The sequence below is a fragment of the Dromiciops gliroides genome, chromosome 1, assembly GCF_019393635.1.
Source record: "Dromiciops gliroides isolate mDroGli1 chromosome 1, mDroGli1.pri, whole genome shotgun sequence".
In the NCBI taxonomy this organism is placed as follows: domain Eukaryota; kingdom Metazoa; phylum Chordata; class Mammalia; order Microbiotheria; family Microbiotheriidae; genus Dromiciops; species Dromiciops gliroides.
The window spans coordinates 75,840,346-75,983,526 of record NC_057861.1 but is presented as its reverse complement, the minus strand read 5'-3'; the positions used below and the strand labels follow the sequence as shown (position 1 = coordinate 75,983,526).

Below are 143,181 nucleotides of genomic sequence, written 5' to 3'. Positions count from 1 at the left end.
TGGGCAGGGCTGGGCTAGCCAAGTTTATGGGCCCCTGTACAGGGTTTAGTCCTGGGCTATAGGGCTTCCTGATCTGCGTCAGCTCCTTGGGGATTGCAGCTCCTTCTAGGGACCCATTTGTTATGGGGACCTTGTCTTCAGCCCCAGGGCTACTGCCTTTTGCTACTTTCTAGCCTTTCCCTGATCATTAAGACTCATCCTGAAGCCTCTGAGTTTATTTGGTTCCTCTGATTTAGAGACTGACCATGCATGAAAATCACACCTGATCCCTAATGACCTTTCCTCTCCCTCTACTATCACCATAGTGGTATGCTCAAGGCTCACCTCTGCACCTTCCAGACAACAAGTGTGCATTTTGGGCTTTTTTTTTTTTTGAGGCAATCAGGGTCAAGTGACTTACTCAAGGTCGTACAGTTTTTATCTGAAGTCAGATTTAAACTCAGATCCTCCTGACTCCAGGGCCCATTCTCTATTCACCACACTATCTAGCTTCACCAAGAATACATTCTTTTTGGGGGGGGGCAATGAAGTTTAATGACTTGCCTAGAGTTACACAGCTAGTAAGTGTCAAGTGTCTGAGGCCACATTTGAACTCAGGTCCTCCTGAATCCAGGGCCACTGCTCTATCCACTGTGCCACCTAGCTGCCCCTGGAATGTATTAATTCTTAAGGAAAGAGGAAAACAAATTCAGAAATAATAGAGCAGGGCAGGATAAAGACCAGCAAATAAAATAAAACTACCCCATATATCCGAAAAGCATCTATCAGTCTTGTTTCTCAGGACTAGCTTGACCCTCGTTTGACTGTAAGTTCAGTATGCATCGACAGTATGGATGGGCAACCCAAAAGGTGAATATGACTTGAGGCTGAGTTCATGAAAGTATTGTGTCCAAAGCAAAGAAGAAGAGAGTCCATTGCCTTCTCTCTTGGTTATATCACATCTAAATTACTGTGTTCAGTTCTGGGGACTACACTGTAGAGAAGATATCCCAGCATGTAGTTCCCTCATAGCCTCAGAAAAGAATAATTGAAACTACTCCAGAATGCTCATGCCCTTCCTATACCTCTTTCCCCCTACCCCCTCCCACCAAATGCATGTTCTGGAGACAGCTCCTTGGTCCATTCCATGATCCCAGATTCATGCTCAGTTAATTAGAAATCCTCCTGATGGTTTTGGTCATGTTGTCCACACTCTGTTTAATTCATAGGATCAAGATTAAGGGCAGGAAGAGAGCTTTTAGAGATCTGACTCTCTTATCGTACAAATGAGGAAACAGTCACAGAGAGGTTTATTAACTTGCTGGAAATCACACATCAAGTAAGGTCAGTGGCAGGATTAGAACTCAGGTCTTCCTGACTTCAAGTCCTGCACTGTGTTCACTACAGCTGGCTGCCTTTGCTATCTAATTCCCCCTCATCTTAACTAAGGGGAAACATAGTCAAAGCATTGGATATAAAGAATGTTCCCATCCCCTCCAAAATCAGAAGCATCTAAGACAAGCCCTTCCTTCTAAACACCCAGTCCCAGGTCATTTGTTTCCCCTCCCCTCTTCCTCTCCCCAACATACCCTGTATCCTTAGCAGCATCATGGCCTTGACAACAGCTGCCATCTTTACCTGTGGTTGGCCCTTCAAGATGGTCACTTCAAATAGCAGGACTAGGACTCCTGGCTCATCCTTCAGACCACCCACTCAATTTCTCCTTGCTGTCTCAGGGATACCTCTAGTTTTTAGGTCATTGGCAGGGCAGAGATGACCAATAGGCTATGAACCCAATAAATAACAGATTTTTTTTCCTGGACCAGGTTGCTGGATCCACCCACTTCTGCACTTCTACTTTGATGACTCAGTTGGCCACAGAGGAATGTTTTTTTCCTAGTACATGATCATTACAGACTTACATTCTCAAAATAGATTAACCAGAACTGTAACTAGGAATTTTTTATGCCTGCAGCAAGGAGCATAAACCACGCCTGGGGCAAGCATCTTGAAGGTGGACCTCAGCTTGGGAGAGCAGCTCACACATAGTTTCACAGAACTGGAACTGGAACTTACACAGAGGCCATGTAGTCCAAATCCTCCTCATTTTTACGGATTGGGAAACTGAGGCCAGAGAAATTAAGTGGCCACATAGGTAGTAAATGACAGAGCCAAGTCTTAAACCTACCTCCTCTAGCTCTAAACCAAAAACCCACCCACTGTACCACACTGCCCTGTGGAGCAAGACAGCTCTGGGCTGCGCCTGGGGAGGCTGCATCAAAGGGATTGGGAGGCTGGTGAGAGCAGAGGCAGTAAGGATTACTCACCCTTTCCTGCCATCTGGCAGCTTCTCATTTTAACCACTTATTCCATCTAATGAGTTGCTAAACCTTGTTGTTTCTCCGCTGCCAGAGAGTTGCAAGTACTGTCAGCATCCTTTAAGTTCAGTGCCTTCTAAATTCAGCCAAGCCCCCATTGCTCCACCCTAGTTACGACTCTGAGCTTAACCATATCTTAAAAGGGATCTTCCCACTGTCAAGAAAAGCCCCAGATGGGGACTGACTCCTTCTGAATTTTTCACATCTCTGTCGGCTTCTTCCTCCGCCCCCCCTCCCCAGTTGTATAACCTTCCCTCTCTGAGCCTCAGTGTCTCCATCTGTAAGACGAGGGTTTTGGCTGGTTGATGTCTCAGATGCCTCCTGCTCTAAATGCTACAATCCTCTTTCCTGGGATGTGAATCACGACCACTTGTCACACCTATGTTCTAGTTAGAATTGTCGAATCTGAGAAATGCAATGGATATGAGGAGTCACCTCAACAGCGTCCCACAGGGATCCAGCCTGTGCTGGAAGAACTCTGGGGATGGGAAGTTTCCTTCCTCCCGAGGAGGCCCACCTGACTTTGGGATTGTTAGGAACTTGTCCCTTTATTGGAGCTCAAATCTTCCTCTATTGCTCCTTGTTCTGCCCTCTGGAGCCAAGTGGAACAGGACTAGATCCTCGACCCTGTGACAGCATTTCACATACTTAAAGAGTGTTAAGGGCTAAAATTCTAGCTAGTCTGTCTAAAATATCCAATGAGTGGTCGCCAATAAATTATAAGCTTTAGCAAGAGTTAGACTTTTAAGCATTTATTAAGGAGAATAAGAATTTGGTAAAGAGAGAGAAAGGCCTAGATTCCTATCTATTAAAGGGAGAGCACATTTCTAGCTCCCTTCTCCACCAGAGTCCAAAGGAAAGAGCGCGAGACTGAGCACCAGTCTCTTCCTTCCTCCTCCCACTAGCCCGCGTCACTTCCTGACGCCAAAGAAAAGACTCCTGGTCTTACCCTCAAAGACCTTCGCTTCATGGGTGGAACTCTTCTACAGTAAGCCTCCAGCAGGTGGCGTCATTCCAATCGTCACAAGAGAGATATCCTCCATGTCACTCAAACCAAGTATTCTCCAGAAAGTGTGTTCTATGGTGGGGAAGAAGTGTGGTTCAATGAAAAAAGTGTTAGATTTGGACCCAGACTTAGGGTTTTAATTTAATGACCTCCAAGGTTCTCTCCAGCTCTAAATCTATGATCCTGTGACCTGAGTTCAAATCCTGTCTCTGCTACTTACTATTTGTATGACCCAAATGACACCCTCTCTGCATCTCAGTTTCCTCAACAATAATTTGAGGCAATAGGACCAAATGAGCTCAGAGGTCAATTCCATCTGTAAACCTCTGAGGCTGTGATCCAAGTGGAATATCCCCAGGCTATTATACCTCATTGGCCTACTTTCCAGTCCCCTCTCCATCTTGACCATCTTCCTTTATTTTCTCCCTGGCTTGTCAATGTCCCTTCCAAAATGTGGTACCCAGAACCAAACACAGATCACTTCAGTAGCTATGCTTCTATTAATGTAGCCTGACATCCTATTCACTTTGGGGATTGCCTCGTCATATACTCTTGGCTCATATCAAACTTATACTAATAGCCTCACCCTGTACTTATGTTATTGATTTTTTAAAACTCAAGTGTAGAGCTTTATGTTTATCCTTACTAGATTTCGTCATGGGCCATATTTCAAACAGCCCATCATTCTAGCCTGTTGAGCTCTTTTTAATTATAATTCCATAGTCAAAACTATTATATCCCTCCCAGCTACAAAACATCCATCCATCCATCTCTGCTTTCATTCAAATCACTGATTAAAGTGTTGGTTAAGACCAAGAATGAATTCCTGGGATTCCATTAGGTACTTCCCTCTGACCTGATTGCAATTCATCATTAATCACTGCTCTCTGGGTACAGCCATTCAATTAGTACCAAATCCATCTCATTCTTACATCCAACCCACATCTTTCCCAAAAGGTAGATATGAAATTGATGACATTCCTCTTGCACTTCTGCAAAACTTCCAACAATTTGCGATTTTTATAAACTTCTTCAGGGGCAAAGACCCTATCTTATCTAAACTTTGAATCTCTCCATGTGCCTAACATAATGCTTTGTATGTAGAAAGTATTTAATAAAGGTTTGTTGATTTTATTAATGGGAGCACTTCTTCCTCCAATGGAGATCAACACCTCTCTTCACCTTAATATTTGGCTTCTTATAGAATGTAAGTCCCTTGAGGGCAGAAACTATTCTGTATCTTCTCTTTGTATCCCCACCATCCTAATATAGTGCCTTGTACAACACAAGTGCTTAATAAATGCTTGTTGGATTGGATTTGTTTCATGAGTTACTATGACTGAAGCCTTCATTGCTTGATGACAGACCTCTTGATGATGAATGAGTCTCTCCAAATTTTTCTAGGCTGGTTCTTGAATGAGAGTCCAGAGCCTTGGCTATACTTGAAGCCTTTCCAGCTTAGCAAATCCTGTCAGATCTTGTGTTCTGGATACCTTAGAGCCACTTCCACACTCTGATTAGGCATCAGAATAGGACGAATGTTTTGATCTTGTGAAAAAAAAAACAAAACAGAAATGAGGCTGGTCTTGATGAACCCATGCTGGCTCTTAGTAATCACCATTTGCCAATTTAAGTGCTGGCTATCTCGATTCCAGTAGTAATTTTGCATTTATAATGTAAATATATATATATATAACACATATGTGTGTACATATATATATATATATATATAAACATTTGATCCTCATAACAACACTGAGAGATATAGGAATTATAATATTATAATCTCCTTTTTACAGAGGAGGATACTGACACTCACAGAGAGGCGAGGTGACCGGCTGAGAGGTCCACCGCTATAACATCCTGTGTCCTCTAACATCCCTTTCAGAATATATGCAACCATTTTATTAGTAATCAAAGCTAAGTTTGCCAACTTGTTCAAAGAACCTATCTTCTTCCCCCTTTTGAAAACGGACACATTTGCTCCCTCCAGTCCTATAGTATGTCTCCCATTCTCAAGGGATTTTTGGAATATAGTTTGGATGACTTGAACTCATTGAGGGCAGTTAGGCGTTTTCAGAAAGTCAGTCAATAAGCATATATTAAGTGCCTACCATGTGTCAGGTGTTGATCTAAGTGCTGGAGATATAAAGAAATAAGACTAAGAAGATAATTCCTGTCCTCAGGGAGCTCACAGTTTAATGGGAGGAAGCAACAACCCAACAGATGCATATAAACAAACTGTATACAGGTCACATAGAAAGTAATTAATAGAAAGAAGGCATTAGGGGGCAGCTAGGTGGCACAGTGGATAAAGCATCAGCCCTGAATTCAGGAGGACCTGAGTTCAAAGCTGACTTCAGACATTTGATACTTACTAGCTGTGTGACCTTGGGCAAGTCATGTAATCCTCATTGCCCTAAAGAAAGGAAGGAAGGAAGGAAGGAAGGAAGGAAGGAAGGAAGGAAGAAAGGAAGGAAGGAAGGAAGGAAGGAAGGAAGAAGGCATTAGAATTAAAAGGTGTTGGGAAAGGCTTCCTGGAGAAAGTGGGATTTTAGTTGGGATTTAAAAGAAGCCAGGGAAGCCAGGAGGCAGACATGAGGAAGGAGAGTATTCCGGACATGGGAGATAGCCAGAGAAAATGCCATGAGCTGAGAGATGGGAGCGTCTTATTTGTGGAACAGCCACGAGGCCAGGCTGGTGTTATTGGGTTGAAGTGAATGTGCCTGGGAGTGAGGCATAAGGAAACCAGAAAGGTAGGAGGGGGCTGGGTTATTAAGGGCTCTGAATGCCAAATGGAGTGATTTTTTAAGTAAGGGGGTGACACAATTGGACCATTTCTTATCATCTCACTTAGCTTGGCCTCCCCCTCCCTGTTAATTATTTTTGTCCCGTATTTGCTAGTTCAAAGACTGTTCTCTTTGGGAAGGTGGAGTGGGGGTGGGGGGTGGTCAGGAGAGGGAGGGTGCAAAGAATAAGAAGAGTTTGAACTATCCTGTCTGTTCGTCATTTGTTATCTTTATCCTCTCCACTTCTGGAAGAGCCTGTCCCTTCTATAATCTTCCAACTGCCTCCCACATAGCTTGCTTTTTTTTTTTCTTGCAGGGCAATGAGGGTTAAGTGACTTGCCCAGGGTCACACAGCTAGTTAAGTGTCAAGTGTCTGAGGCTGGATTTGAACTCAGGTCCTCCTGAATCCAAGGCCAGTGCTTTATCCACTGTGCCACCTAGCTGCCCCCACATAGCTTTTTAAAAAAAATCTTTTGGAATTTTTCACATTGATTGGCAGTCTCCGCCTGTTCTAACTTTGAACACTCCTGATACTACTGTTACAGGACCCCATTCCACTCTGGTACTTAGTGACCTGCCCTGGCTTCCATCTTCTGTACTCGACTTATCCAAAATCCAAGCTGGTCAGTGAGTTCCTGGTACATCCATATCCATCTCTAAGCAGTTCCCTTCTTTTTTTCCCCTCAATGGAATCAGTTGTACTTGTGCCTTCAGAATTTCATTCTTGAAAACTTTCCGTTTCTCTTAGGCCCTTTTCCCTTTTAGAATTTTAGTCATGGGATTTCTTCTAACCCTTCTTTGAGCCAGCATGGGAAATTCCACCCCAGAGACTCCTTTTTTAAGTTATGGGGAATTCCCCTCTCCCTCTGCTTCTTTTTGCCCATTACCCTCCAGGAGAATGATTTTCCAGAGAATAATCATTATGTGTTTACAATAGAGAAATATTTCCCACATACAGTAACAAAGGAACACACTCCCCCTTCTGAGGGGAAAAGAAAGAGATGCCTCCTTATACGGTCAGTCTTTTAATTCTCATCACCTGAGGGATGCCTTCCAAGGCTGCATTTTCCTTTTTGGCTAGAGTAATCCATGAATCCTCAGGGGGCATGTTCTTAGATCTGCTCCTTGAGCCTATTCCTTCCTTCTCATCATCTGCTTCTCTCTGTCCTGGGGCCTTTGGAGGGGAGTTAGGAGGGCTGATAGGAAGATGATGCCAAGGCTCAAAGTTGGAAAGGAACTCAGACACCACAAGGCCAGAACTCTGCCTGAAATAATCCCCTGATGAGCAGTCAGATATATTGTACTATAATCATGGTCTGCATGAAGGCCTCAGATCAAGAGGAAACCCACCTTAACTGTCTCCTAAGACCGTCTACTAAAGTGTGCCTGAGCTGTGGTTGGCATCCTTAGAGAAGGGCATCCCTCAGTGACATCACAAACCTTGAAGTAAGATACTCCCTAATTAGCTTGGTTACCTGCCTCTTCCTCTTTTGTGTAGGTGTAGTCCAACAACAATAATAATCTTTTTTGGGGGGAGGGGGGGTCCAGACCTATAATTTCATCCATTTGTGGAAAGTCCTTCCACAGATGATCACAGCCCACGTTGAAAATGCTCTTGAAGGTTTGCAGCAGCTTTACAAAACAAGATCCCATTTGGTTATCATAACAATCCCATGTTCTCATCATCCGCATTTTGCAGATGCGATATTTATGTTTTGGCTTAGTTTGTACTGCCTCATTTAAACATGAAAGAAAGCATCAGGGAAAAGAATGATGATGATGATGGTTGCTAGCGTTTATAGAGCACTTTAAGGTTTACAAAGGGCTTTGCAAATCAGTATTATCCTCAACACAACCCTGAGGAAGGTGGGTGCTTTTATCATTTTCATTTTACAGATAAAGAAATCCAGGCAGGAAGAAGTTAAGTGACTTGCCCAGGGTCACAGAGCTACTAAGTGTCTGAGGTTAGATTTGAGCTCAAGTCTTTTTGACTCCAGGCCCCCTGGGCTCTATCCACTGAACCACCTAACTAGCCTCCTTAAAGGGCTGTATATGCATGCATACAGAGCATCTGCATCATTTTTATTGATTACCACCCTCATCACCATCGTCTGCTGTGGCCACCAGGTGGCTCTCAAAGCCTGAGCTTTGATAATCCCTTCCTTTAATGGTTCTGAGTCCCTTTTCATTTTCACTTTCTTGGTCCCAAAGCAGCATTTACCTCTCCTCTGCAGAAACTGCTCCTTCTTGAGTTCACTGTCTAGAAGTGGATTTAGAAAGTGTTAAAAAAAAATTGCCACAATCATCGTGGTGCTGTCTTCATTTCTTGGAGTTGTCTACTCTCAGTCTCTTTCTCTTGTGCCCAGTGGAGCGAGACACACAAGGTAGGGACCCCTGCAGTTTTTTGTTTTTGTTTTTGTTTTGTTTTTTGTGGGGCAGTGAGGGTTAAGTGATTTGCTCAGGGTCACACAGGTAGCAAGTGTCTGAGACTGGATTTGAACTCAGGTCCTCCTGAATCCAGGGCCAGTGCTTTATCCACTGCACCACCTCACTGCCCCCTGCAGTTTTAATATATGTGAGATTTAAGCAAAATGTGCAGACTCTTCACCTTCCATCAAGCTAGGCTTCTCTCTCTCTTCCTGAATTCTTTGTTTATGGGGGTAGGGGGGTGGTGAGGGATGAGAGACGTCTCCATGCATTCCCACAGCTCTTAGGGAACGGGGCAGGGTGCAGGGTGATACAAAGATCTCTCCTGGAATCTGCCAGTGACAAAGTGACAAAAATCTCACCAACTTGCCCAGTCCAGCTGCTAAGCAGGATTCCTGGCATCAGATACTGGCCTTCCACAGGTACTAGGAGTACTGTGGCATCTTCTCCCCTGTGTGGCTGAGCTCAGCCCCACCCAGCCACACCACTCTTTATTCCTGCTACACCTGGGCACTCTTGACCCTGTCCCTAAAATTCCAAAAAGGTCTTAAGTTATGACTATATACACTTTTTTTTATCATGTTGCTTGTCTCAGAGTGGGGGAAGTGAACAAAAATTTATAAAGTTCCTACCAACTTGATTAAACACTTTACAAATATCTCATTTATAACTCATAACCCTGTGAGGTAGGTCCCTGTGAGGTAGAAACTATTATTATTATTATTATTTACAATTGAGGCAAAACTGAGGCAGACAGAAGTTAAGTGACTTGTCCAAAGAAACAGAGCTAGTATCTGTGGTCAAATTTGAACTCAGGTCTTCCTGACTCTGTTGGGTCATATGTATAGTAAGTGTCAGAAAGACTTGGGCCCAAAGGCCAGCCCTCTACTCAGTGTTCCATTCTCTTAATCATAATAACCAATATCTATCTAGGACTCTAAGGCTTGCAAAGGGTTTGGCATGCATGATCTCATTTGACCCTCCCAACAACTCTCTGCAACCATTATTATCCCCATTTTGCAGATGAGGAAATGGAACCTCAGAGGGATTGTATGAGTTGCCCATAGTCACACAGATAGTAAGTGCTGGAGGCAGAATTCAAACCCAGGTTTCAGGAGTTAGTCACACACATGTCTAGCCAGTGCCCGGAAGCTTCTGATTTCTACAAACCCCTACTAGGAAGAATAAAAAAATAAAGAAACCGTTTCCCTGCAGAAAAGACAGCTTGCGGGGGCAGCTGGGTGGTGCAGTGGATAGAGCACCAGCCCTGGAGTCAGGAGGACCTGAGTTCAAATCCAGCCTCGGATACTTGACACTTACTAGCTGTGTGACCCCCAATTGCCTCACCCCTCCCCGCCCCCCAAAAAGAAAAGGCAGCTGGGATCACGTGAGCCTTTAGGACTGCCCACAGCTACCTGTGCTGGCCTTTCCTGTTCATACAAAGGTACAGTGGTTTAGCCAGAGTGACTATCCACCCATCTTCCTTCTCATCTCTCTCCAGGAAAAAAAAAATGGCTAGGAAGGAGACCCACCTATCAGAGGTATGTTTTTCTAAGAGTATCAGCCCCATCCCTCGTCTTTCCTCAAGTCAGAGGGACAATTTTACCATGCTATAGTTTCCCAGCTTTGGGTTTCAACAAAAATAATGTTTGCAGCTGCATCTGTTTGAGCCTCGGACCACAGGCTCTCTCCGCTTTCTGTAGCTGTGATGTTTCTGCCAAAGAGAGGTCAGTTCTCACCTGGGGTAGGGCCGCCTGGGGCTCTGTAATTCTATCTGGTTCAATCCTGTTGCATTCAATAAATATCTCTCAAGCCCCTACTATTTGCTGGGCTCTGTGCCTGGGGAGAGAAAATACAGAAATGGAAAGAAAAGAAAACCACATTCTTTGTTCTCAAGGACCTTCTGATGATTTAGTGGGATGGTGAGATAAGCTCCTAGGGCAAGTCAAACAGAGGGATGAGAGAGACTGGAAGATCACTTTCAGCTATTGGAATCAGGAGATGATTCTATGGAGGAAAGGCTGTGTCTGGAAGCAAGAAAAGCAAGGAGGATAGTAGGAGGGGGGTCCTCTTGAGCAGTGTGATTGAATGGGAAGAACGATACCAGCTCTGCATTAAGAGGACCCAGGAACATCTCACCTCTGCCACTTGCTACCTCTGGATCCTGGGCAGGTCTCCTTAACTTAATCGGGCCTCAGTCTCCTCACCTGTAAAATGGGAGAATTGGACCAAGAGGCATTGGGGTCCATTCTGTATCTAGATCTGTGATCCTGGGCAATGTATAAGCTAGTCTATACAAATGCATGTACGTGGATGATGGAGAGTCCCATTCAGGAAATGATTACTTTCGTCTGACTGAAAGGTAAAATATATGAAAGGGAGTGGCGATAAATAGGTCTGGAAAGGTAGATTAGAAGTAGACTATGGAGGTTCTTGTGTGTCAGACATAAGTAATTTCTATTTTATCCCATAAGGCAAAGGGGAGCCACTGAAGGTGTTTGAGCAGGTGAGTGATTTGACTAGACATGCATTAAGAAAATAATGGTGTGAAGGATGGATTGGAGGGGGAAAGACAGTGAGAGTGATAATAATGGTGGTAGTATAAGTAGGGAGGAGGGTAAAAAAGGGAAAGATAGGGGAAAATATGTGGAGGTAGAATCCATATCACTCAACAACTAATTATATGTAGGAGGTGAGAGAAAGGGAAGAGTGGAAGATGATTTTTGATGCCCCATTTTCCTTCCCCTTTCCCTTTTCCATTTTGTGTTAGGGCTCATCTTTTTCCCTGCTCATGGTAAGGTTTTTCATAGTTGTAGCACCTGAGCATGGCTCCAACTTTTATCTCTGGCCCTCTAGAATATCTGCACCAGGTTCAAGATACTCTGGGTCTGAACCTACTCACAACCACAGCTCATGAGCCACCATCAGCCTGAAGACTTGGACTTAGTTTAGAGCAAAGGCATTCATTGAAATAGCATGATGAGAGCACCAGCCCTGGAGTCAGGAGTACCTGAGTTCAAATCCGGCCTCAGACACTTAACACTTACTGGCTGTGTGACCCTGGGCAAGTCACTTAACCCCAATTGCCTCACCAAAAAAAAAAAAAAAGAAAAGAAAAGAAATAGCATGATGAGGAAAGTAGTATTGAAACATTTCTCACAAAATTTGTAGCAATAGAACATTTCCCATTTCCCACCAATCCATACACCTGCAATGCTAAGATGGAACATACTTTGGAAATATACATGGAGGAGACCTATCTGGCCAGGATGCATGTGCAGAGGGGAATGCAAATAAGCATGCATCTCACCTGGGCCAGGGCCACATTGCTCACTCCTACAATGCATCAGGGCTGCCAATATCTTCTGGTGATATCATCCCTCTACTACTGCTGGGCCTGCTCCCTGTTGGTCTCCTGTGCCTGTCAAGCTGGGCAGGTCTGCTCCACCGGTCTGTCTCATGGGTACTTCCAGATAATGGTCTTGTGGTCACTGCTGGACATGTGGTTCTTAATCTTCTTTCTCCTCCCAGCTTCTGGCTTCAGCTGGAGGGAGTGTTCAATTGAGGTGTTTATGGTATTGCCTCTTCTCTACCTTTTTGGGGGGCTTAGAGCACAGGGGCTTAAACTTCATTCTCTTAGGGAAGCAGACCCTTTATCAGACTAGGGAAAACCCCCAGCTTCTTTCTCCCTTCCCGTCACCCCCATAAGGAAAGTATGTCTGCTCCCAGAGCCTGGCCTGGGCTCAGCTTTTTCCCTACAGAAGGAGAATTTTCACTTTCCAGAGCCAAGCTCTTTGAAAGAACAAAATAGCCAACTAGCTCAACAGTATTCCAGGCATTAAGTGTACTTTTGAATCTTCTCCCTTATGATCAGCAGGGCAGGTTCTCTGTCCCAAGGCTGCATCTGTCACAGGTTATAAAGTCCTTATGACTCTCACTTAATATCTGATTGCCAAACTTCATTCCTTCAGAATCATTTCAGTGGCTACCCTTTCAACAAATCATCAGGGCTCTCTGTGTCTGAGCTTCCAAGTTTTCCCAATTGCAGGATCTTTTGGGGGTCTTCCCCCAAATAAAAAAGGAGGGGAAAGATAAAGAACAATGCTTCTCTCCTTGGCAGCGGGTAGGGTCATTGAGGCACTACTTTTTGCCTCAATCTTTTGTTCCAGATTCCTACCTTTATTATGTATAGATATATACCTAATATATACATGTTATATATAGGTAGCCAGCAGAATCTCTTAATAGTTATCTGCTCAGCAGTCTCTCCTCACCCCTCCCCTCAGTGAAGAATTTGCAGTCCCTGCAAATTATACAGGGTACTCAAAAGATGCCTCTGAACATATACTGTGCCAACAGAAATCAGTATAACACACAGTTAACATGGTTAATTAATGGTAACATGGTAATTAACGGTAATAATCTGTGCATATGCAGGTGTTAAATATGGCATTCCAATCAGAATTGCATATTACTACCCACAATTGTTGCAATAAGCAGAATATAGCATAATACACATAATCCCATATATGACAACAGAGTATACATGACACCCAGAAGATAAATCTCATTAAATACATGACACATAGCTGAATTACATATAGTAGCCATATATAGATCACACGCAAAAATACAGCCCGTGTACATAAATCAGAAGTACATGCATAACAACATACTAGCAAACACAGCAGTAGCACAGACATATTGATGAAACTTAATGCCACAACAGTAGCACACAGTGTAGCAAAACATATGTCATATTCAACGCAAAACATATGTTGTCGTTACATAGAAAGCACATTACATATACTATATCAATGGATTTTGCCTCGTTTTGGAAGTAACCACTTCTCTCATTTGTCCTGAAGCTTGGTAACTGGTTGAATAGTCCTGGCACTTCAACAATGACCCCTTGAGCTTGCAGGTAGCCTAGACTGACTATCTTCTAACCCCTACAATCTGTGGATGGACCAGGATTGCCACCAAAGTATGCCCTCTGTTCTCTAGGGGCCTCCGTACTTGGCATATTAGGTGAAAGGGGCTGCCTCTGGCTCCAGCCTCTCTGATGGAACAGAGATTCTCTTGGGATTGAGCTAGATGGTGTGATGCATTATCCTTGTAAGGTTCCAATGGCCATCTGGAGCTATTTTGTAGACTGCCGGATTGCTCAATCTTTTCATATTCTTGTCATAAAATGGTTTTCTATCCATCCATTGTCTTATGGGCCCCCTGCACACTGAGATGGATAAAAGCTAACATTTATAGAGCACTTACTATGGGCCAGGAGCTGTGCTAAGCACTTTACAATTATTATCTCATTTGATCCTCACAAAAACCCTGGGAGGTAGGTACTATTAGTATCCCCACTTTACAGCAGAGGAAACTGAGGCTTTGGCAACTGGGTGGAGGGTGGAATGGAGTGGGCAAAGATGGGAGGCAGGGAGATGTATTCCGAAGCCATTGCAATTGACTAGGTGCGAGATGATGGGGGTCTCCATGATGAGGGTTGTGGCAGCTTCAGAAGAGAGAAGGGGGCTTTGCTAAAGATGTTACAAAGAGGTGGTGCAGTAGATAGAGCACTGGCCCTGGAGTCAGGAAGACTTGAGTTCAAACCTAGCCTTGGAACTAGCTGTGTGACCCTGGGCAAGTCACTTAACTCTGCCTCACAAAAAGCAAAACAACCAAAAAAAGATGTTACAAAGGTAATTCAATCCACCCCAAACTGAATTCATTATACCTCCCCTCAAATCTTCCCTCTTCCTCTTCAGAACTTCCTTATTATTGTTTGTTTCTTTTGCTTTTTTGATAATAAACATTTTTATTAAAATTTTTGAGTTCCCTCTTCTCCTCCTTCCCCTCGTCCCCAGGCAGTTAGCCATCAGATATAGCTTATACATGTGCAGTTATGTAAAACATTGCCATATCAGTCCTTTTGTATAAGAAAACTCAAATAAAAGGAAAAAATGAAAGAAATAAAGTGAAAAAGAGCATGCTTCAGTCTGTGTTCAATCAATATCAGTTCTTTCTTTGGAGGTGGATAGTATGCTTCATCATTAGTCCTTTAGGATCATCTTGGATCATTGTATTGCTGAGAATGGCTAAGTCATTCACAGTTCTTCATCAAACAATATTGCTGTCACTATGCACAGTGTTCTCCTGGTTCTGCTCACTTCAGCATACATCGGTTTATGTAAGTCTTTATAGGCCTTTCTGAAATCGTCCTGCTTGTCATTTCTTAGAGCACAATAATATTCCATCACAATCATATACCACAGCTCGTTTAACCATTCTCCGATTGATGGGCATTCCTTTGATTTCCCATTAATAGCCACCATTAAAAGAGCTGCTATAACTATTTTTGTACAAATAGGTCTTTTTCTCTTTTGGACGATGTCTTTGGGATATAAACCTAGCAGTGGTATTGCTGGATCAAAAGGTATGCACAGTTCGGTAGCCCTTTGGTCACAGTTCCAAATTGCTCTCCAGAATGGTTGGATCAGTTCACCCTTATTACTATTGAGGGAACCAACAGTTTCCCAGTCACCCTGACTTGCAACTTAAATGTTATCCTCTACTCCTCACTCTCTCTTTCACCAATCTATTGCCAAATCCTGTTGATTCTACCTTCGTAACATCTCTCACACATGCCACAACCCCCTTACCTCTGATGTTGCCACAGCCCAATTCAGTCCCTCATCATCTCTTTTTTTAAAAAATTAAAAAAAAATTTTTTTTGCAGGGCAATGAAAGTTAAGTGACTTGCCCAGGGTCACACAGCTAGTAAGTGTTAAGTGGCTGAGCCCAGATTTGAACTCAGGTCCTCCTGAATCCAGGACCGGTGCTTTATCCACTGCGCCACCTAGCTGCCCCCGTCCCCCATCATCTCTTGCCTTGATTAGTGCAATAACCTTTTAGTTGGTCTCTCCCCACTCCAGTCCATCTTCCTCAGCTGTCAAGGTGATCTTCCTAAAGCACAGGTCTGCCCGTGTTATCCCCCTATTCAATAAACTCCCGTGACTCCCTGGTCATCTCCAGCATCAAATATAAAATCTTCTATTTGGTGTTCAAAGCTCTTCGTAACCTCCCCTCCTGCCAGTCTTCTTGCACTTTTCCCCTCCTCCTCCCTCATACTCTGCAGTCCAGTGACGCTGGCCTCATCACTGTCCTTTACACAAAGTGCTCCATCTCCAGGCTCTGGGCATTTTCACTGCATGTCCCTCATTCCTGGAATTTTCTCCTTCCTTATCTCCATTGCTGGCTTCTCTGGCTTCCTTCAAGTCCCAGCTAAAATCTCACTTTCTCAGCTCTCCCCTCATGCTTATGCCTTCCCTCTTGTGTATCTCTTATTCATCCTGCATCTGTACTTTTTGTTTGTGCATAGCTGTTTCTGTGTTGTCTCCCCATTATAATATGAACCTCTTGAGAAAAGGGGCTGGGGTTTGGGAATGTTTTTATTTTTGGCTTTTTGTGTGTGTGTGTCCTCAGCACTTAGCACAGTGCCTGATGCATAGTAGGTGTTTAATAAATACATATTGACTGAATAACAATGATAGTAAGTGTTATTAATACCTTTTTTTTACATCTCAGTTATTTCTGGAAATACCCCCCCAGTTTATTTGGATACCCCCCCCACAAGAGAAACAATTAAGCAAAGCACTCAGTATAATGTATAATAATGTTCTTCTCTGGAAATCTTCCACCCCAACTCCTGTGTGTTCATTCTTGCAGGTGCATCCTTTATGTGCCCTAGAAATATCTTCTCTGCACTTTTACTCAGGCCTTATGGGTCCTGGCATAGTACATGGATGAAGGTGTGGTTCTAAACATCTCTATTCCTGCCAAGGCCAACACCTCCTTAAGTGGATTGGTTAGAGTAGATTTTGGGCAAGGAAATCATGTGGTCATAGATAGAAAAAAACACTTCTCCCTTAACACTTTATCAACTGTAGAGACTTTCTGGCTCCTGATTGGCTAATCTTGTGCATGGGCTAGAGATAGGACCTGTGATTTCATTGATATGGAGAACTCCAAGAGCAGGAAACTCCATTTACCAGCGCAGGTCAGTACTTTCTTTGCAACTTATAACTCTGCAACTTAAAATAATAGAGAACTTCCTAGAGCAATGAGAAATTTAGTGATTTGCTCAAGGTCCCCATAGCAAACGTGTGTCAGAAGCAGGACTTGAACTTGGGTCGGCTTGGTTGTGAGACCAGTTCACTATTACACCATCCTATCTAGTTCTAGGCATCTCACCTACTACACTATCTCATTCTATGCATCTTATCTACTAGACCACACTAGCTAGTTCTAGGCATTCTCATTTACTACATCACACTTCTAGTTCTATTACACTGTACTATCCAGTTCTTTCCCTCTTTTAATTATTTCCTATTTATCCTGTATATAGCTTGCTTGGTATATATTTATTTCTATGCTGTCTCCCCCAATAGATTGTAAGCTCCTTGAGGGCAGGGATTGTTTTTTGCCTCTTTTTGTATTCCCAGTGCTTAGCACAGTGTCTGGCACATAGTAGGTGTTTAATAAGTGTTAATTGATTAATTGACTCCTGAATTAATTGATTGTTAATTGATTAATTGTCCTGAAGAAAGACTTGAGCAAAGTCTCACAGGCACCACCAGCATCAAGTTACTGAAAGAGACCAAGACTGGTAGCTCTGGGCTACCCTCTAGTGTCTTATGCAGAGAATGCACCCCAGGAGTGCCAGGATATGGTGTAGTAGTACATGGCTTGAGGAGACAATGTTTGGAACAGATACAATGGGGAATGTGATAGGGAGTCAATGAAACAGGAGTTAAAGATGGCCATGCAGGGGCAAAGGCCCAGTTTAAATTAGATAAAAGCTATTCGTGCAAATCTGTCCTGCAGAGTAGTGTTACTTCCTCCAGTGGCATTCACTGCTAGTGCTCAGTGAAAGAGACAGGTGGGACCTCAGACACTTGACACTTACTAGCTGTGTGACCCTGGGCAAGTCACTTAACCCTCACTGCCTCGAAAAAAAAGGAAAAAAAGAAAGAGACAGGTAGGTCTATAGGAAGGAGTCCATAAGAGAGAAAGATGCCCATGGACTGAAGAGGTCAGGCACAGCCTCTTCGAGAAGGTATGAAAGCTTGATCTGAGCCTTGAGGGGTGGGGAGGATTTTCACAGAAGAGGACCGAGAAGCCAGTGTTCAGGAAGGGAGGCCTCTGAGAAGAAAGGCCTGGAGGTGAGACTGTCCAAAGTGAATTAAAGAGGCAATGAACAGACCTATCAGGCTGAATATAGAATATTGACTAGCTCCTGATATTAAGTGGGCACAGCCTCATAGACAGGAATATTAGAGAGAAGAATGAATAGGCAGGTTGGCACCAGATCACAGTGGGTTTTGAATGCCAGGATCAGTAATCTGAATGTTATCTTCTTTGTAATGAGGAGCTATTAAATGTGTGTGTGTGTGTGTGTGTGTATTTTACCAGGGAATAAGCAATATGAAGAGTGCTGTATTTTAGGATGCATGGTTTATTGTCTGCTTACAAGATGAATTAGAGGGAGGATTGTAATGAGGGCCACCAGTTAGGATAGATGATAAGGATTTAGATGGTACCATGGAAAGGGCACTGACTCTGCCATGAGAAGATCTGGGTTCAAAACTCACCTCTGATATTGATTACACACACAACCTTGGTCATCACTAAACACCAATTATTAAGTGTAAGGCATTGTACTAGGAACTAGGGATGCAAAGACAAAAATGAAACAAATGACTAACTGTTCTAGACTGTGGCATCTTTGTCTGTGTTTTTCTTCCTTTCTAAGATTACCCTCCTTCTACTCTGTATCTGGCATGTACAGATTTATTTAAATCATGTCTTCCCGACTAGAGAATAAGTTACTTGAGGGCAGGCATTCTTTTTGCTCTTCTTTGTATCTCTGGTGTTCAGCACAGGGCCTGGTACATAGTAGGCACTTAATAAATGCTTCTTTTTTTGTGAAGCAATTGGGGTTAAGTGACTTGCCCAGGGTCACACAGCTAGTAAGTGTCTGGTGGGCAGCTAGGTGGTGCAGTAGATAAAGCACTGGCCTTGAATTCAGGAGGACCTGAGTTCAAATCCAGCCTCAGACACTTGACACTTAACTAGCTGTGTGACCTTGGGCAAGTCACTTAACCCTCATTGCCCTGCAAAAAAAAAAATTACTGTTCTTAAGTGTTAAGTGTCTGAGGCCAGATTTGAACTCAGGTCCTCCTGACTCCAGGACCGGTGCTCTATCCAGTGCACCACCTAGCTGCCCCTTAATAAATGCTTCTTGATGGATTCATCCATATGCGACAAAAGGACAGGACTCAGTGGCCTCTGTCCCTTCTAATTCTAGGTCTAAGATGCCATGATGCTGTCCCTTAGGAATCTGGGCAATGGCATCTGAAATGGCAGGAAGAGAATAGATGTCAGAGATATCAGGGGAGGAATTTACAGGACTTGGCATGTAGGAGGTGAAGGAGAAGGAAGAGCTAAAGATAATTCTGAGATTTCAAGTCTGGTTGGGGGGGGATCATGGCAATGACATTAGCAGAGAAAGGGAAGTCAAGAGGAAATATTGATCTGAGTGGGGGTTGCTGGTAATGAATTTATTTTGAGACATGATGAGCCTTGAGGTGCTAGTGAGACCCCAAATGGAAGAGTCGAACAGGTACTGTAAGGCCTAGAACCCAGAGAAGATCCTGGGGCTGGGCTTAGCACCATCACTCTCTCTTGTCGTGCTTCCTCCCCAACACAGAAGAAGAGGGATCCTTTACTCCTGGCCCGTTCCCATCCAAGGCAGCTAAGATGGAGCCATGGAGAGAGTGCTGGGCCCAGAATCAGGAAACCCTGAATTCAGGTCCAGCCTCAGACATTTTCAAATTGTGTGACCCTGCCTGCTTCAGTATTCTCATCTATAAAATGGTGCTATATAAATGCTAGCTATGATTATTTGTTATGCTTGTGTTCTTGGTCCCATGACCTCTTGTTTCTCCAGAACTTTGCTCTACTAGCCAAACTCTATGTCTTACGTATCTTCAATTTTTCTCTTTATTGGCTCCTTTCCATCTGCCCACTAACATGCTCAGGTCTCCTCAATCAAAAAATCTCCCCTGTGCCCTTTGGGTTTGTCTCTTCTCCCCATCATGGCAAAACTCCAAACTATACCTGACACCTCCAACTTCCTCATTACTCACTCTTTCTTCCACCCCCCCCCTTTTTTTTTTGGTGAGGCATTTGGGGTTAAGTGACTTGCTCAGGGTCACACAGCTAGTAAGTGTCAAGTATCTGAGTCTGGATTTGAACTCAGGTCCTCCTGACTCCAGGGCTGGTGCTCTATCCACTGAGCCACCTAGCTGCCCCTCTTTCACCCCTTTTAATCTGGCTTTAATCCCCAGCACTCTGATGAAACTGCTTTCTCCATGGTCACCGATTCCTTCTTTCATTGCCAAATACAATAGATTTTTAACCAATCCTTATCTTTAACCCATCTTCAGCGTTGACATAGTGGGCCCTCTTTCTAGATACCCTCTTTCCTGTTGGCTCCTGAGAGCCATGCTCTGGGTTTTCTTCCTGTCTCCTTCCTTCCTTGGTTCTTCATCCTCTTCCTGGCCCCTTAAACATTGGCCCAGAAGTACTAAGTGTTTTTGTCTTGGGCCCTCTTTTCCACTTTCAATGTTCAATCCCTTGGAAATTTCATTGGCTCCAAAGACTTTCACTGTCAGCTCTAGATAGATGACTCTTCAATCTGTTTCTAGCCCTTACCTCTCTTCTAACCTCCAGACTTGTATCTCCCCCTGGATGTTCTATCAGTCTTCTAAGGATCTAGTTCTAAGCCTTATAAGTGGCTGAACTTGCAGCTTCTCCTTTACCTTTAGCCCAATGTTTATGTTTTCCTTGGTCACTCAAACTCAACCCAGAGCATGAACCTGGGGAAGACACTAAGCTGACCTACAAGGTTCCTGAATCTTCCTGGATCCTTGAACCCAGACATCTGTTGTACCCAATCCCTGATGACTTTTCTCCTTCTGCTGCCCCTATAATGACTGGACACCCAAGTCTGGCATCCAGCCCATCTTCCCTTCTCTCCTCATCTCTAACACTCTAGACCAGTAGTGTCAAACTCAAAAATAGAAACAGGGGTCACTAAACCATATGTAAGGATACCTGCGGGGCACATATTATCTTAGAAAGCCAGTCATGTTTATGCATTTCTTTTTAATTAATTAATTAATTTTGTTAAATATTTCCCAATTTCATTTTAATCTGGTTCAGGCAATACTCAGGAGTGTTGTGGGTCCAGTGCAGACTGATACCTTTGCTTTAGACCATAAACTTTCAGCATTTATGACCAAAGAGACAGACAGGGGTCTTATCAGGCTCCCTCTGGGCACAATTTCTACAAGGGAATAGGCAAATTCCATAATAATGCACCAGGGGAAGTTATGTGACACACAGATAAAAAAGAAAACTCTCTAGTCCCAGACTAAATGACCCTTAAACTTACTTAAGAGAGATATCCAGGCCTAGGGAAAGGGGACTAATGGGACTTCCCGCCTCCAATTCCTGGATCTAATCCAGACTCCATACTACTACTAAGGTAATCCTTCCTCTTGTACAAATATTGTCATATCACTTCCTTTACTCAAACCCTTCAATGACCCTAGTGAGGGTCATTCCAACTTTTCTTGGCATTCAAGGCTCTCCACAAGCTAACACTACCCATCTTTTCCAACCTTATCTCATACTACTGTTTTCTGGCCTCTGTCTCCTTGCCTGTTGCTTCTTTCTGGGTGTAGACTTCCCTCTTTCTACTTCACACATTGGATCCCTACTCATCCATTAAGATCTAACTTGACAATCACCTCCTCCAGGAAGCCTTCCAGGACTTTCCCTTTTTCTCTTCACGTACTTTGCACCTCCTTGGTACCTTCACATTGCTTTATATTAGTCATCAGTCGACAAGCATTTATTAAGAGCTTACTGTGTGCCAGACCCTGTGTTAATCACTGAATCATCTTTGTGTGTGTCACATCCCCCTAATAGAAGAGGAACTTTATGAGTGCAGGAACTGGTTCTTAATTCCATATGGTCCTCATCACTTAACAGGGCCCTCTCCTTTATAAGTGTTTGACAAAGGTTTGTTGATTGAACGGCAGCCATCCCCCTAGTGGAGCCTATGAGTAGCCTTACTCACCAAGGGGGATGGAGAGAGAGAGAAGAGGATCAAGGACAAATTGGTGGTAAGGGGTCAGAAGGAGGCTAGTGAAGAAAACAGGAGTGTTTAGAGAGGTGGGAGGAGAGTCAAGTGTGCTCAGGGAGAGCTGGAATGGGAGAAGGAGGTTATCCAGAAGGGCTCCTCATGAGGGACCACTGCTACTGAGAAGTCAGGGAGGGCTCTATGTGATGATGGAGACTTGGGGCCCCTGACTGACCTCTTCTCATAGTCTTGCTTCTTTGTCAGATGTCTGCTCCTGGGGAGGCCCAGAGCTCTGGATCCAGCTCCCCACTGCCTTCGGCAGACAGGTAATGCCACTGTGTCCATGCTGGAGGAGGGCTGTGGATGCTGTCCACACATAATGGTCTCACTCTCTTGGCCCCTCTGTTCTGGCCCGCTCAGGTCCTGGACTCAAAGCGAGTGGCAGGCCTGGTACCTAGACGTGAGAGCCCAGGTCTTGTCACTGCGCTGTGGGCTGGAAGCACTGGAACGGCAGCTACCCCAGCCTCTGGTGAGTCTTTGGAGGACCCCCCTCCATGAGCCCTTGAAGGCCCCACCCCCAACCAGCTCCCTAGAGCCCTGGCCTCTAAGGTCTCTTCCTGTCCCCTGATGAGCCCCTGTTTTCCCACCGCCAGCCCAGACTGTCCCCTGGTGAGCTTCTTCAGCTCCTCCTCCCCAACCTCCACCTTGTTGCTTCTCCTTCTCCTATTGCTGGCCTATTTCCTTTCCTATCTATGACTAGGGTCTCCCCATGCCATTTCAGCCTGCCCAGCTTGGCCCTTTGGGGTCCAATCATAGAAGAGTAAAGCATTCCCTGGGTGGTTTATTCAGGAAGCTGCTGTGCTTGCCCATCCTATGCCTCCCCCTTCCCTCTCCTTCCTGGCGACTCCCCCTCCCCCACATCCCCCAACTGGCTGGCATCCCCCTCCCCTCCCTTCTTTGCCCTGTCGGCCTGCGAGGCTGAGGCCCCTTGGCGGGTTTCCCAGGAAACGGGCTGGCTGGCGGGGGAGTTGGGAAAGAGTTAAGGGGCAGGCCTGTTGTGTGCTGTGTGCTGGGCTGGGGGTGGGGGGGGTCAGGGTTGGGGAAGGGGTCAGGGGAGGAGGGGATGGGAGGGGCGGGGCTCCATCTGGCGGGCTGCACCTTAGGAAACACTGAGCCAAGACAGCCGGACAGACAGACTGAGCGTGGACTGAAAGGCTGGTGGGAGACCATAGGGCTGTGGGCTAGTGGGGCTCGGGAGTTGAAGGGGGAAGCCAGACAAGGCTGAGCAAGGAGTAGCAAGACCCCATTTGGCAGCCAGGCAAGCCTGAGCAAGGGTGGCTACACTGGCCCAGGAGGAGTGGGGCCCCAGGTTCCAAGCTCTGGCTTCCCCCAGCCTAGCCCTGGGCCTTTTGGCCTCGCCCTACCACCCGGTGGCCCCATCAGGAGGGTCTGGAAAGAGCCAACCCTCCTCCATGTACCCATCTCCTAACGGTCAGTCAGCCTGCTTGCCCACGTGGCCACCTGTCAGCTCTACTGAGCGGGAGGTAGAGAAAAGGGACTGGGCTCTGGGTCTTGAGTGTTCTTGGAGTGACAGAGACCACTGCCCTGTCCTGAGACGCCTCCTTTTTGAAGTCCTCTGGTAGGTCCTCTGGTCCTCTGGGGCCTCCTTGCCTGGGAGCTGGGGGAAGGGGTGTCAGTGCCGAAAAGCTGGGGTGGCTGGGGATGGGATGGGGTGGAAGAGAAGCCTGAGGGACGGAGCTCCAGGGGAAAGGGAGCCTATGCAGGGCCTAGAAGAAGGGGCCCACTGGGGAATGGGGAGCTGAGAGGGCTATGGAAGAAGGGAGAGGGCTGGAGAGAGAGCATGAATCAGGGGCGACCTGCCCCACTGTTTCCTCTGCAGGTGCCCCATTGCCCCTCTGGGCCTCCTCCAGCAGGCCACAGGAGCCTAGAAGTGCTCTTACTGCCTCAGGGTGGGACGAGGGGAGAGAAACTGCTTGTCAGGGTCATGCCCTATCAGGGTGCATTAGGTGCAGGCAGGAATTGTGGGGGGTGTGCTTCAAACACAGCGTGTTTCCAATGTCTACACTTAGGGTGCTCCTGGGTGTCTGACCTGTTCTTGTTCCACCACCTAGGTAAAGAGATGGGTGGGAGAGGCCCACGGTGTGCTGGGGTCCTCCCCCAGCAACTCTCAGCTCATGGTTTAGCATTCACCTTGCTGTTGTGCCCTAGGCTGGATCCTACACCCCACTTAAGACTGCCATGGGTAACCCAGCATCCAGACCCAGCTGCCTGGGGGAGAAGGGTCACCACTCCGAAGAGTTTCTGAAGGGCCAAGGGGGCAGTACTGGGCCAGAGCCAGAGCCAGGGCCTGGGGCTGGCCTCTGTCACCCCCCAGGCCCCCCACCGCCTGCCACCCCCCTCTCGCCAGGGAGCCCATGGGCCTGGAGGGCCCATAGCACTCGGGAAGTGACAGAAGTGACTGAGGTCACGGAAACAGTGGTGACAGAAATCGTGGAGGTAACACGGTACCCGGGGGGCAGGCAGCCCACAGTCACCCGAACTGTAACCATGATGAGTGAGAGTGCTGGACCACTTGCCCCGGTGAGTGCTGGTCCCAGAGAATTGGGGGTGGGGGTGGGGGTATGAGCAGGGAGGGTGTTATTATCATGTAGGACACTGGGGGCTTAGGCAGCTGTTCCCGCCCCTTCCTCTAGGCACCCCAGTGGGCAGCCCTCCCTCCTACTGAACCCCCCGAGCCCCCTGCTGCTCTCCAGAACTGGCTGGATGACATGGAGGAACTGCAGGCAGGACAGGGGCCCCCAGCAGCTGAGGTTAAGGTAGCCAATGCCCAGCTGCAGGAGCAAAAGGTAGGAAGCCAAGGGGGCAAGGGGCAGGGGACAGGGGAGGGGAGGACATGGTGCTTAAGAGGAGGGTGGGTGGGAGAGGGGAGGAGGCTAAGCTAAAGTAGCCTCTTGCCTTTGTGGGCTCTGAGCCTGACAATTTGCATGTTCTGGGACCAGGGATCACTGACGGTAATTATAACTGCTCCCCTCTTTAAGTAAACATGGCCCCATTTACCCATCGGACCCCCCCTGGAATGGTGGTAGGGACACATGCTTTTTTACTGTAATTACTGTAATTCATTCATTTGTTCAACACATGTGCTGGAAAGGGGGTGAGCATGGGAGAGAGAAACAAAGATGAATGAGATAAGACATGTCCCTGCACTTGAGAGGGGATGAGGGTCTGGATAGAGTTGAGACTGTTGGGACATGAGAGAAGGAGGTGGGGGGTGGGGTGGAGAATGGATAACCTGAAGATCTGATGACCAGTTAACAGAGAGAGAAGTCAGGACAAAGAGCAGGTTGTTGTAGTTTTAGGGGGAGAGCTGAAGGGAACTCTAGAGACCACTAAGTCCAAGCCTTTCATTTTACAAATGAAGAAACTGAGCCCCAGAGAAAGGAAGAGGTTTGTCCAAGGTCACACAGCAATTATGATTTCTGTCTGGGACTAGATAAATAATTATATACAAAATTGGAGCCATGATCCTGTGTCTGGCATTGGGTTCCTACGCTTGCACTTATTGAGCTAATATCTTACTGGGGATGGCCAAGGGATGGTGGAAGTGGCCTAGGCCACCATCTTCAAGGTCTGAGGGAAGGAGACCCTCAACAGATATTCCCCCCCCCCCATACACACAACTTCTCTCTGCCCCTTCTTGTGATTAGGAGAATCTTCTCTGGTTGCCTCAAGGCTAAGCAGCAGACAGAGACATGGTAGAGTCAAAAGAATTTAAGTCTGTAGTCAAACCCCATAAGGGAAACAGAGATAAGACAAACATAGCCAAAATCACGGTGTTCAGAGGTTCAGCCCAAGGTCAGTGAAGTTTGCAGTGACATTTAAAAAAAAATTTATTTTTGGTGGCAGTGACATTTTTTTTTTTAGTGAGGCAGTTGGGGTTAAGTGACTTGCCCAGGGTCACACAGCTAGTAAGTGTTAAGTGTCTGAGGCCAGATTTGAACTCAGGTACTCCTGACTCCAGGGCCAGTGCTCTATCCACTGCACCACCTAACTGCCCCAGCAGTGACATTTTTAACACCTGGTTCCTGGGCTGCCCCTTTCCCTTCCTGCCATTCCATGTCCCACCCCCACCCCCAGCCTGAAAGATCAGCAGCTCCCCTACTCTTGACCACCCCTCTCCTTTTGGCAACATAAGTGGTGGTTCAGTTTTGACCTTCCTCCTTTCCCTGCCTCGTATAGCAAGCTGCTCTCCCACCTGTCTGGGTCAGGCGACAAGAGCATGCTCCTGAAATCCAGCACCATGGACAAAGTCCCAGAAATCCACACTGAGTGTGAAGACAGCCAGGAGGTAGAGAGATGCCTAGCAGGCAGTTGAAAAATGTGGGTCTGGAGACTGGAGAGGGACATAAGAGCTTCTAAAATCTCAGAATTAGAATGGATCTCCGAGGTCAACTAGTCCAATCTTAAGCCAAATCATGAAAGCAGTCTAGCCTCTATCCTGAAGCCTAGTGGAGAGAATGCTAGACTTGCAGTCAGGAAGACAGACTTGAGTTTGAATCCTGCCTCTGATTCTTACTAGCCAGGCAACCATATGCAAGTTTCTGAATTTTTCAGCCTCATTTTCTTCATCTGTCAAAAATATAAAGAGGGGGATAAAAATAGCACCTGCCTTTTTGTTGTGATTATCAAATAATATCCAACATGTAAACTACTATATTAAAGTGTCAGCTAATATTGTTTCCTCCGCTGTAAGCGGGGAGGGGGGGGGGGTGGACTAGAAGATCTCTAATGGCCCTTGCAGCTCTAAATCTCTGTTCCTATTTACCTCCATGGGTGGGAAGGGATTAGTCCTCAAGATAGCTCACTTCATTTTCGGACGTTCTAATTGTTTTGGAAGTTTCTTCTTATGTTGAGCCAAATTCTGTCTCCCTATAACTCCAATGTCCTCCCATGACGGGGAAGTGGTCATTGAAGCCATGGGAATGGATGAGCCCACCAAGGGAAGGGAGTGAAGAGGGGAAAAGACTGAAGACAAAGCCCCGTAAAATGCAGAAATCTAGGGGACAAGTGGCAGGAGAAGAAAAGCCAATGAAGGAGACTGTCTCCTATCTCTCTAGCTGCCCCTCCTATGTTAGGATAGATCAGAAAAATAGAACAAGTCTGGAACTGAGAGAGGAAAAGGAGTAGCAAGAAGGAGGGAAGAGGGGCAGCTAGGTGGTGCAGTGGATAGAGCACCGGCCCTGGATTCAGGAGGACCTGAGTTCAAATCCGGCCTTAGACACTTAATACCTACTAGCTGTGTGACCCTGGGCAAGTCACTTAAACCCAATTGCCTAAAAAATAAAAAAAATAAGAAGGAGGGAAGAGCTGCCTTGGCTTCCTCAGGGATATTTGGTGGTAAGGTCCTTAAAGACCCCGGAGGGAGCAGGGTTTTTTTTTGGGGGGGGCGGGGATCAGTTAGAAATCACATTGCTAAGGGTTGAGGAATGAGTGGGTGGTGAAGCAGAGGCAATGAGTAGGGATGACTCCAGAAGTTTGGCAGTGGAGGTTCTCACAGGGACAGGGGAAGATTTTTCATCTATTCATTCATGAATTCAGCAAGTATTTATTAAGTGGCTACTGTGTACCAAGCATTTCTCTAGTCACTGAGGATGGTTTTCATGCAATGGGAAGGTTGTTTTGTATGAAGATAGGGAGAGATTGAAGATGCAAGCGAAGAGATGAAGGGAGAAGTCAGGAGGGGATCAGATCAAGGACACAGAAAGAAGGGTCAGTGTTGATAAGGGGGGTTGTGTGCCCTCTAAGACAGAAGGGAAGGAGGGGAGGATGGGCAGAGACCTGAAGTTCTGAGATGATGGGGTAGTGGAGAGAGTATAGGCTCCCATCAGATAGTTCCTCACCCCTAGCCCTACCCTCACCCCCTTGGAGAAGCTAAATGGGCCTCAGCTCATTCACAAACCTGCTTAAGCCCCTTGGGAGGGGACTTCCTGAGGGCTGAGCAGAGACCCCATCTCTGTCCTCGGCTTGGGACCGCCCACCATGGCTGCCCCAGCTCCTGAAACGGCTGCTGGAGGAGGGCAGGCCCCGCATGGAGCGGCTCCTGCAGGACACTCCGGAACGGCCAACTGAAGGAGGCCAAGAGCGAGAGATCTTCACTAGGCTCCAGAAGCAGTGGGACCAGCTGACACAGAAGGCAGAGGCCAGGTGAGGGAATTGGAGGTAGGGATGCTGGAGGCTGGAGGTTGGGGAAAGATGGGAGGACTAAGGGTGGTATGATGTGGTGACCACTGACTGAGGTGGGAGGAGGGGGTTGGGGAGGATGATATGTTCGGAGCCACTAAGGCTAGGAGAGGGCTGGCTTAGGGTTGGGGTTACTCTGCTCCTCCCTCTTTGGTCCTAGGTGGAGGCTCCTTGAGCAGTTAGTACCTGCAGCTCGGCATTTCCAGGCAGCTCGTGACACCTTTGTGGCCTGGCTGGGTCCTGCTGAGCGGCTCCTGGCTCAGCTCTGGTGGGAGGAGCCTGGGACTGGCCCCCTCCAAGGTGCTCTGGAGCAGGTTCAGGTAGGAGGGAGAGCCCCATCCTCCTTGGGACGTGAGAGCCCCTCCCTCAGCTGGTGCCTGTGAATCACATAGTCATCGTGTGCCTCTTGCCAGGGGGTATGTGAGGAAGTCCGGCAGAAGGCATCGGACATGGACATTGTTCGAGAGACGGGCCAGAGGCTCCTGGAGCTGGTGGTGGGTGAGTTAGTGGCTGAGGGTTGGCAGGACCCCTTTCCTTTCCTGTCAGCCTCTTCCTGAACTCACTTCGCCTTCTCCCCCCATAGCCACTATGCCCTAAATGGTGGGACCCCCACACCAAGGAGTCCTGTCCTGGGTGACATCTCTGGCTATGGGGGCTTAGAAAGATGAGACATCATGGGGAAGAGAAAAGAGTGAAATAAGATGTGGAATCAAAAGACCTGAGTTCAAATTATTACTATTTATGTGACCTTGAACAAATCACTGAACTTCTCCGGGCCTTCGTTTTCTAAGTTGTGAAATGGAGAGGTTGGTTGCTTTAGACCAGGGGTTGGCAAATTTCAGCCCCAGCCTAGCACCAGATCTGGTCTGCTGCTGGGTTTTGTATATATTCCCAGAGCTAAGAAAGATTTTTAAAATCTTTAAATACAGTAAAATTTTATTTTAAAATGCAAAAAAGTCCAAACCCCATTCTTCACTTGAGGCTGGATTTGGCCCTGAGCTCTTAGTTTGTGGACCCCTCACCTAGATGATCTCAAAAGTTCCTTCAATGCAAAAAAAAAGTCCCCTCAAAGTTCAGATTCTAGTCTTATGAGTGCACAGGTGGACTAGTCACGGGTACACATCCCAGCTGCAGAACTGGGCCTCAGGACCACCTTCCTAGGGAGTGTCTCTGTGGTGGGCCCCTCTGTCCAGTCCTTCTGTCTAAGAATCCTCATTGATTCTCTCTTCCCCATCCCAGTCCTAGTGAAGAAGCACAGTACAACAAGCCTCCCATGAACCAGGTAGCCCTGGGGCTGCCTCCTGCCTGGTTCTCATTCCCTTCTCTTCTAGCTTCATATCCAACCCCTTCTTGGGAGGGGGTTGGGCACTCAGTACTGCCTGGCTCCCCTCTATCTACCTCAGGTTGGGATCTCTGTCTGAATTAGGCCTCAAACTCAGATTAATGTTCCTTGTTTGTTTATTTTGACAAGGTAACTAGAGTTGATCAGAGGAGTGTTATTTTTTGCCTTTCTTTGTATCCCTAGTGCTTGCCACAGTACTTGGGACCTAGTGGGTGCTTAATAATTGCTTGTTGATTTGACTGTCAAGTAATACTGTATTTGGATTTCAACAAGGCATTTGACACTGTCTAAGCACCAGGATCACTCTCCTATCGAGATTGAACAAAACCCAATTCATCTAAGTTCACTTGAGATGAGCCCGGGTTTTTCAAAAGGAGTTTAATTAGGAAACTGAGGGAAAGCCCAAAGAAATGACAAAGTGACAGGCAGCTAGGTGGCACAGTGGATAATGCACCAGCCCTTGGATTCGGGAGGACCTGAGTTCAAATTCAACCTCAGACACTTGATGTGTACTAGCCGTGCAACCCTGGGCAAGTCGCTTAACCCTCATTGCCCCACAAAAAATAAAATTACAAAGTGAAACCTCAAAAGCCCAGAAGAGGAGGCATTCAGAGAGCCTAGTGCCCTGGTTCTCCACTAACCGGAGGCTCACTGATAGAGTGCTTGAGAGCCCAGCTTACATTAGGCAGCCCAGCTCCATGGGCCCTGTGGCCAGCTCTTCTCTGATTCCCTCTGTTGGGAGGCTCCTGCAGCCAGAGCCCCCAGCACTGTCTCCCCTTCTTGGGGGGCACCAGGTGGTTAGCAGGTTGATGGACCATCTCCAAGAGGAGCCCTTCTCTTAGGTTACATCAACCTGTAACAATGTGCAGAGCAGACACTGAGGGCCTGGATCCTGGCTAAAGGGTTGGGTTCCTTGGCCCTCTCAGCCTCTCCTAAGCTCCCTGCTATACCCTTGACCACAATAAGAGAGGGTAGGGGTGGTGTCACTGATCACTCGGCCTTCAAGTCCATGAGTTGGTTGCTGCTGCTATCAGGAAGCTCAACTCCTTATTTTTGGAGGGTCTAGTCCTACCTCATCTTGGCCCAATTACAGGAGAAAAGGGTCTGTCTGAATCAGGAGAACTGGGGAGACAGAGGTCTAGAGAGGCTAGGTGTAGGAGTGGGCAGCAGCTGCCCTGGGAAGGAGATGGGCAGTGAAAGAAACTCAACTGAGGGGGTACAGGGGCCCACCACCCTACCTGAGCTTTACTCAGGGCCCAGAGGTCACAGATATAGGATGCCACAGCAGAAGAGTCTAGTTGTGCCCTGCTTAGGAGCCAGCTGTCACTGAGAATTCTGTCCAGGGTTCAAAGCTCTGTTTAGTCTCAGGTCCCTGCAATGGGAAGCAGTTATTCACCACGGTGCCCACAGCAGTTCCTGAGTGTCTGTTGCCTGTGTCTCCTGTGCCCCATTTCCCCGTGTCTATGCCTTGTGGCCCCTTTGATAATAATAATAATTATCATCATGATGATGATGATAACTAGCATTTACATAGTGTTTTCAGATTTTCAAAGTACTTTACAAATATTGCCTCATTTTATCCTCACAACAATCCTGGAGGTAGGTGCTATTGTGCCCATTTTATAGATAAGGAAACTGAAGCAGATAGAGTCCAGGTTAAGTGACTTGTCTGGGATCATACAGTTAGGAAATGTCTGAGGCTGAATTTGAACTCAGATCTTCCTAACTTCAGGTCCAATGTTCTATTCACTGTGCCTCCTAGATGCCAGTCAGATTGCTTTGACTGTGCCCCCTGTGCCCTCTGTGTCACCTGTGACTGTGTTCCTTGTGCCCCTGAATCCCCTGCAGAGTCCTAGCCCTATGACCCCTGTGTCCCTCATCTCCTGTGTCCTGGCCTGGGACCTCCTGTGAAAGGGTAGTGCTCTGTGGACTCTAGGGGAGGAGGCCCAGCTGGTACGGGAGCAGCTAGAAGAGCTTCGGGTGAGGTTGCTGCTGGCCGGGCAGAGCGGGGCCCACATCAGACTTAGGCTGGAGCAGACTCTGGAGGCAGCCACGCGACTGCAGCCATCTGGAGAGCCGCCACCACCTGCAGCCTGGCTGGGGAGATTGGAGCAGGCATGGGCAGCGGCAGAGCCTGGAGAACGGGAAGACAGAGAGCAGGTGCCTGGGCGGGAGGGGCCGGATACAGGGTGGGGAGGTCAAGGATAGAGTGACCAGTGCAGCAGTAGGACAGGAAGAAAGGGAGGGGGCATTGCAGGGCCCAGGGAGGTAGCCCCTCCTTTCACTCTCTTCCCTTTTCCCTGCCTCAGTTGCGGAAAGCCATAGGGGAGGAACTGGGTCGCCTGGACATGCTTGGGCAGCGGGTGGAAGAGCTGAATGGAGTGACCCTGGAGCCTTCTGCACTCCAGGCCCAGCTGAGTCAACACAAGGTAGGCCCTCCCTACTCACGGACCAATAATCCCTTCTAGCACAAACCTGGGGCAAATCATTTTGATTTCTAGGCCTCTGTTTCCTCAACTGTAAAATGGGTGTGTTAGCCTAAAGGGCTTCTGAGAGGTTCGAGAGCTCTGGCACTATGACACAATGATCTCCCCTATGCCAGGGACATACAGATGGATGAGTGGGGATAGACGTCCTTCACTGACGTTGGGGACTATGTGGAGACAGGTAGAGGCTCCACTTCCCCCCCTTTTCCTCTCCCTCCCAAGGGACAGGATAGGCAGAATAGGGAAAGAGGGGAAAGGGGCCTCCCCTGTCCTCTCCCCACCCCATGACTCTCATCTGTCTCTGTTTTTCCCATCCTTCCCCCAAACCTGCCTCCCCTCTTGAACCCACCAGCTTCTGGCTGCAGAACTTCTACAGCAGCAGGAGTTAAGGACCCGCCTCCTGGGACTCTTGGGTGCTGGAATTCCCAGCCTCTGCCCCTCTGAGGAGAAAGAGCAACTCCAGGTGAGTGGTGGGGCCCCTGACTGGGGCTGGAGCCCCTGGGCTCTCCCTGCCTGGGAGTTCTAGTTGAATGTCTCCTAAGAGTTAAGCCTGGGCTCTGGGGCCTGGTGCTCCCCTGGTCATTGCTGTCTCCACCCTTAGGCAAAGGTAGCAAAAAGAGAAGAATGCCTCCTGATGTCCTTGGGGCCTGTTTTCACCTTCTCCCACTTCTCCTCTCCTCCCTTCCCTTTCTCTCCCCTCCCCATGAGCCACAGCAACACCTGTGCCAGAGCTAGACCATGTTCTCCCCTTTGTGTACCCCTCTTTCTCTTTGTTCCACCTTCTTGCATCCTTAGTCCTGTTAGTCTTCCTATTGACCTACCAAATTGATTCATTCATTTAATGGTTTGGAAGAATTTAGCAAGGAAAGTCATGACTTCATCTAGAACAGCTCTCATTTGACTAATGTCATTTCCCTTTTTGATAAGGTACCCAGACTGGTAAGTCAGGGGAGTTCTGGTTGTCACCTTTCTTTGTCTCCCTAGTGCTTAGCAGAGTAGCTGGAACATAGTAAGTGCTCAATAAAATGTTTGTTGACTTGACTTAATAACTCAAGGCACCATGTACTTGGATTTCAGCAAAGCATTCAACAAAGTCTATTGTGCTATCCTTGTGGAAAGGGTTGAGAGATATGGAATAGTGAAAGTTCACTGAGGTATGGATTCAGAGCAGATCCAATGACGAATTCCATCAAAATATTTATTAATAGGTTAATGTTGACTCACAGAGAGGGCTCCATTGTATCGCCTGAAGGCTCTGTCTTTGAGTCTTGTGTCATTCAACAAATTTATCCATCATTTGCATAATGGCATAGATGTGGCCAACTTATCAAGTTTGCAAGTGACATGAAGCTAGGAGAGACTGCTCATACATGGGGTGATGAGGTCAGAATCCAAAAAGAACTAGATAGGCTAGAATGATAGACTGAATCTCATAAGATGAAACCTCATAGGAATAAATATAAAAATCCCACCTTTGGGTTCAAGTATTCAACTTCACAGAGAAAAATGGAAGAAGCATGGTAAGATAAGCTATTAGTCAAGGCAAGTCAATAGTGTGACTCTTCAGCCCAAAAAGCCAATGTAATCTTAGAAGAGAGAGTGTCTAGAACAAGGGAAGGTGTGTGTGTGTGTGTGTGTGTGTGTGTGTAGATGTGTTCAGGGGGTGGTTGACAGCCCTGTTACTCTCTGCTTTAGTTAGACCACATTTAGAGCATTATGTTTGGTCCTGTATGTCACATTTTGGGAAAGAGAACATACAGAGGAGGGTGACCAAGATGGTGCCTTCTCAAAGCTGGTACTCTTACTGGAGACCATGACATCCAATTCAATCCAATTAAAAACATTTATTAAGCCCCTAATGTGTGGCGATGAGTAGCATATCAAATAGAGTGCTAGATCTGGATTCAGGAAGACCTGATTTTATATCTTGCCTCATACTTAGCAGCTGGGTGACCCTGAGCAAGTCACTTAGCCTCTGATTATCATGGCTTCCTTATCTACAAGTTGGGGATGATAAGAGCACCTACCTCCCAGGTTTGTTATAAGGATCAAGTGAGATAATAATTGTAAAAACCTTAGCCTGTAGGGGCAGCTAGGTGGCACAGTGGATAGAGTACCAGCCCTGGAGTCAGGAGGACCTGAGTTCAAATCTGGCCTCAGACACTTAACACTTACTAGCTGTGTGATCCTGGGCAAATCACTTAACCCCAATTGCCTCACCAAAAAACCCCCAAAAAACAACAAAAAACCCCCCCTTAGCCTAGAGCCTGGTACATAATAAGTGTAACTGTTAGTTATTATTATTATTATTATTATTATTATTATTATTATTATTATTATTACTACTACTACTACTATTACTATTACTATTACTATTACCTAGGTGTTGAGGATCCAAAGGAAAAATAGAGCAAAACAAAACAAAACAATCCCAACCTCTGAAGAGCTTACATCTTGATTGGGATGGGGGTGGAGAGTCACAGCATGTAGACAGATAAATTTGCACATGATGATTTGAGGATAGAGAAGATGTTAAGGAAAGGCTGCCACTAGGTGGTGTGATGTGAGTCGGGCCTCTGGGGACGCAATGGATTCTAAGAGGTAGGGATGAAGAAGTGCATTTCTCAAGGCCTAGGGGGCAGTCTGTACCAACATACTGTAGCAGGAGATGTGCTACTGAGTTTGCAGAGAAAGCGAATGAGCCTGTTTGGCTAGGAAGTGGAATTCGTGAAGGGTAGTAATGGTCTGGGGTCAGACGGTGCCTCTACCAAAGGAGAATCTACCAAAGGAACTAGGGAGATGTAACTTGGAGAAGACTAGGTTGGGCCTTGCTAGCTATTTTCAGTTATTTATTGGAAGTGTATTGGATTTTTCTGCTTGATCTTAGAGGGCGGAACAAGGAACAATCTGTGTAAGTTACAGAGAGGCAGATTTAGGTCTGATGTAAAGAACAGCTTCCTAACAATGACAGCTAACCAAAGACGAGGAATGGACTGTCCACCATCCCTGGAAGTTTTCTTTTTGCTTTTAAAAAATTTTTATTTTCTCTTGATAGTTTTCCCAGTTACATGTAAAGATAGTTTTCAACATTCATTTTTGTAAGATTTTTGAGTTCCACATTTTTCTCCTTCCCTTCTTTTCCTCCCCAAGAGAGCAAGCAATCTGATACAGGTTATACATGTACAATCATGTTAAACATATTTCTACATTAGTCATGTTGTGAAAGAAGAATCAGAAAAAAAGGGGAAAACCACAAGAAAAAAAAACAAAACAAAGTGAAAATAGCACGCCTCAATCTGCATTCAGACTCCATAGTTCTTTCTCTGGAGGTGGAGAGCACTTTCCATCATGAATCCTTTGGAATTGTCTTAGATCATTGCACTGTTGAGAAGAGCCAAGTCTATCATAGCTGATCATCACACAGTGTTGCTGTGACTGTGTACAATGTTCTCCTGGCTCTGCTCACTTCACTCAGCGTCATCTTTTCAGATTTTTTTTCTGAAATCTGCCTGCTCATCATTTCTTATAGTTTAATACTATTTCATTACATTCATATACTACAACTTGTTCAGCCATTCCCCAACTGACAGGCATTTCCTCTATTTCCATGGACATTTTCAAATTGAGGTGGGATGGGGGGCAGCTAGGTGGTACAGTAGATAAAGCACTGGCCCTGGATTCAGGAGGACCTGAGTTCAAATCTGGTCTCAGACACTTAACACTTACTAGCTGTGTGACCCTGGGCAAGTCACTTAACCCTCACTACCCTGCAAAAAAAAAAAAAAGAGAGAGAGAGAGAAAAAAAGCTAAATTAAGGTGGGATGGCTACTTGTTAGTTGTGATGCAGAAAGGATTCATAGTCAAATACAGGTTGACCTAGGTGATCTTTAAGGTCCCTTCCAAGTCTGAGATTCAATTAATGTTCATTCAATAAACATTTTTTAAAAATCTACTAAGCCCTGAGCTGATATAGTTTCAATAACAAAAGGCCCTTGTTCTCACAGAGCTTAGATTTGAGTATAGGATATGATCCAGACACAGATAACAATAATACACAACATAACATGATAAGTGCATCACAGAGGGCAAAGTACGCTAAGGAGCCTAGCTGTAGTGAATCAGGAGAATCTTCCTGGAGGAAGTTCAGTTGAGTTCCGCCTTAAAGGATGAATAAGATAGGAAGGGACTAGGCAGAATGTCCTTGAGTTACTGAGTCCTGCCCAGGTGCTTGAGTCCCCATCTCACTGGTGATCCCTAAGCTCTAAATTGGGTATACTCCATATCTTCTTGTCCTGTCTCTAGGCTGAGCTGGAGCTCCTTCGGAGTCAGGCTCAGGAGGTCCAGCAGAGCAGCACTGCAGGAGTGCTGTGCCGGGAGCGGGCCCTCTCCCTGCTAGCCCAGTTTGCGGAAGCCCAGGGTGAATTGGCCCCATGGCTGAAAGAAGCCCAGGACATTGTGGCCCATCTCAACCCACATGCAGTTGCTGGCAGCCCTGAGGCCTGCAGGGAGCAGCAGGAACTGCTACAGGTGAGTCCAGGGGAGAAGGGGCCAGACTGGCCACCTGATTCTGGAGATCTTAGTGGAGCGAGCTGGGCAGGGAGATAGATTACTTAGGCAGTAGATGCGGGTGGGGATCCTCCTGCTCCCTTAACAAGAACTGCCCTTTATCTCAAGGACTGTGCAGAGTAATACAAGAACCCTGGATTTGAACCCAGAGGATCTGGCAAATTATTTAACCCCTGTGGGACTCAGGTTGGAAGGTCTCCCCAGCCTTTGTCTCCTGTTACCGGGTCTGTCCATCCTGCAGCATCTGCGGGAGGCCATTGCAGAGCACAGGCCCCTGGTGGGGAAGCTGCAACGGGTGTTTGTACAGCTCAAAGACCTGAACCCAGTCCAGTGCGCACCCTTCCAGGAAGCCTGGCGGGTCGCTGAGGAGGAGCTGGGGGCCCTGAGGGCCCGAGTGGACAGTGTGGCAGCCACTCTGGGGCAGACTGTGCCCCAGTACACTCAGGTGAGGGGTCCATTCAGAAAAAGGAGGGGCTAAACTAGGTGGGGGGGGAGGGCTATGGCTATAGGTAGGGTGGGGCATGAATGGGGTCGGGCTAGCGCTGGGAGTGGTGTGATTAAGGGAGAGAGCTGGGAAGGGGTGGAGCTAAGGTGGAACTATAACTGGTCCAGGGATGGAGCCACAGAATTTGGAAAGAGGGGTGAAAGTGTAGATGAGATGGAAGAGAGTGTAGGGGATGTTCTGGTTATTTGTCACCCAGGTGGGCGGATGGTCGTAGCAATGCCCCTCTGTCCCCTTCTCCCCATATTCCCAGCTGAGCGAAAGGCTGGCCCGGCTGGCAGAACAGTTGGAACAACTGGCCCGGAGAGTGGAGAATGTGGGGACGGTGCGGGCTGATGCCCAGCGTATCCGGGAGCAGCTTCGGGAGCAGAGCCTGCTGCTGAGCGAGCTAGAGCCCGTGGGGGCAGCACTGGATACTGCCCGGGCTCGAGCCCAGGAGCTGGGGGCTGGGGTCACTGGGACCCTGGATGAAAGCTCCGAGGCTGGGCTAGGGCCTCGAGGTATGAGGCTGGGCTGACTGGCAGGGCTAGGGGCCTACCTGGGATGTGGGATGGGCCAGACTGAGCCATGCCAGACCAAGATGGGGCATCCAAGGCTCCCTTCTGGCTGCTTGTCTTGTAGGGTGGCTGGACTAGGCCCTTTCCCCTTAGCCTATCCCATCCTCTATTAGCAGTGCTTCAGGCTGAGGCAGATCACCTGTGGGACCGCTGGTCAGGGATGCAGGCTGCAGCCCAGGAACGGGCCAACTGGCTGCGGGTTGTGTTGGCACTGGCCGAACAGTTCTGGCAGGGCCTAGCTGATCTGGCCACCAGTCTGGCTGATACACAGCATCTGGTGCTGCACATGGAGGATGCAGGGCCAGAGCCTGAAGGCATCCGGAGCAGGCTTGGCGCCATGCAGGTACCTGTTGGACCACATGGGGCCATGAGGAGCGGGGGTGGGGGAGGCCTTCTTCTTTCTTTTTTTCTCTTCTCCTTTGTTCTTTTCCCTTCACCCCTGATCCCAGAACATTCCTAGGGGCAATTTCATTCCCAGGACAGGGTAGGCACTTGGGACCTTTAGGAGATTGCCTAAGAGCACTTTATGGAAGAGGGACACTGTGATTACTGCCTACAAAGCATAGATTTAAATGTCTAGATGGCCTTAATGACTACCCTGTCTCTCCCCAGGCATTGAGGGAGGAGGTGGATGGACTACAGAGTGAGCTGGATGCCCTGGGGGCCCTGGGCCTGGAACTTCTGTCTGCCTGTGGGGATGGGGACCGCCCTGAGGTGACCCGAAGCATGGATGAGGTGAATAGGAATGGAAGTGGGCTAGGGAAGGGACAGGGATAGGGGAGTAGGCCTATGATGTCCCAAAGAAGCTGTTATTCAAGGTCTCAAGTCATACAGATCTGTTTGTTTTTTATTTTTGCGGGGCAACAGGGGTTAAGTGACTTGCTCAGGGTCACACAACTAGGAAGTGTCAAGTGTCTGAGGTTGGATTTGAACTCAGGTCCTCCTGAATCCAGGGCCAGTGCTTTATCCACTACGCCACCTAGCTGCTCAAGTCATACAGATCTGTAATCTCATCCATGTGTATGGTCCCCTCCAATGATGCAGGTCACAGCCTGTCTGTCCATGCCTGCCCATCCTCCTTCTGAAATTCCATTCCTCCTATAAATATGCCACAGGTTCTGTGTCCATGGTGCTAGAACCCTTATTTGTGCTCTCTTGCCATCTTGAGCTGACTGCTCACTTCCCATCTCTTGCCCTCAGCACATGACCAGTCCATCTGTCATCCATTTCCTTAATAACATCATTTACTCCTCTTCTCCAGAGTCCCTTGTTTGTTTAGCTTGCTCCCATCCACAAGACACCTCTCCATTGCCCTCTGAATTTCAGTCCAGAAGCATTTATTAACCACCTACTGTGTACCAGGTACTGTACTAAGCACAGGGCATGCAGAGAAAGACAGAAAGGTAGTCCCTGCTCGAGGAGTCTAATGGGAGAGACAGCGTGAAAGTGACTATGTGCAAGCAAGAGAGATCCAGGATAAAAGGGAGATGATCTCAGAGAGATCGCGCTAGATTTAAGAGGCATCAGGAAATGTTTCCTGTAGGAGGTGGGATTTTAGCTGAGGCTTGAAGGAAGCTGGGAAAGTCAGGAGGTGGGGCCAAGAAAGTCAAGGATTCCAGGCATGGGTGACAGACAGTAAAAATGCCCTGAATTGGGGCAGCTAGATGGCACAGTGGATAGAGCACCGGCCTTGGAGTCAGAAGTACCTGAGTTCAAATCCAGCCTCAGCCACTTAACACTTACTAGCTGTGTGACCCTGGGCAAGTCACTTAACCCCAAATGCCTCACTAAAAAACAAACAAACAAACAAATGCCCTGAATGAAGAGGCAGAGTATCTTGTGTGGGAAATAGCAAGGAGGCTAATGTCGCTAGAACACAGTGTACGTGGAGGAGAGTGATGTTTCTGGGAAGGTAGAAGGGGCCAGGTTATGAAGGGATTTATGTGATATTCATAATTTGTTTTCAATTCTTTGGCGACCAGGGTGTTCCAATTGAGGTTATGTTAAGGCCATAAACAACACTGACAGAACTTTGGTATTTAAAAGACAGGTCTTTGTTTTGGGGGAAGTTTAAGGTCATTAAAGGACCCCTGTAGTTTACTGAAGGCAATTCAGCCCACTTTCCTTTTTCTGTTCAATCCTGGACCCAATATGTACATTTTTGCCATATGTCTCATGCTGACAAGCTCTATACATTGTCCATCCAACTGTACTTCATAGTCTGAGAAATAGACATACCGCCTGCATCCAAGGGAGCCAAAAAATTCAGTGTGATCATAGGCTGAATTTAAAAGAGGAATAGTGTCCAAGATGATGGAGCAATAATCCTATTGTGGTCTGTCCTAATTAGACCATATCTGGAATGTTGTATTCACTTCTAAACCCCTCAACTGCAACGAAGTGTCTCAGTTGATTGAGTGATGGGCCTGGAGTCAGGAAGATTCAAGTTCAACTCTAGCTTCAGACACTTACTGTGTGACCTTGAATATATCACTTAATCACTGTTTGCCTCAGTTTCCTCATCTGTAAAATGAGAATAATGATAGCACCTACCTCCCAGGGCTGTTGTGAGGACCAAATGAGATAACAATTGTAAAGCACTTAGCGCTGTGCCTAACACATTGTAATGCTATGTAAATATTATTATTATTATCTATAAAATACAAATAATAATAGCACTTATTGTTATCAGATGAGATAATAATTGTTAAGTACTTAGCATAGTGCTAACGTGTAGTTAACACTATGCAAATGTTAGTTATTTTATTACAAATGGTAGGACACCCCATTAGGGTAGTGAATTCCAAGTCACTGGAGGTCTTTAAAATATTTTCCTCTTTTTTTCCCCAAAGAACAAAAAAATCAGTTTCCTCCCCCTCCCATTAGGAAAAAGAAAAAAAAAAAAGAAAAAAAAACCCTTGAAATAAATATTCACAGTCAAGTAAAACATGTCACATCATAGAAAATACTTTGACAAACCAGAACGTGTCCAAAAGAAGGTGACTGGGAAATCCTGGAGACTTCCCCCTATATCGTAGGAGAATCACTTAAAATGGACAGTCTTAAATGCAGAAAGGATTGGAGACATAATAGCTCTAAGAATCTGAAATATTTCAAGTATTTGAATGATGGTCATGTGGTAGAGGGATTACGTTTGTTCAGCTTGGGGCCCAGAGGGTGAAGCAGGAACAATAGGTGGGAGACATGCAGAGGCAGATTTTTCCACCTCATATAAGGACAAGTTTCTTACCAGGCAGAGCTTCCCAAAAGTAGAATGGGTTGTCAGAGGCTTCAATGAACTCCCCATCACTGAAAGTCTTTCTAATGGAGTCTGGATGACAACTTTGAGGAGATGAAGTAGAGGGGACTCTCCTTCAGGGATCACTTGGACCTCAGAGGTCCCTTTCAATTGAATGAATCAATATCTGGCCAACGATGATGACACAATCTTGGGCTACATTTAGAGAAGTAGGGAGATCAGAACTTGGCAGGAAATAAAACTGTCCATCACACTTTGTCCTGGTCAGACCACATCAGGAATATTGTGTTCAGGTTTTGGCATAGCATTTCGGAAGGACTTTAATAAACTAGAGAGAGTCCAGAGAGGGGCAGCCACAATGGTGAGAGGCCTTGAAATCATGCCATGGGAGTTTTTGTTAAGAAAACTGAAGATACTGATCCTACAGAAGTGAAGACTTATGGGAGGGAAGGTGTCTGTCTTCATATACTCAAAGGGCTTCCATGTAGAAAGATTAGATGTGTTCTGTTTGGCCCCTGGTCAGAGGTAGTTTTTTTGGTTTTTAGGTGAGGCAATTGGGGTTAAGTGACTTTCCCAGGGTCACACAGCTAGTAAGTGTCAAGTGTCTGAGGCCAGATTTGAACTCAGGTACTCCTGAATCCAGGGCCGGTGTTTTATCCACTGCGCCACCTAGCTGCCCCTGGGTTAGAGTTTGAAGAATGAGCCTTCTTCCCCTTCTGGAAAACCAAGGTAACCAGGGTCACACAGCTAGTAATTGTTAAGTGTCTGAAGCTGGATTTGAACTCAGATCCTCCTGACTCCAGGGCCGGTGCTCTATCCACTGTGCCATCTAGCTGCCCGCTAATATTGCTTTTATAGGACCTTGCTATTCCTTTGTTATTATCCCAAGTTTACCTGCTCTTCTTCCATTCTTCAGTATGTATTTTTTTGAAATCTAATTTCATTGATGGGTTCCTTGAGCAGCTACATCATTGTCTTAAGACAACTTCCCCTTTTCTTCATCTCTGGAGCCATTTGTGACTATACTTCCAGGATTTCTTTCTTGAGAACCCTATATCTCTCCTGAGTCAGTCTTCCTTTTTAAAGTCTCAAGTGCTGGAATTCTCCCCTTTCCTATTTCTGAATTCTTTGAACCTATTTTCCCCAAGTCAAGGGTGTTTATTGAACTATAGTCATAGCTTTCCTTCTTATCTATCATGATGGTAAAAGGTAGAAGTCTCCCAAGATTTCTGTAATTTTCACATCATCCACCATATAATTAATATCTTTATAATAATTCTCACAGGATTGTGGCGAAGATGAAATGAGATAATGTAGGTAAACGTCATTGTGAACCTTAAAGCTCTGTCCTGGTCGCATGTTATCTTTCCCCCCTCTTCCCTTGTATTCCTCAGCAAAATATGGGAAAGTCCTCCTCCTTCTCCACCCTCCACAGGAAAGACCTCATATCTATTGCACAGACTGAAAGAAACATTCACTGCTTCAAGCCTTTTTCCCTTGCTCATCTGTTTACCGTTCTTCCACTATCTACCTTCCTGGTAGAGGTTTGGACTTGCTTCTGTCTCTTGAGATTCTTTCCCTTTTTCGTCTTCCTCATCTTGCCAAGGAATACTGTTCTCCCAGATAATTCTGGAAGGAGAAAGCCTTTTGTTCCTCCACCAGGGAAACAGTTCCTTTCTTAAACTGATTGAGTCAACCTTTTTTCTTGAGCCCCAGGGCTTACTTCACACTATGCTCTCTCTATAGGAATTATTAACTCTGTGTATCAGAGAATATGGAACCTCTACATTCTGTTTTATGTTGACCATGGCCTTAACTCACCAAAATCTCCTTCTTCTTCCCTGGGGGCTGTGACTCCAGCCTCTCCCCTTCCCTCATTTTCCTCTTTGATTTTCTGTTATATACACCAGGCCACAAGGGTCTTTTCCTCTTCACGCATTTATTTACCTGAACATAACCCCTTTGCAAGCCACAGGTGGTCAGTATTCCTTGTACCCCTCATCATTTTCTTGCCATCTCTAAATGCCAGAGAGATGGGGAAATGAAGAGGTCTAGGAGTTAAGTTGCTCTGGACTTTTAACATAAAAGGAATTGCTTAAAGTTGTTTAATATTGACATTGTAGTGAAATATTTTTTAAAAAGTTATTCTATGGGGCAGCTAGGTGGCGCAGTGGATTAAGCACCGGCCCTGGATTCAGGAGTACCTGAGTTCAAATCTGGCCTCAGGCACTTACTAGCTGTGTGACCCTGGGCAAGTCACTTAACCCCCATAGCCCAGCAAAAAACCAAAAAATAAAAAAATTTACCAAAAAAAAGTTATTCTATGAGGACAATGACAGAAAAAGGAAAGGGGTGGGGGCAGGAAGTAATAATGAACCAAAAGAGAAAGAGACTTATCTTTTGGGTCAGTTCCTGATTTTGGAACTAGTCTTTGTGAGCCCAGAGCTTGGGGGAACCTGGGTCATACATGAATTATATCTGTGGTGAGCTAGTAATGTCACTCCTATAAGGGAGACTAGGTGGCTTATTAGCTTCCTGAATATCCTAGCTAGTTAATATCTTCCCTAAGCCAAATGGCCAGCATGATTCCCTCTACAAGCCCAGAGTCTCCCTCCCACCTATATCCTTTTGTTTGTTTATTTGTTTTTTGTTTTTGTTTTTGCAGGGCAATGGGGTTAAGTGACTTGCCCAGGGTCACACAGCTAGTAAATGTCAAGTGTCTGAGGCTGGATTTGAACTCAGGTCCTCCTGAATCCAGAGCCAGTGCTTTATCCACTGCGCCACCTAGCTGCCCCCCATATCCTTTTTATTTTCCCAGAATCCCATTCAAGAATGCTGGAGTGGCAATCTTGGGTTCATACCCAGCTAATCAGAAAGTCTCCTAACCAGTGGCTGCCTTTCGTGCTCCAACAGAACCAGCTAAGTGGCAGAGCATTAAGCCCAGAGTCAGGAAGATCTGAGCTCAAATCCAGCCTCTGACACTTACTAGCTGTGTGACTCTAGGCAAGTCACTTAAGCTAGTCCTGCCTCAGTTTCCTTAACTGTAAAATAAGAATGATAATAATAGCAGTCACCTCCCAAGGTTGTTGTGAGGATCAAATAAGATAATATTTGTAAAGTTCTTCACATAGTACCTAGTACCCAGTAGGCACTTAATAAATGCTTGTTTCCTTCTTTTCAACCACAGGTTTCCACTTACCCTCTATCTAAGCAATGGCCATGTCCTTCCCCTGCCTCAGAGTCTCACAAGACCCAGGTTATAGAATAACATAGACAATACAACCAAATCAATCAATTAAGAAATATTTATTTACTTTTATTTTATATATTTTTTTGCTGGGCAATGAGGGTTAAGTAACTTGCCCAAGGTCACACAGCTAATAAATGTCAATTGTCTGAGGCCAGATTTCAACTCAGGTCCTCCTGAATCCAGGGCCGGTGCTCTATCCACTGTGCCACCTAGCTGCCCCAATTAAGAAATATTTATTGTGTCCACTATATGCTAGACACTGTGCTAAGTGCTGGGAATACAGATACAACGACCAGAATAATCTCTACGTAAAAAGAGTTCACATGTAGGCATTGTGGCACAGTGGATAGGATACTGGACTTGGCACTTAGGATGATATGGGTTCGGGGGCAGCTAGTGGATAGAGCACTGACCCTGGATTCAGGAGGACCTGAGTTCAAAGCTGGCCTCAGACACTTGACACTTACTAGCTGTGTGACCCTGGGCAAGTCACTTAACCCTCATTGCCCCCACCCAAAAGGATGATGTGGGTTCAAAATCCACCTCACACACATTCTACCTGTGTGACCCTGAGCAAGTCACTTGTCTTATCTTGCTTCATCTATAAAATGAAGGGGGTGGATTCGATGGCCTCTAAAGTCTCTTTTGGCTCTAAATCTATGATGCTATGAGACTATCTATCTATCTAACTGTCTGTCTATGAGACAACTATATAGGCAAAGAACTATATATACATATATATCATTATCTATATATATACACATGTAGTTGTCTACACATAGTATATATATATATATGTGTGTGTGTGTGTGTGTGTATAAATATAGTTACATGTGTGTGTATCTATATATATCACACATAAATACAAGCATAGATAGACCTGCCAGAAAGTAACAAAGAGCTCTCTTTCATTACACCTCCCCTTATGAAAGCCAACCAACATTTTGTACAAATTTAGTAGCTGATTGCCTCTGGAAGACACGCACACAGCACCATCTTTGTAGTTCTCTGGAAGCTTACCCTTACCCTCTGTTCCTGCTGAAACTGAGAGCCTCAGTTCTCTGTGGTTCATGTTGCTAACTCCTGTGGCAAATTGGTTAGGACATACCCTCTGTTTGCCATGGTACAGGTTTATATGGGGGGAGGGGGAGGAGACAGGGAGAGAGAAGAAAGAAGGGAGGCTGGTTCCTTGGCAAATTTTCTCTCTGAAGCTTTGCCCTCGGTGCTTTTAACAGGAGCAGATTTCTGCTCATCTCTAATACAGTTATCAGTAAGAAAATCTCCCCCCCAAAATCCAAACTTTCAGCTATTTTTAGCTTCTTCTATCCTGGTCAGTAACTGACTCTCTCTTATTTTTAAAAATCTTTTATGGATCATCACAGTCATTTCTTCCTCTTCTAATCAAATTTTACCCTTCCTGGACACCCCCAATAAAAACATTTAAGCAAAACAGCCAACTCGAAAATGATTGAAATAGAATACACAATATGCTCTCCTAGCAGTTGCTCCACCCTCTACGCCTACCGCCATGAAGGAGAGGACATATTTCCTTTTCTCTTCTCCAGATTTTTCACTGGCTTTTCCAGTATTCCAAGTTCAACTTCCTTTTAGTGATTTTAAAAATTTACATTGTTGTATGTGTTGTGTATATCACTCCCTAGGTTCTGTTTATTTTGCTCTACATCAGTGCATGCAAATCTTCTACACTTCTCCAAATTCTTGGTATTCATCATTTCTTACAGCCCAATAATATTCCATTTCCTTTCTATTTCTTAAATTTTTAGCCATTCCCAAATCAATAGACATTCACCTCGTTTCAAATTCTTTGCTGTCACAAGAAGTGTTGCTATGAATAGTTTGGGATGTAATGGACCTTCGTTTCTGGCTTTGACTTCCTTGGAGCAGATGTTTAGCAATGAGATTGCCAAGTCAAAGAGGATGGACAATTCAATCACTTTTTTTTTTTTTTGGTGTGATTCCAAACCCAAATCCAGACATTTGGCACCACTTCACAACCCTACCAAGAGTCCATCTTTGGCCTGCCACAGCCCCTCCAGCATTGACTGCTCTTGTCTGGTTTTCCTTTTTGACAGTTTGCACTGAATGAGGTGAAACCTCAGAATTATTTTAATAGACATTTACCTCTTGCATTTTTTGGTAGGCAGAGATTGAACTGTCTTCTGGTTAATTCATGGGATCATTGGATTGTAGAGCTGGAAGGGGCCTCAGAGGCCACCTAATACAATGTCCTCATTTTGAGGAGAATTGAGTCCAGGCAAGATTAAAAGAATTGTTCAGATCACTTCAGAGGAGGGATCTGAACCAAGTCCTTTTCACTATGGAACCAGTGGGATCCACTATGGATCCCACTGCACTATAGCTGTCTCTACCATTCACTAGGTGGTTTTCCACCCCCCCTGTCCTTCCAAGTCCAAAGATCAGCCTCCTCAGTAGAGAAAATAGAAGTGGGCTTACTCTAGAACAGACCGGGATTAATGAGATTCCAGCTCTCTCCTGTTTTAGAGGTCAAGAGGAAGATCGGGCCCAACCCAAGGAGCTGGGGCAAACAGCTGACCCTTCAGGTTTGCCTCCAGTTTAGTAGCCCAGGGTCCAGAGGCAGGCTCTGAAGGGCTCCCCTCCCCAATCTCCAATCATCCTGTGTGGATAAAGGGCTAAGGGGAGCCAGCACCTTGACCCTTCCTGTCCTTTCTTCTGAGAGGTGAAAAGCAGTGCTGCTTCTCTATCAGTCCTAAGAATTCTCTGCAGACACTGGAAAAAGTGGGATGAGGAGAGGCAGGAGAGAACACTAGCCTCTGCCCTTTTCCCACACTCATCCCTGGCACTATTCTTTCTTTTAAAGCTTTGTCCTCCCAAATGCCTTAGACTTTTCTAGGGGGGGTGAGCCTGTAGCCAGGGCCTTCCCACCCCATCCTTCATATTCAGATGCTTATCCTGAGACATGAGACCAAGAGCTGCTGACCAGGAGGGGCTGGTTTCCCCCTTCTGCCCAGGGAGGCCACATTTCAAGGTTGTAAGAGGATCTGGAAGCCTCGGGGGTCAGGAGAAGGGGAGGCAGGGGTCCTGGCTCAGGCTCTCTGCCCAAGGTGGTCTCTAAGGGCTGACACTATGAGCCAGAGGGATTTGGATTCCCTTTGATTCCACATCAGCTCAGTCTCTATTTCTGTGCGAAGTGAACGAGCCTTCCTCTGTGACCCTGAGCAAGTCTCTTTCCTTCTCTGAGAGCCTCATTTTTCTCCTCTTTAAAAGAAAAGAGTTGGGGGGCAGCTAGGTGGCGCAGTGGATAAAGCACTGGCCCTGGATTCAGGAGGACCTGAGTTCAAAGCTGGTCTCAAACACTTGACACTTACTAGCTGTGTGACCCTGGGCAAGTCACTTAACCCTCATTGCCCTGCCCAAAAACAAAAACAAAACAAAAGAGTTGGACTAGGTGGTCTCTAAGGTCCCTTCCAGCTCTAAGAAGCTCCTTTAAGAATTTGAGGAGGGTTGTCAAGCCTCCTTTCAGCCTTCTCCCCAAAGCATATATGTGTTTTCAGTAGACTGTATCTTATTCATTCTCTAATCCAGATAACCCAGTAAACATGAGAACATAAAACCAACATCATGGAAAGTTTTATAACTGGTCTATGGGTGGGGTCAACCTGGCACACCAGGTCCTGCCCACCCTCAGCTCTGGGACCTCACCCCATGGGCCTGTCTAGGCAGGCCTGGCTGCTTTAGAGCCTACTGGGGACAAGACTTCCTTTCTGGGCCAGGCTAAACTGGTGGTCCTTTAGAAAGGAGGGGCCCAGTCCTGCTAAGTGGGCCAGCCTTCCTACCCACTTCCATAGATACCCAGCATCTGCCCTTTCACTCCCATGGGAAGAGACCCTTATGGTTTGGCAGAGGGCTCATGGGACCTCACAGTATCTCCTTTCCTTCCTCTGCCCCTAGCTCTATGCTTCCTGGCACAGCCTGAGTCGTGTGTGGACTGAGCGTCACCGGCATCTTGAGGAACAGCTTCAGGATGCCCTCAGTTACCAGGAGGCCATGCAGGCGAGGCCCCCTCCCCTCATTCTTCTCCTCTCTTCTCCTCTTCTTACCCATCCCCAATCCTCTCATTTCCCTGTAGCTCCCTATTACCGTCTCTTCATTGTCCTCCCACCCCAGGACTCTGTGAGGCCTTGTTCTTGGGTGAAGGGAGTCTGCTGTAGGTTTCCTGGGAGGTAGGGAGGAGGGTCGCAAGAGGGGCTATGAAGCCTACAGTCTTCCTTCCCCCTCTCCAGACCGGCAAAGAAGTTTTCAGGCTCAGTGTGATCCCCTCTTTTCCCTTCCCCAGAGGCTCCTGGCTTGGCTGGAAGGAGCTGAGTTACGGCTGGGTCAAGACTTCCGTGTGGGGGGTACCTTGGAGCTGGCAAAGCAGCAGCTGGAAGAGCTAAAGGTGGAGGAGGGAAGGGGCTGAGGGTGTCTAGAGAGGCAGGAACTGGTCCCTGAGCATGTATGAGGCTCTTGGTGCCCAGCTGAGAGGAGGCCCGTGGGAGCTGAAAGGAAGTCCTGAGGGCCATCAGCATAGAGAGAACCACATAGGGGGTGGGGGTAGAGGGTGTGATGGACTGGAGTTGGTGAGATTTGAGGCCGTGTACAAGGCAACTGAGTCCTGACTTGTGACCTCCCCACTCCAGGACTTCAAGAGAGAGCTCTATCAGAGCAGGGTAGAGGTGGAAAGCTTGAGGCACCGTCCTGCCCCAGGGGGGCCAGAAGACCCCAGTCCTCCCCCTCTGTTGGGGGACTTCCGGCTCCGCTGGGACCACTTGGAGCAAGAAACTGGGAGTCGGCAGGTAGCAGCATCCCCCCCACACACACACACCTTTTGTCCGTTTGTTTCCCCTCTCCACACCTGTACTCTTCAGCTGTATGCCCCTGCCCCCTGTCCCTCCTCCCTCCTCCCTCCTCCCGCCTCAGTCCCTATGCCCTCCAGAGTGATCTTTGTTTCTGGATGGGCCTTTAAAGGCATACATGTGATGCTTTCACTAAGGTTTGACCCACAAGCAGACTTGGCACAGGTAGACAGCCTTGTGTCTCTTAGTACAGAACGGGCAGGGAGAAACTAGAGTCAGCGGAGCAGGGAGGAGTAGAGAGTATCAGAAATTAGAGAGGAAAGAAAAAGAGACAAAGAGATGGACCAACACCAGGATCCAAACACAGTGAGTCCAGAGGAGAAGAGGCTGGAATTACCTAGAACAGCTTAGAACCAAAGAACACTGATCAGGATCCATGGGACGTGATACATTAAGGGAGAGTAGGGTCACTGCAGGGTTAGGGGTGAAGCTCATGGGCCCAAGAAGGCAACACCAGATAGAGGACCTCAAGGAGGGGAGATGGGTCCTGACCCTGAAGGTGGGAGCATGTGAGGACAGAAGCCTGGCTGGTGCTGTTTTCGGGATATAAATGGAATGATCAGACCATCAATGTTCTGTGCCTAATTTATCCACAAGAGACAACAGGTCAGAAAGCATAAGACCATGCTCATGGCCTGGTAACCTCTAGGTCTGGGGACAGGGACTTGTCCCAGGAAGGAGGCCCTTGAAGGATTGGGCTCCCTGTTGTTTTGTTTCCCCCTGACCTTCCTTCCCACAGCAACAACTGGAAGCTGCCCTGCTGGGCCTGGGCCAGCTGCAGCCACAGCTGGAAGAGTTGGTGCAGTGGTTGGGCCACACGGCAGAGCAGCTGCAGGGAGCACCAGCTGTGGTCAGCCTGGATCTGCCCAGCTGCGAGATCGAGCTGGCCAAGCTCCAGGTAAGAGGCTACCAGAAGCCCACAGAACGGAGGAGAAAGTACAGCTCCCACCTTGGAGTCTTGTCTGGCAGAAATCAGCCCTCAGAGGAGGTGGCTGAAGGTGAAATCTCCCTGGGCTGATGAGACAACTCTGGTGCCTCACCCCAGGTGCTGCAGAATGATGTGCTGTCCAGGGCGCAGACAGTTCAGTCAGTGAGTGAGGCGGCCCAGGGGCTGCTACAGGCCGGACTTGGAGAGGCCGAGGCAGGACTCCGGGCCGCGCTTCAAACCCTGGACCAGCGCTGGGAGGCCGTCCAAGGAGAGAGCCAGAGCCGGCAGCTGCAGCTGGAGAACAGCCGGGCCCAGGTCAGTCAGGGTCCGGATTCCAATCCCACACCCTTTGTTTCATCAAAGCCTCCAATCTCCATGGCCCCTGGAGCTTGAGGCAGCATGGAATGATGGAAAGCCCCTGACCCTGGTTCAGCCTCCTCGGGCAAGTCACTTCTCCCTTGGGTTTCCTTACCTGGAAGCGGAGGGATGGGACAAAACAAACTCTAAGGGTGCTTCTGGCCTGGGTATTCTACACTTCTGACTTTTCCCTCTGTCCTAATCTCAGCCCCCTTTTCCTGCTCCCACCCTCCACCCTGATCCCTTCACCGGATTCTCGCACTGGTCCCTTCTGCCCATCATGACCCTGGTCTTCCATTCTCAGTGACTCCACTCACAGTGACCACTGGGTACCCCAGAAAAAGAGGGCTGGGTAAAGGCTTCCTTCCGCATGTGCCTCCTGGCCTGACTCAGTTTCCTCCCCATCAGTTGCAGGATGTCGAACTGGGGATGGCAGAATTGCTTCAGTGGCTGGAGCAGGTGGACTTGGGGCTTGTTCTCATCAAACCATCCTGGGGACCCCCAGACCCGCCCCAGGAGAGGCTGGCCCGGCACCTGGTAGGATTGGGGGCTGCCTAGCCTAAAAATTGACTCCCCCTTCCCTGCCCTCCCATAAAAGATCCTCCCTGGGCCTCTGGCCTCCCTGAACCAGGTCAGTTTCCAGGAGCCCCAGCTCCACCTTGGAGTTGACCGAGGGGACGATTGTCTTTGGCCCCAGATCTGTTACTTTTTCCCCATCTCTGAACCTTCCTGATCTGGATCCTGCTTGGTTCTCTGAGCTCTGAGACCTGACACACCCCACTCCTAATTGCCCTCTCCTTTCTTTTGCTTCCATAATTCTAAATGAGCAGGTGATTCAGACACCTACTCCCTTACTAGTGGGGTGCCTTGGGGCAACCTCCCTGAACATCAGTTTCTTCAGCTATAAAATGGGAACAATATACTTGCCAATAAGACAAAAGCACTTGCCTCCTGGGGTTGGCATGAGACTCAGATGAGATACTGCGTATGAAACGTTTTTTGCAAACTTTAAATGTTACATACATGTCAGTTATTATTAATTGGAGGAATGTCTGCACGCTCAGACTTCAGGGATGTGTTTGGTAGGGTTTATTTACAAGAACATATTTATATTTATTTGATAGAATATAAGCTTTCCGAGGGGAAGGATTATTGTTTGTTTGTCTTTGTGAACTCGGCATTTAGCACTGGGCCTGACACATGGGAAGGGGCATAATAAATGTTTGGTGACTAAAAGGAAAAACAAAGCAAGCAGATTCTGAAGCAACAGGAGGCAGTGTGGCACAGTGAATAGAGAGCTGGCCTTAGAGCCAAGAAAATCTGGGCTCTGGCTGGGCCTTGGACACATACTAGCTGTGTAACCCTGGACAAGTCACTTGACCTCAAAGATCTCTGGGCAACTCTCTAAGACCATACTTTGTAGAAAGGTGCTGATGAGCTTTGGCAAAGGGACGGGTTTTTTTTGTTTTGTTTTGTTTTGTTTTGTTTTTGGTGGGGCAATGAGGGTTAAGTGACTTGCCCAGGGTCACACAGCTAGTAAGTGTCAAGTGTCTGGGGCCAGACTTGAACTCAGGTCCTCCTGAATCCAGGGCCGGTGCTCTATCCAATGCGCTACCTAGCTGCCCCCAAAGGGACATTTCTCATCTGGGAGCCCCCTATGTCAATGGATAGCACAGGTCCAGTCTATCCCAGGGATAATATACATAAAGAAAACCATTAGTTATGTGAATTAAAAACAAAACATCGCTCTCTGATCCTAGACTAATGAGTACTGAAAGGGCCTAAGCTTTGGACCAACATGTGGTTCCTTCAGTCCTGGCTGGGCCCATGAGAATGGTTTTAATCTGTTCAGAGAGCACCCCCGAGTCTATTGGAGGAATTTGTCATGTGGGTCCACAAGCTATAATTGCAGGGTCATTCTCAGCCAATCGGGAAGCCTGCCAGGGACTGGTAGGTTTAGGGCACTTCACCCCATTAGGGAGCAATCTTTGAGCTAACTGGGATCTCTCCCCGAGTCCAATGAAAACGAGGAATTGTCAATGGGGCGATTGACTTCAATAGACCGGGGGTGTTCTGGAGATACTCGTGTTACTGATAAGGGAGAGGAAGTCCCATCACGATGTTCCCACTGTGTTTCTTGATGTGGTCGAGCTTGAAGGGACCTTAGAATTCATTTAGTCCAAGACCCTCCTTTAGACAGAGAGAAGAGGAGAGAAGGCGCTTACAAGGACTTAACGCTACGTCACCTGCTTCTTATCCCCAACCATTGTAATCCATCCTCACACTCGGGCTGTCCCCAAAGTTCCCCAAAGACAACCCTTTCCTTCCACCATCACACATCTCAGGAGCTGTGCCGCGAGCTAGAACAGAAGCAGCCGGAGTACGAGGGGCTGAGACAGCGCCTGGGGAGGCTGCTCCCGCCCCCGCCGTTGGCGGGGCCCCGGCCCCCTCCTCGACCTGTGGGCACCGAACATAGCCTCCGGCTGCTGGAGCAGACCTGGGAGCGTGTGGCGGCTCGGGCCCAGGAACGCAAGGTCTGTGGGAGAACAGGGGATGGGGTCAGAGTAAAGGTGGGTATGGGGGACCGGGGCAAGGACAGGGCGGACCAGGGGCAGATCAGCAGGGAGCGAAGGCAGAGCTGGGGGCTGATGGGGCTCATCCGCGCAGGTGTGGCTCTCTGAAGGCCTGGCACTCACCACGGAGTTTCACCAGCGGCTGCAGGCACTCTTGCGCTGGGGGGCCCGAGTAGAGGAGCACCTCGGGTCCCTGCCACCCCCTAGCCTTGTTTTGGACACCGTCTTGGCCCAGCTGCAGGAGCACAAGGTCTGTGGGCTGGGCCTGGTAGGGGGAGGTGGGACAGCAAGGCAGAGCCTGGGCCCTGAGGTGATCTAGTCCTCTCTCCTTCCCAGTCCTATCCATGGGGGTCCATGAGGCAGGGCCCATAATGACCCTTAGCTCTCACAGGTGCTGGCCCAGGAGGTGGCGGTGCAAGGGGAGAAACTGGGTGCCCTGGAGGTGGTGGCTGGACGGCTGAGGGGCTTTAGCCCCGAGCAAGACTGTGCTCTCATCCAGAGCCTGGTGCTGAGCACTCAGGAACGGCTAGGCCGGGCTATCCAGAGAATAGGTGACCGTGGCACAGCCCTGGAGGAGGCTCGACGAAGGGCTAAGCAGGTACCCCTTTGGGGGCAAGGCTTAGGGAGAGGTCAGGGGGAAGGGTATGAGGACAGAGGGCCCCGAGGGAAGAAGGGGAGGCTTTCCTGGCCTCTGGCCCCTTCTCCTTCTCCTTCCCCTTTTTTCTTTCTCCCTTTCTTCCCCTTCTCTAAACTTGTACTTTTCTCCCATTCCCTTCCCCTGGCCCCATCTTCATGCCCTAGTTTATAGAATCCCGTCAGCTCCTCCTTGACTGGCTGGATGAGGTGGAGCCCACACTGATGCTGCCTGGAGATGTGGCCCTGAGCCAAGAGGAGATCAAAGAACAGCTGAGTCAACACAAGGTAGGAGAGAAACAAGAGCTTAGGGCCCCTTTGAACCCATAGCAGGATGGGGCTCCTTGCTTCCTTCTGTCACTTAACCCCAAATCCATTGCCTTTATAGACAGGCCAATGTCTGCCCCCAAGGTCTCCATTTCTTCCCAGGCTTGGGGAAGTGAGCTGGATGGTTGCTGAAGAGCCTTGACCGTCCTTGCCTCCTTCCCCTGAGCTCCGGGCCAGGAGCCAGGCCCGAGATCCCACCGGCTCCCACATTTTCTTCTTCTGAGCTTCTACCCCACCCCCACCTCCTAGAGGCCTCCCCAACTCTCCTGACCTTATCACTCCTTCTCTTCTTCCCTCCTGCCGCTGAAGGTCCCACCCCAGACTGTACAGTAGATATCTGCATGGGGGAAAGAAAGAGATTGGAGGGGTGGGTGCCTGTAGCTACATTCTCTCAGGGTGGGGACATTGTGGAGGGATGGCTGTCCCTATGGTTGCTAATAAGTTAGCATCTTTAATCATTTCTCAGTCTGACTGCATACCTGTGGTGCATCCTCTTGTGTGGCCTACTCCTGGTCAACCTCAGTGCTTTTCCAGGCCCCTTTCTGAGGAACTGGAAGTAACTGGGACAGGACATACCTTGGGCCTGCACCCATTGCATCATCAGACCACAGTGAACATCATCACCATTGCCTCCTTTCATTTCAGTTCAGATCAGTTTTATTTAACCAACATTTCTTTAGCATGTACTTAGGATGAGCAAGACAAGAAGCAGTATTTTGTAGTGATAGAAAGCTAGCTTTGGTATCAGGCAGACCTGAATTCAAGTCCCCCGTAGAATATTTACTGCATGACCTTGGGCAAGTCACTTAGCCTCCAGGCACCCCTGGGACTGCATAACAACTGCAAATATTCATTAGTTGAGGGAGTTTCCTCACCATAAGTTTCCTATATGAATGAAATCACAGATCTGGACAAAAAAATACCTAAGGCACATGACCCTCCCTGTCATAATCTCTAAGACTGTCCCCGTCATTTTTGTCACTGTCCCCATCATTATCTTGATGACTCCTCACCCACATTTGGTAACAATCATATCGTCATCCCTATCATCCCTTTCACTGTCATCTTCATGACTGTCACCATCAGCATATTTGTGATTGTCACATACTCCCTGTCACCGTCACCATCACCGCCTTAACACTAACCCTCCTATCCATAATTGTCATATCCTCTCTATCATCCTGGTCATTATCATCGTCTTGGGGATTATCACTTCTCTCTTTGTGACTACGACCATCTTTCTGACCATCAGCAGCAACACCACTGTGGCTCAGCTTTGTAGACCATCAGCATCTCTGCCTTCACTGGGGCCCCAGCTAAGAATCAGAGTGTGTCAGACAAACCAAGCATGGGTTACTCACCCAACACACACACACACACACACACACACACACACACACAGACCACACACACAGTCTGTGGGACAGAAGCAAAAGATAACAAGTTATCCTGAACACAAATGACAAATGTTAAGGATTAAGTCTGTGCCACGGGTTCAGTATCCACAGTTTCTTTTCTGTTCTCCCCACTCTGTGACATATGCAGTCGTGGCAGCGGATGATCTGTGAGCAAGATGGGAAGTAGCAGCTTGGTTCTTGCCCTCTGGCACTCCACAGTCTGGTGGGGAAAACGAGGTGTTATGAGGCTTTTTCCCAGGATTCTGGCTCCCTTGACTGGACCCTTCCGAGACTTTAGGGCTACTGCCTTCCTGGATTGTGAATGGATGATTGAATGGAATGGAGGAAAACATATTTATTGTGTATTTGCTATCATGACACTTGGGAATATCCCTGCCATGTTCTTCACCATTTGTAGTCATTAGTCATTCTGTTTGACTCAGCCCTTTGTGCCCAGTTCTGTGCTTAGCCTGGGAAAGAGAGGGCCAAATAGTTCCCCCCCCATTGTTGCTCGGGCATAGATCCTCTCATGGGCAGCCACCCTGGGCCAGGAAGGAGATACAGAATCCCTCAGCCATCTTTCAACCTCCAAGTGCCCCAGGAACTTGGCTTCTTTTCTTCAGTGACCCAGAGACACAGTTGTTCCTTCAAGAGTGACAGGAGCTCCTGTGAAAGAAAGCTCACTAGTGGCAGGGAGAAAGCGGGGCCTGGAAGAAAAGGTGTGAAGGACTGGGGGTGAGGAGAGGAAGAGAAGTGATACCAATCACTGCCTCCACTGCAGGAATTCCAGCGAGAGCTTCGGGGCAAGCGGCCGGTGTTTGAGGCCACGCTGCGGGGGGGCAGGGCACTCCGAGAAGGGGCCCTGTTCCCTGACGATGCTGCACCCCTTGACCTGCTGCTGGCTGAGCTCCGGGGCCGTTGGGAGGGTATCTGCAGCCTTGCTCTGGACAGGTCAGTGCCCCCTCCCATACCTCCCAGCCTTCTCCTCCTGGTTCTCTCAGTCTGGTGTATGTGTCCCTTTCCCTAGGCCGCACCCACCTCATGTGCCTCCCTCAGAGTCTCATCCCATTGCAGGCTCCACCATACCTTCCCCTGCCTACTTCTCCTGCTCATAGAATATGAGAGTTGAAAGGGACCCCAGAGGGGATTTAGTCCAGTCCCCCTAAGCAAGAGCCCCTTTCTATGGTATCTCTAACACGAGGTCATTCAATGTCTGCTTGAAGACCTCTAGTATTGGACAACCCTCTACCTTGCAAAGCAGTTGATTCCATGCAGGCGCAGCTCTCATTGTTAGAGACTTTCCTTGTGTGACCCCTAAATCTCTGCATTTTCACCCTTTACCCCTAATTCTGCCTTCTGGGGTCAAGAAGAACGAGTCTGCCTTGCTCCCTCTTCCATATGCTAGCCCTTCCAAATGTTGAAGACTGAGCTTCCCCAGGTGAAACTTCCCCATTTCCTTCAGCTGATTCTCAATGGGTTGGCCTCCAGGCCATTCATCATCCTAGTCACCCTTCTCTGGACCAGTTTGCCTCTCCTAAAGTCCAGAAGTAGACACAGCACTCCAGATGTTGTTTGGCCAATCAGCAGGGCTGACTCTTGCTTCTGTTCATGCAGCCTGATTATGAATGCAGCCTTAGATCTTTTTTCTTCTCTGCCTGCCCAGTGTCAGGAGATTGGCATGAGGCAGTAGAGAATTGGAACTAATGCTGCCATCCCATTGTAGATAGGAAATCCTTCCTACCATAATCACCACCACTAGGGGGAAGAGTTGATCATGGGTGTAGTTGATTACATGGGCAAGTATCAGGGAGGAGGAAGGCTGCTGGTGAATGAGTGCTTTGGTGAAAGCAGAGTTGAGTTGTTGTGGGTGAGTGGAGGATGTGTTAATTCATGTAAGTAGGTTGTTTAGTGAGAGTCAGAGGAGTGAGGCATTGTTGGGGTAGAGACCAAGGAGGCATAGAGCAGCTGGAGGCACCACAGCACTGCTCTGGGGTACCCACCTCTGGGAGGACACCATGATCTAGAATGAGGTACTCACAGGCATTGGTGTTGGTCAAGGTCCTTGGCTACTTACTACACCTCCCTCTACGCACATCATGTACCCATGTGGGGAACAATTGATCATGAGGCCATAACATCAGAAGGAGTCTAGTTTTGCCCATCAGGAGCCGTCAGTTATCCATGGTAATGCCACCAAGCCTTCACTAAGGTCACATGCATCACATTGCTGACTCATAGAGACTACAGTCCACTAAGACTCCCAGATCATCTTCACAGGGATTGTTTTCTTGCCACATTCCCCCCAAACCTATACTTTGTAGTTTATATTTTAAACCTAGGCATAAGACTTTACATGTATTTCTATTAAATTTCCTCTTCCTCCACGAAAGTTCTTCTTCAATGTTTTATCTTGGTGTGGAAGTGACATTGAGTTCTCAAAGACTATGAATAATAAATAGCTCACAGGCTCTGGCAGTTTATACCAAGCTGGAAAGCTCTGGTGATCAACTGCATGCCTGTTGTCTGAGGACCATCCCAAGTTCAGAAATGCTGTTCCTAGAATTCATAACAAGGTGATTCATTTTTCTTGACCATAGCAATATCTCAAAGACAACCTAAGGAACCTCTATTCTAAGAAATAGAGGGGGGCAGCTAGGTGGCGCAGTGGATAGAGCACCAGCCCTGGAGTCAGGAGTACCTGAGTTCAAATCTGGCCTCAGACACTTAACACTTACTAGCTGTGTGACCCTGGGCAAGTCACTTAACCCCAATTGCCTCTCAAAAAAAAAAAGTTAATTAAACAATTAAAAAAAAGAAAGAAATAGAGGGCAGTAGTCTTCACAAGTCAAGGAAATCACAGAACCTCAGACTTGGCAGACACTTCAGGGACTATCTAGTCCAACCCATTCCTGAAACAAGAATTCCCTCTACAGCATTCCTAACCCACACTATGATTATATCAGAGGTCCTTGAAATATTTGAAAAGTTCATTTCATCTTATCAGATCTGGCCCATGTTTTAGGATTCTCTTTATTTATGTCTTCGGTAAATTTGAAAATCATAACATCACAGCCTTGATTAAAGTGTGGGACAGAATAAGGTCAAGGGCAGATCCCTGGAACCTCCCTCCAAGATGACATAGATCCATTGTGAGTCTTTGTGCCCATTTTGGTAATGTCCCTTTAAACACCCTGGCTTCCTGGAAGCTCATCAGCCTCCACAAGTCCCATGACCTACATCTTCACACCACTCCAGCCTGAGATCATGCCTTAGATCTATAACCATCACCCTTCCATGCCACCACCATGATCATGAGCTTTGGTGTTCCCTTCTCTCTTCAGGACCATGAGTCCTTCAAACTTTCCCTTGGTCTCAGTCCTCCTAAGCCTACTCTTCATACACATCATAACCATCAGTCCTTCTATCCCTTTCTGTTTTGCCACTGACCCTCTAGGTAACCAATGCAAGTATTCAACACCCTCCATTCCCTTGTCCTTTTATCCATATACCACCAATTCTGGATTATCTTTACTGCTTACATTCTTTGTTTTAAACTCCCATACTGCTAAAGGAAGTAATGCAACCATACCAGCCAAGTCCACTACAAATTCATGTGATCTAATCTTAGCTGGACAAAAGTGCCACACAGAAATCAGCTGATTGTCCATGGACTGATACCCAGACTGTTCCTTATTCTGGTCACCCCTCTCTAGACCACTTTATTTCACCTAAATGGTGGACTCCAGACCTGGACACAGCACTCCAGATGTTGTCTGGCTAGGGCAGGGATCAGCAGGACTAACTCTTGCTTCTATTCATGCAGCCTGATTAATGCAGTCTTAGGTCTTTCTCTTCTCTGCCTGCCCAGTGTCAGGAGATTGGGATGCTATAGCACTAGCAAGTAGAGAATTGGAACAGGTTCTATCATTCCACAGTAGATCCCACAATAATTATTACCACTGGGGGAATAGTAGATTATGGGAGTGGCTGATTGCATGAGTTAGTATGAGGGAGGACTAAACTATAAATTCATGCAATCTAATCTCAGCTGGGCAGGATTGCTGAACATTAATCTTTTTATTTCTCCTAGAGTAACTCTATCACATTCCTTATAGAGGCTGTTTCAAACCTCCTTATCTTTTTTCCTGAAGACCATAATGTGGCACCACCTCCATCCCATCTCTTGACAGATATCCTTATTGAGAAAAACAAAGCCATCTGTCATATCCTGTCATATCCTTTCATATCCACAATCTTCACCAGCCTGCTCCTCCTTAGCTTCAGGCTCAGAGGAAGAGGTGGCCCTTCTTTTTTTCTTAATAGCATTTTATTTTTTCCCCAATTACATGTAAAGATAGTTTTCAATATTTATTTTGTGTAAGATTTTGAGTTCCACATTTTTCTCCTCTTCCTTCCCTCCCTGCCAAGGCTGCAAGCAATCTGATATAGGTTATATATGTACAATCACATTAAAAATATTTCTGCATTAGTCATGCTGTGAAAAAAGAATCAGAACAAAAGGGAAAACCTCAAAAAACAAAAGTAGAAAGAGCATGTTTCAATCTGCATTCAGAATCCACAGTTCTTTTTTCTGGACGTGGAGAACATTTTCTATCATGAGTTCTTTGGAATTGTCATGGATCATTGCACTGCTGAGAAGAGTCAAGTCTATCACAGTTGATCACCACACAATGTTGTTATTACTGTGTATAATGTTCTCCTGGTTCTGCTCATTTCACTTGGTATCAGTCCACTTAAGTCTTTTCAGGTTTTTCTGAAATCTGCCTGCTCATCATTTCTTATAGCACAATAATATTCCATTGCGTTCATATACCACAACTTGTTCAGCCATTCCTCAATTGATGGGCATCCCCATAATTTCCAATTCTTTACAAAGAAGTGGCCCTTCTACTTATCAATGTCAACCCCACTAATTGTGCCTTCCATTTCATTCTCTTATATCTTCTCCAAGAGCTGGTTCCAGTGATCATTCCTTTTCTCTTCCCCATCTTTACCCATCTCTCCTGATTTACTGACTTCTCCATAATGCCTACAAACATTCCCAACCCTAAAAAAAGAGGATCTCCCCCCACCTTCATCTCCAAGGCCAACATTTGGGTTTCTTTTCACTGCCAAGTTCTTAGAAAGGGTTGTCTAGGTGCCTTCCCCTCAAGTAGCTTACTTTCTAATTGGGGTATGGTGGGGAATGGATCCAAGTACACAAGGGAAATCTAATATAAGGTACATTTCCAATTGGAGGCATAAAGGGTGTCTTCATTGAACTGGGCCTTGAGGAAAGAGAAACAATTTTAGAGGTAGAGATGAAGGAGTACATTCCTGAGATGGGGAAAGGCTTGTGTGAATGCACTGAGGTAGGGTGAAATATCAAGTTCAGGGACTAGCTGGTAGTTTGGGTTGGAATGTGGTGAATGTGGAGGGGAAATAATGTGAAGAAAGGCCTTTGAAGTAGGAGCCAGCCAGACTACAGAAGCCCTCGCCTAACAGAAGGGGTTTGTATTTCTTCCTAAGGCAATAGGGAGCCAAAGGGAAAAAATATTAGAAGAATAATGTGGTCAGACCGGTTCCCTAGGAAGAGTATTTTGGTAATAGTGTCACGGATGAATTAGAAAAGGGAAAGGCTAAAAGCAAAGAGGTTAATTAAACTATCATCATAATCCAGGTGAGAGATGAGGAGGGCCTAAACATGGTGGTGCCCATGGAGAGAAGGGGATGGAGAGGGAAGTCTGAGCAGATATGGTAGAGAAGAGTCAAAAATGGTTTCTGGGTCATGAGAAGAATGGTAGGACACTGCAGAAATAAGGAAGTTTGGAGGAGGAGAGAGTTTAGGGGAGTAGGAGAAGAGGTGGAGCAGGAATAAGTTTGAGAGACTGGTAGGACATCCAAGAGAGCCAGTAAATCTTTGGTATGGGACTGGAATTCAAGAGAGAGATTATGGATGGCTGTGTAGTAGTCAGTCAGCTAACGCTTATTTAGCTTCTACAATGTTTCACACACTGTGCTAAGCACTGGGGATAGAAAGAAAGGGGAAAAACCCACCAAACTATTTCAGCTCTCAAGTAGCTCAGATCCTAATAGAGGAGGCAATATGCAAACAACTATGTAAAAAACAACGTAAACACAGGATCAATTGGAGGTCATCTCAAAGGGAAGGTACTAGCATTAAGAAGGAATTGGGGGGGGGGCGCAGCTAGGTGGCGCAGTGGATAAAGCACCGGCCCTGGATTCAGGAAGACCTGAATTCAAATTCGGCCTCAGACACTTGACATTTACTAGCTATGTGACTCTGGGCAAGTCACTTAACCCTCATTGCCCCGCAAAAAAAAAAAAAAAAAAAAAAAAAAAGAGGGAATGGGGAGAATGCTTCTTGCAGATAGAATTTTTAGCTGGGATTTGAAAAACGCTAAGGAAGCTAGAGATGAGGAAGGAGACTGTTCTAGGCATGGAGGAATGGCCAGTGAAAATGCAAGAGATGCAGCATGTTTAGGTATAGATTTGGAAGTCATCTGCTTAGAGGATAATATATGAATCCTTGGAAGATGAGATCACCAAGGGAGAAGAGAGAATGTAGAAAGAAAAAAGAAGAGAGTCCAGGACAGACCTTGGGAAGATATCTGGGCTTAGGAGGTGGGAGATTGAATGAGGACTCTGGAAAGGAGTTAAAAATCAGTTTGATCAGATAGGTAAGAAGTACCAGGAGAGTGCAGTGCCAGGGAAACTGAGATTGGCATTAAAGTCAATAATTATAGCTAGTCAAGATACTTGAGTAATCACCATAGGGAGAAAACAGAACCACAACAACCACTCTGGTGTTTCATTAGCAACTGAATAACACAAATGGGTGTGATGGAGGTAGGGAAAGATGATGAAAAGCATAGATTTTTTTTGTTTTTGTTTTGTTTTGTTTTGTTTTGGTGAGGCAATTGGGGTTAAGTGACTCACCTAGGGTCACACAGCTAGTAAGTCTAAAGTGTCTGAGGCCAAATTTGAACTCAGGTCCTCCTGAATCCAGGGCCTGTGCTCTATCCACTGTGCCACCTAGCTGCCCCAAAGCATAGATTTTTTTAAAATGAGAGGAAAAAGAAAAAAGCTGACTAAAGAAGGTAGAATGAGGAGGGGGAAGATTCTAGAGTGACACTCTCAAATGAGAAATAGGGCAAGGAAATTGAGAAATAATAGAGTAAATAGTATAAAACACAGAAATTGAAAACCTTGAAGTACCATATAAGTCCTAGTTATCGCTATTATCATTGTTTAATGTTTTGTGCGTGTTCAGGTTATGATAGAAGTCATATGAATAAAATAAGGAAGATTGCATTTCCTTCAGGCAAAAATGAATAACTTAATAAATCATATTAGAAGAAAAGAGAAATTGAACAATTATAACCTAGAATGTATATAGATTTATTATCCTTTTGAAGAGAAAAATGATGAGTCCATCCTTCCTAGTCCCAGTTAGCCAAGGCATCATGGAGCAGCCATAGTCACTGAAAACCAATCAGGAATTTCTTTGTTCTCTAAACAGGATGCCAGTGTGCATGGGCACGGGTCTTCTCGAGCACCTTTTGATGCCTCTAAGCAAAGGCTCACATCCATAATCTCTGCAAATTGGGGAGGTCATAAAAATGGTCCATGATTCCCTAGACCCATCACTTCCCTCCTTACATTTAAATAAAGTTGGAAAGGCAGAAGTCTATAAGATAATAATACAGTAAAAATAATAATCAGTAAAGGAAGTATGATCACAAAGTCCAGACATATAAGAGACCAAGAATGATCTTTCGTAATATTGCTTAGGTTATACTTCCAGACCACCAGAGTACTTTTCTAGGATTATTCAGAAAAAGAAAGGGAACAAATTAGGGAAACACCATCAGAAATCCAAATCTGGTTCTCTGACCCCATTTTCTTAACCAGCTGCTTGCTTCCCGAAACTACCTTCCTTTTCTGAAATGTCTCTCTTCAGCTGATGACAATGATAAAAACCCAACTCATGCCCCCAAGGTCTTTAGTTTCATGTCAAGGATGTCCCAATTCTCAGAATGGGTGTGTGTGGCTGCACTTCCTTAGACTGTGCCTCCCACCACTCTTTTCTTCTTTTTTTCTTTTCTCTCCTCCCCGTACCACCCAGCCCTCATCAGTCCATAAACATTTATGAAATGCCTACTAACCTCTTCCTCCCTCTCTGCAGACAACATGCCCTGGAAGAGGCCCTGCTGTTCTCAGGCCGCTTTGCAGATGCCCTTCCTGCACTCATGGATTGGCTGTACCAGGCTGAGCCCCAGCTGGCAGAGGAGGGACCTGTGTCAGGGGATCGTGACCTGGTCAACCGTCTCCTGGACCAGCACAAGGTCAGCCTCATCTGGCTTTTCTGTCCAATCATATGAACTTGGTGTAATGTAAAGAAGGGCAGGGGCAGCTAGGTGGCACAGTGGATAGAGCACCGGCCCTGGATTCAGGAGTACCTGAGTTCAAATACGGCCTCAGACACTTAACACTTACTAGCTGTGTGACCCTGGGCAAGTCACCTAACCCCAATTGCCTCACTAAAAAAAAAAAAAAAAAAGAAGGGCAGTTAGGTGTGGTACAGTGGGTAGAGTGCTGGGCTTGTAGTTAGGAAGACTCTTCTTCCTGAGCTCAAAGTTTGCCTCAGTTTTCTCATTTGTAAAATGAGCCGGAGAAGGAAATGGCAAACTATTCCTGTTTCTTTGCCAAGAAAACCCCAAATGGGGTCATGAAGAGTCGGACACAACTGAAAAACAACTGAACAACATAATGTAAAAAACACTGTATTTATAGCCTTGGGTCTGATTCCCTCTTTCTCTTTTCCCTATGGCCTCCCCACCAGCCAGACCACAAGAGGGGTTTCTCTAGGAGGAAGATAATAAGCAGATTCAGAAAGAATATCCCAGGGGATCATTATCTAATGATAACGGGTGGGTAAAAGAAAATTAACCATTCCCAGAGCCTACAGGCCCATAAATTTCCTATTCTGGATAGCTCCAGTTCCCCAGCTCAAAGGTGATTTTCTCTGGGCCGAGAACCCCACACCTTGGGCATCAGTTGCTTCTTGACTCTAGAAAAGAATGGAGTAGGCCTCTCCACCTAAACTCCCAACTCCTTCAGTGTCAATTTGGGATTGGTCCACCTAGATGCTCTGCATTGTGCTCATTGGTTCATTCTCTAAGCCCAGCCAATCAGACAGCTTCCTGACTGCCGGTGGGGTCTCAGGACACTCTGTATTCCTAGGCAATTACTGGCTGTACTTCTAACCTCCCCATGGATGAACCAGGCAGCCCAATGTCTCTGGCCACCTCCCAAATCAGCGTCATTTAGCCCAGCTGGCTCCTAGGGCCACCCTAAAGTTCCCCCAACACAACCGACCTTTCTTCCCCCTCCCCACTCTCCTAGGTGTTCCAGAAGGAGCTGGGCCGAAGAGCAGGCTGTGTCCGCCTCCTTAGACGCTCCATCCGGGAGCTGACCCAGGCCAGCAGCAGCGCCGACTCCCAGTGGCTACATCGGCAGATGGAAGAGCTGGGACAGCGATGGGAGCTCGTGTGTCACCTCTCTCTGGCCCGCCAGGCCAGGCTTGAGGAGGCCTTGCGCCAGGTAGGGGCAGAGCCCAGGGTGGGGGCAGGGAAGGGGACGTGGGCTCAGCTCCTTCTTCTCCCTCCAGGGCATTTGGGTAACTGAGTCGCCCTGGGTTGGGGGCGGGGTAGGTGTGAGAATGTGAAGAGCACTGGATTTGGGTGATCAGTGAGGTGGAAACAGAGAGGGGTTAAACGCCGGGGAGTCTGACTGCTTGCTTGGGTGCTCCCAACATTCCCCCCGTCATGCCCACTCCTTAATTCTCAGGCTGAGGAGTTCCACAAGTTGATTCAAGGTTTCCTGGAGCATCTGTCTGAGGCTGAGAAAACCCTCAAACTGGGCCCTTTCCCAGAGGAGGAAGGAGCTGCTGAGGACTATCAGAACCAGCTCCAGGTCAGGCGCCAGATTCATCTCTTATCCCGGACCCAGATCCATCCTCATTTCCCTAATTCCATCTCTGTCCACCCCATCCTCATCCCCATTCACATCCCCATCCTTGTCACCAACTCTGTCTTCCTCAGCTCCCTTCCATCTCCAACCTAATCCCTCCTCCAGGTTAAATGCCTGTTCTTATCCCCAAACCCATTCCAAACCCTCATCTCCAGCTGCATCCTCTATTCCATCTTCAGCTCATTCCTTAACTCCATCTTCAGTGCATTTCTCCATTCATTCTCCACCATCCCCATCCCCAACACCTTGGTAAGAAGGGCCTCAAGGCCAACCTGATGAGCTGTGGGCTGGCCTGGGATGGGTTTCCAGGAGCTGTTGCAAGGTCTGCAGTGCCAGCAGCTGGAGCTGGACTGCATCACCTCCCTGGGAGAAGAGATTCTGAGTAGCTGCCACCCTGATGCTGTCATCCCAGTCCGCTCCTGCCTCAGCAACATCACCAGTCGCTTCCATGAAGTGAGTGGTCCCATGGCCTAAACCCTTCCCACTCTTTCTCCTCACTCTTTCAACCCACAGAATTCAAGCCTGACACTGACCCCTGAACCCCACAGCCTTATGGCATAGAACCCTACACATCTCACAGACCTCCTCCTGCCCCCACAACTTCTCCATTTTGGATATGTTGCATTTCTCCCATGCTGATGGGACACCCAAGAAATATACAGCCCAAAGATAGTAATGGGGTAGAGTCCAGGAATCCTGTAATCTTCACCTTTCAACCCTGAATACCTCAAACCTACATCATGAACCCTCTCCACTCATTTCCTTACCCTGAACCCCTCAACTTCAGCCTCCAAATGCCTCAACCTAATCACAGACCCCATAGTCCCTCACCTCACTCCTTGGTCAGGTATAGTTTAGACTAGAAGCTCTCTGAGGTCTCTTCCAACTCAGAGCCTGTGATTCTATAATCTTGGCTATCTACCATCTCCCCCAGTCTCCACCTCAAAAAGAAAAAATGAAGAAATACAAGTCTGTCAAAATCTGCATTTTCCTTTCCCAGTTGCACGTGTAGAATGATGGAGGTGGAGCAGGATAGCAGTGTGTATGACAAAGACCTGGTAGTTTTGGTGGACAAATAGCTCAATATGAATGAGTCAATGGCATGTCATAGACCACTGAGTCCATAAATCCAGTGCCTCTCCCCTTCCATCCTTATGAAAGAAAACCTAGGGTGGGGCTTCTCCCCCTTGTTTGGATCATAGACCCCATGCCAGTCAGCCTGGTGAAGTCTGGGGGCCCCTTCTCAGAATCATGGTTTTAAATGTATAAAATAAAACACATAGAATTACAAAGAAAACCACATATTAAAATACAGTTATCACAAAATATTTAAAAAAAAAATAAGTTTATGTGACCCCAAGCTAGAAAACCCTGCCCTAGAGGGATTCCCTCAGAGAGGATCCTCATGTGGATAGCTCCCCCTACCTTGAAGAGGCCCAGGATGACACCCTTGCTCCTCAGGCTGACTTTATTTTTTTTTTCCCCCTTTGGTGAGGCAATGAGGGTTAAGTGATTTGCCCAGGGTCACAGAGCTAGTAAGTGTTAAGTGTCTGAGGCCAGATTTGAACTCAGGTCCTCCTGAATCCAGGGCCGGTGCTCTATCCACTGTGCCACCTAGCTGCCCCTCCCAGGCTGACTTTCAAGCCAGTATCTCCCAACCCTTGGCAGACCATTTAGTCCACTTTGGACCTTTGCCCATGGTCAGTCCCTCAGCCTCTCCTTTTTTGACCTTGCTTCCTCCCATTGCCCCTGAGTGCAGGTGCTGGGCTGGGCACAGCAACAGGGCCAGAGGGTGGCTGACCAGCTTGCCACCATGGCGGCTGAGCGGGAGGAGCTGGCCCGCCTTCTGGACTGGATCGCCTCAGCTGAGGAGGCACTGAACCTTCGAGACCAGGAACCCCTGCCTGAGGACACCCAGATGCTGGCCGATCTCTCAGCTCAGCACACGGTAAGGGCCCTTCCCCAGACTTGTCTGGGAGCTCTCATCTGGGCCCTGAAATAACCTCCCCTTTTCCCAATAGGCTTCTGTGGGATGTGTCCCATAGACTGAGGCTTCTCTCATGCCCCTAGCCTTCTCCTCCCCACTTGGAACACCCCTCTCTAGAAGGGGATGACTTGTGGCTTGTCCTGGGCCCCCTCCCATGTGTGTACAGGAATTCACTGAAGAACTGAGCAGAAAGCAGCAGGAGGTGGAGGCAGCCATGAGAAGTTGTAAAAGGAGGCTGGAGCCATCGCCCCCTGCACCTCTACAGCCCCCACCAAGTAAGAACCCTTCCCTGCTGACTTCCTGAATGACCTATCTCCCCACTGGTGGCATCAACACCCTGGAACCTACTGCTCCTCTTTGAATGTCTTTGCCCCCAGCCAAGTCCCTTTCCAACTTGGGGTCCCACAAACAGAACCTACAGGTTGGGTAGAGAGCATCTCCCCAGTGAACCTTCTCTAGCCTGAGGGCTTCTTATACCTTTCACCCCACTCTCTGTGGGCAGAAGGGGCTTCTCTAGATAGACTGAGGGCTCACTCCACCCCCTGGCCCTGCTGGTTCCCAGTATGGTAACACCTCCTCTCCCTCCATCTCCCCCCAACCCTCTCTCCAGGGAGAAGAGGTACAGGGAAGGCCCCACCAGGTCCCATGGTACCACTCCTGGAGCTGCAGCCTCAGAGCCCCCTGGGAGCCCGGCTGCTTCAGCGCTGGCAGCAGCTATGGCTCAAGGCGTTGGACCGACAGTATCGGCTACAGGCTGCTACCCAGCACCTGGAGGAGGTGAGCATAGCCCAGAAGTCTGGGGAGACCTCAGAATGTATGGGGTTGGGGGGGACGGGAGGTTATAGGCTCTGGTACCCAGCCAGATTGCTCAAGACCAAGGGCCAGCTCCCCCCGGGGCTTGGGTTTATATCCTTTTCTATGCCGTTTTCTTCTACTATTCAGTCTTGTCTCAGTGGTGCCTGTTGGGAGCTGTTCTCTTCTAGACTTCCTCTTGCGGCCATTAGCTATGCCCAGCCTGGCCCAGGGACCTTGTTTCTTTCTTTGGGTGTATTGCTAGTGTCAGGTTGGGCGTCTGAAAGGTCTTTAGTAGACAGTAAAGGTCATTCTTTAGTAGCCAACAACACATTTAGGACAAGAATCATCTGGTGCCTGGGCCTGTAAATCTCCGGACCTGGCCCTACACTGGCTGTGTTGCCCCACTTCAGCCTCTGAAGTTACCTTCTTTTTTTAAAAAATGTATTTAAAAATTTTTTTTATCATAGAAGTGTTTTGTTATTTACCAGTTACCTGTAAAGGTAGTTTTCAACATTTGTTTTCATAAGATTTTTAGTTCCAAATTTTTCTCCCTCCCTCCCCGCCTCCCCAAGACAGAAAGAAAGCAATCTGATATAGGTTACATTTGTACAATCACATTAAACATATTTCTGCATTAGTTATGTTGTGAAAGAAGAATCAAAACACAAGGGAAAACCTCAAAGAAGGGGGAAAACCAGCCAAAAAGTAGAAACAGTATGGCTCAATATGCATTTAGAACCCACATTTCTTTTTTCTGGATGTGGAGAACATTTTCTATCATGAGTTCTTTGGAATTGTCTTGGATCATTGCACTGCTGAGAGGAGCCAAGTCTGTTGCTGTTACTGTAGACAGTGTTCTCCTGGTTCTGCTCACTTCACTCAGCATCAGTCCACTTAAGTCTTTCCAGGTTTTTCTGAAATCTGCCTGCTCATCATTTCTTACAGCACAATAGTATTCCATTACATTCATATACCACAACTTGTTCAGTCATTCCCCAATTGATGGGCATTCCCTCGAATTCCAATTCTTTGCCACCACAAAGAGAGCAGCTATAAATATTTTTGTACACGTGGGTCCTTTTCCCTTTTCTATGATGAAGATACCTTTCTTTTACTGACCTCTGCCTGGACCCACCATGGGCCTGCATCTCTACCCACTCTCCTTCCTTTCCCTTTTAGAGGTCAGAGCTTCTCCCAGCTCCGTCCACCAACTTCAGGAACCAATGTCTCCTCCCACCAATTAGTCTGGCTCCACTGATGCCAGGAGAGATGTGAATTTGCCGAGACGCCCAGCCTCATAGCTGGGAAATGCTCACCCAAGGGCCCCTCCCAGGTTTACACACAGCATAAGGAATAGCCGACCCGTGTACTTCCCCACCCACAGACAGTCTACCATCCATCCCCTTAGCCTCAGGGACACTGGGGCTAGCTCAACTGCCAGACCAGGTGGGATGTTCCACCCTTCCCTGAACCTGTTTCCCTGGGTGTCAGCCCTAAGCCAGAGCCTTGGTGGCATGTGCTTTCTGTCTGTACTCCTGGTCCTGGGCCCCAGGAATTCTTCCCCCTGGGTTCAGCCTGTTCTACACTAACCCCAAAGTAGAGAGACCTCTTTTATCCCCAAGGAGACCCCCTACAACTCCAGATTTTGGATGGCCTGGCCTGGCCCATCTCTCTCTCTCTCTCTCTCTCTCTCTCTCTCTCTCTCTCTCTCTTGTGTCTCTGTCTCTGTGTGTCTCTATCTCTTTGCCTCTGTCTCTATGTGTCTCTCTGTCTCTGTCTGTCTGTCTCTGTCTCTCTCTATCTCTCTGTCTCTGTCTCTTTTTGTGTCTCTGTTTCTGTGTGTCTCACTGTCTCTGTCTCTCTCTCTCTGTCTCTGATTCTCTCTATCTCTCTCTGTATCTGAAGTATGTTCACCAGCCGGTAAATGGGGGTCCAGCTCAGTTTTTCCTTTTCTCCACCTACTGTCCTAACCTCTGTCAAGAACCAGGCCTCCAATCAGCCCTGGTACTTTCCTATCTGACCCCTGCCTGAAGCAGACTCCTCACTTTCAAAGTAAAGCATCTATTAGAGCTTTTCTCTGTTTGAGACCCACATCTAGCTTTCACCTCATTTGTGTAGCAGAAGTGGCCAATGGGCCCTGAGCTCGGGGAATGATGAATACTTCCTTCTTCCCGCTCTCTTTTCTTGCTCAGTCTTCTCTGGTATCTTTGCCTGTGGCTGGATCCTACCTGAAGCTTCACCTCAGGCCCCAAGGGGCCTCCTGTGTGGCTAGGCCAGTTTGGGGGGCTTTTGGCTCCCAGCTCGTGTACCTCCAAACCTCACTCCATTCTGTTTTCTCTGTAGCTCTGCTCCAATCCTTGCTGTGGGTAACTCTTGTGTCGAGTTAGACTAACAACAACCATAATTATGTTTTATATAAGACTCTGAGGTTTGAAAGGTGCTTTACATTTGATACACCCACAAAAACCCTGTGAAGTTGGTGCTTTCATTTTCTCCATTTTACTGATGAGGGAACTGAGGCTGAGTGACTTACCCAAAGTCATGCAGCTAGTTAGATATCTAAGGAAGATTTAAATTCAATTCTTCTTAAATCCAAGTCCATCTCTCTATCTACTCTGACTCCTAGCTAACTCCCCACCACTAGGGCAGCCCCCTGAAAGGCAGAACATCATCTCCACCCTCTACCCCCAAATCTGCCTTGGGGGCTGAGAATCATAGGAACCCAGAGTCTTAGAAAGGAATTTTGGAGAGTTTATAGTACAACCTGTACCTTACCAGGAATCTCTTCTTCAGTATCTCCAAGAAATAGTTGTCTGAGTTCCACTTTGAAGACCTCTAGTGACTGGGAGCTCACTACCTGTCTTCTTCTCAGAGAGAAAAGCCCCAGTCTTATATCATGCTGATCTGAGACAGCTTCCAAGAGATTCCAGTTCTTTGGCCCTAAGGCTTCCCCTTTCAGGACTTTCTAAGCCATTCCCGATGACTAAGCCCTAGCTCAAAGTGCTGAACTAAGTTGGTCCCTGAGACTGGTTGGCTCCTTGAACTCAGCCACCTGTCATCCCTAATTCCCTTCTCCCTCCTCCTGCCACTGACTCCACCGCCATATTGGGCCCAGTGCTACTAGCACCCAATCTTCTCTTTTCTTTCTCCTGCCTACCTCCACATGGTCTAGGCCACAAGAGTATTTTTCTAGGGATTCAGATATTAGGATTCAGAGATCATACATCATGGGAGGGTCATTGGGCATGAAGATTAAAAATAAAACTCTCCAGGCTCAGACTAGACAGTGCCTAAACTTCCTAAGTGATGGTCCCAAGCCGGAGTCCTCCAGGCCCCACTTGGTCGTCATGGTTCTCCCTCGGGAAGGTGCTTGTCTCTCCTTTGTGACCATGGAGTCTTCAGCTTCTAGGTCCTTTTTCAAGACTGGCCAGCATGAATACTCTGGATTATTTTCATTTGTTCAGCCTCTCTTCCCAGGCTCACTCTCACCCATTTGTGAAACCTCCTGGTGAAATCATTGGATGTGGGTGCTAGACAGTTCTCCCTACCCCTCTATCCAGGAAAATAAAGAAAGGCAGATGGTATAGCCAGAACTTGCCTTGAAAATCCAAGTCGTTCAACCTAACACACAGGTTGCCTCAAACTTCTCCCAAGGACACCCCTTTCCTTGTGGAGGGACGCTGGGGGACACATTGCCTGTGGCCTTGCTCCTAGCAGCTGCTCCCCCCCCCCCGCCGACATTGGCAGGGGGTCTGGGAGCTTAAGCCCCCAACCCTGCTGATTTTCCACCTGCTGGGCTTCAGGCTGATGAAGGACCTGCTGCTTCCTTCCTCTGAGAATGAAACTTTGGGGAAACTTTTCTACCTTCATTCTCTTTTCAGAACATCAGTGGGCCTCCCTCCTAGCCAAAACCTTTCCTAGACTCTTGGACCCTAGTACCTTCTATCTCACTGCTACTTATTGTCCTGGCTCATCCTCATGGCACACTGGGCCCAGTCTGTCTGGCTTACCCCCACTCCTTATCCTGGTCAAACCTCCCCCAGCTCTCTGGCTCTGGGGTCAGTTTAGCTCACCGCCAGTCATCAACATCTTGAAAATAAACACAAAAATCCCTTTTTTCCAGGCCCTTTGGTTCCAACTATTGTCCAACTCTTCACCACTCATCTACATCATTGAACTTCTCCCTAGACTCTGGTGCCCATTACTTTCTGATTTCCTGCCATCCTGGCCAAGCTCACCCCCAACCTCAACCCCTGTGGCCTCCATTACTATCCTATTCATCACCATTCACTGATCTGGCCAAACTTCTGGGACCTCCCATACATCCTAAACATCCTGTTTACCATTGCCCATGTATCCCTCTAGATCCTTGGTAACTACTTGTTACCAGCCTTAGGTCTCCTGGGGCCTTCAGACCAAACCATCTGTGGGCTCACTAAAAGCTTGCCTGGGGGCAGCTAGGTGGCACAGTGGATAGAGCACTGGCCCTGGATTCAGGAGTACCTGAGTTCTAATCCAGCCACAGACACTTGACACTTACTAGCTGTGTGACCCTGGGCAAGTCACTTAACCCTCATTGCCCTGCCCCCCCCCTCAAAAAAAAAAGCTTGCCTGCCTCATGGTCATCTTATTTGGTCTTCCTGTCCACTAAGTTGGGCTGAACTTGTTCCTCCTTGTTCTCCCCTCCCTCTTTGATACCCCCTTCACCTCTTTCCCCTGTCTGTCTAGAGACTAGGAAGCATCCCCTATCTGGATGCTTCCTAGATTCTTCCAAGGTCACCTTGAATTCTAGAGATCCTTTGGTTCAAAGTGCCTTCTTGGGTCCCTGGCTCCCATATCCCACCCTGGCCACCATATGCAGCCACAAGATGGCACAGTGAACACATGACCAGTCCTGAGAGCCAAGGGTTTTATCAGAGTTCTTTAGAGATTCCATGTTGGCAAAACTTGGCTGAGAAGCAGTCAGAGGCTTGCAGGATGGGGATGGGAAAGGCTGAACTGAAGTGATGGGAACCATGACAGCTGCTGTGGATAGAAGGGAGGAGGAAAGCAGTCAAGGACGGAGAAGGTGTGGGAAGGAGGCAGAAAAGGGTGCATAGAAACCATTGGAAGCCGTCAGTCTCAAGGTGCTGGGCCGTTAATCCTCTGGGAAAGGTTGGTGTTACACATGACCACAGGGGATGGCACTGAGCACAGCAGTGCTTGCTGGGACTTGGAGCCCTAGTCCTGGCATTACCTGCTGGAATGTGGGATTTGAGAGCATTGGTGTAACACCTTGGGATATATTCATGTTTTAGCAACTCAGCAGCTTGGGCCCAGATATTGTGGGGGATGGCCCAGGTTGGAGGAGAGCTTGGAGAAGGTCACCAAGGCAACCATCCCATTTTCCCAGCCATTGTTTAGAGGGATGGACACTGATGGCTCCCTCCCTTTCTCCAGCAAGCAGCCTTTGCACACTTTGATTTTGGTGGATGGCGGAAACGCTACTTGCAGTGGATCAGCCATAGAAAGTCCCGGCTCCTGGATGTGTTCCGCGCCATTGACCGTGACCAGGATGGACGAATCACCCACCAGGAGTTCATTGACAGCGTCCTTGCCTCCAGTGAGTGGAACCTTCAGGGAATGGGAGGGGGGGGCATGGTCATAGTAGGAGGAAGATGGTAGGGGGGGCGGGGGAAGAGAAGAACCAGGTCTAAATAGTCCAGAAAACTTTGCCTCACCTTCTTACTTGCTTTAATGGGGCCCAGCCCCATGCCATAAAATATCAGAGGTGGAAGTTACATGCTTAACCAGGAATCCCCTCTACAAGAGAAGTGACCTCCAGGCCATTCAGCCTCTGCTTGAAGACTTCTATTGAGGAGGGAGTCTGGTCTTTCCAAAGGCAGCCCATCCTGCATTAGGATAGCTCTAATTCTTAAGAAGCTATTTCTGACATCAGGGCTAAATGTACTTTTTCCATTCCCATTACCCTACCCATTACTGCCAAGTACTGCCCTCTGGGGCCAAGCAAGCTAGTCTAATCCCTCCACCTTTGCATCCTGCTCCGCTCCCTGCCCTACAGCTTCTCCTGAACAGGCTAAAGGTCCCTAGTTTCTGTAACCAATCCTTATAAGGCCTGATCTTCTGGTCAGAGCAGCCTTACTTTCCTGAATACTTTCCTGGTGCTTTATTGCTCTTCCTGTGCCACTTACTATGTGACTTTGGATATATCACTTAACCTCTTTGGGCTTCCATTTCCTCATCTGAGGGCCCTTCCAGCCTTGGATCTAGATTCCTGTGAATGGATCCTGAACCAAATATAGCACCTGCGATGCGGCCTTACCAGGATGCAGCAGGACTATCCCCTCTCTTGCCCTGGATGCTCTACCCCTCTTGATGCTGTCCAAGAACCCATTAGCTTTTTGGACTCCTGCATCACACTGTAGACTCATACTGAGTTTGCAATCTGCTAAAATCCCCAGATCTATCTATGTCAAACTGTTGTCTAGACATGCCCTCTCTCATCTTATCCTCTGGGAGGTTGATTTTTTGAACCCAAGTGTAAGACTTTACATTTATCTTTATTAAGTTTTAATTTACAGGGACAGCTAGGTGGTGCAGTGGATAATGCACCTGCCCTGGATTCAGGAGGATCCGAGTTAAAATCTGGCCTCAGACGCTTGACACTTACTAGCTGTATGACCCTGGGCAAGTCACTTAACCCTCATTGCTCCACAGGAAAAAAAAAGTTTTAACTTTAAGATTTGGCCCAAAATAGAGTGTCAAAAAATCATGATTCTTTTATTTAGTATATTATGGAATGCTCTTAGCTTTCAGCTGTCTGAAAATTTGATATGCATGTCATTTATACCTCTATCTGAATCATTGATTAAAATGTCAGAGATCACAGGGCCAAACAGAGGTCCCTGGAACACTATGGAGACCTCCTCTCCAGCTGACATCAAAGCACTCATGATTTCTCTTTGGAATGGTCATTCTGCCAGGTATGAATCCATCTAATTGTAATATCTAGTCCATCTCCCTCTCTTTTTCACAAAGATCTAAATAAATCAATAGCATTCCTCTGATCTTCAAGTCTAATAACCCTGTCAGAAAAGAAAATAAGGTAAGTCTGGCATGACTTGTTCTTTGTTTTTTTGTTTGTTTGTTTGCAGGGCAATGAGGGTTAAGTGACTTGCCCAGGGTCACACAGCTAGTCAGTGTCAAGTGTCTGAGGCCGAATTTGAACTCAGGTCCTTCTGAATCCAGGGCTGGTGCTTTATCCACTGTGTTACCTAGCTGGCCCCTGGCATGACTTGTTCTTGAAGAGGTCTCTGTAATAACCATTAATCATCCCCACAATGATACATTCCGGAATTTTACCAGAAATCAAGGTTAAGCTCTCTGCCCTTTAGTTTTCAGATTCCATTTTCTTCACTTTTGAGGAGATATTTGCCTTCCTTCAGCCTTACTGCCCTCCTTCCATTCTCTATGATCTTTAATTAATTAATCAATCAATCAATCAATCAATTTATTTATTTATGGGGGGGGCAATGAGGGTTAAGTGACTTACCCAGGGTCACACAGCTAGTAAGTGTCAAGTGTCTGAGTCCTGAATTCCAGGGCCAGTGCTTTATCCACTACGCCTCCTAGCCGCCCCCTCTCTATGATCTTTCAACAATACATTGACATGTAATCTGTTTGCCATTTTTGTTGGTACCTTGACACATAGGGCATTTGACCTGACCTGAAATCCCTGAGGTCAGCCAGGGTGTATGTGGGCAGGTGCCCCAACAAGATGATTCATATAAAGGTCTGGGGCAGCGGTGCCAGCCTCACCTTTGGTCTGGCTAAGGAGGTGGGACCAAGGTATGACTCTGAATTAACAGGACGGTCAGCAGTACCCTGAGGTAGTGAGCAGCACAGGCAGGTTGGGGCCATAGCCATTTAACACGGCACAATGCCTGCGCAGGGTAAGTCACGCTGTGGTGTTCCTCCAAGCAGGACCAGAGTTCAGGGCTTAAACCCTAGGCTACGCCCATCACCCTCTCCTCTTGCCACCGTACCCACAGAACAGCCTGCAAAGCTTAACTTAGCTCACTGGGGTCCTGCTCAAAGGTGGTATGCACTGTGAGTCTCCCTCCATTGTTACCACCACTGCTGCCTTCACCTACCATGATAACCAGCAGCCTCTTCAGAGCTCTTGTCTCCACCACTGCCAGTCCCTCTGCCAATGCAGGACCGTCCTACAGAGCTGCCTCCTCCTCTACCCAGTAAGGGCTGCCCCCTCTTCCTCGAACTTGTCCAGTTCCTCCTCCTTTTCCTATACCTCCAGGGGAAGCCATTCTTCTCCATCTAGACCTTCCAGCATGTCCTGAAACTTCCTAATCTCCTCTGAGGGGCAGGTAAAGTTCTCCACCTTGCTCTTTTTTGTAACCCTGCCCCAGTGCTCTGAGGTGCTGGGCTTCTAGGCTCGCGCCTTGTGTTACATTGCGCCATAGCAGCAGAACAAAGAGAATATCTCCATCAGTTAGAGATGTCATCTTGCAGTTTCAAGGAATGGCAGAAATGTTCCAGTCCGAGAGCACTGACTCTTGTTATCTCCAGTCCTTAAGGAAGGTCTCCAAGGACCCAGTCTGACTGAACAGGGCTTAGCCAAGCTGCAGCTCACTGCCCTGTGACCTTGGCAGATCCTGGCTCTGAACACTTACTCTCACAGCCTAGACTCAGGAAAGGTTTGGGCGCCTCTGCAGCTCTTGGCTAGAGTCTGCTTCCAATAGTCCCAACAGTCTCCAGGACCAAAACAAGGCTGAGCAGAGCCTTCAAAAGCTGAGCAGTGCAAAAGGCACAAGAGAGGCAGCCCCCTCCCCCCTCAGGCTCCTGCTGCCTCTCTCTAGAGGCTAGCCAAGAGAAAAGATGGCGCATGGCCATCTATCCATCCATTTACTTATTCACTCTTCCCCTTTTCACTGCTGGCCTACAAGCACCTGGTCTCCTCCCAGGCAGGGGTAAGGCAAGAGTGGACAAGAAGGGGCAGCTAGGTGGCACAGTGGATAGAGCACCGGCCCTGGATTCAGGAGTACCTGAGTTCAAATCCGGCCTCAGACACTTAACACTTACTAGCTGTGTGACCCTGGGAAAGTCACTTAACCCCAATTGCCTCACCCAAAAAACCAAAAAAACAAAAAACAAAAAAAGAGTGGACAAGAAGACCTGAACTGAACTGAACACTGCCTGTCTTCCCTGGTCTGCGCCCGCGCCCCCCCCCCCCAGGCAAGTGACAAGTTCAGATCCTTGGGCCTTGCAATGGCCACCCTCATTCCACTGGCCTTGGAGTATCCTGCCTCCCTGTCTCCTGCTGAACTGAGAGGAGAAGGGTTTGCCTCTACTTCAGTACACGCCTTTCCTGTCTGCTCCCTGAGCTTAGGCTACTCACTCTACATGGATACTACCCATGCTTTCCTTCTTTCCCTGTCCCTGGGCCTCCCATCTTATCCCAGCCAACGGCTAAGACAGCTGCTCCCCATGTTTGACGTCTCTAGCCCTTTAGGATCATAAATTCTAGGTCTCTCCATCATAGGTTTAGAACAGGAACAGATCTCAGAGGTCAATTAGGCCAACCAACCCTTCATTTTACAGATGAGGAAACTGAGGCCCAGAGAGGTTTAAGTAGTCAAATGGGGGGGGGTTGGAGGATAGAAGGAAAGGGAATAAACATTTTCTTTGGCATCTACTATGTGCCAGGCATTGTGCCAAGCACTTTACAAATATAATTTCATTTGATCCTCACAACAGCTGTGTGAGGTAGCTGGTGTTATTATCCCCATTTTATAGTTGAGGAAACTGAGGCAAACAGAGGTTAAGTGACTTCCCCAGGGCCACACAGCTAGCAAACATCTAAGGCGGGATTTGAACTTAGGTCTATACTCTGACTCCAGATCTGTTCTCACACGGAGCCATAAAGTTTCAATAATCACCAGCGTCACATTCCCTTCTCAGCCTTCCGAAAGTTCACAAACAATCTATTGGCCATCCCCTATCACACCTGTTTCCTAACTGGGAGATTCCTTGAGTTCTCAAAGTCATCAGCAGAGCTGAGATGATGGGTGGACTCAGCCACTGTTCATCTCTACCCAGTTTTCTTCCTTTTCCTGGAGGACTCATCCCTCAACTCACTGTTTCCTCCAAGACTTTTCCAGAATCAGGCTCTTGTGATCGTCCCATAGAAAAGATACTTTAACCTACAAAAATAATTCTGAAAATTCCCACCCACTGCGAGAAAAGGGTGGGTCTTTGCTTTGGACTGCCACACAATACAGGCTCCTCCAGCCCATATGGCCCCGAGCTACCTCCTCCCTCTGACTCAGACTTTCCTGGCCTTCACGTTCTGCCTTCCTCAAGACGCTTGGTTTTCCCTGGTGACTGTCTCCATGTCAGTTGCCTAGTAGTGTCACAACCAATTACCAAATCCTGGAACCACAGTCACAGAGTAAGGAGGGACCTTTGAGATCACCCAAGCCACTCCCTTCCTATGCAGAAATCCTATCTATGACATTTCCAATGAGTGGTCCCCTGGCCTCTTCTTAAAGTCCTCCAATGGGAGGAACAACCACTAGTAGGAATGGCCAATAACTCCTAAGATTGTTGCTCATTCCATTTTGGGATGGTTTTCATTGGAGAAAAATTTTCTGCCTTAGAACAAGACTATTTTTATTTTTAAAAAATTTTCTTTCTTTTTTTGGGGAGTGGGGTGGGGCAATGAGGGTTAAGTGACTTGCCCAGGGTCACACAGCTAGTGTCGTAAGTCTAATCTCTCTTCTTGGAGGTAGCCCTTCAATTACTGAAGACGACTATTGTGTCTTCCCTAAGTCTTCTCTTCTCTAAACTAAGAATCCCCAATTCACCATCCTATGAGTATCTTCCTACTTAGCAATATCTATCCTGAAATGTGGTCACCAAAACTGAACACAGGTGTTTAGAGGTGGTCTGACCAGTCCAGTGTTCAGTAATAATAATATTATATTATTTATTATGAATATTATTGCCATATTATTAATTAGCTGTTATTTAGTGCCTTAAGTTTAGCAAAGCATTTGGCCCTCACAACAACTCTTTGAAGTAGGCACTATTATCCTCATTTTACAGATAAAGGAAACTGAGGCTGAAAGAGATACCTTACCTAGGGTCACACATTGAATAAGTATCTGAGGCAGGATTAGAACTCAGATCTTCCTGATTTTAAGTCCAGCTCTCTATCCACTTTACCACCCTGCGTCCAATTTAAGATTACATTGGCTTTTTAGTTCCTATGTTATTCTATTTTCTCCTAGGAAGTTTTTAGTCCACTAAAACCTTCAGGTGTAACTATTATTTTTTTTTACAAGAGCTTTTATGTAGATCCATCTCTCCCACCTTGGCCTTGTGAAATTAGCTGGTTTTTTTTTTAACTGTTAAGTGTAGAACTTTATGTTTATTCCTAGTAAACTTCATGTTACTAGACTTGACCCATGGCTGTAGCACATCAGAATTTCTTTGGATCCTAGCCTGTCATTCCATGTGTCAGTCATCCCTCCAAGCTTCACATCATCTGCAAATATGACAAGCACACCCTCTGTTGACATTTCCAGCTTCTAGGATGGTTCACGGGGGGGGGGGGGTGAGGGGGGGAGAAAGTTGAACAGAATGGGGCCACTGATGGATTACTGGGGTACTTCTCCCTACTTCCCCTTTTCCATAAATCCATTAATTATAGCTCTTTGGGTCTGACCATTTCAACCAGTTCTGAAGCCCCCTAAGCATACTTTGGGGGCAACTGGTAGCTCTGGATCTGAAGGCAGGAAGAGCTGAGTTCAAATTCAGCCTCAGACACTTCCTAGCTGTGTGACCCTGGGCAAGTCACTGAATCCTGTGTGCCTCAATTTCCTCATCTATAAAATGAGCAGGAGAAAGAAATGGCAAAACACTCCAGGATCTCTGCCAAGGAAACCTTTACTGAGAGCAGCTAGGTGGTACAGTGGATAAAGCACCAGCCCTGGATTCAGGAGGACCTGAGTTCAAATCCAGTCTCAGACACTTGACACTTACTAGTGTTAAGGGTTAAAATTCTAGCTAGTCTGTCTAAAATATTTAATGAGTGGTCGCCAATAAATTATAAGCTTTAGCAAGAGTTAGACTTTTAAGCCTTTATTAAGGAGAATAAGAATTTGGTAAAGAGAGAGAAAGGCCTAGATCCCTATCTATTAAAGGGAGAGCACATTTCTAGCTCCGCTCTCCACCAGAGTCCTCAGGCAAGAGCGCGAGACTGAGCGCCAGTCTCTTCCTTCCTCCTCCCACTAGCCCACGTCACTTCCTGACTCCTGGTCTTGCCCTCAAAGACCTTCGCTTCATGGGCAGAACTCTTCTACAGTAAGTCTCCAGCAGGTGGCGTCATTCCAATCGTTACACTAGCTATATGATCCTAGGCAAGTCACTTAAACCTCATTGCCCTGCAAAAAAAAAAAAAAAAAGGAAACCTTTCCTATCTGAGGTCACTAAGGGTAGAACACGACTGAACAACAGCAAACACATTTCATCTTGGCCATAAGGCTGTGATGAGATACTCTGCCAGATAATAATACCAGCTCTCATTTTTATAGTGCTTTAAGGCTTATAGAGCGCTTTGCAAACATTATCTCATTTTATCTTCATAACTTGGGAGGTAGGTGCTATTAGTATTCCCATTCCACAGGTAAGGAAACTGAAGCAGACAGAGGTTAAGTGACTTGCCCAGGGTCACTCTACTTATAATTGTCTGAGGCTGAATTTGAACTCGGCTCTTCCTCACTCCGGGTCCATTAATCTCATCTACCAGCCTACTTAACTGCCTATGTTGACTGGCCCATCAACAAAGGAATGAGGTCAGTCTGGCATTGTATGTTCCTTGAACCCAGGCTGGCTCACAGTGATGGATGTTTCCAGAGGGGAATTCTTTTTTGTTTTGTTTTGGAGGCAATCAAGCTTAAGTGCTTAGTCCAGGGTCGAAGAGGTGATTCTTAATATCATCCATTTCATAAGGCATTCTAGAATCTTCCCAGAAATCACAGCTGAGCTTGCCAGCCCTATAGTTTGCATGCTCTACCTGCTTCTCTTTTTTGAAAAATTGGGACTGGGGGCAGCTAGGTGGTGCAGTGGATAAAGCACTGGCCCTGGATTCAGGAGGACCTGAGTTCAAATCCAGCCTCAGACACTTGACACTTATTAGCTGTGTGACCCTGGGCAAGTCACTTAACCCTCATTGTGGGGTCGGGGGATGTGAGGGGGGGGTGGTGGGAAGGACAAATTGGTACCGACATCTCCAATTAGGACTGCCAATCTCCAGTCCTGCAACTCCTCTCCCATTTACCTCACTTGTCAAAGATGATTGAAGGAGGCTTGGCAGTCACACCTGTTGGTTCTTTCAGTACCACTGGGTGTGGTTCCTTTGGGCCTGCTCATTTAAACTCATTGAGGATAGTGAGGGCCCTCTCTTCCCAGTTAGCTCAGGTTTCAGTTTCTTGCTAACCATTTTTGTTCTACCCTTGTTAATACAAAAATCATGGGATCATGTGGATTATCAGATTAATCATAGGTTACATAATTAATCCTATGAGCATATAATGATCTTATGATTTTTGTACTAAAAAAGGTAAAACAAAATCATCCTCCTTATTAGGGAAAAAAAAGAGATGCCAAGTTTTGCTTTCTTTCTGTCATCTGTTAACATTTTCCAACTGCTCTACCACACCCCTCACGCAGCAATCTTATCCCTTCTTTGATTTTCCTCTTGTTCTCAATATCAGTTTGAACTAGACCTGTCATTACCCTGTGAGTCAGCTTCTAAAGCCTCAGCTTCAAGTCTTACAGAGTTGCCTGGGGGACATTGAGACTTTAAGTGTCTTGCCCAGGGTTACACAGCCAGGATGTGTCAGAAGTCAAGACTCGAACCCAGATCTCCCTGGCTCCAAGAGCAGCTCTCACTTCCCCCCTGCACCACCGCGCCCCCCCCCCATAATTTGGTGTTAGCATTCAGTGCAGGCCTTAACTCATGGTGAGCTCTAGGGCATCTGACACTGTTCTGTTAGGATTATGCCACTCTTTTTTATTCATCTTTCATTACCTGACTTTGTTTCTACATGCCTTTAAAAATCTAAATTGCTTGGTCACTCCCCTGTGTAAACACATTTGTCTCTTCAGGCAACTGCCCCTTTTCTTCCTAATCTGAATCATTCTGTCTGTAGAATTTCCTTCTTGGGGCTTTCCTGTCCTTCTTGTACTTATCCCTCTCCTCCCCAATAATTTGACATCTTTGGGTAAACTCTGAGATCTGCTTTTTTAACTAAGAATGCCTGGCTTTCTTCCCAGTCACTGAAGCGATTTCTCAGATGGAATGGTCACTTTGTCCCCCTAACCCCGGCTTGGGGGATGGGCGGTATCAAACTCAGAACCAGGGTCCAGTGGCCCTGGCTCTGTGGTGGGAGAGCGTGTCCTTCACCTCTCCTCTCTCTATCCCTCCCTCATGCCCACCCCAGGCTTCCCTACCAGTCTGCTGGAGCTGAGTGCTGTGGCCAGTATCTTTGACACCAATGGTGATGGAGTTATTGACTATGGTGAATTTGTCAGTGCGCTACACCCTAGCCGGGACCCTCGCGGCCGGGGTCCTGATGCAGAACACATCCAGGATGAGGTACTGGGAGAATATGGTCTGGGGGTGATGCAGTGGGAAGGGAAAGGTGAGAAGGCATAAGAAGAGAGGGGGAAATGTAGGGAATTGGGAGGTAGAGGGGGTCAATGGAAAGACCATTGACTCTGAAGTTAGAAGACCCGGATTCCAATTTTGCTTCCAATGCCCACTACTTGTATGATCTTCAGCAAGTTGATCTGCTTCTGTTTCCTCAGACATAAATTAATGGAGTTGGACTAAATGATCCAACCCTAAATCTATAAGCCTCTGAGAGGCAGGAAGAACTCTGGGGAGGGGTTAAAAGAAGCTGTTAAGCTGGCAGCTGCTTTTTGAAAGAATAATGCCTGAGGGTCCAGCCCCCAGCTCATTCCTCTCTCTGGTCCAGGTAAGAAGGCAAGTATCTCAGTGTCAATGTGCCCGACGCTTCCAGGTGGAGCAGATCAGTGCCAACCGCTACCGAGTGAGTGCCCCTGTTCTCTCTACACACAACCCACCCCTCACTCCAACACGCATGCTCCTGACTGCCTCACTTCTCTAGACAGGCCGGGTCTGATTCTTTCTTTGCCTGTATCTGGCTTTTCCGTCTCGCCCAGGCGCCTTCTCTGCCTCTGTCACTTTGCCTTCCCTCCCACCCCCAACACTGGGCTGTTCTGCCTTGGCCCAAGATGGCATTATCTCTAACCCCTTCTTCTTCCATCCAGTTTGGAGAATCCCAGCAACTTCGCCTGGTGCGGATCCTACGAAGCTGCCTCATGGTCCGCGTTGGAGGTGGCTGGATTGCACTAGATGAATTCCTAGTCAAGAATGACCCTTGCAGAGGTAGAGGCACCAAAGGACTGGGGTGGGTGGGGTGGGAAAATCAGATAGAAGGACACTTATGTAAATGTATATTGAGTTTGCCATATTCCTGACAAAGCCCTTCGTGCTCAGTTCTATATGGGCTGGTGGGGCGGGGATGCCAAGTCCTTGGCCTGTGAAAGCTAGCAGTGTGGAAGAGACAAGATGGGGAGGAGACCTAAGTTAGTCTGGGAGAGGCAGAAAACCAGTCCTGAGCACTGTTCTCAGGAAGCTGTGTAGTCTGGGGGGAGGCTAAAGAAGAACTCACCCAGCTCCTCCACTCAAGGAATGAGAGGAGCAAAATCATGCTCTGACTTTGGAGAGCTACAGATGTTGGGGGCAGATCAGGCCCTTGCAAAACCACAGGCTTACAGGGGTGGACTATAGCAAGCAGGTAAGGAAGAGGTGAGACTAAGGCTGGCTCAGGAGGTGCATCAGCCGAGAAGAGAAAAGCCCTCCCAGGTGATGGGTATGGCATGAACAGTGCAGAAAGGCGGGAATGAGTCTGGTGTGTTCTGGAAGGGGGTGGGGGTGGGGGGCGGACAGTACAACTTTCATCCCGGCTGAAGCAGAGATTGAATGCAAGGGAGAAGTATTGGATAAGGTTGGAGAGGTCGATGTGAACCAGCTTGGAGGGCCACAAAGGTCAGGCTGAGTGATTTGGGTTTTAGGTAAATAGAGAGCTATTGAAGGTTTCTGAGCAGGGAATGTGTACAATTGAAGTTGATTTAGAATAAGGGTCTTAAACTTATTTTGTGTCCTGGACCCTGGTGGTAGTCTGTTGAAATCTTTAGACCCCCCTCCTCAGAATCATGTTGTTAAATACATAGGAGTACAAAAAGACCAATTGTATTGGACCATAGTTATAAAAATGTTTTTAAAAATTTACAGACCCTTTGAAATCCATACCTAGACTCCTTGGGCGGTGTCCATGGGAAGCATATGATTAAGAATCCCTGCTTCGGAAAGACTGATGTGGCAATGTGTGTCAGTCCTGGGGGGACAGGAGGAAGGGAGGAAATATTTGAGTTGAAGAAGGCATTGTCAGCATGACCCTATATTTACTGAGGGACAGTGTGTTCCATGTTGCTAAGATCATTGCTGTTATCCCGATGGATGTTTTGAAGGGGGAGGAGGAGGAGGAGGAGGACCACTGTTCTTAAGAGTCAGAACAGTGTTGGCTCTGACACAGCTTAAATGGAACTTTTTGTGGCAAGTTAATCCTTGCGAGCTCTGACTTTCTTGTTTTTAAAATGGGGTAGTGATGTTTACACTAGTTATCTTCCAGGGCAATTGTCAAGAAAGCCCTCTGGAAACTCCCAAGTACTCTCAAAATTCAAGGTATTATCATTCTCGAGGGAGGAACAGGTTTGTAGCATCCACCAAGTACAAGCAAATGCATCCTTGGAATGGCATGGGAGGGATTGGATCAGAGCTGTAAGGGTCTTTAGAGGTTTTCCAGCCCAACTTCTTCACTTTAGGGATGAAATTGAGGCCCAAAGGGGTGAAATTATTTGTTTAATGTCTCACAGCTGGTAAGGGCATGGTTAGGTGGCACAATGAATACAATTCTGGACTTCAGGAGTCAAATCCTGCCTTGGATATCTTCTTGCTGCATGGCCCCCGGCAAGTCATTTAACTTCTCTCCGCCTCATTTTTTTTTCATTTGTAAGATGAGGATAATAAGAACACCAACTTCATAAAGTTGTTTGCAAACTATAAAGTGTTATATAGTTGCTAGTTATTATTATTGTTGTTGTTGGAGGTTGTAGGATTTGAATTCAGGTTCCCTGAATCGAGAACCAGTGTTCCACTGGGAAAGGAACATGGGAGATGAGAAATGCTGAGAGAAGATCAGACCAGGAGCATTAATCGATTATCTAAGCAAGGGTTCAGGAAATGTAGAATTCGGGAGCACTGAAATGGTTTCTAAGTAGATTACAAGCAGCAGAGATAAGATTTTGTTGTCTATATTTCAGAGTCCCCCAAGACTCTGGGCTCTCACACACTGAATTTAGTTCCAGGCAGTTACCCTAGAGGATGAGTTTCTCTCTTTACCTGCTTGACTCCATTTGAAATGTTACTTCAAGAATTCTCCAACCTATTCTCTTACTATCTCCTTATTTGTTTGGGGAATCAACTTCCTGTCAGTCATTTTTCTTCTCAGAAGAACCGAGCAGTTCTGTCTTCTCACTGTTGTCAGTTCTCATTATCCCATCCAACTCCATCCCTTCTTTGATACTCCTTTTTCTCTCAAAATAGTTAGAGGGGAAACTCCACCTTTTGTTGTTGTTATCCTTAAGTACCCTTACCAATCTCAGCTCATTCTGAGCTCTAGCATCCCTGAAACTTTTTTTTTACTAGGACTGTACCACATCCTAGATTCATCCCATTACTTGGTCTTGCTTCCATCTTTGGTACATTTTTTTCTTTTTTTCTTTTTTTGTGAGGCAATTGGGGGGTTAAGTGACTTGCCCAGGGTCACACAGCTAGTAAGTGTCAAGTGTCTGAGGCCGAATCTGAACTCAGGTCCTCCTGACTCCAGGGCCGGTGCTCTATCCACTTTGCCACCTAGCTCCCCTGGTACATTTCTTTTTAAAGTAGATCTTCATTGGTGAGTTCCCTGTCCAGCCACGTCATGCAGATAAATTGCTTCAGATAGATTCCTTGTTTTTTTCCTCTAGAGTGGATGAATTTTCCTTTCTATATTAATAATTTTATTCTTGAACATCTCCCATCTTTCCTGGTCTAACTTGCCCTGTAGTATTTTAGGCAATGGAATACTACCTGTCTTTCCTCTGAACTCTTTTTCTTCAAGGTGCAGCTTAAGCACTGACTTCTGCATGAGGGCTTTTCCTGATCCTCTCAACTGCTAATGCCCTCCTTCCCTAACTGCCTTGCATTATGTCTTCCTTGTATTTATTTTCTATATATTTATATATTTGTAAAGCACTTAACACCACCTGGTATATAGTAGATGTTTGATAAATGTTTATTCCACTACTTGTCTCCTCCATGAAAATGTAAGCTATGTGAGAATGGGGATTGTTTCAGTCTTTGTATTTGTATCCCAAGTGCCTAATAGTGTCCACACCTAGAGACACTTAAGAAATACTTGTTGATTGATGTGTTGAGCCTTTAGATAAGTATTTCCTTTCCCTAAATCTAGGGAGCATGTCAGACTTTGCCAGAATTTCTTTCCTCTCCCACAAACTCTAAGAGGAAATGATTATTTCCTCCCATCATTCTCATCCCCAGTAATCAGTTCTTCCCCACTAGTGAGAATCAAAATTTCCCTTTGTTGTTTCCTCCACCTCTTAAAGGATGAAATTAGCACTAAGATAAGCCAAAGAAAGTCATAAGTTGCCTTGCTTTTGTCAGAAAGAGAGTGAGACATGGAGACAAAAAGAGAGGTGGGAGGGAGAAGAGAGACAGAGAGCTCACTCTGGATAATCAGCATTATTTTGCTTCAACTTCTTTTTTCTTTCTTTCTTTCTTTGTGAGGCAATGAGGGTTAAGTGACTTGCCCAGGGTCACACAGCTAGTAAGTGTTAAGTGTCTGAGGTCAGATTTGAACTCAGGTCCTCCTGAATCCAGGGCCGGTGCTTTATCCATTGCTCCACCTAGCTGCCTCATCACCATTATTTTGTTATTATTGTTTAGTTGTTTCAGCCATGTCCAACTCTTTGGGACTCCTTTTTAGGGTTTTCTTGGCAGAGATACTAGAGTGGTTTACCATTTCCTTCTCCAGCTCATTTTACTGATGAGGAAATTAAGGCAAACAGGATGAAGTGACTTGCCCAGGGTCACACAACTAGTATGTGTCTAAAGCTGGATTGAGCTCAGCTCTTCCTGACTCCACACCTGGTGCTCTATCCATTGCACTTCCCAGATGCCTTATTACTATTATACCTATGACCATTATATTATACTTTTGTACTTGTGATTGCCAAGCCTGGAGGTGAGGTTGCCTACCAGGGTAGTCTTTATCCTTTCCACCGATAAAAATCCTTTTTGTTTCTCCCTCTTTTGAGCTTCACTCAAAACTCTCTCCATCATGCTTTCCCACTCAGACTTGTGGGTTCTCTGACATGAGTGTACCCTCTTACTATATAGTACTATCCCCATCCCCCTTTCCCCCATCCCCTGTTTATTTTATCTTTGTTTTGGTTTTGGGGGGGGTTACGCGGGGCAATGAGGGTTAAGTGACTTGCCCAGGTTCACACAGCTAGTAAGTGTCAAGTGTCTGAGGCAGTATTTGACCTTAGGTCCTTCTGAATCCAGGGACAGTGCTTTATCCACTATGACACCTAGCTTCCCCCCCCCCCCGCCCCGTTTATTTTATTTTATTTTTTTAGGCAATGGGGGTGAAGTGACTTGCCCATGGTCACACAGCTAGTAAGTGTCAAATGTCTGAGGCCGGATTTGAATCCAGGGTCGGTGCTTTAACCACTGCGCCATCTAGCTGCCCCCCCCCCGTTTATTTTAAATAAGGGGGACCTATCCAGAGCCACGGCCTGGCCATGGGTTTGATCCCACCAGTCCCCAGTGATACTCAAGAAGTCAAGTTTACCTCTTTGTGTTAGCTTCTAAATGTCTTCTTGTGTTGTCCATACTGTGGACACTTGGGAATATACATATATTTGAGGCTGTGGGTTTTAACAACTTGCTCCTTTCTTGAATTTTGTCTCCCATGAACTCGTGTGCTAGATTTACAATCTGTTTTCTGAACGCCTCATGTGTTTCCTCTTATTCTGGTGGTCTGTAGAATATTTCTATAGTTATAATACCCCTCTGTTGCTGATTCCATTGAGTCACCTCAAATTGTCTCCACTATATCCCCTCCTTAGGTTCCTGGATTTACCCATATGAGTATACCCCCCATTTTTGTGTGGGGCAATGAGAGTTAAGTGACTTGCCCAGGGTCACACAGTTAGTAAGTGTCAAGTGTCTGAGGCTGGATTTGAACTCAGGTCCTCCTGAATCCAGGGCCAGTGCTCTATCCACTGCGCCACCTAGCTGCCCCAATACTACCTTCTTAATCAGTAGCAGTTCCCTTCCCAAATCTGCTTTTCTCTTCTGCATCTCTTACCTTTGGGGGCAGCAGTGATAGAAATCTACTGTTATCCCTGTAGTCTTCAAACTCTTGCTTTCTAGATTTCTTCTGCTAGTATCATTTGTGCTCACACGAGGTCACAGAAGTAGGTAATAGTCATCCTTTTTTTTTTTTTTTTAACAAGTCCTGTGATATCTTGAATCGATGCCTCTCGAAAGGCAGGAGAGACCTCTCTCTTGTGGCCTCCATTCCTCCACCCTCCAGTGCAAAAGGAAGATTATCTTGAAGGGAAAGCACTAGCAACTACAGGGACTGGGAAAGGCTTTCTAAGAAGAAAGGTTTTGAGCTGAGTCTTGAAAGAAGCCAGACTTAGGAGACAGAGTTGAAGAGGGAGAGCATTCCTGGAATGGGAAACAGCCACACAAAAAGCATGGAATTAGGAGGTGGAATGTATTGGGTAAGAAACAGCAAATAGGCTAGTGTGGCTGGATCATAGAATGGATAGATGGGGTAAAGTGTAATAATGCTGGAAAGGTAGGAAGGAGTCGGGTGGTGGAGGGCTTTAAATGCCAAGCAGAGGATTTTATATTTGGTCCCAGAGGTAATAGGGAGTCATTGGAGTTTATTGAGTTATGGAGGGGGTGTCACAAGGTCAGGCCTACACTTTTGGAAAATCTCTATGGCAGCTAATTGAAGAATGGATTACAGTGGGGAGAAACTTGAGGCAGGAATACTGACCGTAAGGCAATTTTCATTCAGTTGTTTTTACAGTTGCGTCCAACTGTTCATGACCCCATTTGGGGTTTTCTTGGCAGAGACACTGGAGTGGTTTGCTATTTCCTTCTCTAGTTCATTTTCCAGATGAGGAAACCAAGACAAAAAGGGTTAAGTAACTTGCCCAGGGTCACAGAGCTGGTATGTGAGACTAGATGAGTCTTCCTGACTTCAGGATGCATACTATAACCACTGTGCCTTCTACCTGTCCCCACTGCAATAATCCAGGCAAAAGGTGTTAAGGGTTTGTGCCAGGATTGTGGCTATATCCTTGAAGAGAAATGGATGGATAAGAGAAATATTGTGAAGATTTGGTTTATATTTCTCCTCATCCCATTGAGATTCTAGTCTCCTTCCTAGCTTTGAGTGACCTAAAGGGATTACTTATTCTCCGCGGTGATTTGAATAGATTTATTAAATTAAAGTACAAGGTTAGAAGTCTAGGGTGGCTTTAGGCAGTCTGAAATCCCAGTGCCCCTGGATTCTTAACTATAGTAAAAATGAAATTAATAATATTGACTCTAAAACTCCCAAGTGGTGGGGCCTCAACACTCTTGATATGTCTGAAATTTTAGCATCCCCTTATCAGTCTTCTGGACTGCTGTTTTCCAGGTGCTCCTGAGGGCCTTTTTAGGGAAACACTTTCCAGCCTACTACTTTCAAAGGCACACTGGGAAAGAAGGAAATCACCTAACTACTTCTTGGCTCCTTGCTGGGAAGCCAGATCAGGGCTTTGGTCCAGTGCTTCAGTAGACTGATCACTGTATAGTTGAAGCCCAGGTGCTGCCTCCAGCATCTTCCTTCTGGGAATGTGATTGGTCCTAGGGATGGGGACTGTGGTAAGCTCTCCAATACAGTGCTATGTTGGTGAGAATGTCCTCACTACAATGCACCTGACTAGAAGGAGGAAATGGATGATGGGTTTGGGAACCGCATCACCACCCTCCTTGAGCTCATGATGTAAGTGTAAACCCCACCTCCACAGCTCTTCTGGTGTCTTCTCCTTACACCCCTCGATCCTCTTGTCAAATATGCCACTCACCCTCTCCCCATAGTGTCATAGCATAGCCACGACAAGCCAGTTATAGCTGGAGATGTAAAACACAGAGCCCTGGTATGTTGGACTACAAAGGCAAGACCCAGTGGGATGCCTGAAACTCTTTGATTCCATCAAGGCCTCTAATGCAAAAGTGAAAGAACTAAAAGGCAAATGTGGAGCATAAAAGAAAGTAGAAAATAGATTTAGACCTCAGTCCTGCACTTGGGACCTAAGCTAGAGTAATATCTTGCTTTTCTAACCCTGCAGGTGAAGCCAAATAATGTCAATATTGCGCTGCTGCGAGAGCTGGCATGGCTTCTACAAGCCCATCAGGTTTGACAGCTGCCTAGCTGTTGAAATGAGGGGATGAGGTAGTTACAAAAATAGCTAATCTTTTCTGGGTAGCTTTAATCTGCAGATAAATAAAGTGCATTTGTTATTTAAAAAAAAAAGAATGACTTTAAGCCATTGGTTTTATGTTAAATACTCTGAATAGTTCCGCTTTATGTTTCCCTCTTTTCTCTGATGCCTAGAGATGGTAGGAAAATGGAAAAGGGAAACAAGACCCTGGCCAAATAGAGATTAAATTAACACAGTGGTCCTTAAACTCTTCTGTCTTGGGACCCTTTTACACTCAAAATTATTGAGAATCTTTTTTTTTCCTGATTTTTTTTCTGATAATTATTGAGAATCTTGAAAAGCTTTTGTTTATGTGGGCTATTTCTTTTTCTTTTTCATTTAGAATTTTATTTTTTTCCCCAAATTACATGTAAAAACAAAATTTAACAGCAATTTTTAAAACTTTGTGTTCCAAATTCTTTTTCACCCTCCCTCCCCAAGCCCCCTTAAGAATTCAAGCAATTCAATATGATTTATACATGTATAGTCATATATAACATTTCCACATTAGTCAGGTTGTGAAAGAAACAGAAAAACTTTAGAAAAAGGGACTAACAAAAAAAATTATGCTTCAATTTGTATTCAGATACCATCAATTCTTTTTCTGTAGATTATGTGGACTATTTCTACTGTTGTTTACCATATTACATTTTGGGGGGGGGAGCAATTGGGGTTAAGTGACTTGCCCAGGGTCACACAGCTAGTAAGTGTTAAGTGTCTGAGGCCAAATTTGACCTCAGGTCCTCCTGACTCCAGGGCCAGTGCTCTATCCACTGTGCCACCTAGCTGCCCCTACCATATTACATTTTAAAATGCTTTGATATTAGTATGAAAATAGTTTCAACCTTACAGACCACTCCCCGCCAAAGGATCTTGGTGATCCCCCCAAGGACCTCTGGATGGCACTTTGAGATCCACTGTATTAAGACAATAGATTATATAAAAGGTATGGTAGAATGAAATTGTACAACAAGAATTCTGAGGAAGTCCATGAACCAGAGGATGAAGCCTAACTTGGAGAGCATTTGGGTAGCAATCAATGGAGTGAGAAACCAGTGCTATGTTGGTGAGAATATCCTCACTACAATGCACCTGGCTAGAAAGAGGAAATGGATGATGGGTTTGGGAACCACATCACCACCCTGGCAATGATAACAAACAACTGACATTTGTATTGTGCTTTAATTTTTTCAAAATGATTTCCTCACAATGATCCAATGAAGTAAGCATAACAAAGATTGTTTGGATAATACATTCTATGTATGAGGAAAGTGAGGTTCAGAAATGTTGAATCACTTGTCTCAGTCAGACAACTCTCACAGAGGAGAGTGATCTGGGATTCAAACTCAAATCTCACTTGATGCCAATACTCTTTCCACATCACTCTGCCTTTCAAAAATCCATGATGTAGTCACTGGGGGGCAATGAAGGTGACGAAGAATAAACCCAAGTATATTTAAGGATAGAGTCAGGATTGCTAAAACTCATAAGGAACTGAGGCTGGCCAAGACTGCTATGGGGTAGGGGAAGGGTAGCTATGTTGAGGAAATGAGGAGGATGAAATAAAGGATGACTTCCACTCCAGATAGAAAGAATGGTGATAATGGATGATAATAAGATAATGCAAACCTGTTCAACTCTTTATCTTGCTTACATTTTTTTTTCTGCCACGAAGAATGACCTTTGGACTGGAAAGGACAGAACAAAAATAGGTAATAGGGATTTGACAACCCAGATAAATTAGAAGATATTAAAAGTGTACCTATATACCTTGGGGATAGGTTCAATTCACTAAGACCTCATGAACTACTTCCTAGGATACTGAAAGAACTGTAAGATGTGGTTACTGAGCCACTGTTAGTGATCTTTACAAGAATGTGGAGAAGGACAAATGTACTGGTTTCCAAAAGGGGGGAGTAAAATGGGATTCTATAAACTATAGGCCAGTGACCTTGATTTTAATTCCCTGCCAAATTCTAGATTGAAGTACATAAACTCTTTGACTTCAGGGACTGGTTTTTGTTTTGTCATTGTATTCCCTGTGCCTAGCACAGTGCCTTCTTGCATGTGATAAATGTTTTTTAATAAATTCTTGTTGGATTGGATTAGCTTGGGTTGGTTAGCAAATATCTCAAAGAAAAAAGTACTTTATCAAGGTCATTCTATGTGCTGGCAGACATAGCCAGTGGGTCCATGGATTTTCCTCAGCTGTGTTTACAAGGGAAGGCTCGCTGTGGGGGAGGGGGGAAAGGCTTATATATCCGGAAATTACTTATGTGAAAACAAAAAGAATCAATAACACTTTTTAAAAAAGGATAGGTCATGCCAGACTAACATCATTTCCTTCTTTGACAGAGTTACTAAACTGGTACATCAGGGAGAGATGTAGAAATTGTAGCAAAGCATTTTACAAAACCTATCATATTGTGGTAAAGACTGAAAATGTGTACTAGACAATTAAGTTAGATTCAGAACTGGTTAAATGACTAAGTTCAAAGAGTAATTACTGAGAATCCCATGTCAACTGTGAAAGACTTCTCTATTGGAATGTTCCAGGGACCCGAGTTTGGCCCTGTGCTATTTAACATTTTTATCAATGCAAAGCACCCCTTCTGGGATTATTCCTTCAACTCTCTGGGACTGCTCCCCCAACTCCCACTAGCACTCAGATTCTCAGGTTGTGTTCTAGAGAGAGGCAACTACCTCTAGGTTATAGGTAATGCCTAAGAAATAAAACAAAACTATAGCTCACAAGCCCCCACTGGTATGCTGGCCTTTAATACTCAGCCAGTAGACACTATTAGCTCAAAGCAAAGGCACTTAATAAAATGGCATAGTTAGTAGCTACAAACACAAGATATAAACAACCCCCCATAAATCAGGGGCACACTATCTGACACATACACACACAATCAGTAAGAAGAGGGGATGCAGAGTATGCTGATGATGAAGCATACATATAAAGAAGACATGTGGCCAAGGCAATTCACACCTCTGGTGCTACAGGGTGCTGATGTCCTTTTTCTTCTCATAGATCCTGATCTAGAAGGGACCTCAAGAATTCTAACCTAATCTAGTCTAAACCCCTCATTTTACAAATGAAGAAACTAATAACCAGGGAAATTAAGTGAATTGCCCAAGCTTGTACCAGAATTATTAGAGGTGGGATTTGAAGTGAGGTCCTCTGACTAAAGTATTTTTCCCACTATACCATGAAGAAGCTCAGGACTTCCTAGTTTGTAGTCAAACCCTCTATCTACTACACTGTTGCCTCTCAATGTGCCCTTAAACTCCATCAATGAAGGCATCAAGTTTAGCATTAAAGAAACGACAGTCTCACTGTCTTTTTTGGTACCACATTTGAAAAAGGTCATTGGAAAACTGGTATGTTCCCAGAAGAGGGTGTCCAATATAATGAGAGGAAGAGAGACTAGATCATAAAATCATAAAGCAAGACAGGGTGTTCCACTCACATGACCATTTGCTTTACATTGTCACTGAGGTGGAAGTGGGACCTGAATACTCAGGGTACAATCTCTGCAGAAGCCACCAGATGGCATTCTGACCTCAAACTGTTCCAGTTCCCCACCCCGGGATGAGCATGCCTGGGTCTCCATGCTTTCCAGCTTTTCCACTGAATACCCTGGTTTGTTCTAGTCTGAGGGGTATGAATACATTCCAAACAGTAATCTATAGCTTTAGTCCATTCCTACCACATCCCATTCAGATTTAGGTGACCAGAAAGGATCTTTCGCTAATAAATAGATTACTGTACATTTTACTAAAGCAGAATTGAAAAGGGTTAGAAGTCTTGAACAGTGGAGCCACAACTGGAAAGCCTGAAATCTTTACTTCCTCAGATTCTCTACCATAGCAATGCCTCACCACTCCTAGTAAGTTGTTAAATCTCAACTTTCCCAACCCAATCTTCTGGAGAGATGTTTCTCAGGCGCAAGTGAGGGAAAGCAATCCCATGAACACCACTTTCAAAAACCTCATGAGAAAAGGAAGAAATAATCTCATAGCCATTCAACTCTTGGCCAACAAACCAGACAAAAGCTGCTTAGTCCAGTGCTTCAGCAGACATCAGTTCTGAAGTCAGGTGATGTGGAAAGGTCACTCAGGAGAGAGATTAGGGTTGTATACATCGATCTGGGTAATCATATGCTTAGAAATGATAGTTGAAGGGACAGCTTAGATGGCGCAGTGGATAAAACACTGGCCCTGGATTCAGGAGGACCTGAGTTCAAATCTGGATTCAGACACTTGACACTTACTAGCTGTGTGACCCTGGGCAAGTCACTTAACCCTCACTGCCCTGCAAAAAAAAAATACAATTCCCCAAAGTCTATTCCAGCTTTAACAATGTGATAATAGAGATTTGAAAACAAGAAACAGAAATGATAGTTGAATCCATGGCAGCTGATGAGATCACCAAGAAATGTAAAATAGAGGGAGAAGAGAGGAATCAGGACAAAGCTTCGAGGGACACTCCCTCCCCATTACTGGGCATGACCTAGAGAAAGAGCCAGCAATGGAGACTGTAGGAGTGGTCAGGCAGGTGGGAAGGACAACCAGGAGAGGGTACTGTCACAAAAATCTAGAAAGAAGAAATATTCAAGAGGATGAGGGGCTGAGAAAAGTACATTAGATTGACAATAGCCAAGGCAATTAAGAGATCATTAGTAACTTTGGAGAGAGCATTTCCAGTTGAGAGCTAGATTGTGGAGGGTTTAGAAACAAGTTAACAGAATAGGAAGTGGAGGCACCTAGGAGAGACAGCTTTCTCAAGGACTTTAGCTGAAAATGTGAGAAGAGACATAGGATGGTAGTCAGTGAGGATGAAAGGATCCAGGGAGGACTTTTTAAAGGATTGGGGCAACATGAACATGTTTGTAAGCAGCAAGGAAGAAGCCAACAGATAGAAAGAGATTGAACATTAGGGTGGGATGACAGAAGAGGCAACGTGCTTTAGGAGAGAAGGGAGATGTGACCAAGAGTGCCTGGAGAGGGATTTGCCTTGTCAAGGAGGGCCACTTCTTGGCATGCAACAGGGGTGGAAGAGGAGTGAGTGAGAGATGTCTGAGTAATGTGAAAAGAAGAGAGGAGAAGAAGCTGCTTTCTATGAATGGTCTCATTTTTTGGTGTGAAATCTGAAGTGAAATCTCAGCCAAGAGACTGGGGGTATTGGGCCCATGGGAGTCTAGAGGAGAGATGAAAAGACTTGAAATAGCAACCGTGGTGAGTGGAATACTGAATCAATTTAGGAGGTGTAAAAGGATTATCTTGCTGCAGTGAGGACACAATTGAGATTATGTAGGATAAATTTTGTAGTGGGTGTAGTCAGCACAGTTCCATGATTTTCTCTTAACTCGATTCAGTATCACATGAATGGCACCAAAGAGGAAGATGGTGAGAGTAATCTAAGGATGGGGCTTGGCAAAATGTGGCCAGCAAGAGGATAAGGGAGCAAGGAAGTCAAGGGTAGAGGAAAGTGGAGAGTTGAACCGGTTTGCCAAATAATCGAGATATGGAAAGGAGGGGAGTATCGCCTGGGAAAGAACTGAGGAGTAGAAGGATTAGAGATAATGGTGAGGATGAAGAATAGAGTTAGGCATAGGGAAAGCTAGAATGATAGAAGATAAAGGGATTTCACAGTCCACGAACATAGAAGTGGGACACTTGTGAGTAATGGCAAGATTAAGGTTAAGATTTCTGTGTTGCTGAGGTAGAGTGAAGGAATAGATCATGAGGACTAAGTGGGTTGAGGAATTGGTAAGTTAGGGTAGTTGAGGGAACATTAATTTGTATGCTGAAATCCTCTAGTATTAAAGCAGGAGTTGGGAGTCAAAAGACTGTGATCCAGGCACTGAACTCAGTGAAGATGGAAGGACAGTGTCCTTTGGAGTTCCATAGATTAAGACCCCCAGAATCTGGTTTGAGTAATAGATTTGGAGAGTGTGAACCTCTAAGGAGGAGTCTTCTCAGTGATGGGACTCAAGGGAGAGTCTAGAAGTGGCAATGGGGAGCAGGGACTATTAAGACTCTTCCACTACAACCAGTGAATAAGAGTCCAACTGGAAAAGTCATTGCCATCAGACAGGAACCATGTCTCAGTGAGAGCCAGAAGAGAGGAAAAGGTTTAAGAAAAAAACAAACTTGTTAATTGCAGAGCAGGCATTCCATAGAACTCAGTGAAAGGGGCAGAGAGGTCTAAAATGGAAAATAGAGGGAGGAGGCTCGAGGGGATGGGGAACAAAGTTTGCATCCCTTGGGGTTCAGAAACACCAGGATAGGAAAGACTCTAGGATGGGGCAGAGGGGAGCATGCTAACCATTGGTGAATGAGTCAAGGAAGACTATCAGTGGTTAGAGAGAAGTGTGTCGAGGCAGGCAGGTGAATAGGAGGTTCAACATCCTCCCTCAAGGTCCAATCTCCTGGTAGGTGGTGGTGATGTGTCCCATGAGGTACCATGAGGCCTGCCTCATGGAAGAAGCAAAAGTATGGAGGAGGGGAGTCTAGTCCTGTGCAAGCCCCTAAAGCAAGGGAAGAATATGGAGGAGATGGGGCAGTTCTTCTTGACCTGGGACTAGGGCAGGGTGCTGGGGAAGGCCCTGAGACAAGACCGAAGCCCTCTACAAAAACTAAGCCAAGAGGCATGAGTCTGTGATCCTGTCCTTAGGCAAGAACTGAGGTCTGGATATCTGGAAGCTAGGAAGAGACTAAGGTGCAGGCTGTCATTCCCAGACACCATCCAGTCTGCACCCCTTTTACCTCCATTCGGTTCTGGACCTATTTCATTATCTACCTGCAGAGTCCATTCAAGAGACATTTACCAATAGCCTCACTCAGTGAAAGGTACAGAGTGGGCAGCAGGACAGCCAGAGAGGGCAGGAGAGGGCATAGAGTGGGCAGCAGGACAGACAGAGAAGGCACTCATCCAATACTGAGTCATAATTTGCATGATGTGCAATTTTCAGCCACTTTTTCCCAATGTAGAAATGAGGTAATGGAATAAGAGACTCAGAGGTTGAGATTAAAGTTAGAGATAGTTGTAGGCTTGGAAGTTGTCCATATTCAGAGGCAAGTTGAAACTCTAGATGGGATTTTCAAAATGGAAGCAGACCCTGGGTGTGAGCTGAGAAGCTGCAGGCATAGGAGGATGGAGATGTAGGGCAGACATAAGAATGGGGCTTAAGCATTGGTGGTCAATGCAGAGTAGAATGTGGTGGGGTGGGGGGCAGGGAGTTGGGAAAGGTTTAGCATGGTCACATCAGGACTAGTTGGGCCAGCTAGGATAAGGATATACCTGGAAAATGAGGGTCAGGACAAGCCAGAGGGCCGTGAGTTAGAAGTCGTGTAGACAGACTTGACCATATGAAGGCAAGAACAGCAAAACCAGTAGGGTGTCTTGAAGGCCAAGGGACTTTGCCTAGAGGGGAAGAATAGGGGGAAGGTGGTAAAGTGAGCAGAGACACTGCTAAACATTCTTTCCTTCCCTCTCCCTCCTCCCTACCCCCTGCCCAAATCCATGTAACCCATTGGCCTTCCTTCTTTCTGCCAGTAAAGGGACGAACCAACCTGAAGATTAATGAGAAGTTCCTGACTCCAGATGGGACCCCAGATCCCCCTCACAAAACCTTGTCTCGGAGCTGCTCTGCCTCTAACCTCAGTCTCTCCAGCAGCACCTCAGCCCCCAACAGCCCCCAGGCCCGAAAGGTAAGATTGATGGGTGGTAGGCAGGAAGGCATCTGGATAATCAGGTTAGTCTTCTCTCCTGGGATTCCTTGACCCATGATCTCCTGCTACCAAGGACCCTGACATTCCCCCCTCTAGAACCTTCCTCAGCCAGTGGTAGCTTCTTGAGCTTCCTCCCTGCCCTTGGCCATTGGCACACACCTATACCAAGCAGGGGGTGGAGAGGGAGGAGAGGTAGCACCCAGGGTTGGAAAGGACAAGGGTGGGCATGAGGGTGAGGCCAAGACCCTAATGACACCTCTTCTCTCTTGCAGTCGGTACTTCGGAGAACCAGGTCTGGGGACAGGGCACCCCGCCCCTTCAGCACCACACTGCTCACTAGTAGCACTGATAGCAAGGCCAGAGCAGCTCTAGAGGTATCAGTGGAAAGCAAGCCTCAAAGGGTACCTGTGGACACAGGGCAGGTACCTGACTCAGAAGGCAAAGAGCAGGCACTAGAAGCCACACAGCAGACACCAGAGGAGTCAGAACGTATGCCCGAGAAAGCAAAAGAACAGGTAACAGAGGAGTTACAGCGGGCATCAAAGACAGAGCAGGCATTGGACAGCAAAGATGAGGCACCAGAGGAAACGGAGAGGGCAGGTGGGGAGGAGGCAGAGGGGGCACTGGAGGGCACAGGACGGGTGCTGGAGAAAGAAGCACAGAAGGAACTGAAGGAGATAAAGTGGGCACTAGAGGCAGAGTGGGCACCAGAGGACGCAAAGCAGGCACCAGGATGGAGAGAAAGGACACTGGAGGAAGCAGAGCAGGAACCGATGGGAAGATCAAAGCCGCTGGAGGAGAGAGAGAATCTACAAGAGAAGGAGACAGAGCAGGCACTGAAGGCTACAGGGTGGGTACCAGAATGGAAGGAGATGGCACTGGAAGGGACAAAACAGGGACCTAAGGAAGAGACAAAGGCGATAGGGAAGGAGGCTGTAGAACAGTCACTAGAGGAAACAGAAAGGACAAAGCAGGCAGCAGAGGGTACAGAGTGGGCAGGAGAACAGCCAGAGAGGGCAGGAGAGGGCATAGAGTGGGCAGCAGGACAGACAGAGAAGGCATCAGAAGGCACAGGATGGGCACCGGGACAGACAGAGCAAGAACTGGAGGTGAAAGAGCAGGTCCCCGAACAAAGGAAGAATGAACCAGAGGAAAGCAGGAAGGGGCTGGAGAACACAGGAACACAGCCCAGGCAGAGCTGAGCCGCGGACCAACCTGGAGGCCAATTGCTGAGGGGAAGGAGCCCAGGGCTTTTAGGGCGGGGGGTTGAGGAGGGAAACGGTGGTGGGAGTCGGGGGAAGATGGGACCACACGCATCACACCTCACTGCCCCCACCCCCCAGCTTTCCGGGACTGTCCGGCTGTGCTGTGGACGGGAGCGGGGAGGGGCACTGGGAGGCCTTTGGCTGGGGGAGTCTGACGGGGCGTGCCCAGCTCTTGGCAGGCTGGACGGACGTCTGTGTGTTCACATGGCCCTGTGTATGTATGCCCTGCTAACAGCAGAGTAGCCCAGTGTACCAGCAGCCCTGCCTTCAGGAGCTTATGTCTCCCGCTACCCTCACACCTCAGCAATAAAGTTTTATATAAGCACTAATTACTCTCTAGTGACTGTCCTTATCGCCCCTCCCCGCTCCCCCTCCCCTTTCCTCTACGCAAAGTCCAGACTGCTCAGAATTTCCCTGGCAAACTAGATTCAAATGTCCCTTCCACCCGCTGGGGGCGGGGGGGGGGGGCAGACAGAGAGATGGAAAAGGAGGAGAAGCTGCCCGAGGCGGGAGTCTGGATCTATCCCCATCATTCCTCAGCTAGGCTACAACACGCCCACCCCTAGCACCTGCAGGGGGCTGGGGGGGGGGGGACCAGGCTACCCACAGCTGGGAGTTGTTGGAAGCCGAGTAGTGTAGGGGTTCCTGAGCTGGCCACTCGTGTTTGGCTCATCTGTTCAGTGCTGGGGTCCTAGGCAACCAGTCTACCTAGGTACCTAGAACCACCCATCAGACTCCAGGGTCCTGGCAGACAGGGAGTGATGGAATGGAACTGCTCAGATAAGAGGGGGTGTATGTGAAGTCAGGGCGGACCCGGGCTCCCTGCGCTGGCAGTCCCAGACCCGACTCACGTAGGCCATGTAGGGACTGGAGTCCTGACAGACTAAAGACAGAGTTTCCCATATCGAAGGGGGAGGACCCCCCCCCCCTTAGCCCTCGCCCCGATTCACCTGGGCCATTTCGGGGCTGGGCAGTGGGTGAGGCTTTGGGAGGGAGGAGGATGGTCCCTACCCCGCTCAAGGTCTCCAGTCACACAACCATCCTGGGGCAAGGGATGCTACTACCTTCCTGGCCCTACCTGTGTGCCCCCTCCCACTACCACTACCACCACATTCCTTTCCTCTGACGTTGGGCGTCGGGTGCAGTGAGGGAGGGAAGGAGGGGCCCGGTCCCATTGGCTTCCCCCATCCCCGGCAACAGGCCCCACCCCTGGCTACTCGCACAACAAGCGGGCAGCTCCCCGCCCGGGGGGCCAGAGATGGTTGTAGGTCCGCAATTGAATGTAAGCACACTTGACTGTCCTCAGGGCAAGTCAGTCTGCTCCACCCCCCAGAGGTGGAGGGTGGGGTTAGGAGTCAGAGCTGGGTCTACATGCTCATCCCTCCTTCAGCCTCAGCGCGGGGTTGGGGGGGGGGGGGTTCTACTGTCCCCTCCCCACCACCCTCACTTCTCCTGGGGCCGCTTTCTCAGCTCATTACTAACCATAGCCTCCCGCCCCCAGGCCCAGACTGGGCCTCAACCCCCCGCCCCCCAAGCCTGGATGGGGCTAGAGGCTCGGGAGGGTGGAGTGGGAAGAGCTGGCCAGGGGGAGGAGCCTCCAGCTCTCTGGCCGCTTTAGGGCTGGGAAGGGCTGAAAGGTATTGGGAGGTGCCAGGTTTAAAATGTGTGGAGGTGGGAAGTGAAGCTGGCCGGGATCAGAGAGCCTGGAGGAGCTAACACTCACCAAGACCAGAGAAGTCTACAGGTGTGCGCTAAGGGTGTCAGGAGGGTAGGGGACCCTGACTTCATAATTTGGGATCATGTCAGAGGGAGGGATCCTTATCTAAGAAGTGCTGTGGGGCTCGGGCTCTCGAGTTCTGAATCAGGTGTCCTGGCCTGAAGAAATTGGGAGTTAGGAAGCGAAGTACCCACATTCCTGAGCTGAAGAACGAGGACTTTGCAGGGACGGGGACAATATTCCTGGACTAAGAAATGGGAATTTGATTGGAAAATACATAGGGGATCGATTCCCCTCCCCCCTCCCCCTCCCCCCAACCTAGGCTTCTGGTTTTAGGAATGGGAAATTATGGGCGGAGTGAAGCCGGGAGCTAGTCCCCTACAAGGACTGAAGGTTGGAGCACCTAATGCTTTTCCTTTGTCCCTTTATCCTGGGAAGGCGCCGAACTGAGGAAGTGAAAATGAATCTCTCCCTGAGCCTGGTCTGGGCTCCCAGATGTCCACTGAAAAGATTCTCAAGCTCGTGAACTAGGGGAAGAAGGGAAGGGATTGGTCCAAGTGGGTCCAGGACCCCTGAGACCTTACACAGAGGAGAAGGCATGACTAGTTTGGGGGAACCTGAAAGATACCTGGTAGGTGGGGAGAATGTTCAAAAAATGATGGGAGTGTGTACTGGGAGTAAGGGGAGTGTGTGCCAGGATTGAAGGGCATGTATCCCAAGCAACAAGTCTCAGGAATGAGAGGATCCTGCCCTGAAAATGAGGGGACTAAATCGCAGAGGTGAATTCATTCATCCTCCCCTCTTTTCCAGGAGTCAATCGAAATCAGCATCTCATCCCCAAGATATATGCATCTCCTTCATAAAGTGAAGGGGCTGAAAGGGAACTCAGAGGTCATCTAGTCTATTCTGATCTAAAGCAAAGAATTCTGGGCTTCTGACACTAGTCGCATCACATCTACTCTTGAGTCTCTTGAGCCTCAGTTTTCATATCTGTAAATCAAGGATAATAACCTGCCTCAAGGGAAGTTGTGAGTAAAGTTCTATGTAAAACCGTAAAGGTGTCTGTCCTAAATGACTGAACAGTGATTATTATCGCCAACTAGAGAGACTGGGTGGGGGGGCATCTGCTGTAAGAACACTGGATTTGATCTCAAAGGACCTAGGTTCAAAGCCCCGTCATTTATCAACTCATGTCACCTTGTATAAGTCACTTCCCTTCTCCTAATCTGTTTTCTTATCTCTAAAATGAGAGACAGTTGCTGTAATGATCTCTTTTTTTTTTTTTTTGGTGTGGGGCAATGGGGGTTAAGTGACTTGCCCAGGGTCACACAGCTAGTAAGTGTTAAGTATCTGAGGCCAGATTTGAACTCAGGTACTCCTGACTCCAGGGCCAGTGCTCTATCCACTGCACCATCTAGCTGCCCCCTGTAATGATCTCTTAAGGTTCCTTCTGATTCCAAGTCTATTCATTGTTTCCTTGACCATTTTTCAAAGATAGGGAGTTCCCTCCCTATTGAGGGAGCCCATTTCATTGTTGGGTAGCTTTATTGGTTAGGAAGTTAATTTTACATTTTTGTGGAACATGCCTCCTCCCTGTTTTTCCTTTATAAGTGACTGTCCAGGGAAATAGAAGCTTGTGTCTTATGACCTGGGAATATCATAGGAATGGCTCAGATGTCAGGGAGCTGGACACATCCCACCCAGGCTCAGTCTAGGGACCAGGCCCCTCCTAGGTACCAGGTTCTGCATCCTCTTGAATGGTCCTCCTGGAATGAGGATAACCCATCCTCCCTTCTCATCCCTCTCATCAGTTGTCCCTCCCAGGTCTAGTCTAGGAATCTGGAGGGATAGGGGGAAGGTAGGTAGGGGTGGGGAGGAGTCAGGTTGTGTGTTTGGGGGCAGACAGGAGGATCTCTGGGCCTGGGTGTGACATTTGTGTTTATGTGTAGGGAGATCCATGCCTAGCCTGGGAGGTGTATATGTGGACATCCCTGGGCCAACCCTGGGTGTGACATTTGTGTCTGTGTAGGGGTATTCCTGCCTGGCCTGAGAGACATGGAGTTGGGGGTGGGGGTCATGGTGTCCCTGGGCCTAGCAAAGTTGTGTCTGTATATATCTGTGATGGGGAGGGGTGTGGTGCTCTGGGTGGGGGCCCTACAAATCTTGTTTTTCCTGGTGACCTTATAGGAGTTGGAGATGGGGGGAGGTGTTGGCATTCTCTTTCCTTGTGTCCAGATGAGTTCTGTTGAGTAAACAGGGGCAGCTGGACTGGCCTCTCTAGGCCAAAGAGGCCTCAATCCTGAAAGGAGAGAGGAGAGAAGGGGACAGAATCAGCCTCATGCAGAGACCTGTATTGGAAGTCAGGAGACCTGGAGATCTTGTTCCACCTCTGGTACAACTGATTGGGCATTTTCTTCCCTTCTCAGGGTCTCCCATTCCTCTTCTAGAGCCCAGCTTCTTAAATTGTGGGTCACGACCCTATATGGGGCCACATAACTGAATATCTGGGTCATGAAAAATTTGGCAACAGTAAAAGGTTATGTATACCTATTTTATATACCCATATACCCAGGGTCGCATAAACATTTCTTGGGTGAAAAGGAGTCAGGAGTGGAAAAAGTTTAAGAAGCCCTAGTCTAAAAAATGGAGGGGCTAAATTCAGGTCTCCAAGATCCCTTTCAATTCCCATATTCGCTGAGTCTGACATAGGGAGATTTTAGTCCATCCTACCCGGAATGCAACCACAGCCTAAGAGTCCCTCCCTTTTAGGGTAGTTGTATGGAGCTGGGGTCAAGGAAGGCCCTGCCAATGTGTTTCCACTGATTTCTGGGGCAGGAGAATGCTTAGTGGTGGAACAGGGGTCAGCCTGAAGGCAGGAGGGAGGGGGGAGAGTCAGGGCTCTTCCCTGGTTCCCTCCTTAGGTGCCTTCTTCTTGATGACCAGAGGATTGGAGGAGAGACCTTATAGCACAGGCATTTTATAGATGAGGAAACTGAGGCTCAGAAACAGCCAGTGACAGAAGCTCAGAGTAGAAAGGGACTTCAGAGAGTCCATTTAGTTCAAACCCACACCTGAAAAAGAGCCTCTTCTACAGCATACCTAAAAAGTCTTCTAGTTTTTGTTTGAAGACTTCTAGTGATAAGTGGGAAACCACCTTTGAAGGAAACAAGCTTTTGTCATTACAATCTTTTTCTGACACTGAACCTAAATGATCTTCTCCACAACTCATCCTTGTGTCCCCCCCCCCACCAACTCTCCCCCCTAGCCCATTGCTCCTAGTTCCCACAGGTCCCTTGATGTCAGTATGCCAACTTCAGGAGCCATTTACTGTATGTTGATTTTTGGAGCCTCAGACTCTGAGAGTGCTAGAGCAGGTGTTGATCCTCTAACTAATTTGAGGGGGGGATATAGGAGGAGACTCACCCAACTTTCTCCTCTCCCTCCCCCCTCAGAGCTCCACCCATTCCAGGGAAGTCTATCGGCCCATTGATCTCTGCCTGTCATTGCAGTGCCAGGGGCTGAAGGAGGCCACTGTTTTTCTTCAGTTTCCCGCCCAAGCTCTGGCTCCCCGCCCATGGCCACTTCAATACTAGGCAAAGGTCAGGGGGAGGAGGAATTGACTTAGCCTGAAACAGGGCCTTTTGCTGCCATGACCCTGGAAGGCAATGGACTGCAAAGCCACCCTTGGAGAGGCTCGGAAGAGGAAGGGGTACTTACAGTGACTCTACTGGGTCCTGGTTACTAGGTCCTAGCCTGATCCCTCAACGTCCCTAGCCTCCTTTCTCTGTATCCCTCCTCTTTCCTTTCCATTCCCTCTTCCTCTTCCCTTTCCTCCCTTAGGTCCTACCCTTAAAGGGCAATAAAGGGGGGAGGGGGGCAGCTAGGTGGCATAGTGGATAGAGCACCGACCCTGGAGTCAGGAGGACCTGAGTTCAAATCCAGCCTCAGACACTCCACGCTTACAAGCTGTGTGACCCCAGGCAAGTCACTTAACCCCCAATTGCCTCACCAAAAGAAAAAAAGAAAGGGGGAGGGGCATTGAATGAAGGGAAAGTAGAAGAGAATCTCCATCTTCCTAACCCCCCTCCTCTGTCCCCCTTCCCTTAGATGCCCAGCCCAGCCCAGCCCATCCTAGCATCAGAAAATCAGACATTAGACATGCCTGTGTGCAAAGACTGCAAGTGTATAGGGACTGACACATCGGTATGGGACTGTGTTTCCAGCCCCTACCTTGACTGCTATTGAGTCACCCTTAGAGAACTCTTCTCTAAGCCCTCGCCCCTAATGCCCCTCACCCACAAGGAGGAAGAGAGGTCTCTCCCTTTGAGGCTGGGCCTCTATGACCCACAAGGGGCAAAGATAGGGGCGAGGGCCAGGCCCAGCTAAAGTCTCCTGGAGCAGGACTGCCCCAGGGCTTGTAGGCCAAGGGCTGCTTCTTCTGGTGCTGGGAAACCCCCGGACAAACCCCATTTGTAGAACCACCATCAAAGCGCCTCTCAGTATCCTCCCTGGTTTACCACCCACGCTCCCCCCCCTTAGCTGCCTGCAATCTGGCTCGGTTCCTATAAACTCTCCAGAAACTGCTCTCTCCAAGGTCACCAGCTACTTCCTGATTGCCAAGTCCAGGAGCCTCTTCTCAGTTCTCACCTGTGACCTACCAGCAGTACATTACTCTCCCCTCCCCACTTTGGGAAACTTTTTCCTTGACTTCAGAGACACCGCCCCCTCCTCATTTTCCTCCTCTCTCAGGGGTTGTGTTATCTCCTCCAGACTTTTTTCCCCTTCTCCCACCTCCCAAATACTTTATAGATGTATATGCTTTTAGAGCATGGGCTTAGCAGGTAGTACTGTATAAATATGTGCAGTTTTTCATCTAGGTCAACCAGCACCTGCCCAGGAATATCCTCAGTGATGTCCCCAACAAGGAGTCATCTAGCCTGGGTTGGAAGACCTCCAGTGATGGGGAATTAATTCCCCACCTACTGAGGCCATACATTCAATTATTGGGTAGGAAGTTGTTACCTTATGTTGAATCAATATTTGCCTATCATAGTTTTCAACCATTACTTCAAATTCTACCTGCACCCCCCTGACCAAGCAGAACAAATTTAATTCCATTTTTTTTTTTTTTTTAGTGAGGCAATTGGGGTTAAGTGACTTGCCCAGGGTCACACAGCTAGTAAGTGTTATGTGTCTGAGGCCAGATTTGAACTCAGGTACTCCTGACTCCAGAGCCAGTGCTCTATCCACTGCGCCACCTAGCTGCCCCCATTTTCTTTTTCCATGAGGCAGTGAGGGTTAAGTGACTTGCCCAGGGTCACACAGCTAGTGAATGTCAAGTGTCTGAGGCCAGATTTGAACTCAGGTCCTCCTGAATCCAGGGCCGGTGCTTTATCCACTGTGCCACCTAACTGCCCCCAATTCCATTTTCTGAAGACAAATATCATGTTATACATCTCTCTCTCTCTCTCTCTCTCTCTCTCTCTCTCTATATATATATATATATATATATATATATATATATATATATAATATGAATTTAGAGGTGGAAAGAACCTCAGAGAATTTCACACTGCCCTGTGCTTCTCTTCTTTAGGCAAAATTTCTCCAGTTCCTTCCAATGATTTATTTACATTATGGTCCCAAGTCTCCACTTTCCCTTGGTGAATATTATCCACTCCCATACCTTTAACTCTCACCCCTTCAGATGACTCATACATCTCCAGTACTGCTTGGAATGCTTTGTTTACTATTTTCTTCCTGGTGAAATCTTACTGGGCATTCAAGGTCCAGCTCATGTGCCACCTCCTCCATGGAGCCCTTTCTTGTGAAGGAAGGAAAGGAGGAAGGAATGGAGGGAGGAAGGAAGAAAGAGAGGGAGGGAGAGAAGGAAAGAGGGAGGGAAGGAAGAAAGGAGGAAGAAAGAAAAGATAGAATGAAAGATTCTATGCTTTAGCTCAGACCCCTTTCCCCCTCTTCATCCCAACCTAAGCCTAGACTCCTATTTTCCATTCACAACTAATAATGATGATAATGATAAAAATAACAATAGATAATATTTATACAGTGCTTACTATGTGCCAGGCACTGTGCTAAGTACTTTATTATCTCATCTGATTTTCACAACAGTGCTGTTATGATCTCCATTTTGCAGCTGAGGAAACTGAGGCAAACAGAGGTTAAGTGACTGGCCCAGGGTCACACAGCTACTCAATGTCTGAGGATAGATTTGAATTTGGGTCTTCCTGACTCCTGGTCCAGCTTTATCTACTCTGCCACCTAGCTGCTGCTAACTAGTTTAGACCCCATTTTCCAGTCAAATTCCAACCCAGCTGCTAATATCCAACCTTCCCTTGGTTCATGTCTCATCCATCAGTCCTCATTTCCCCACACACACCTCAGACTCCAGCCAGGTGATCATGTTGGTTCCCTAGTGGAACCAATGAATAAAGTTAGCATGGGGTCATTTTGTGGATCTTTGTGACCCCCATTCCCCTGCCCCCATCTTAGCTCCAGCCTCATCTCTTCTTTGCCCTATTCATTGAATTGTTGGAGGACATGTATAAGAGGGCAACCAGGATGGGAATAGAAACTAGACTACACCAGTTAATCAGTCTAGCAATTTATTAGGCACCTACTGTATGCCAGACACTGTGATAAGCACTGAGGATACTCAACTAAAGGCTCCCTCAAGAAACTCACATACTAATGAAGGAGTTAACATAAACATAAATGAGCACATACAAGAGAGCCAGAGAAGAGGGAAAATAGTCTTGGAGGGAAAGGCACCAAGGAGAAAATGGAGATGCTTAGACCATAGAAGGGAAGCCTCAGGGGGTGCCTGAGAACTGACTTCAGTGAGGTCACAATTAGTAGCAATGGGGACAGCTAGGTGATGCAGTGAATAAAACACTGGCCCTGGATTCAGGAGGACCTGAGTTCAAATCCGGACTCACACACTTGATACTTACTGTGTGACCCTGGGCAAGTCACTTAACCCTCATTGCCCAGCCAAAAAAAAAAAATAATAAATTAGGAGCAATGGGTAGGAACTGCAAAAACGTATAGTTTGGCTCCATATAAAGAAACAATTTTCCAACAATTAGTGGTATTCCAAAGCAATGAGCTGGGCAGAGGCAGGAGACCGCTGGGCAGAGGCAGGAGAACCAAGAGTCAGAGATGTTGAAGAAGGGATTTCTGTTCAAGGAGGGGTTGGACTAGTCCCTCCCAACTCAGAGGCTTTGTGTGATTTGATCATTGTTATAGGAACCTCTGTTAGTCTTTTTCTCTTCCTCCTGTGACCAAGGGAAGAAGTTTGGGTAGGGCCTCTCTGGAGGACCATGTGGTGGTAGCACCTCAAGTCATAAGGCCTTTTCTTTGCTTCTCCACCTTCCTAGGAGGCGAGCACTGCTTGAGAAAAGCCCGCAGACACGAACGTAGACATAGACATGGATGTGGGACGTGTCTCGGCTGACACTAGCACTATGAATGGAGACTCAGCTATTTCGGCCAATGGCATTGGATCACTTCAAACCCACAGGGCCTTGAAGGCCATGCATAAGGCTGCGCCTCCTGAACCCAGGATGGAGTATCCTGTGACTTCTCATGATGGGGAGACCTATCCCCAGCAGAGAGGCCCCATTGCTGGGGTGTACTTAGAGGCCTCTGCCCAGCCCCTGAGCCTCTACGAAGCCATGCAGCAGGGCCTTCTCCCAGCCAAGCTGGGACTGGCTCTTCTTGAAGCCCAGGCAGCCACTGGGGGCCTCATTGACCCCACTCAGGGTCAGCTGCTCCCTGTGGCTGAGGCCGTGAGACAGGGGCTGGTGGGCTTGGAGCTGAAAGAGAAGCTTCTCACAGCTGAGCGAGCCCTCACTGGCTACTCTGACCCCTATGGGCCAGGGAAGCTGCCCCTCTTCCAGGCTCTCCACAAGGAAGTTGTGGCCAGGACTTCAGGCCTGAGTTGGCTGGAAGCCCAGCTGGCCACAGGTGGCATAATAGACCCTGCACAGGGAGGGCGTGTCCCACTGGAAATTGCCTACCAGAGGGGCCTCCTGGATGAGGAGACAGGCCGCAGCCTGGCTGACCCCACAGCAGATGGTCCCCAGGCCTTCTCTGACCCCAACACCCAGGAGCCAGTCACCTACCAAGAACTTAGGGACAGGTGTGTGCTGAGCCCGGCCACGGGGCTGGCCCTGCTCCCTGTGAAGATCACCTTCCCAGCCCTGGGAGGGATGGTGAGCAGTGAACAGCTTCTGGAGGCTGGCGTCCTGTCTAGGGAGGTGTTTGAGGACCTGAAGGAGGGGAGGCTGCTTGTACCTGAGGTGAGGGCCCGGGAAGAAGTTCAGCGTTATCTGGAGGGGACAGGCGGTGTGGCTGGGGTGCTCTTGCTGTCCACAGGCCAGAGGAGGAGCATCTACCAGGCCTTGATGGAGCACCTCCTTCCCCCGGGCACTGCACTTGCCCTCCTCCAGGCTCAGGCTGCTACGGGCTCCCTCATGGACCCTGCCAGTGATAAGAAGCTGGGGCTGGATGAAGCCGTTAGGACTGGACTCGTGGGGCCCGAGTTCCGGGAGAAACTCTTGGTGGCAGAGCGGGCTGTCACCGGGTACCCAGATCCCTTCAGCATGGCTCTCATCCCCCTCTTCCAAGCCATGAGAAAAGGGCTAGTACAGAAGGAGTTGGCATTCCGGCTTCTAGAGGCCCAGCTGGCCACAGGGGGCATCATCGATCCTGTTAGGAAACACCGGCTGCCCCTGAAGACCGCCTTGCAATGGGACTATCTAGATAAGGAGACGATTGCCAGTCTCTCCCAACCTACTGGCTTCTTTGACCCCAACACTGAGGAGAACCTCACCTATGAGCAGCTGCTTGTCCGCTGTGTCACTGACCCAGAGACCGGCTCCCTCCTCCTGCCCATCTCTGGGGGAGATGGCAGAGGGTATTCAGAGGGACGCTGGTTCATTGACCATGCCACCCAGGAGGGCCTGAGGAAGGCCACAGTAGTTGCCACATCAGGGAAGCTCAAAGGACAAATGGTGTCTGTTTGGAAGCTGCTTTTCTCAGATGCTATCCCAGCAGAGCAGAGAGCCGACCTGGCCCATCAGTACCGGGAAGGAGCCCTCTCAGTGGAGATTCTGGCAGCCCAGCTCAGAGCCACCATCGACCAGGCTGCTGCTGCCTCTCAGGTCACCTTCAAAGGCCTGAGGGATCACGTGACGCCAAGGGAACTTCTCAAGTCAGAGATCATCAATCAGGATCTGTATGAGAAGCTGGAGCAAGGACAGACGACAGCACAGGACGTGGGGGGCCTTGACTCCGTCAGGAAATACCTGCAAGGGACAGGGTGCATCAGTGGCTTGCTCCTGCCCGACTCCCAGGAGAAGATCAGTATCTATGAGGCCAGAAGGAAGGGCTACCTGAGACCAGGGACATCCCTTATCCTTTTGGAGGCCCAGGCAGCCACAGGTTTTATTATCGACCCAAAGGAGAACAAGAGATACTCTGTGGAGGATGCCCTCCGGGCCAATGTCATCGGCCCTGATATTTATGAAAAACTACTGTCAGCTGAGAGAGCGGTGACAGGTTACGTGGACCCGTACACAGGGGACAGGCTCTCCTTGTTCCAGGCCATGAACAAAGACCTCATTGTTAGGGACCATGGCATTCGCCTCCTAGAAGCCCAGATTGCCACGGGTGGTATCATCGACCCTGTGCACAGTCACCGCGTCCCTGTGGAGGTGGCCTACAAGCGTGGCTACTTTGACCGAACAATGAACCTGGTCTTATCTGACCCCTCGGATGACACCAGGGGCTTCTTTGACCCCAATACACATGAGAACCTCACCTACCTGCAGCTGTTGGAAAAGTGTGTGACAGAGCCAGCCACCGGCCTTTGCCTCTTGCCACTCAACAGCCAGAAGCCTCAGTTGGTAAATGAAGCTACCCGCCAGGCTTTCCAGAGCTACCTCCTGCTGGTGAAGTACGGCAGGTTCAAAGGTCAAAGGGTGTCCGTGTGGGATCTGATCAACTCTGAGTACTTCAAGGAGGGCCAGAGGAGGGAGATCCTGACCCATTACAGGCTGAAGAAGATAAGCCTGGAGCAGATCGTGCAGAGATTAGAGGAGGAGATGAAGAAGTGGGCAGGCATCACCCTGCCGACTCTCCGAGGTTGTGTAACTGCCTACCAGCTCCTGGAGTCCCACATCATTGACCGTGACCTCCTGGAGAAGGTTCTGGAAGGGAGGGTGAGTCCTGAGGAGCTCTTGAGAGTAGAGTCGGTCCGCAGGTACCTACATGGTTCAGGGACCATTGGGGGAGTGCTGCTACAACCTTCTAACCAGAGGCTTAGTCTCTATGAAGCCATGAAACAGAAACTGTTGGGGCCCGGAGTGGCTCTTCCTCTCCTTGAAGCCCAGGCTGCAACTGGCTCCCTCGTCGACCCTGTGAGCAGGGAGAAGCTGTCTGTGGATGACGCTGTGCGAAAGGGATTGGTAGGGCCGGAACTACACGAGAAGCTCCGTCATGCTGAGGAGGCAGTGACAGGCTTCACAGACCCCTTTACAGGCAAGAAGGTTTCCCTCTTCCAGGCCATGAAGAAGGGTCTGGTCTCTTCCCAGCAGGCCGTGCAGCTCCTAGAGGCCCAGGTTGCCACTGGGGGCATCATTGACCCCAAGGGCCACCACCACGTCCCCATGGAAGTGGCCACCCAGCGGGGTTACATTGATGAGGAGATGGAAAGAACCCTTTCTGGGGCCTCTCCTGCCACAATCCAGACGTTCTCTACCGTGGATGGGAGTGAGACCCTCAGCTATGCCCAGCTTATAGAGCACTGTCAACAGGACGAGGCTTCTGGCTATTGTTTGCTGCCCCTGCCCCAAACAGGTCCCCCCGTCTCCTCAGATGAGCAAATTCAACAGGTCTTCCAGGCCACACTGGTGACTGAGAAGAATATCTCCCTCTGGGACTTGCTCTGCTCTGGCTACTTCACGGAGGATCAGAGGGCGGTCTTCTTGGAAGACTTCCGGCTGGGGCGGATGACGGCCCAGGAAATCATAGCTGCTGCTCTGAGGCAAGTCAGAGAGGCAGAGCTGCAAGCTCAGACCCGCATCATGCTACCAGGCCTACGGGGGGATGTTCCTGCTGTCTGGATGCTGGACACAGGAATCATTGATCTGGAGACCCTAGAGGGACTGGTTCAAGGGACACAGTCACCGAGTGAGGTGGCCCAGAGACCAGAGGTGAAACGGTACTTACAGGGAACAGGATGCATTGCTGGGGTCCAGGTGGAGGGATCCAAGGCCAAGATGAGCATCTACCAGGCCATGAAAAGCAACTTGCTTCCCCCTGGCCTAGGGCTGAGGCTGCTAGAGGCCCAGCTGGCTGCAGGCTCACTCGTTGACCCGCAGAACAGCCAGAAGCTGTCTGTGGAAGATGCGGTCAAGACTGGTGTGATTGGGGTAGAGCTCAGTGAGCAGCTCATTCAAGCAGAGCGAGCGGCAACTGGCTATGCTGATCCCTACACTGGCAACACCATCTCTGTCTGGCAGGCCATGGGCAAGGGGCTCATTGACCAGAGTGAGGGCTTCCTCCTTCTGCAAGTACAGCTGGCTACCGGGGGCATCGTAGACCCCCTCCACCACTTGCATCTACCCCTGCCAGCTGCCTGCAGGCTTGGCTTTTTAGATGAGGAGACAAATCAAGTTCTAGCCAAGACCACTGAAGACAAGAAATTTTTCTTCGACCCTAACACCCATGACAAGGTGACATACCAAGAGTTAAAGGACAGGTGCATCTTGGATTCAGAGACGGGCCTGTGGCTGCTCCCACTTTCCAGGAGTGTGGCATTGGATGTGGATGACCACACCATCATGGCTCTGAAAGCTATGACAGTCCCTGTCAAGGTGGGGAGGTTCAAAGGCCAAACTGTGTCACTATGGGACCTGCTCCACTCTGAGTATGTTAGTGCTGACAAGCAGAAGGAGCTGGTAGACCTGGGTCGCTCAGGAAGGGCTGCGGCCCTACGCCAGGTAGTCACAGATGTTACCGCCCTCATTGAGGAAACAGAGCAGAGAGCCAGGCAGATCACGTTCCCCGGCCTCAGGAAGCAGGTGTCGGCCAATGACCTGTTCAGATCCCAGCTCATTGACAAGAAAACACTGGATGATCTGAACCAGGGGAAAAAAACAGTACACGAAGTGACCGAGATGGAGGGTGTGAAGCAGTTCTTAGAGGGAGGCAACTTCATAGCTGGGGTCCTGATCCAGAGCACAAAGGAGAGGCTGAGTATCTACGATGCCATGCGGAGGCACATCCTGAGGCCCGGCACGGCCTTGGTGCTGCTCGAGGCCCAGGCCGCCACTGGCTTCATTATTGACCCCGTACAGAACAAGAAGTTGTCAGTTGAGCAAGCATTATCGGCTGGACTAATCGGAAGAGAAGTGTACGAGAAGCTTCTGAGTGCCGAGAAGGCAGTGACCGGCTACGTGGAGCCCTACACCAATGAGCAAATTTCCCTCTTTGAAGCCATGAACAAGGGACTCATCCTAAAGTCCCATGCCATCCGCCTTTTAGAGGCCCAGATCGCCACAGGTGGCATCATCGACCCCATACACAGCCACCGAGTGCCCGTGGAGGTGGCCTACCAACGTGGCTACTTTGATGAGGAGATGAACCAGATCCTATCTGACCCTTCCGACGACACCAAGGGCTTCTTTGACCCCAACACCCACGAGAACCTCACCTACCTGCAGCTGCTGGAGAGGTGTATTCAAGAGTCAGAAACTGGGCTCTATATGTTGCAAATCGTACAGAAAGGAGAGAACTACATTTACATAGATGAGGCTACCAAACAGCTGCTGCGATCTAGGACCACCAAAGTGCCCATGGGAAAGTTTGCCCATCAGACTGTTTCTGTCTGGGACTTGCTTTCCTCTCAGTACTTCACACAGCAGAAAAAGAGAGATCTGGTCAGACAGTTCAAATCGAAGACTCTGCACCTGGAGCAACTCTTAGAAATGATCATGAACACCATGGAGGAAACGGAAAAACGGAACCAGGCAATTAAGGTGAAAGGAATCCGCACAGATGTGACAGCTGCTGAGCTGTTCAACTCTGGGATCATTGACGAGAAGATCCTTGCAGGACTTCCTAAGGGAAAGAAAGCAGCAGAAAGACTTAGCCAACTAGAAGCAGTGAAAAGGTACACAGAAGGGACCGGCTGCATTGCTGGGGTGCTGATGCCATCGACAGAGGAGAGAATGAGTGTCTATGAGGCTATGAAGACAGAGGTGATACCCAGGCCAATTGGGATGCAACTTTTGCAGGCTCAGGCTGCTACTGGCTTCATCATCAATCCTGTGCATAACCAGAAACTGTCTGTAGATGAGGCCGTGGCTGCAGGTGTGGTGGGTGAGGAGGTAAAGGAAGACCTCCAAAATGCAGAGAAGGCTGTCACTGGCTATGAGGACCCAGACACAGGTGAGCGGATCTCCCTGTACAAAGCCATGAAGAAAGGTCTTGTAGAAAAAGAGGAAGCAATGAGGATGCTAGAGGCACAAGTGGCCACAGGGGGTGTAATTGACCCGAGACATGGCCACCGTGTCCCTGTGGATGTGGCCTACCAACGTGGCTGCTTGGACCCTGAAATGTACAACTTATTGTCAAATAGGAGCCATGGGAGCAAAAGGTACCAAGATCCCAATACACATGAAAAAGTGAATTATGCAGAACTCCATGCAAGGTGTGTGAAAGACCAAAAAACAGGATTGGGTCTTGTCCCCCTGGTCAAGCAGGAAAAGAATTACAGGAACATTGAGGAAGTGACAGAGAAGGCACTTAAGGCAGAAATGGTGGTGGTAGAAAAGGGAAAATATAAAGGGAGGAAGATGTCAGTGTGGGACCTGCTTTGTTCTGAATATGTCACAGAAGATAAGAAACAGGAATTGGTGCAAAAGTACAGACAGGACACATCACGAGCACTGGAAAATATTGTAAAAATAATTTGGAAATTAATTGAAGAAAAGGAAAAGAAAAGAACGGAGGTGTGGTTCAAAGGGCTGAGAAGGCAAGTAACAGCTACTGAACTTTTCAAAGCTAATATCATAAATAAAGATGTGTTGGATGAATTGGAGAGGGGACAAAAAGAAGTAACAGAAATAGCTGAGAAAGAAAGGGTAAAAAAGTACCTTGAAGGGACAAGCAGCATCGCGGGCGTCCTGGTGCCCTCCAAGGCAGACCCGGCCAAGCAGGAGAAGATGAGCATCTACCAGGCCATGTGGAAGGGCATCCTGAGGCCCGGCACGGCCCTGGTGCTGCTGGAGGCCCAGGCCGCCACGGGCTTCGTCATCGACCCGCTGCGCAACCAGAAGCTGTCCGTGGAGGAGGCCGTGGCCGCGGGCGTGGTGGGCGGGGAGATCCAGGGGAAGCTGCTGTCCGCAGAGAAGGCCGTCACCGGCTACACGGACCCCTACACGGGAGAGCAGATCTCCCTCTTCCAGGCCATGAAGAGGGACCTGATCGTCAAGGACCACGGCGTGAGGCTGCTGGAGGCCCAGATCGCCACGGGCGGCGTCATCGACCCCGTGCACAGCCACCGCGTGCCCGTGGAGGTGGCCTACCAGCGCGGCTACTTTGACGAGGAGATGAGCCAGATCCTGTCCGACCCCTCTGACGACACCAAGGGCTTCTTTGACCCCAACACTCACGAGAACCTCACCTACATGCAGCTGCTGCGCAGGTGCGTCCGCGACCCCGACACCGGCCTCTACATGCTGCAGCTGGTGGACAAGAACTCCGCCGTGTCCCAGCTGAACGAGCAGATGCGCCGCGTCCTGCAGGACGCCATGGTCACCGTCCACGGGGGCCTCTTCCGGGGCCAGACCGTGTCCGTGTGGGAACTCCTGTGGTGCAGGGACGTTCCCGAGAGCCAGAGGCAGGCGCTGCTGAGAAAGTACCGGGAGGGCACCCTGTCCATCGAGGAGCTCAGCAGCACCCTCGCCACCCTGGTGATGGAGGCCGGGGACCAGAGCCCCCGACGCCTCGGGGGGGAGTCTTCCGGAGACCAGCGTGATGCCTCTGCCCGCAGCCCAGCGGGGCACAGCTCCTCTCGAGAGGGCCTGCGCCCACGCAGCAGGCTTCAGGCCGCCACAATGGAGGTGAAGGTCGGCCACCTGAGGGGGCAGAAGGTCCCCGTCTGGGATGTCCTGGTGTCCACGTACGTGACCGAGGTCACCCGGGAGGACCTCCTGGCCCAGTATGACTCGGGGGCCCTACCCCTGCCAGCGCTGACACGCAGGCTCACCACCATCATCGAAGAGTCAGAAGGGGTGTCCCAGGACAGAGAAGCCAGGCAGTCTGAAGGAGGCCACAGCAGCAGCCACAGCAGCAGAGGCGGCATTGTCTGGCAGGAGGGCCCAGCGGGGGCCGATGCGGACGCAGAGAACTCCCGCCTCCGCGAGGAAGCTCTCGGGGCTCTGAGGACCACCACCATGGAGGTGAAGGTGGGACAGTTCAAGGGGCAGATGGTCCCCGTGTGGGACGTGCTCTTCTCCAAGTACCTGACCGAGGCCAGGAGGGAGGAGCTCTTGGCACAGCACGCCTCTGGCGCCCTGACCCTGCAGGCCCTCATCACCACGCTCACCACCATCATCGAGGAGACGGAGGAGAAGCTGAGCAAGGTGTCTTTCCGGGGCCTGAGGAGGCAGGTGTCGGCCTCTGAGCTGCGCACCTCCAACATCCTGGGCCTGGACACGCTGCGGGACCTGGCGCAGGGCACCAAGAGCCTGCAGGAGATCACGGAGATGGACTCGGTCAAGAGGTACCTGGAGGGCACCAGCTGCATCGCGGGCGTCCTGGTGCCCTCCAAGGCAGACCCGGCCAAGCAGGAGAAGATGAGCATCTACCAGGCCATGTGGAAGGGCATCCTGAGGCCCGGCACGGCCCTGGTGCTGCTGGAGGCCCAGGCCGCCACGGGCTTCGTCATCGACCCGCTGCGCAACCAGAAGCTGTCCGTGGAGGAGGCCGTGGCCGCGGGCGTGGTGGGCGGGGAGATCCAGGAGAAGCTGCTGTCCGCAGAGAAGGCCGTCACCGGCTACACGGACCCCTACACGGGAGAGCAGATCTCCCTCTTCCAGGCCATGAAGAGGGACCTGATCGTCAAGGACCACGGCGTGAGGCTGCTGGAGGCCCAGATCGCCACGGGCGGCGTCATCGACCCCGTGCACAGCCACCGCGTGCCCGTGGAGGTGGCCTACCAGCGCGGCTACTTTGACGAGGAGATGAGCCAGATCCTGTCCGACCCCTCTGACGACACCAAGGGCTTCTTTGACCCCAACACTCACGAGAACCTCACCTACATGCAGCTGCTGCGCAGGTGCGTCCGCGACCCCGACACCGGCCTCTACATGCTGCAGCTGGTGGACAAGAACTCCGCCGTGTCCCAGCTGAACGAGCAGATGCGCCGCGTCCTGCAGGACGCCATGGTCACCGTCCACGGGGGCCTCTTCCGGGGCCAGACCGTGTCCGTGTGGGAACTCCTGTGGTGCAGGGACGTTCCCGAGAGCCAGAGGCAGGCGCTGCTGAGAAAGTACCGGGAGGGCACCCTGTCCATCGAGGAGCTCAGCAGCACCCTCGCCACCCTGGTGATGGAGGCCGGGGACCAGAGCCCCCGACGCCTCGGGGGGGAGTCTTCCGGAGACCAGCGTGATGCCTCTGCCCGCAGCCCAGCGGGGCACAGCTCCTCTCGAGAGGGCCTGCACCCACGCAGCAGGCTTCAGGCCGCCACAATGGAGGTGAAGGTCGGCCACCTGAGGGGGCAGAAGGTCCCCGTCTGGGATGTCCTGGTGTCCACGTACGTGACCGAGGTCACCCGGGAGGACCTCCTGGCCCAGTATGACTCGGGGGCCCTACCCCTGCCAGCGCTGACCCGCAGGCTCACCACCATCATCGAAGAGTCAGAAGGGGTGTCCCAGGACAGAGAAGCCAGGCAGTCTGAAGGAGGCCACAGCAGCAGCCACAGCAGCAGCCACAGCAGCAGAGGCGGCATTGTCTGGCAGGAGGGCCTAGCGGGGGCCGATGCGGACGCAGAGAACTCCCGCCTCCGCGAGGAAGCTCTCGGGGCTCTGAGGACCACCACCATGGAGGTGAAGGTGGGACAGTTCAAGGGGCAGATGGTCCCCGTGTGGGACGTGCTCTTCTCCAAGTACCTGACCGAGGCCAGGAGGGAGGAGCTCTTGGCACAGCACGCCTCTGGCGCCCTGACCCTGCAGGCCCTCATCACCACGCTCACCACCATCATCGAGGAGACGGAGGAGAAGCTGAGCAAGGTGTCTTTCCGGGGCCTGAGGAGGCAGGTGTCGGCCTCTGAGCTGCGCACCTCCAACATCCTGGGCCTGGACACGCTGCGGGACCTGGCGCAGGGCACCAAGAGCCTGCAGGAGATCACGGAGATGGACTCGGTCAAGAGGTACCTGGAGGGCACCAGCTGCATCGCGGGCGTCCTGGTGCCCTCCAAGGCAGACCCGGCCAAGCAGGAGAAGATGAGCATCTACCAGGCCATGTGGAAGGGCATCCTGAGGCCCGGCACGGCCCTGGTGCTGCTGGAGGCCCAGGCCGCCACGGGCTTCGTCATCGACCCGCTGCGCAACCAGAAGCTGTCCGTGGAGGAGGCCGTGGCCGCGGGCGTGGTGGGCGGGGAGATCCAGGGGAAGCTGCTGTCCGCAGAGAAGGCCGTCACCGGCTACACGGACCCCTACACGGGAGAGCAGATCTCCCTCTTCCAGGCCATGAAGAGGGACCTGATCGTCAAGGACCACGGCGTGAGGCTGCTGGAGGCCCAGATCGCCACGGGCGGCGTCATCGACCCCGTGCACAGCCACCGCGTGCCCGTGGAGGTGGCCTACCAGCGCGGCTACTTTGACGAGGAGATGAGCCAGATCCTGTCCGACCCCTCTGACGACACCAAGGGCTTCTTTGACCCCAACACTCACGAGAACCTCACCTACATGCAGCTGCTGCGCAGGTGCGTCCGCGACCCCGACACCGGCCTCTACATGCTGCAGCTGGTGGACAAGAACTCCGCCGTGTCCCAGCTGAACGAGCAGATGCGCCGCGTCCTGCAGGACGCCATGGTCACCGTCCACGGGGGCCTCTTCCGGGGCCAGACCGTGTCCGTGTGGGAACTCCTGTGGTGCAGGGACGTTCCCGAGAGCCAGAGGCAGGCGCTGCTGAGAAAGTACCGGGAGGGCACCCTGTCCATCGAGGAGCTCAGCAGCACCCTCGCCACCCTGGTGATGGAGGCCGGGGACCAGAGCCCCCGACGCCTCGGGGGGGAGTCTTCCGGAGACCAGCGTGATGCCTCTGCCCGCAGCCCAGCGGGGCACAGCTCCTCTCGAGAGGGCCTGCGCCCACGCAGCAGGCTTCAGGCCGCCACAATGGAGGTGAAGGTCGGCCACCTGAGGGGGCAGAAGGTCCCCGTCTGGGATGTCCTGGTGTCCACGTACGTGACCGAGGTCACCCGGGAGGACCTCCTGGCCCAGTATGACTCGGGGGCCCTACCCCTGCCAGCGCTGACACGCAGGCTCACCACCATCATCGAAGAGTCAGAAGGGGTGTCCCAGGACAGAGAAGCCAGGCAGTCTGAAGGAGGCCACAGCAGCAGCCACAGCAGCAGCCACAGCAGCAGAGGCGGCATTGTCTGGCAGGAGGGCCTAGCGGGGGCCGATGCGGACGCAGAGAACTCCCGCCTCCGCGAGGAAGCTCTCGGGGCTCTGAGGACCACCACCATGGAGGTGAAGGTGGGACAGTTCAAGGGGCAGATGGTCCCCGTGTGGGACGTGCTCTTCTCCAAGTACCTGACCGAGGCCAGGAGGGAGGAGCTCTTGGCACAGCACGCCTCTGGCGCCCTGACCCTGCAGGCCCTCATCACCACGCTCACCACCATCATCGAGGAGACGGAGGAGAAGCTGAGCAAGGTGTCTTTCCGGGGCCTGAGGAGGCAGGTGTCGGCCTCTGAGCTGCGCACCTCCAACATCCTGGGCCTGGACACGCTGCGGGACCTGGCGCAGGGCACCAAGAGCCTGCAGGAGATCACGGAGATGGACTCGGTCAAGAGGTACCTGGAGGGCACCAGCTGCATCGCGGGCGTCCTGGTGCCCTCCAAGGCAGACCCGGCCAAGCAGGAGAAGATGAGCATCTACCAGGCCATGTGGAAGGGCATCCTGAGGCCCGGCACGGCCCTGGTGCTGCTGGAGGCCCAGGCCGCCACGGGCTTCGTCATCGACCCGCTGCGCAACCAGAAGCTGTCCGTGGAGGAGGCCGTGGCCGCGGGCGTGGTGGGCGGGGAGATCCAGGGGAAGCTGCTGTCCGCAGAGAAGGCCGTCACCGGCTACACGGACCCCTACACGGGAGAGCAGATCTCCCTCTTCCAGGCCATGAAGAGGGACCTGATCGTCAAGGACCACGGCGTGAGGCTGCTGGAGGCCCAGATCGCCACGGGCGGCGTCATCGACCCCGTGCACAGCCACCGCGTGCCCGTGGAGGTGGCCTACCAGCGCGGCTACTTTGACGAGGAGATGAGCCAGATCCTGTCCGACCCCTCTGACGACACCAAGGGCTTCTTTGACCCCAACACTCACGAGAACCTCACCTACATGCAGCTGCTGCGCAGGTGCGTCCGCGACCCCGACACCGGCCTCTACATGCTGCAGCTGGTGGACAAGAACTCCGCCGTGTCCCAGCTGAACGAGCAGATGCGCCGCGTCCTGCAGGACGCCATGGTCACCGTCCACGGGGGCCTCTTCCGGGGCCAGACCGTGTCCGTGTGGGAACTCCTGTGGTGCAGGGACGTTCCCGAGAGCCAGAGGCAGGCGCTGCTGAGAAAGTACCGGGAGGGCACCCTGTCCATCGAGGAGCTCAGCAGCACCCTCGCCACCCTGGTGATGGAGGCCGGGGACCAGAGCCCCCGACGCCTCGGGGGGGAGTCTTCCGGAGACCAGCGTGATGCCTCTGCCCGCAGCCCAGCGGGGCACAGCTCCTCTCGAGAGGGCCTGCGCCCACGCAGCAGGCTTCAGGCCGCCACAATGGAGGTGAAGGTCGGCCACCTGAGGGGGCAGAAGGTCCCCGTCTGGGATGTCCTGGTGTCCACGTACGTGACCGAGGTCACCCGGGAGGACCTCCTGGCCCAGTATGACTCGGGGGCCCTACCCCTGCCAGCGCTGACACGCAGGCTCACCACCATCATCGAAGAGTCAGAAGGGGTGTCCCAGGACAGAGAAGCCAGGCAGTCTGAAGGAGGCCACAGCAGCAGCCACAGCAGCAGAGGCGGCATTGTCTGGCAGGAGGGCCCAGCGGGGGCCGATGCGGACGCAGAGAACTCCCGCCTCCGCGAGGAAGCTCTCGGGGCTCTGAGGACCACCACCATGGAGGTGAAGGTGGGACAGTTCAAGGGGCAGATGGTCCCCGTGTGGGACGTGCTCTTCTCCAAGTACCTGACCGAGGCCAGGAGGGAGGAGCTCTTGGCACAGCACGCCTCTGGCGCCCTGACCCTGCAGGCCCTCATCACCACGCTCACCACCATCATCGAGGAGACGGAGGAGAAGCTGAGCAAGGTGTCTTTCCGGGGCCTGAGGAGGCAGGTGTCGGCCTCTGAGCTGCGCACCTCCAACATCCTGGGCCTGGACACGCTGCGGGACCTGGCGCAGGGCACCAAGAGCCTGCAGGAGATCACGGAGATGGACTCGGTCAAGAGGTACCTGGAGGGCACCAGCTGCATCGCGGGCGTCCTGGTGCCCTCCAAGGCAGACCCGGCCAAGCAGGAGAAGATGAGCATCTACCAGGCCATGTGGAAGGGCATCCTGAGGCCCGGCACGGCCCTGGTGCTGCTGGAGGCCCAGGCCGCCACGGGCTTCGTCATCGACCCGCTGCGCAACCAGAAGCTGTCCGTGGAGGAGGCCGTGGCCGCGGGCGTGGTGGGCGGGGAGATCCAGGGGAAGCTGCTGTCCGCAGAGAAGGCCGTCACCGGCTACACGGACCCCTACACGGGAGAGCAGATCTCCCTCTTCCAGGCCATGAAGAGGGACCTGATCGTCAAGGACCACGGCGTGAGGCTGCTGGAGGCCCAGATCGCCACGGGCGGCGTCATCGACCCCGTGCACAGCCACCGCGTGCCCGTGGAGGTGGCCTACCAGCGCGGCTACTTTGACGAGGAGATGAGCCAGATCCTGTCCGACCCCTCTGACGACACCAAGGGCTTCTTTGACCCCAACACTCACGAGAACCTCACCTACATGCAGCTGCTGCGCAGGTGCGTCCGCGACCCCGACACCGGCCTCTACATGCTGCAGCTGGTGGACAAGAACTCCGCCGTGTCCCAGCTGAACGAGCAGATGCGCCGCGTCCTGCAGGACGCCATGGTCACCGTCCACGGGGGCCTCTTCCGGGGCCAGACCGTGTCCGTGTGGGAACTCCTGTGGTGCAGGGACGTTCCCGAGAGCCAGAGGCAGGCGCTGCTGAGAAAGTACCGGGAGGGCACCCTGTCCATCGAGGAGCTCAGCAGCACCCTCGCCACCCTGGTGATGGAGGCCGGGGACCAGAGCCCCCGACGCCTCGGGGGGGAGTCTTCCGGAGACCAGCGTGATGCCTCTGCCCGCAGCCCAGCGGGGCACAGCTCCTCTCGAGAGGGCCTGCGCCCACGCAGCAGGCTTCAGGCCGCCACAATGGAGGTGAAGGTCGGCCACCTGAGGGGGCAGAAGGTCCCCGTCTGGGATGTCCTGGTGTCCACGTACGTGACCGAGGTCACCCGGGAGGACCTCCTGGCCCAGTATGACTCGGGGGCCCTACCCCTGCCAGCGCTGACCCGCAGGCTCACCACCATCATCGAAGAGTCAGAAGGGGTGTCCCAGGACAGAGAAGCCAGGCAGTCTGAAGGAGGCCACAGCAGCAGCCACAGCAGCAGCCACAGCAGCAGAGGCGGCATTGTCTGGCAGGAGGGCCTAGCGGGGGCCGATGCGGACGCAGAGAACTCCCGCCTCCGCGAGGAAGCTCTCGGGGCTCTGAGGACCACCACCATGGAGGTGAAGGTGGGACAGTTCAAGGGGCAGATGGTCCCCGTGTGGGACGTGCTCTTCTCCAAGTACCTGACCGAGGCCAGGAGGGAGGAGCTCTTGGCACAGCACGCCTCTGGCGCCCTGACCCTGCAGGCCCTCATCACCACGCTCACCACCATCATCGAGGAGACGGAGGAGAAGCTGAGCAAGGTGTCTTTCCGGGGCCTGAGGAGGCAGGTGTCGGCCTCTGAGCTGCGCACCTCCAACATCCTGGGCCTGGACACGCTGCGGGACCTGGCGCAGGGCACCAAGAGCCTGCAGGAGATCACGGAGATGGACTCGGTCAAGAGGTACCTGGAGGGCACCAGCTGCATCGCGGGCGTCCTGGTGCCCTCCAAGGCAGACCCGGCCAAGCAGGAGAAGATGAGCATCTACCAGGCCATGTGGAAGGGCATCCTGAGGCCCGGCACGGCCCTGGTGCTGCTGGAGGCCCAGGCCGCCACGGGCTTCGTCATCGACCCGCTGCGCAACCAGAAGCTGTCCGTGGAGGAGGCCGTGGCCGCGGGCGTGGTGGGCGGGGAGATCCAGGGGAAGCTGCTGTCCGCAGAGAAGGCCGTCACCGGCTACACGGACCCCTACACGGGAGAGCAGATCTCCCTCTTCCAGGCCATGAAGAGGGACCTGATCGTCAAGGACCACGGCGTGAGGCTGCTGGAGGCCCAGATCGCCACGGGCGGCGTCATCGACCCCGTGCACAGCCACCGCGTGCCCGTGGAGGTGGCCTACCAGCGCGGCTACTTTGACGAGGAGATGAGCCAGATCCTGTCCGACCCCTCTGACGACACCAAGGGCTTCTTTGACCCCAACACTCACGAGAACCTCACCTACATGCAGCTGCTGCGCAGGTGCGTCCGCGACCCCGACACCGGCCTCTACATGCTGCAGCTGGTGGACAAGAACTCCGCCGTGTCCCAGCTGAACGAGCAGATGCGCCGCGTCCTGCAGGACGCCATGGTCACCGTCCACGGGGGCCTCTTCCGGGGCCAGACCGTGTCCGTGTGGGAACTCCTGTGGTGCAGGGACGTTCCCGAGAGCCAGAGGCAGGCGCTGCTGAGAAAGTACCGGGAGGGCACCCTGTCCATCGAGGAGCTCAGCAGCACCCTCGCCACCCTGGTGATGGAGGCCGGGGACCAGAGCCCCCGACGCCTCGGGGGGGAGTCTTCCGGAGACCAGCGTGATGCCTCTGCCCGCAGCCCAGCGGGGCACAGCTCCTCTCGAGAGGGCCTGCGCCCACGCAGCAGGCTTCAGGCCGCCACAATGGAGGTGAAGGTCGGCCACCTGAGGGGGCAGAAGGTCCCCGTCTGGGATGTCCTGGTGTCCACGTACGTGACCGAGGTCACCCGGGAGGACCTCCTGGCCCAGTATGACTCGGGGGCCCTACCCCTGCCAGCGCTGACCCGCAGGCTCACCACCATCATCGAAGAGTCAGAAGGGGTGTCCCAGGACAGAGAAGCCAGGCAGTCTGAAGGAGGCCACAGCAGCAGCCACAGCAGCAGAGGCGGCATTGTCTGGCAGGAGGGCCCAGCGGGGGCCGATGCGGACGCAGAGAACTCCCGCCTCCGCGAGGAAGCTCTCGGGGCTCTGAGGACCACCACCATGGAGGTGAAGGTGGGACAGTTCAAGGGGCAGATGGTCCCCGTGTGGGACGTGCTCTTCTCCAAGTACCTGACCGAGGCCAGGAGGGAGGAGCTCTTGGCACAGCACGCCTCTGGCGCCCTGACCCTGCAGGCCCTCATCACCACGCTCACCACCATCATCGAGGAGACGGAGGAGAAGCTGAGCAAGGTGTCTTTCCGGGGCCTGAGGAGGCAGGTGTCGGCCTCTGAGCTGCGCACCTCCAACATCCTGGGCCTGGACACGCTGCGGGACCTGGCGCAGGGCACCAAGAGCCTGCAGGAGATCACGGAGATGGACTCGGTCAAGAGGTACCTGGAGGGCACCAGCTGCATCGCGGGCGTCCTGGTGCCCTCCAAGGCAGACCCGGCCAAGCAGGAGAAGATGAGCATCTACCAGGCCATGTGGAAGGGCATCCTGAGGCCCGGCACGGCCCTGGTGCTGCTGGAGGCCCAGGCCGCCACGGGCTTCGTCATCGACCCGCTGCGCAACCAGAAGCTGTCCGTGGAGGAGGCCGTGGCCGCGGGCGTGGTGGGCGGGGAGATCCAGGGGAAGCTGCTGTCCGCAGAGAAGGCCGTCACCGGCTACACGGACCCCTACACGGGAGAGCAGATCTCCCTCTTCCAGGCCATGAAGAGGGACCTGATCGTCAAGGACCACGGCGTGAGGCTGCTGGAGGCCCAGATCGCCACGGGCGGCGTCATCGACCCCGTGCACAGCCACCGCGTGCCCGTGGAGGTGGCCTACCAGCGCGGCTACTTTGACGAGGAGATGAGCCAGATCCTGTCCGACCCCTCTGACGACACCAAGGGCTTCTTTGACCCCAACACTCACGAGAACCTCACCTACATGCAGCTGCTGCGCAGGTGCGTCCGCGACCCCGACACCGGCCTCTACATGCTGCAGCTGGTGGACAAGAACTCCGCCGTGTCCCAGCTGAACGAGCAGATGCGCCGCGTCCTGCAGGACGCCATGGTCACCGTCCACGGGGGCCTCTTCCGGGGCCAGACCGTGTCCGTGTGGGAACTCCTGTGGTGCAGGGACGTTCCCGAGAGCCAGAGGCAGGCGCTGCTGAGAAAGTACCGGGAGGGCACCCTGTCCATCGAGGAGCTCAGCAGCACCCTCGCCACCCTGGTGATGGAGGCCGGGGACCAGAGCCCCCGACGCCTCGGGGGGGAGTCTTCCGGAGACCAGCGTGATGCCTCTGCCCGCAGCCCAGCGGGGCACAGCTCCTCTCGAGAGGGCCTGCGCCCACGCAGCAGGCTTCAGGCCGCCACAATGGAGGTGAAGGTCGGCCACCTGAGGGGGCAGAAGGTCCCCGTCTGGGATGTCCTGGTGTCCACGTACGTGACCGAGGTCACCCGGGAGGACCTCCTGGCCCAGTATGACTCGGGGGCCCTACCCCTGCCAGCGCTGACCCGCAGGCTCACCACCATCATCGAAGAGTCAGAAGGGGTGTCCCAGGACAGAGAAGCCAGGCAGTCTGAAGGAGGCCACAGCAGCAGCCACAGCAGCAGCCACAGCAGCAGAGGCGGCATTGTCTGGCAGGAGGGCCCAGCGGGGGCCGATGCGGACGCAGAGAACTCCCGCCTCCGCGAGGAAGCTCTCGGGGCTCTGAGGACCACCACCATGGAGGTGAAGGTGGGACAGTTCAAGGGGCAGATGGTCCCCGTGTGGGACGTGCTCTTCTCCAAGTACCTGACCGAGGCCAGGAGGGAGGAGCTCTTGGCACAGCACGCCTCTGGCGCCCTGACCCTGCAGGCCCTCATCACCACGCTCACCACCATCATCGAGGAGACGGAGGAGAAGCTGAGCAAGGTGTCTTTCCGGGGCCTGAGGAGGCAGGTGTCGGCCTCTGAGCTGCGCACCTCCAACATCCTGGGCCTGGACACGCTGCGGGACCTGGCGCAGGGCACCAAGAGCCTGCAGGAGATCACGGAGATGGACTCGGTCAAGAGGTACCTGGAGGGCACCAGCTGCATCGCGGGCGTCCTGGTGCCCTCCAAGGCAGACCCGGCCAAGCAGGAGAAGATGAGCATCTACCAGGCCATGTGGAAGGGCATCCTGAGGCCCGGCACGGCCCTGGTGCTGCTGGAGGCCCAGGCCGCCACGGGCTTCGTCATCGACCCGCTGCGCAACCAGAAGCTGTCCGTGGAGGAGGCCGTGGCCGCGGGCGTGGTGGGCGGGGAGATCCAGGAGAAGCTGCTGTCCGCAGAGAAGGCCGTCACCGGCTACACGGACCCCTACACGGGAGAGCAGATCTCCCTCTTCCAGGCCATGAAGAGGGACCTGATCGTCAAGGACCACGGCGTGAGGCTGCTGGAGGCCCAGATCGCCACGGGCGGCGTCATCGACCCCGTGCACAGCCACCGCGTGCCCGTGGAGGTGGCCTACCAGCGCGGCTACTTTGACGAGGAGATGAGCCAGATCCTGTCCGACCCCTCTGACGACACCAAGGGCTTCTTTGACCCCAACACTCACGAGAATCTCACCTATATGGAGCTCCTTCAGCGGTGTACCTTGGATCCTGCTAGTGGCCTCTTATTTCTTTCTCTTAAGTAATGTTTAATTCTTCCCATTTTGTTCATTTTTGTTTCATTATTTCCTTGCCATTTTCTTCTATTTTGTGTTTTCCTGTGTTCTTTTTTGTTTTCATTTTTCCTTTCTTTAACTGTTTTTCATATCACTTTTTGTACCAACTATTTTCTCGTCTCAGTACCAATTATTTGTATTGCCATTTCCAATATTATAATATATCCACTGCCCTCTTTGGTTTTATATTTGGCCTTCTTTTTATTTTCCTTTTTATTTAAGTAACTTTGACATTATATATTTTTTGTGGAAATATTCTTGCCAATTCTCAAATTTTCTCATTCATTTATTGATTTAAGAAATCCTCCTTCATGTGTATCTTTCCGTTTTTCTGAAATAGGGTGAATCAGCAGGTTCTAATCATTCCTAGCTTCTACTTTTAGTTCCTTTGATTTTCATGATGACCATTACATGTTTTGTTAGGGCACAGAATTAAATAATGTCTCACTTTTCTATCTGCTAGTCCTTCTATGACCCAAATGGCACATTTTGTTTTCTCTCATTTCACCTGTCATGAAATTCCACGTGTTCGTGATAATGTAAGGAAAAGATCAGTATAAAGAGATAGAAATCATGATTCCATTATAGAAACTCCATTATTTCAATTCCCTATTTTTAGCTACTTTAATTTGAATTTCACCCCACCAAGTGTGATATTTTTCATCCTTTACTTCTTATGGATGCTGTTCCATTCCTTTGGAAATATCTAGCAGTACCAATAGGGTATGCCTGTATTATAAAATTTAGTCAATTTTGTTCCTATCTAGTCTTGAGGGATGAAGTGATGAATCTCAGGAGTGGTGTTTCAGATCAACTTATTTCTTTCTTTCTTTTTTTTCTTTCTTTTTTTTTTTTTTTTTTTAGTGAGGCAATTGGGGTTAAGTGACTTCCCCAGGGTCACACAGCTAGTAAGTGTTAAGTGTCTGAGGCCGGATTTGAACTCAGGTACTCCTGACTCCAGGGCCGGTGCTCTATGCACTGCACTACCTAGCTGCCCCAACTTATTTCTTTTTAAAAGAATAATGGGCTGTTACACATCACGGGAAATAATAATGGCTTTAAATATCAGTGTATGTCAATGCCTGTGGAGTTACAGATGGAACCCTAGACATATCCAAGGGCTTAGAATGAAAAGGTAAGAAATCATAGTAGCAATAATGTACATATCTATAGTCTTCATCTTTTCCCTGGACTGGAATCCTGTACTCGGATGTCTCATTTTGGTTTGAATGTGAGTGATCATAGTGAACTGAAACTTCAGGGGATTTATTGGTTTCCCTACCACTGGGTAGCAATAGCTCTCTACATGGGTGACTTTTTTATGGTATGTCATTGTTCACATCAGATGAGAGCCCTTGTTCAAAAGTTTCATATCTGATACCAGACATACTGAGAGGTTTTTTGGTTGTTTTTTTCTGGGGTTTTTTTTTGGTGAGGCAATTGGGGTTAAGTGACTTGCCCAGGGTCACACAGCAAGTAAGTGTTAAGTGTCTGAGGTCGAATTTGAACTTAGGTCCTCTTGACTTCAAGGCCCTATCCGGTGCTCTATCCACTGAGCCACCCAACTGTCCCTCAGACTTACTGAGTTTTAATTTGGGGAAGCATTTGGCTGGCTGTTGGTATCATAAAAATGAAGGAAAAAGAAACTACTAATCTGTTATTAGACCTTTCCATATGCAAGTTTCTTCCATACTTGTAGGGTTTCTAGCCTCAAGTCAGCTACTGATCCCATCAGCTAGATACAAGCTAACAAAAAATTATAGCCAGGTGGTCAGACTTTTTGGTTCTTCCATATATTTCTATATCTCTCTCTATAGATATATAGGTATATATGTGTATATGTATTCATATACATACATATATATATTTTTAAAGGAACTCACTTCTTCCCTTGGTCTATGATGTTTTTGTCAGTTTTCTCTGCTTCCAGAATTTATCTTGTATTCATGGGAGTTTGAAACCAGTATTAAAATTTGGTTTCGGTTGTTCTTTGTTTTCATAGTCCTTAAACCTACTCTAGTGAAAAACATACTTTATCTGCCCATTGTCCCAGTAGAACAGGAAGAACACTTCAGTTAGATGTCTTATTAATCGACTCAGTTTTTGTTGATATTAGTGACAGGCAGAGACTGACCTTAGGAATTCAAAGTCAGTGCAATAAAATATTCGTGCTTTGTGTAGACAGAGATTTATTCATGTGTTTGAGTACAAAATGTCATCTGAGGACCAGCTTAAGTTTAAAGAGATTCATCATCAGGTTAGCCACATCACATTGGTGTTTTGATCACAGAAAGTAGCAAAGACAAGTTTCTGAGGCATGGAGGAAGTTACAATGTGTTCCTTAACCCCTCCACATACACACACACAAACATCACACACAGAGCTCAGAAATTTTTTAAGAGTGCAAAGCATTTTCCTCACAACTATAGTGCAGGGATTATTATCTTCAGTTTACAGGAAACAGATTCAGAGAGATAGTATGAGAATCACAGCCAGCTCAAGTTTATTCTTGGAAATTTTCTACTGTCTCAGTGTACAGAAGGCATCTAAGTCTAGTCTATTCACTTGCATAGAGCCATAAAAACTGGAGAGTGATAATCCCCAGAATTTTTAAATCTTACATATACTCACATCACATTCATAGCTAGAGGGGTGACTAGGTGGCGCAGTGGATAAAGCACCGGCCCTGGAGTCAGGAGTACCTGAGTTCAAATCCAGCCTCAGACACTTAACACTTACTAGCTGTGTGACCCTGGGCAAGTCACTTAACCCCAATTGCCTTACCGGAAAAAAAAAAAAACATTCATAGCTAGAGTGAGTTACTAAACGAGAAGGGACCTTGAAGGTCATCTGGTTCAACCCATTCACTTCACAGATGAAGAAGCTGAGGTCCGGAGAGAGAAATCAATGTAACCAAAGTCTTACCACTAGTAAGAGCTTGAAACAGAATTGGAGCTCTGATTTCTAGACCACTGCTCTTTTCACTGTATGACAAGCAAGACTTTTCCCAATACATGACACTTGGTTCCTTTGTTAAGAGAACATTCTGAAAAATGGAATGTATTCTCAGGAGGGGTTCCCCTGGGGCCCAGGTTGATTTTTCTCTGTGTGTGCCTGGTCCTGTGTTTGGAATTGTCTGGAGCTACATGGCACAAGAAACCATAGTCCTTGCTCTTTAGGAGTTTACAGTCTTTTTTGTTTTTGTTTTTTGTTTGTTTGGTTTTTGGCGGGACGATGGGGGTTAAGTGACTTGCCCAGGGTCACACAGCTAGTAAGTGTCAAGTGTCTGAGGCCAGATTTGAACTCAGGTCCTCCTGAATCCAGGGCCGGTGCTTAATCCACTGCGCCACCTAGCCGCCCCAGGAGTTTACAGTCTTGATGAGGATGCAGATCATACGAATAAAAAAACATGATAACAACATAGTTCAGAAAGTTAGAATTGGCAGAGACCTTGAATGTCATCTAGTCCAAACACTTAATAGTTTACAGAGGAAGAATGTAAGGTTGAGAGGAACAGTGACAAAAGAATTTACAACCAATTAACAGTAGAAACTTGATGTGAAGCCAGATTGATGCCAAATCCCTCATTCCACTATTCCTATATACAGGAAGTAGAAAAGCAAATATAACCAGTGTCTACAATCCCAGGAGTAGAGCAGTGTTCTCACTGGCAGCCCCTAGACCACTCTAAATCCAAAAGCAGAATAATAAGAGCAAGAAGAACAGACCAGAGGAGAGAGAGCAGTTCTGTCGCTCTAAACTTGGCTGAGCTTTCTAGCTGACTGACAGTAGATGAGTGTAGCAGTAGTCTACTGGACCTACAACCAGAGGAAAGTCCATAGTTGTATTGCTCAGATGCAAACCCAGGTGAGGAACTGGTCCAGGAGGGCACCACTCAGACTTTACTCTGTTTAGAGTGCACTATAAGCTTTCAGGTCCTCTGCCTGAGTCGTCCCTAAAATCCTGGAATGACAGAACACTCAGGTCCAATTGTGTTATTTCCCTACTCAATAAACTACAGTGGCTCTCTATTGTATTTCCAGAAGGAAATACAAAATATTCTGTTTGGCATTCAAAATCCTTCATAACTCACTCCCCTCCTACCTTTCCTATCTCCTTACACCTTACTTCCTGACATGTACTCTTTGACTGATTGAACTCTTTGATTTTGGCTGTTTCATGAAAAAGACACTAGACTCTTGGTTCCAAGCATTTGTCTGGCTGTTCAATGACATTCCAACTATTGTCCTACCTGGCTTCCTTTATGTCCAAACTAAAATCCCACCTTCAACAGGAAGCCTTCTTTAACCCAGCTTATCTCTAATGCTTTCCCTGTTTTGTTTATTTTCTATTTATCCTAAATATAGATTGCTTTCATATATTTTTTGCATATTATCTCCTCTACTAAATTGTAAGGTCCTTGAGGGTAAGGACTATCTCTCACCTTGCTGTGCTTAGCATGGTGCCTAGAACATAGTAGATCCTTAACAAATTGTCATTGGTTGATTGATTCAAAACCGTGAGAAATCAGTAGAGGTCTTGAGTACACAAAACAGGACCAAGCACAACCCAAACATTTACTCTGGAAGTGGGCAGGGCTTAACCTTAACACGAAATATGAAATGAGAAAGATAGTATAAGCAAACAAAAAAGAATCCCATCATTAAAAGTTATTATGGTGATGGAGAATCTCAAGACACAAGCCCATAGAAAAAAAATGACTACAAAAAAAGTTATAAGCAAAACCTCAAAGAAAAACTTGGCTTGTTTGTAGGTCAAGGAAAATTCTTGGAAGAGATAAAGCAAGAAAATTTTTAAGGAGTTAAGAATTAATGTATAAATGAAATGAGAGTACAAGAATTGGAAAAGAAATGAGAGGGCTAAGGGGAAGAGTCAGAAAATAAATTAAAACTATGGAAGGAAGAATTGGAAAGAGAATTAATAGCTTAGCACAAGAGGTACAAAACTTTAGCTTAGCAACAGACTCTTTGAAAATTAAAATGGATGTAGTAGACGTTAATGACTGCATGAAACAATAAGAAATACTGAAGTGAAGTCAAAAGAGTAAAAATATTGAAGAAAAAGTAAGGCATATCTAGCAAAAATAACTGAAATTATTTGAAAACATATCAAGGAGAGGTAATTTAACAATCATTGGACTATCTGAAAGCTATGACCAAAAAAGAACTTAGATCATATTTCAAGAAGATATAAACTTCCCAGATCTTTTAGAACTAGAGGACAAAGTTAAAATTGAAAGAATCCACTGATCATCTGGTTTCTTTCAAAACCACAAAATAATAACTCCCAGGATTATTGTAGCCTAAAATCCAGATCAAAGAAAAAATATGACAAGCATCTAGAAAGAAAAATTCAAGTACCAAGAAACCATACTAAGAACCTCATAAGACACAATAGCCAACATTATAAAAAGGAAAGAGACTGGACCATACAAGAAGGAAAAAGTAATAGGATTACAACCCAAAATAACTTAACCAGCAAAACTGATTCTCATACTACATGGGAAAAAATAGAGCTTTAATGAAGAAGAGGACTTTTCAAGCATTCTTTTTTAATGGGAAGGGTAAAATATAGTTTTATTTATTTCATTAAATATTTCCCAATTACATGTAAACAATTTTTAACATTGATTTTTTTTAATTTTGAGTTCCAAACTTTCTTCCCACCCTTTGAGAAGGCAAGCAATACAAAATTGATTATACATATGAAATCATGAAAGACATTTACATATTAGCCTCAGACACTTACTATGTGACTCTAGGCAAGTCAGTTAACCCTGTTTGCCTCAATTTCCTCATCTATAAAAATGAGCTGCTGAAGGAAATGGCAAACCACTCCAGTATCCTTGCCAAGAAAACTCCAAATGGGGTCGTAAAAAACTGGACATGGGGCAGTTAGATGGCACAGTGGTTAAAGCACCGGCCCTGGATCCAGGAGTACCTGAGTTCAAATCTGGCCTCAGACACTTGACACTTACTAGCTGTGTGACCCTGGGCAAGTCACTTAACCCCCATTGCCTGCAAAAAAAAAAAATTGGACATGACTGAAACAGTTCAATAACAACAATAACAAAGTAAAAATGCAAAGGTGACCAAAGGTTTCAAACAAGGCAAGAGTGAAAAAATAGATATAATTAAAAGAGATGAAGAGGTAATGGTATCATAGATAATAAATTAATTCCATACAAAACATATGTATCACATGGCATAGCACCTAAATACTTAAATTTTAAATAAGTTATAGGGAAAAATGGAAAAACTGTACTAATGAGGAACCTCAGTGAACCCCTTTTAGACCTAGATAAATTGAAATTTTAAAAATAAGAGAGAAATTAAGGACCTGAATAGAATTTTTAAAATGCTAGTTATGATAGACCTCTGGAGATCAATGAATGGGAATACAGAGAGAGAGTGTGTGGGTGTGGGGGTGTATGTGTATGTGTGCATCTGTGAATATACACACACAGACATACATATATTAGCATAATATATAGTGTATATATACTAGTCATAATATGTAGTCTATATATGAATATAACATATAGCATATATGTGTTATGTTATATATCTCCCTCTATATAAATATATGGAGAGAGAAACATGGCTTTTATGACACCTTTACAAAAACTGACCATGTATTAGGGCACAAAACCCTCATAAACATTGTAATAAAAATCACATTCAATAAAAGACACCTGAACAAAGGATTAAAAATTTCTTAGAGACTAAAGTACTTCATTCTGAAGGGTCAAAGAACAAGCCATAGAAACAATATATAATTTCATTAAAAGATAATGACAGGAGGGGGCAGCTAGGTGGCGCAGTGGAAAGAGCACCAGCCCTGGAGTCAGGAGTACCTGAGTTCAAATCCGGCCTCAGACACTTAACACTTACTAGCTGTGTGACCCTGGGCAAGTCACTTAACCCCAAATGCCTCACTAAAAAAGAAAAAAGAAAAAAAAGATAATGACAGGGGCAGCTAGGTGGCGCAGTAGATAAAGCACTGGCCCTGGATTCAGGAGGACCTGAGTTCAAATCCAGCCTCAGACACTTAACACTTACTAGCTGTGTGACCCTGGACAAGTCACTTAACCCCAATTGCCTCACTTAATTAAAAAAAAAAGATAATGACAACAGTGAGAGAATATACGAAAATTTTCTGGGATAGAAACTAAGAGAAATTTTTTATTTTTAAATACTTTCATCAGTAAAGGAGAGAAAGAACAGGTGGATAAATTGAGCATAAAACTAAAAAAAAACCTAGAAAGTAAAAATAATTAATTTGTTTGTTTGTTTTGGCAGGGCAATGAGGGTTAAGTGACTTGCCCAGGGTCACACAGTTAGTGTCAAGTGTCTGAGGCTGGATTTGAACTCAGGTCCTCCTGAATCCAAGGCCAGTGCTTTATCCACTGCTCCACCTAGCTGCCCCCATAATTAATTTTAAATCCATCAATTAAATACTGGTAATAGAAATCCTGCAAATCAAAGAAGAGATTAACAAAATTAAAAAGAAAAAAAGGAACATTGAATTAATAAACAGAACTAGGAAGTAGTTTTTTTGAGAGAAAAAAAATTAAAATCATTAGCTAATTTTTTTAAAGAAAGAGGAGAATCAAATTACCATTCTCAAAAATGAAAAAGGTAAATTCAGCCAAAGGAGAAAAAAATAGAAGAAATTATTAGAATCTGTTTTACCTAAGTCTATGCCAATAAAACTGACAGTCTAAATGAAATGGATCAATATTCCTCTCCAGGGGGCAGCTAGGTGGTGCAGTGGATAAAGCACCGGCCCTGGATTCTGGAGGACCTGATTTCAAATTTATCCTCAGACACTTACTAGCTGTGTGACCCTGGGCAAGTCACATAACCCTCATTGCCCTGCACACACACACACACACACACACATATATATATATGTATGTTTTTGTGTATATATATTCCTCTCCAGTTTGCTCTCTGAACTTTCTGCCATACCTCAACTCTTCATCCTGAAGTCTCACTTTAGCACTAAAATTCACACTTTGGAAGTAACCTCTGTCCTTGTGATTTATCCCACTGATTTAATGGTTTTCCCCAGAACCTTCATTTAAGGAGGATGCCCAGGCCAGCCATGTTTCATTTCTTCTCCAGGTTGCATTCTGGACTTTCTCCCCTTTTGTCTCTCCACTATCCCCTGACCTTTTCAGATTCCTTTTATGTGTTGTCTTATACCTTTAGAATGTAAGTTCTTTGAGGGAAGGGACTCTTTCTTTCTACTTGTATTTGTATTCTCAGTTCTTAGCACAGTCCCTGACACATAATAAATACTTAATAAACATGCAGTGACTGATGGACTGACTGATATGAACAAAAATATAAAATGCCCAGATTAACAGAATAACAAATAGAGGATATAACCCAATCTCATAAAAATAAATTAAACAAGCCATAAATGAGCTCCCAAAGAAAGAAACTCTTGGACCAAGTGGATTTAGAAATGAATTCTATCGGGGCAGCTAGGTGGCGCAGTGGATAAGCGCACTGGCCCTGGATTCAGGAGTACTTAAGTTCAAATCCGGCCTCAGACACTTGACACTTACTAACTCTGTGACTCTGGGCAAGTCATTTAACCCCCATTGCCTGCAAAAAAAAAAAAAAAAAAAAAGAAATGAATTCTATCAAACATTTAAATAATAACCAATTCCAATATTATAAAAGTGGTTTGAAAAAATAGGAAAAGAAAAGATCCTACTAAATTCTTCCTATGAAAGGAATATAGTCTTGATACCTACACCAGGGAGAGTCAAAACAGAGAAAGAAAAGTATGATATTCAAATATTGATGCAAAAAAATTTAACAAAATATTAGTAAGGAAACTAAAACAACACATTACAAAGATTATACACTATGACCAGGTTGGATTTATGCCAGGCATGAATTCTCACTATACATTAGTTCATACAAGGAGGAGCATATAAGTTTAATAGTGATATTCATTTGTCGTCTGTGGTTCCTTTCAGCATAATGTATCCCTTTTATGTTTTTAATATTTCTTTTTGTTTTGCCTGATAGAATAATTGCAATTTCTGCTTTGTTTGCATTTGCTTGATAAATAGTAAACTTTTTCTAGACCCTCATTTTTATTCTGTGCGTGTCCTTATGTTTTAAATATGTTTCTTGCATCCCAAAAAAGAGAAAAAGACCTATTTGTCCAAAGATAGTTATAGCAGCTCCTTTTGTAGTGGCTAAGAATTGGAAATCAAAGGAATGCCCATCAATTGGGGAGTGGCTAAACAAGCTGTGGTATATGATGGTGATGGAATAATATTGTGCTATAAGAAATCACAAGCAGGATGATTTCAGAAAGACCTGGGAAGATTTGTATGAACTGATATCTAGTGAAGTGAGTAGAAGCAAGGGAACATTGTACACAGAAACAGCAATACTGTTTGAAGAACTGTGAATGATTTAACTATCCTAGCAATACAATGATCCAAGACAATTCCAAAGGACTAATGAGGAAGCATACTATGCACCTGCAAAGAAAGAACTGATATTGATTGAACACAGACTGAAGCATGCTGTCTTTCACTTTCATTTTTTTGGGGGGGGAGCAGGGCAATGAGGGTTAAGTGACTTGCCCAGAGTCACACAGCTACTTAAGTGTCAAATGTCTGAGGCTGAATTTGAACTCAGGTCCTCCTGAATCCAAGCCCAGTGCTTTATCCACTGCGCCACCTAGCTGCCCCCCATTTTTTCTTTTTTTCAAGCTTTCTTACACAAAATGACTTATATGGTAATGCTTTACATAATTGCACTTGTATAACCCATATCTGATTGCTTACCACCTCAGAGACAGGGGAGGGAAGGGGAGGGAGGGAAGAAGGGATAGCATTTGGCATTCAAAACTATAAATAAAAATGTTTATTATTTTAAAAAATGTTAAAATGCACTTCTTGTAAGCAACAGATTGTAGGGTTTTGTTTTCTTATCCACATCTCACTCTTTTTCATTGTGTTAGATTGCTTAATCCATTCATATTAAAGTTATGAGAGCTCGTTTATATTTTCTTCCATTTGTCCCTATTTTGTTTCCCAAATTAAGATTTTCCCCTCTTCTATTGTAAACACAGTAGTAAGTCTCTTCAGTTATTTTAGCGTGATCTATTTTTAGGTGGTTCTATTCCCAACTCTCTTTCCCTCCCCCTTGAGCCCTACCCCCTACCATTTGTTTTGCTTATTAGTTCCTTTCTCTCTCTTGTTTTAATCTATTTATTTAATAGTTATTTAATTCTTCCCATCTTTTTTCTTCTCAGTTTAGTCTAATAGAATCCCTCTCTGTCTGCCCCTTCAACTTGTTTTGTTCTTTAGTTTTAATTTTTTCCTTTTCTGCACCCTTTTGTTTAAAAAAAAGGGGGGATTCTCTCATTCTTTTCATTATTTACCTACCCTTTGTCCTGTCTCAATTTCAGTTCTTTGATTCATGACTCTTATACTAGTTTTGTGCTTCTTTATTCTCTATATTCCTAATGGACTTCTATTTTGGGGTCACTCTTCCAAAGTTTCTGTGATTGCCTGGTAGATCTTGTATCCTGGCCCCCTTTTCTCTGTTATGCCTTAGCCTTAGAAATACCAATTCCTGAAGGTGATAGAATACTGCCCCATGGTAAGATTTGACCTGTGTCCCTCCTTGTGCAGTCCATTCTTTTGGGGGGGGGGCAGGGCAGGGCAATGAGGGTTAAGTGACTTGCCCAGGGTCACAAAACTAGTGTCAAGTGTCTGAGGCTGAATTTGAACTCAGGTCCTCCTGAATCCAGGACTAGTGCTTTATCCACTGCGCCACCTAGCTGCCCTTGTGCAGTCTATTCTTGATTCAATTTGCCTTCTCCTTGGTAATTTTTTTCCCCATTTGCTTTGAAATGGGGTCCATGCTCTTCTCCTCTTTTGGGTGTCAGTTATCCCCTGAAATTCTGATTCTCCTTCTCCCTGCAGATAATTTCATCATAAGGTATTTAGCTCCCTTTATAGAATATCTCTTTTCTCCTATAGAAGTGTTCATCAGTGGTAAACGCTCCCTTCTGCTTTCTTTCTTTTTAAAAAAATCCCTTCCTGGGGCAGCTAGGTGGCACAGTGGATAAAACACTGACCCTGGATTCAGGAGGACCTGAGTTCAAATGTGACCAAAGATACTTGACACTTACTAGCTGTGTGATCCTGGGCAACTCACTTAACCCATATTGCCCTGCAAAAAAAAACCCCCCAAAATCCCTTCTTTTTCCTCCTTACCCATTCTCTTGCAGGTTCTCTTCTTCCTGAAATATCATGGGACTTATTCCCCTTCATTGTTAGCCTTTGACTTAATTAAAATACATAATACACTCCTCCCTATCTTCTTCATCCCTCTCTCTTTTTATGTGAATGCCCATTCTGTCACTTACACCTACAAAAAAGCATTGATTAACCAATAGGTGGGGTATTGTGAAGTTTAACTGTTTCTCCATTATTACTTCTATTTGACTTCTGCTTACACCCTTGTCTCCTCATGTATAATTAGAAAGAAATCTCTTAATGGTCTCTCTGTTATCATTTTATTGTTTTACTTGGTTGCTGTATTTGTTTACCTTTGTATTTTTGTTGTCTGAGGTATTTGAGAATGAAATAATCTCTTCAAGTCTGTTTTTCTTTCTAGGAATGTTTCAAACTTCTCTTTTTATTAAAAGTCATGTTTTTTCATTTATTGCTAGGCTTACATTTGCAGGGTCTGTCACCCTGGGCTGCATCTTGAGGTCCATTGTTCTTTGATAAAATGAGATCAAATGAGATAAAATTTTAAAACGTGCTTGGGGTATAAAAAGAGAGGGGCAAAAGAAGGAAGGGCAGATTGGGGGAGGGGACAGGCAGAAACAAATCACTTTTGAAGAAGAATAGGATGAAAGAAGATGGATAATAGAATAAATATCTTGGGGAAGGGAAGAGGATTGAAGGGAAACAGTTAACAATAGTTATCATGAAAAAGAGAAAAGAGGGCAAAATTGTACAAAAAGTATTTATAGTAACTCCTTGTGGTGGCTAAGAATTGAGAATCAAGGGAATGTTCATCAATTGAAGAATGATGGAAGAAGCTGTGGTATATGATTGTGATGGAATGGTCTTGTGCTATAGGAAATGATCCCAGAAAAACCTGGAAAGACTCATGAACTGATGTATAGTGAAGTGAGCAGAGCTGGGAGGACATTGTGCATAGTGACAGCAGTATTGTTCAATGAGCAATTGTGAATGACTTAACTACTCTCAGCAATGGGATCATCCAAGACAACCCCAAAGAACTAATGACGAAGCTTACTATCCACCCCCATAGAAAGAATTGATAAAAAGAGCATTTGTGGGGGCCGCTAGGTGGCGCAGTGGATAGAGCACTGGCCCTGGAGTCAGGAGGACCTGAGTTCAAAGCCAGCCTCAGACACTTAACACTTATTAGCTGTGTGACCTTGGGCCAGTCACTTAACCCCAATTGCCTCACCAAAAAAAAAAAAAATTATCTAGCATTTATTTTAGGGGCAGCTAGGTGGCACAGGGGATAGAGCACTGGCCCTGAAGTCAGGAGGACCTGAGTTCAAATCTGGTCTCAGACACTTAACACTAGCTGTGTGACCCTAGGCAAGTCACTTAACCCCAATTGCCTCACCAAAAAAAAAAAGAGCACTTGTGGATTGTTCATATATAACCTGGTTGCTGTCTTGTGGAGGGGGAAGGAAAGGGAGGAAGGGAAAAAAATTTGGAACTCTAAATCTTATGAAAATGAATGTTGAGGGAGCAGCTAGGCGGCACAGTGGATAAAGCACCGGCCCTGGATTCAGGAGGACCTGAGTTCAAATCTAGCCTCAGACACTTGACACTAGCTGTGTGACCTCGGGCAAGTCACTTAACTCTCATTGCCCTGCAAAAAAAAAAAGAAAAGAAAAGAAAATGAATGTTGAAAACTACCCTTACATGTAACTGGAAAAAATAAAATAAATGTTGTAAATTGGTGCTTGAACAAAAAAAAAGTGCTTGGCATAATGCCTGGCATATAGGAGGTGCTCAATAAATGCTTATTCTCTTCTCTTCCCCCTTGTAACACATTATCCCATCCCTCCCACCCCTCAGTGTTTTCTGGTGGATGCAGAATAGTCTTGTGTTATTCAAATATCTTTCCCTTTCCATTTGAAGGTCTTTCTCCTCCTCACTTCTTGCCTTTCCTTTGTCCTCCCTAGTCATAATCATAGATGCCTGAACTTTTTGATATGATTTGGAAGTCATATTTCCTTTTGTAATTAATATCTTCTCCTATTGGTTTATCTGTTTCTATTCAAGGTCTTTAAATTTTCATCAAACTAAAATCTTTGGTCACTTTAATCCCCTCCCCACCTTATTTTCCCCTTATTGTTCACTTTCTGACACCTTCCCCTTTAATGGCAATTACCCTGGGGATTAATTTCAAAGCATTTTAGCCTCCTCTTACATTGGGCAATTCTTAGTTCACCAGCCTCAGTCTCATGCCCAAGTGATTTCTCAGGGGACAGAATTGGCTCCAGTTGAATGCTGGTTTTTTGCCTCAGACTTAGTGAAGTGCTATACAGTCCCACATATATGGATCCTACTTCATTCCCTTTGCTTCTTCAGTTCTCTGGTCCATTGGCACAGAATGCTGCCGGGCTCCTATTACAATCTGAGCAAATTTCTGCCATTTAGAGTTTGGATCTCCAAGGCAATTAGAGGAGGGGAGGGTCAGAGTGTAGAGCTGAGTTCTGTTAGAAGCAAGGACACATATACTGCTCTTTTCTCCTCTGATTCTCCATTTTCAAGCTGTGGTCTATTGTAGTAGAGTGCTGCCATGCTGTTATTGGAGCCTGAATAAATTTCTGCCCTCTGGATCTCGATGGCACTTGTCAGGGTATGGAGTTGAATTCTGTTTGAAGCATGTGGCTTGTGCAGCCCTGCTGGGTGGTGAGAGAGAGGATGCTGAATGAGTGCATCTTAAAGCTTAGGGATTATTGGCCTCCTCTGCTATTAGTTCATCAAGTTTTTGCCTTCTTTGGGTTCTTGGTGTCCTAGATTGTGGAGAAATCACAACTTTTATCTTTGGTACTTAATTCCTATTTTGGAAAAATTTGAGAGTTCATGAGGATCAGAGAAAATGTCTAATCCTCCATTTTATTGGTCATGTGACCTGGAAGTCTGATAGAAATGCAAATTATATCAACTCTGAAGTACTACTTTATACAGATTTATAATGTTTCTCCCCCCCCCCCAGTCACAAATGCTGGGGGGAAAGAAGTCTGTAGGGAAACAAGAACATTAATGCACTCTTGGTGGAGATGTGAATTGGTCTAGTCATTCTGGAAAACAATTTGGAACTATACCTGAAAAGTCATTAAGCTCTGTATACCCTTTAACTCAGCAATACCACTGCTGGATCTATACTCCAAAGATACCGAAGAATGAGGGAAAAGACTCACATGTAAAAATATATATTTATAGAAGCTCTTCTTGTGGTGGCAAAGATTTGGAAATTGATCGAGTTCCTATCAGTGGGGGAATAGCTGAACAAATTATGGTATATTAATTTTATGGAATATAATTGTGTGTAATTGTGCTGTGAAGGAGACATTATCAGAGAAATCTGGGAAGATGTGTGTGAACAAATTCAGAGTGAAGTGAGCAGAACCAGGAGAGCGATTTATAAAATAGCAGTTCTGTAAAGACAATGTTAAGGCTAAAATTCTAGCTATTCTGTCTAAAATATCTAATGAGTGGTCACCAATAAATTATAAGCTTTAGCAAGAGTTTGGCTTTTTAGCATTTATTAAGGAGAATAAGAATTTGGTAAAGAGAGAAGAAAAGGCCTAGATTCCTATCTATTAAAGGAAGAGCGCATTTCTAGCTCCCTTCTCCACCGGCATCCTCAGGAAAAAAGAGAGAGACAGAGCGCCCAGCTCCCCCTTCCTCCTCCCACCAGCAAACGTCACTTCCTGATGCCAACGAAAAGACACATGGTCTTGCCCTCAAAGACCTTCCTTTCATGCCGGAGCTTTTCTACAGTAAGTCTCCAGCAGGTGGCGTCATTCCAATCATTACAACAAATAACTTTGAAAGTTTTAATAACTCTGATCAGACTAGGGAACAGAGCACAGTATCAGGATAAGCAAGAATGATCTGATGCATGAATAGAAAAATAAAAAGGTCCCAAAAGTTAGGAAGAGGTATCTTGAAGGACCCATGTTAGGATATTTGAAGACCTATCATGTGGAAAAATGATTAAAGAGCAGTACTAGGAGCAATGGGTGGAATTGACAAAAAGGCCAATTTATTTTTTTCTTCAATTCAAACTATCTCAAGGTGGAATGAAATGGGCTGCCCCAAGGGATTAT

General features: G+C 48.0%; 2 protein-coding genes across 2 annotated transcripts; both read left to right on the top strand.

Annotated features, from left to right (window-relative positions):
• Positions 1 to 24,781: 24,781 nt before the first annotated feature.
• On the top strand, positions 24,782 to 100,068 carry LOC122734292 (microtubule-actin cross-linking factor 1-like). Its single transcript, XM_043975006.1, has 35 exons — positions 24,782 to 28,017; positions 28,214 to 28,373; positions 28,467 to 28,551; positions 31,332 to 31,555; positions 31,705 to 31,824; positions 32,234 to 32,344; positions 36,184 to 36,408; positions 36,689 to 36,892; positions 37,203 to 37,449; positions 37,620 to 37,849; positions 38,119 to 38,241; positions 47,967 to 48,068; positions 48,352 to 48,453; positions 48,695 to 48,850; positions 49,650 to 49,808; positions 49,956 to 50,153; positions 50,604 to 50,732; positions 52,541 to 52,729; positions 52,863 to 53,018; positions 53,160 to 53,366; positions 53,570 to 53,689; positions 55,907 to 56,076; positions 63,335 to 63,494; positions 64,555 to 64,752; positions 64,999 to 65,124; positions 65,491 to 65,634; positions 66,941 to 67,129; positions 67,335 to 67,443; positions 67,779 to 67,945; positions 73,403 to 73,565; positions 82,489 to 82,643; positions 83,026 to 83,100; positions 83,342 to 83,459; positions 98,310 to 98,464; positions 98,758 to 100,068. The coding sequence occupies exons 1-35, from the start codon at positions 27,902 to 27,904 to the stop codon at positions 99,685 to 99,687; spliced, it is 6,222 nt and encodes a 2,073-aa protein (XP_043830941.1). The 5' UTR covers positions 24,782 to 27,901; the 3' UTR covers positions 99,688 to 100,068.
• Positions 100,069 to 101,460: 1,392 nt separating this feature from the next.
• Positions 101,461 to 128,321, top strand: EPPK1 (epiplakin 1). Its single transcript, XM_043984602.1, has 2 exons — positions 101,461 to 101,494; positions 108,865 to 128,321. The coding sequence occupies exon 2, from the start codon at positions 108,916 to 108,918 to the stop codon at positions 127,741 to 127,743; it is 18,828 nt and encodes a 6,275-aa protein (XP_043840537.1). The 5' UTR covers positions 101,461 to 101,494; positions 108,865 to 108,915; the 3' UTR covers positions 127,744 to 128,321.
• The last annotated feature ends 14,860 nt before the right edge of the window (positions 128,322 to 143,181 follow it).

Bases quoted from the DNA above. Each gene is read 5' to 3' on its own strand.
- EPPK1 (XM_043984602.1), top strand. From the start codon at position 108,916: ATGGATGTGGGACGTGTCTCGGCTGACACTAGCACTATGAATGGAGAC.
- LOC122734292 (XM_043975006.1), top strand. From the start codon at position 27,902: ATGGAGCGGCTCCTGCAGGACACTCCGGAACGGCCAACTGAAGGAGGC. The intron at 28,552-31,331 runs GTGAGTTAGTGG...TGTGGACTCTAG, and splicing joins GCTCCTGGAGCTGGTGGTGG to GGGAGGAGGCCCAGCTGGTA. The intron at 67,946-73,402 runs GTGAGCATAGCC...CCCTTTCTCCAG, and splicing joins CTACCCAGCACCTGGAGGAG to CAAGCAGCCTTTGCACACTT.